The sequence below is a fragment of the Pelophylax lessonae genome (assembly GCF_965119305.1).
Source record: "Pelophylax lessonae genome assembly, contig: HAP1_SCAFFOLD_151, whole genome shotgun sequence".
Classification (NCBI taxonomy): domain Eukaryota; kingdom Metazoa; phylum Chordata; class Amphibia; order Anura; family Ranidae; genus Pelophylax; species Pelophylax lessonae.
Genome location: NW_028120133.1, coordinates 25,556 through 169,734, shown reverse-complemented (window position 1 = coordinate 169,734; position 144,179 = coordinate 25,556). Strand labels below are relative to the sequence as shown.

The 144,179-nt window shown below is 48.5% G+C and overlaps 2 protein-coding genes across 3 annotated transcripts in view; both read right to left on the bottom strand.

The window, feature by feature from the left end:
- Window positions 1-1,016, bottom strand: part of LOC309543511 (NACHT, LRR and PYD domains-containing protein 12-like) — a 113,973-nt gene extending 112,957 nt beyond the window's left edge. For both annotated transcript variants that reach the window (XM_082275986.1, XM_082275987.1), the window contains exon 1: window positions 950-1,016. In XM_082275986.1, coding sequence (XP_082132112.1) covers window positions 950-971 — 22 coding nt within the window. In that variant the 5' untranslated portion in view covers window positions 972-1,016. The remainder of the gene's footprint in view (window positions 1-949) is intronic.
- A 41,959-nt stretch (window positions 1,017-42,975) lies between these two features.
- LOC309543509 (EMILIN-1-like) lies at window positions 42,976-127,152 on the bottom strand. The gene is made up of 8 exons (XM_082275984.1): window positions 126,800-127,152; window positions 112,893-113,018; window positions 75,847-76,061; window positions 68,005-70,176; window positions 64,533-64,658; window positions 60,608-60,625; window positions 48,773-48,907; window positions 42,976-43,714 (listed from the first exon to the last, which is right to left on the bottom strand). Exons 1-8 carry the CDS (start codon window positions 126,988-126,990, stop codon window positions 43,383-43,385), a joined length of 3,315 nt encoding a protein of 1,104 aa, XP_082132110.1. The 5' UTR covers window positions 126,991-127,152; the 3' UTR covers window positions 42,976-43,382.
- Between the last annotated feature and the right edge of the window lie 17,027 nt (window positions 127,153-144,179).

Sequence of the window (144,179 nt, the reverse complement as noted above, 5' to 3'; positions counted from 1 at the left end):
TGTGAGTCAGCCGAATTTTCCTAACCAAACTGTACACTAGAGGGCGCTACAAATGTTTTGGACTGTGTAACAAATTCTCTTTTACAAGGTCATACCATTGGAAGCTGACATTTTGGAAAGTGCTGGAACCTAAAAAACCAAAATCTAAATATCAATTAAACTGTTTGCACTTCAGAGCTATGAATTATGAGGGTCTTTAGTAAATATGCCATCATTCATATGATGAAGAGGGTAGAAGAAAATGTTGGAACATCCTTTACACCGAAAGTCAGCAATCGTTATAAAAAAACTAGCAAGCGACCCCAGAATTCCACCTATAACTGGTTTTACCAATTTTAGGAGTCCTTCAGGATGTGACTGTGAAAAGACTTTGTCCTCATCTCAGACCTCAAACTCTCTTCCATTGAGGAGAACTTCAATACTGAAGTGACCAAACAGATAGAAGAGATAAAAAGGACCAGGAAAGACTCATAAAGGCAGAAAACTGAAGTGACCTGATAATCCCAAACCCAAAGAGAGCGACCAGAGGAGCCAACTCTACAGATAATCCCGAACCCAACTCTACCGATAATCCCGAACCCAACTCTACCGATAATCCTGAACCCAACTCTACTGATAATCCCGAACCCAACTCTACCGATAATCCTGAACCCAACTCTACCGATAATCCCGAACCCAACTCTACTGATAATCCCGAACCCAACTCTACCGATAATCCCGAACCCAACTCTACCGATAATCCCGAACCTAACTCTACTGATAATCCCAAACCCAAGAAGAGCCATCAGAGGAGCCAACTCTACTGATAATGATTGACATGACATTCATCCACCATACAAACAGCAGAATACACCACTCTGTACATCACCTGAACATCTCATACATTATATCTAGTAGATCGTACAAAGCTACGGTCAACGGGGGTGCCATGAAATAAATAAAGTTTTACCTTCCCAGTCCGACGGGTTCATCCGGAGAGGTTCAGGCAGCTACAACCACAGAAAACACTACAAAAGACGAGCCGGAGGTTGGAGGTTGTAAATATAAATGTTGCATCAGTTTCAGTTCTTCAACAGGAAACGCGACGTTCTACTTCTCCTCAGACTTCCCACCATGAACACAATTTCAAATTCGACAGCGAGAGACGAGAGCGAGAGAGAGAGAGAGAGAGAGAGAGAGAGAGAGAGACTACCCAGAATGTCCTATCCTTCATATCAGAGAGAGAGAGAGAGAGAGACCACCCAGAATGTTCTATCCTTCATATCAGAGAGAGAGAGAGACCACCCAGAATGTCTTATCCTTCATATCAGAGAGAGACCACCCAGAATGTTCTATCCTTCATATCAGAGAGAGAGACCACCCAGAATGTTCTATCCTTCATATCAGAGAGAGAGACCACCCAGAACGTCCCATCCTTCATATCAGAGAGAGAGAGAGAGAGAGAGAGAGAGACCACCCAGAATGTCCTATCCTTCATATCAGAGAGAGAGAGACCACCCAGAATGTCCTATCCTTCATATCAGAGAGAGAGAGATACCACCCAGAATGTTCTATCATTCATATCAGAGAGAGAAAGAGACCACCCAGAATGTCCTATCCTTCATATCAGAGAGAGAGAGAGACCACCCAGAATGTCCTATCCTTCATATCAGAGAGAGAGAGACCACCCAGAATGTCCTATCCTTCATATCAGAGAGAGAGAGAGAGTCCACCCAGAATGTCCTATCCTTCATATCAGAGAGAGAGAGACCACCCAGAATGTCCTATCCTTCATATCAGAGAGAGAGAGACCACCCAGAATGTCCTATCCTTCATATCAGAGAGAGAGAGAGAGAGAGAACACCCAGAATGTCCTATCCTTTATATCAGAGAGAGAGACTACCCAGAATGTCCTATCCTTTATATCAGAGAGAGACCAGCAGGAGGTCACCAGCAGGGGGAAGGAGGTCCTGATTCCTCTATATAGATCTTTATATCACAGGAGGGGTCCCCAGCAGGAGGAAGAAGGTCCTGATTCTTCTATATAGATCTTTATATCACTAGAGGGGTCCCCAGCAGGAGGAAGGAGGTCCTGATTCCTCTATATAGGTCTTTGTTAAACCTCATTTAGAATACTGTGTCCAGTTCTGGAGACCTCACTAACAAAAAGAAATTGATAAGATAGAGTTAGTCCAGACAGAAGTGTTGGCTTGTATAGGCTCCAAAAATTAGCTCACATGGTTTGAATTGACAGCAAAGAACTTAGTATTTGATGGCTGGAGGTACATTAGGCATTCACAGAAAAAATAATTGTCGGCCCCAAAAGGCCCCAAAAATTTGCCATTCAATGGACATGAAATGCCTTTTATGCCGCTGTATTTACCGAAGACAAGGACCAGGAATTGCTGTGGGTGGATGGCGGTCTGGCGGATATTTGTGGCCTGTCATGAGGAATTTTAATCAAACATGGTCTACTGGTCACATGTGTTGAATTCCTCAGAGTTCCATGCCTAATTCATTTTTATAAATGTGAGGTAGTCTACACTGTCATGAGCTAGGCGAGTGCGCTTATCGGTCACGATCCCCCATGCTGCGCTGAACGTAAACTGGACGGGGGGCAAGCCAACATTTCCATTACAAATTGTGCAAGCTCTGGCCAGAGGTCAAGCCTGCCCACCCAGTAGTCCAGGGGTTCATCACTCCTCAGAGCGTCCACATCGGCCGCTAACCTGATGTAGTCGGACACCTGTCGGTCTAGGCATTCCCTCATGCTGGATCCGGAGTACAGCTGTCGATGGTTCAGCTGAAAGAAGGATCTCATATCTGAAGTGAACAGGACATCTTCAAACCGCCCTCTTCTTGCAGGCGCTGTTGGATTGCTACCCACAACTGTCTCTCTGTGACTGGAAATTCCTCTGCCAGCGCACGGAAAAGCAGAATGCAGCATTTCCCACAGCAATGCCTGGAAGTGCTGCATTCTGACCGCCCTCTGTGATTGTGGTAACATTTCCGCCATTTTGTGTTTGTAGCGGGGGTCTAAGTACGTTGCCACCCAGTACTGGTCCTTGGCCTTTATGCGTTTTATACGGGGGTCCCCCCTTAAAACACTGGAGCATGAAGGCCCCCATTCCCACTAAACTGGAAGCGGTGTAGTGGCCTGCTTCCAGCTCATCATCCAGGATAATGTCGTCCTCGTTCTCCTCCCCCATCCATGGATAACACCAGGGATCCCAGAAAAGTTTAAAGCATGCTCTTCTTGCTCCTCCTCATCTGCCCCGGCACCATCCTCCTCTGACTCCTCTTCAGACTCCTACTGTTGACTTGTCTTAGATGGAGTAGCACCCACTGGGAATTCATCCAACATTGCGAATTCCTCATCTTCCTGCTCCTCGACGGCTTGATCAATGACACGACGCAATGCACGCTCCAGAAAGAAGGCGTAAGGTTTGATGTCACTGATGGCGCCCTGGCCGTGACTGACCAGTTTGGTGATCTCATCAAATGGCCTCAGAAGTCTGCATGCATTGCGCATGAGCAGCCACTGGCGAGGTGAAAAAAAACCCAAGCTCCCCAGAACCTGTCCTGCCGCAGAGTTGGTACAGGTAGTCATTAACTGCACGTTTCTGCTGGAGCAGCCTATCGAGCATATGCAACGTTTGGTTCCATCACGTCGGGCAGTCACAAATAAGACGCCTGACGGGCAGGTTGTGTCACCGTTGAATCTCAGCAAGGCGAGCCATGGCTGTGTAAGATCTTCTGAAATGGCCCGAGATTTTCCTGGCCTGCCGCAAGACATCCTGGACTCCAGGGTATTTGGCAACGAATCGCTGCACCACCAAGTTCAGGACGTGTGCCATGCATGGCACGTGTGTTATTTTGCTCTGTTTCAGCGCGCTCAGCAGATTGGCACCCTTGTTGCACACCACTTTACCAACTGTCAAATTCAGCTGTGTCAGCCACTGATCTGCCTGTGAACGCAAAGCTGAAAGGAGTGCAGGACCAGTGTGGCTCTTGGCTTCTAGGCACAACAGACGCAGCACAGCATAGCAACGTCTCACCTGACACATGGAATAGTTTCTGGGGATCTTGGGCAGCGCAGGAGAAGAGACGGTAGCAACGGAAGAGGAGGAGTCAGCCGAGGAGGAGAGGGAGGATGGAGGAGGAGGAGGAGGAGAAGAAGAGGCAGGCCTGCATGCAATCCGTGGCGGTACAACCAAATCTACACGGGTGCCACGGGTTACATGCTTGACGGCCGTCAGAAGGTTCACCCAGTGGGCAGTAAAAGTGATATACCTTCCCTGCCTGTGTTTGCTAGACCATGTGTCTGTGGTCAGCTGTATCTTGGCACCGACACTGTGTGCCAGAGATACATTCACTTGCCGCTGAACATGGCCATACAGCTCTGGAATGCCCTTCTGCAAGAAATATTTCCTGCCTGGGACCTTCCATTGTGGTGTTCCAATGGCCACAAATTTCCGAAAGGCCTCCGAGTCCACCAGTTACTATGGCAGTAGTTGGCGGGCTATCAGTTCCGACAAGTCAGCAGTCAAACGTTGGGCAAGAGGGTTATCCAGCGTCATCATTTTTTTCCGCTCCAACATTTGGGCCACAGAAGCTTGCCTTTTTCCAGAACAACGTGGCGATGGCATCATGGAAGGTGGAGTGGAGGAAAATTGTGAGGAGAGAGGAGAAGGAGAAGGTGAGAGCCTGGTGTGTGGCTTTGTGGGTTTTGATGGTGTTGCTCCCACTGGGCTCGGTGATGGGAGTCCAGGTGCCTTCTTAAGGCGGTCGTCCCTAGGTGAGTGTTGGGCTTACCGCGCCTTAGGCTGCAGATGGCAACACTATTGTCAGCAGCGGACACATTAAAAAAAGCCCACACTGTGGAGCCATGTGCCGGCGTCCATGGATGATGGCTCGCTCCTGATACATTAGCAGTCTGCTTTGTCCCTCCTGTGCAATGTAAGTTCCGCCGGCCCTCCTCCCTATCTTCTGGTCCGTCTCCCTCTGAACTCCCCTCCTCTTCCTCTCTTGTGGCCACCCACGTGACGTCCATAGACACGTCATCATCCACGTCACCTTCACCACCACTAACATTCGAGATCTCGGAGTAGGCAGCAACAGTGGGGACCAACCTCCTTGGGCTGATCTGGGTACTGTCGTCAGACTGCTGAGTGGCGGCTGTTGCTACCTCCTCTTCCTGATCCGATTCCAACAATGGCTGCGCATCGCAAATGTCTTGTGATGGATTGAAAAATAATTCCAGTGATTCAAGCGGAGGGTATATGGTGGTGGTGGTGATGGTGTTTGTGGTGGTGTCTTTGGGGGTGCACACAGCAGAGAGGGAAGAGGGTGCAGATAGAGAGGATGAGGAGGGTGCAGAAGAGAAAGGGCTGACTGAGCCACTCAACCAAGTCTGGTGCGTCCTTTGATGTAATTGAATGCATCTTCTGAAACTTCACACTTTGGCTCTGGCCTACTGCTCCTGCCCTACCCCTACCACCCCTGCGGAAGGGCCTGCCTCTTCCTCTGCCTGCCATTTTTAAAATTACCCTGTGACAAAAGTCTCTAGAGAATCGCAGTATATCTGGAAAAAGGTATATAACACCCCGCTTCAGTCTGTGGTATTGGGGGGCCACTGGTTTATCACACCAGTTCTACAAAACATTGGCCAGTAACTGTTGTCAATGTGTGTAGCACAGTTAAAGCAGCAAAAGAGGCCAAATTTTTGTAGGACTAAAATATACTTTTATAAAAGTATACTGTTAAATAACACCCCACTTCAATATGTGGTATTGGGGGGGGGGGCACTGGTCTATCACACCAGTTGTACAAAAAAATTGGCCAGGGAGTTTGGCACTGTGTGTATCAGAGTTAATGCCGCAAAAGAGGCAATATTGTTGCAGGACACAAATACATTTATAAAAGTATAATCAGATAACACCCCGCTTCAATATGTGGTATTGGGGGGCCACTGGTCTATCACACCAGTTATAATACTTTAAAAGTGCTTTTGTCACTGTTTGTAGTATTGCTGTAGCAACGCTCAGTCACCACACCAGTCACAATGCTGCACAGTGCACAATACAAATCCACCATAATATGCTTTCTATATTAGAAAGTATATTATAAGTGTATTACACCCCTATATAGTGCACACCAAAGAATAGTACACCTATACCAAATACCAGTCCTTAAAATGACTTTTGTGTCATTTTGTGTCACGGAGCGATTTTTGTCACTGACAATCTGTCCCTGATGCACACAGCAAACCTCTCCCTACACTGACAAAAGAGACAATATAGATAGTACACCTATACCAAATACCAGCCCTTAAAAGGACTTTTGTGGACCTTAACAGAGCGATTTGTGTCACTGACAATCTGTCCCTGGTGCACACAGCAAACCTCTTCCTACACTGACAAAAAGCAGAATTTGAAATGGCCGCCAGCTCTGATCTATTAATAGGGTAAGGGGCATGTCCATGTGCTGAAAAGTTTCAATTGGCTGTCCCGTTCCACCTGATGGCTGTGTCATGGGTCAAAGTTCTCCCCAATGTAAACTAATATGGCCGCCGCGAACAATGCCATATGTTCGCAAAATCGGCGGGCTGCGAACGAACAAAGTTCACCCCCAAACCGACCGCCCGGCAAACCGCAAGGCCATCCCTACTGAGCATAGGAGGGATTATCTGCCTTGTCAGTGTAGTATGGTAAGCAACGGGTTAAGTTGCTGTCTGCAAAATGTTACAATTATGTATATGTCTGGGAGCTGGTTGTGGCTGAAGTTAGTTGCATGCTGATGTTCAGTGAATAAAGAAGCAACCTGTACAGCTTGTCTGTGTTAATACACTACATTTTGGCGACGAGGATGGCTAGCTTTCTGGATTTACCGGCTATCGGACCGTTTGATGTGTCTGGAGACCACACTAGTCTCTCACAGCGCTGGGACAAGTGAAAGAAGGGATTTCAGCTCTATGTTATAGCCACAGGAGTGACTGCACCTGCTCAGAAGAGAGCCATGCTGCTGCATCTAGCTGGACCTCAAGTTCAGGACATTTTTGAAACCCTGGGAGGAACAGGGGATGATTCAGACTATGAGACAGCCATGAATAGACTGAGTGAGTACTTTGAGCCTAAGAAAAATATTCCCTATGAAAGATATAAGTTTAGACAACAGGCTGTGCAAGAACTGGGAGAAACCACACACAGTTATGTGACTAGGCTGAAATATCTGGCAAAGTCTTGTGATTTTGGACTGTAACTGAGGAGATAATCAGAGATCAGGTCATAGAGAAATGCACATCTGTGCACCTCAGGAGGAGATTATTGAGAGAACCTAGTCTCACACTTACTAGTCTGCAGGAGATTGCAAGAGCCATTGAACTGTCTGAGCTCCAGGCTCTGCATATTGAAACCAAGAACACTGCATCTGTCAATACAGTCTCCAAACCTACCTATAATAATAGGAATATCTGGAGTAGGAAAGAGAGTTTTCCAAAGAGGACTTTACACATCACCTGCAATAAATGTGGCAGGGAGGGACACACAAGTCAGGACTGCACTGTGGTACAGAATAAAATGTGCTATGCTTGTGGAAAGACAGGTCATTTTGCAGCTGTGTGTAGAAGTACAACCAGAGATAACAAAACCAAAGGACAATCTGCACAAGTAAATGTTATAGCTGAGGATAAAGAGAGTGCTCCTGACTGTGAATTTATATTCTCCCTGTGTTCTCTGCAAGCCGGGACATTAACCATTAAGATTGGAAATACAGATGTGTCAGTGTTGATTGACTCTGGAGCTACATGCAATGTTATGGACTTGGCTTCTTGGCACAGTCTTAATGGCAGAGAAAATCACCTTAAATTGTGTAACACCACTAAACAGATTTATACTTATGGCTCCAGTACACCACTGCAACTTAAAGGCAAATTTTATACCTCTGTTCAAACACATGAGACTGGTCCTCCATTGCAGACCGAATTCTATGTTGTAGATGGCACGGGGTCGCCTCTGCTTGGTCGCCAAACCGCAATGGCACTAGGGGTGTTACAGATTGGCCATGATGTAGGCAGCGCAAGAGTGAATATGGTTTTTCCTGCTATTTCTGCATTGAAAGAGGAATTTAAAGATTGCTTCTCTGGGTTTGGAAAATTAAAGGATTTTCAGTTGGAGCTTCACATTGATCCACATGTAAAGCCTATTGCACAGCCAGTATGCAGACTTCCTTATAGCCTGAGATCACCTGTTGAGCACAAACTGGCAGAGCTGCTAGACCTTGACATTATTGAACCTGTGGAAGGGCCCACTCCGTGGGTATCGCCGTTAGTTGTTGTACCAAAGGGCACAGATATTCGGATTTGTGTGGACATGAGATGTGCTAACCAAGCTGTGCAGAGAGAGAGACATCCAATTCCCACTATTGAAGATGTTCTACATGCAATGAATGGGGCAAGTGTCTTCAGTAAACTGGATTTGAAATGGGGTTATCATCAGATTGAACTGACCCCAGCATCTAGAGTCATCACTACATTTGCAAGCCATAAAGGTCTTTTTAGATACAAGAGGTTGATGTTTGGCGTATCGTCCGCACCGGAGGCCTATCAACATGTGATTCAGCAAGTGCTACATGGTTGTGAAGGCACGCATAACATTTCTGATGATATAATTGTGTGGGGAACAAACACACAGGAGCACGATGAACGTCTCCGTGCAGTGCTAAATCGCTTGAAGGAGAAAGGGTTAACATTAAATGAGAAGAAGTGCACATTTCAAATGAATAAAATGACTTTTATGGGCCATGTGCTGTCTGACAGGGGCATTGGTCCGGAGGACTGTAAAATTAAAGCTGTGTCTGATGCCAGAAATCCTGAAAACCCTGCAGAAGTACGCAGTTTTCTTGGGCTAGTGAATTACTGTGCCAAGTTTATTCCAGATATGGCGACTGTCAGTGAACCTTTGAGAGTGTTGACTCGCAAAGCAGTCCCGTGGAAGTGGGGCTTTTTGGAACAAGGTGCATTTGATGAACTTAAGAGACGGCTGACTTGCGCCACAACTCTGGCTTATTTCAATCCTACTGCACACACCCAAGTTATTGTTGATGCTAGCCCTGTGGGGTTAGGCGCCATCTTGGTTCAGAGACAATGCACAGGCGATTACAGGCCTATTCAGTATGCAAGCAGATCCCTCACTGATGTAGAGAGACGTTATTCTCAGACCGAGAAAGAAGCTTTGGCTGTTGTTTGGGGATGTGAAAGGTTTCACACCTATCTCTACGGCCTTGATTTTGAAATCATCACAGACCACAAGCCTCTGGAAGTGATATATTCGCCACGCTCAAAACCATCCGCCAGAATTGAGAGATGGGTTCTCAGATTGTTACCATATCGCTTTACAGTGCGGTACAGACCTGGACTGACTAATGCGGCAGATGCACTTTCCAGATTGCCTCAGTCTTCTGCACCTGTTCATAACCTGGCAGAAGAGTACATTCGTTTTGTGGCTACTAACGCCATGCCTCAGGCATTGACACCCGCGGGAGGTTGAAGAATTGTCATCTGTGGATCCGGAAATTGCTCGGTTGAGAAAATGTGTAAGACAAGGGGTTTGGGTGGATTGTGACCCAAGCTATCACAGAATCAAACAAGAGCTGAGTATTGCAGGACAACTAGTTCTACGTGGCAATCGTATTGTGATGCCTAAAGACTTACGGAAACGTACATTACATTTAGCCCATGAGGGCCATCAAGGCATTGTACGCACCAAACAAAGATTACGTGAGAAAGTCTGGTGGCCAGGAATTGACAAGGATGTGGAACGTTTGGTTTCTTCATGTCGAGCATGTCAGTTGGTGGGCAGCAAACCTAAACCAGAACCAGTAACTCACACTGTTCTACCTGAGGGACCATGGGAAGATTTAGCCATTGATCTGTGCGACATTCCATCTGGACACCATCTTTTAGTTGTTGTGGACTATTATTCAAGGTGGCAAGAGGTGGTAGTTCTCACTAAAGCTACATCATCAACTGTAATTGAGGGGTTGGAGAGCATTTTTGCATCTCATGGGTTGCCTAAACGGATTGTGAGTGATAATGGTGCCCAATTTGCTTCTCAGGAATTTCAGGATTATCTGAAATCAAATGCTATTGAACATCATCGTACAACTCCATACTGGCCACAGGCTAACGGGGAAGTGGAACGCCAGAATCGAACCTTGCTGAAAGCTTTGCGGATTGCTCATTTAGAGAGAAGAGACTGGAAAAAGGAACTGTGGCGTTTTCTTTTGGCTTATCGCACAACTCCGCATACTGTCACTGGCGTTAGTCCTGCGGAACTTCTTTGTGGTCGCAAATTCAGGACAAAATTGCCAGACATTGGGGGTCCTCCTACAAGTCAGAAACCTTTTCGGCATATTGATGAGGAAAGGAAGATCCGGGCTGAACAGTATGCAAACCACCGCCGCCATTGTCAACCTAGTGGCCTTCAACAGGGTGATAAGGTGTTGCTTCAAAGTGATCGGTTTAACAAACTGGCTCCGTCTTTTGAACCTGAGCCTTATGTTGTAAAGGAGAAAAGAGGTACTCAAGTGGTTTTAGAGGATTTAGATGGACACACAAAAGTGCGTAATTCCTCATTTGTGAAGAAATTTATTGAGCCAGAAGGTCAAGTATCGGAAGATGGCGAACAGGCAAAGAGTAGTGATGATACTGCCAGTGATCCAGACTTCAATCCACAACCATCCACATCGGAATGGCCAAGAGAAAAACGAGCAACAAATCCACCGGCCTACCTTAAGGACTATGTGTATAGTCAGGAGTTTATAGTTTAAATTTTTAGTTGTTCATCCATGCATTTTGTTAATCTTATTAATACGTTGTGCATGTTATGTTTTATTCAAAGAGAGGAGGGAATGTAGTATGGTAAGCAACGGGTTAAGTTGCTGTCTGCAAAATGTTACAATTATGTATATGTCTGGGAGCTGGGTGTGGCTGAAGTTAGTTGCATGCTGATATGCAGTGAATAAAGAAGCAACCTGTACGGCTTGTCTGTGTTAATACACTACAGTCAGCCAGGGCAGAAAAGATAGTAGAGATGTCTGCCCTCTGATCCTAAATTTTGGAACACCATTGTTCATAGGTTGTAAGTTTGGGGAGTCAGGTTTGTATAGCCAGATAGAGTGTAGGAAGTGCGAAATCTGGGACAGTCTAAATTTCTCAATGGGAGGCATTTCGAGTTTAGTATCCGAGAGAAATGGAACCCATTGAGTCCTATTCTGAAGAGTCCTTTTTTGAGCCACCAATGAAAGGCTTGTATATTCAAACCCGGGGGGGAAAGGAAGGGTTATTGAACAAGTGGGAGAGTGGTTTGGTACTAGAGATTAAAGAAGCTGGTTTATATAGGGCATCACACAATCCCATGGAGTGAGAGAGTGTGGGGGTGAGAACTGTGGGTCTCCGTTTAGGAGGACTCCGGAGCAGAAAGCTTATAGTGTGCAGAGGAACTGCCTGTCTTTCCATAGCAATCCAATCAGGTTTGGGACCCCTAGAGTATACTGTGGAGATTTAAGCTAATTGCGCAGCATGATAGATCCACCATAAATTGGGTAGGCCCAGCCCCCCTTGACTTTTCAGTCAGTAGAGGACTTCTTTAGGGCAGTGGTAACCCCTCCTCCACCAGACAAAGTGGATGATTTTCAAATTAAATTTGAGAAGTATCGTTTTCTTTATCGGGATGGGGAGGGACCTGAAGAGGTACAGAAGACGTGGTATAAGGGTCCATTCACACTAGCGTGACTTGTCAGGTGACTTGGTCGCCTGACAAGTCGCGGTCGGTTGCTCGCCATTGAGTAGTACAGGACCCGTTCTAATAGGAGCGACACAAGTCGCTCCGACTTAGAGAAAGGGTCCTGTACTACTCTGGGGCGACCTGGAGGCGACTTGCATTGACTTCAATTATATGAAGTCCGTGCAAGTCGTGCCGAGGTCGCCCCACAAAATCCTGTCGCGCCAGTCTGAATGGGCTTTAAGAGTCATTTTGATAGAGTTGATCCTTCCCAGCCAGGATAGCTCAAATTTTGTCCATTGTTTTAAATCCTCCTCTAGTTTCTGGAACATGGAGGGATAATTATCAGAGAACAGTTTGTCAATGTTGTGGGGTAGATTAATTGCCATATAGGGAATGGAGTCCGAGGACCAGGAGAGAGGTAAGTGGTGCCTCAACTGGTCTACCAGCTGCAGAGGAAACGAGATGTTCAGTGCTACAGACATTGGAGGCATTTACTGTTCCAGAGGAAGTAAAGCTTCCTCTGCAAGTTGTACCTATAGATGATCCTATGATAAGGCTTACCTATAGGTACTGTAAATATCTCCTAAACATGTACTGCACTGCGCCCAGAGCCCACCGCCTCTGGCTCTAATCACGTGCTTCAAAAAAAAAAAATCCCCTATTGGAATTCATGCGTCTGGCGCCTTGCATGTAGATTAGGGGGCATGGATAGAGGGGTGACCCCCTGTGCCCCTAATGGACGGGCCGCCACTGTTAGCTATAAAGCTCGATGCAAGAATTTTTGTCATAAGTTTGAGGTCATTATTAGTAAGTGATATCGGACGATAGTTACTAACATCACTTACATCTTTCCCAGGTTTGGGAATACCAGAGATATATGCTGAGTTTAAATCACTGTCCAGGGAGTTTCCATCTCTAAGGGAGTTAAAAAATGGAGCCATATAGGGGGACAAGGAGGGGCCAAATTTCTTATATTCGGCGACCATCAGGCCCAAGCGCCGAGCCTGGTCTGAGAGATTTAATGGCCTCCAATATCTCCTCCGGTGTGAAAGGATTATCGAGGAGTTCCCAATGGGTTTGTTTGATTTTGGGTACGGGGAGATCCCTAAGGAAAGTTTAGGGATCTCGGAGTCTAGGAGAAGATTGCAAGTCATACAAATTAGAATAGAAAGTCAGAAAGGTTTCTATGCTATGGATAGGGTTTGGGGTGAAGTCCCCTGATGAAGTGCGAATTTTGGCAAAGGATAAGGTTCGTGGTCTAGGGCATAGTTTGTTTGCCAATTTAGAACCTTTCTTGTCCTTCTGTGAGTAGAATTTAGCACCAGTCAATCTAATGTTTTTTCTGCCGCTGTAGTCAGACCTAGATTTCATTTCACCTTGGCAGAGTCTAGCTGAGTCAGGGTGGTCGGGGTATTGCTTAGATTAAAATTCCTCATTGAGTTCCTGGATTTCAGCTCCGCGTTCACATTTTAGTTAGGAAGAAACTTGAATGGGTTTCTCTCTCAGCATTGCTTTGTGGGCTGCCCAAAGTATTGTTGGTGAAACGCTGTTATTGCCATTGTCTGTAAAATATTCCATAACAGCTTTTTCTAGGATTGTCCATTGTATAGGGTCACTCATTGAGATGCCATTTGAAAGGACCTCCATCCCGTAAAGTAGTGTCGGAGGGAAAGTGTCGGCATGGAGTGGTCTGATAGGGGTGTGACTCGAATTTTGGATGTTATGGCTAGGGGAATAGAGGAAGGTCTAATGAAAATATGGCCTATCCTGGCGCACGTATGATGTGGGGCCGAGAAGTGCGTGTAGTCCCTGATATGGGGGTTTAATTCCCTCCAGATACCTATCATGCCAAGGGAGTGCTATTTTTAGGATTTGTCTGGGGGGTGGGGGGGGGGGGGCATTTTGATTTCAGGATCCCCTTACTTGATTTATCCAATGAGAGTTAGAATGCTATATTGGAGTTGCCTCCAAAAATGATGGTGCCCTGTAAATAGGCCTTCAGTATTTGTGTCATGGTTCCGAAAAATCCCGCCTGGCCTTTATTTGAGGTGTAATAGGAAACAAATGTATAGATCTTTCCAGGGCTATTTTAGGTACAGGAACTCCCTCCTTCTGAGTCACTCCTTGTCTCCACCCACTACCCACCTCTGAGCACTGTCCCTTGGTTCCAACCCCTACCCACCTCCCACGCACAACAAAATACCTCACCCAGGAACAAAAGATCCACCCCAGCAACATTTGACCCCCTCCAGTAGCAACTACGGCTCTCCCAGCAACCAGTATCAATAGATAAGCCAACAATAGACCTCTACCTTAACAACATAAGACCCCCTAGCAACAATAGATCCACCAGCAGCAACAATAGACCCTCACACAAAAACAGCTCCTTACCAGTGGCAATAGATCCCCAAGCAGCCAGCATCAAGAGACCCTCCAACAAACCCCACACCCCTTGCTATTACATACATTCAGTGCTGGAGGTGCCGGAACTGCGTTCCCCCATGTTCCTGCAGAAAAAAAGCCCTGTATCTTTCTGTAGCACCCTCCTAGGTAGGTGCTAGGTAAAAGCATTGTTTGCTCTGCCTGCTTCACAGGGGAGCCTGATCGATAGTTAGGTCTGTTACATGTGTCCATGTGTGATTCACTTGGTCTGAGGGAGTGTCCCCACTGTGTCCAATAGGGGAGCCTGTTGGACAGTGGAGGAAACCCAGCCAGTGACGCACAGGCTTTTGTGGCTGTCCCAGAGGGTTGGCCCAGGAGTGGTGCAACCTGGGATTGGTGATAAAAGCCGTGGGCACATGTGACAGGGCATCTTTGGGCGGGAAGCCAAGTCCCAGGAGGATGGTGACATCTGTCCCTCCTCCTGTCAGCAAGGAAGGTGGTCACAGGCAGTCGGCCTAGTGGACCAAGTGTGTAATGCTGAGCCAGGAGGTCCAGGATACTGACGAGTGGAGCTGAAGGCAGAGCAACCCAGGGAAAAACAGTGTCCGTGAGTACCGGGAAGCTTGCCAGGGGTCTGCCCAGTAAGGGGACCACTCCAGTGGACAAGGGGCTAGCATGCACAGGAAGTGACAAAGGCGGCGCCAAGTTAGGACCCTGAAGAGGAATTAATTCAGGAACATATCTTTTACTTCACTTCAGTGGCAAGGTAAAGCAGCGGCCTTGCCGCACACACTACAGTCAGTTGTCCTCAGAAATTGTACATAGTTCACGTTGGAGTATCCCACTCATCCCTTCTCCCATCCAAGTTCTAAAATAAAACATAAAAACCAAATCCCCTGGACTGTTCATTGTCTGAGCCAAGCGATAAAGTGATACGTTTTACAGACTGTTGCCATGGGTAACCCAGGGGAATCTACACTCAGCAGCTCCCTAGGGGGCAGTGCTACATTTCCATCGATGGTACCCACCACCAACAGTTAACGACCTTCGGGGTCCCTGAGTATTTTGGAAGGGGAGAAATTTAAATGTTTGGAAAAGCGAATTGCTACTCCACGACGTGTCTTGTTTATGGCACTAGCTAGGTAGAATTGGGGGAAGCTCTGGTGAAGGAAGGAGGGGTTGGAAGAGATTGGGAAATGAGTAATGTATCCAGTGAGTATAGTGGGTCTCAGAGTTTGCCCCACCAAGGGGGAGAACCCTAGGAGCCACCCTGGATGACGTCCCAGCTGTATCTTAACAACAAATATGCCCAAGTATATCTAAGGGAAGGTACAAGAAAAACTTCAAAAACTTTAAGACAAATTAGACTTTGAACTCGTCAAACATTGGAGAATAGAAATTCCAGGCCCCTTTTCCCACCCCCTACCTTGGTGGAGTTCCCCAGAAGACAAAGAGGCAAACTCATGCTAAAAGCTAGCAGGAATCATGGGGAGAGGAAAGCCGTCTGAAAGATCAGTTCCAGAAGGTGCAGAACAGGATCCAGTTATCCTTTATCCAAATGACTTCCTCAGGGAGGTTGAGAGTCCCTTGACCTCTTTGGTTGATGGAGTAAGTGGACTGGGAGGAGAAGACCTTTTGGCAGATGAGGGACCCCTGGTGGTGAAAAGAGGAGGGATCTCTTGGGTAATCAGCCCCAGGTGTGGGAGCCGGCATTAACCTTCCAGAAATGATTAGAAGCTGTGGGCCTTGTTCCGATAGGAGAAGTTTAGGTGAAATGGAAAGGACCACCTGTATGTTACGTCCTTTTGAGCCAGAACATGAAGGAAGGGTTTCAGAGAGCGACGTCTTTGTAGGGTAAAGGGGGAGAGGTCCGCAAAGACCTGACCCCCGATGTCTCTGAATAATGAGCCCACCTGAATTCCTGGACAAATTCATCACCTCTTCCTTGACGGAGTAAAAGTGGGGTTTACCTATAATGTCTCTCGGTAGACCATCAGATCGCATTGGATGCAAGGCTCTGTGCACTCTGTCCGATTCCCAACACTGTTCTGGGATGTCTGGGATTAAGTCCTTGATGAAGGAACGAATTGCGTGGTTATCTTCTTATCACCACTGATTCAGGAAGTTTCCTGACTCTGAAGTTGTATCGTCCTGAACGGTTTTCAAGGTCATTTTGGACAATGCAGTTTCCAACTGATCCTGGCTATCCTGCATTCTGGAAGTGTTTTGGTTAATTCTGGCTACAGATTGATCAGCCTTCTTTTCCATGACTTTCCTCCATGATCCCAAATGCTGCAGTTCAGTAGGAATGAGCTTTAAGTTCGAGTCGAATGTAAGTTCGACTAGAACATCGCCAATTCGATCGTTCATTGAATGACCAACAAATGTGCTTCTTCGCGGGAAATTTGAGTTTCCCATAATGCGCTGCATGCGCGCCGCACGCGCCACACGTTATGTAATTGGCCTAACGATTGATGATGTCACAAGGGGCGGTGCCATATTTTTTTACTGGCAACCTTTTTCTGTCACTGGCATTTACTGGCAGGAGAAGAGTGCCCATTTTTTACTGGCTGCCGGTAAAAATATTGACAGTTGGCAACACTGGACACTCTGCAATTTTATGACGCTGCAATTAAAGAGGGGGGGAAAAGGGGGGGGGGGGTCGATTTTATGTTGAAATACAAATGTGCGTATCATCAGAAATAATGTACAGACACACAGAATTCAGTTTCTGTCCAATGAAAACACATCTGGATGGATACATGAGACAGAAAAATGGAAGAAATGTTGTAGAAACTTCTTAGAGAGAATTCAGCAGTTGCAGTAGCCAGCGATTGCACAATGCATGCAGCTCTTATGTAACATTCACACAATAAAGTATGAAATGGGAAGTCATGCTGGGAAGACGGAATTTTTTAGGTTTCCCATTTCTGCTTCTTCTCTGGACCACATCCTCGTTTTATCTCTGGAGAACCAAGAAAATGAAACCAAGAAACCTTCTTTGATTACTGTTGGTTCTACTATGCAAAGGACGCCATTTGTAGTTTCCTATTTAGACTTCATTGGCTAAACTACATCATCACTATATATATTTGTGGTTCCTCTAAAGCACATATGTCAACCACAAAGCCCGCGGGTCCAAACGGGGCTGCCAGGTGGCCCTCATGTGGCCCTCACACCCAGTTTTGCAGCCCAAACCTGGTGAACCTCCATTCCATGACCTTTGACTCTCACGCTCCGCTCCCTGCTATCACTTGTAGACACCGGGAGCCTTCTGTGTTTATAAGGGACAGCTTTGTTCTGTGCGGCTCTCAGATCAGATCCTTGCCTGCTGTTGGCGTAGACCAGGGGTGGGGAAACTTTTTTCTGCCAAGGGCCATTTGAATTTTTGTAACATCATTCGGGGGTCGTACAAAATGATCAACTTAAAAATGAGCCTGTTATATTTGACCACAGCGTGCCCCCTTTCAATGCAGACTGACCACAGCATGCCCCCTTTCAATGCAGACTGACCACAGCGTGCCCCCTTTTAATGCAGACTGACCACAGCATGCCCCCTTCAATGCAGAGTGACCACAGCGTGCCCCCTTCAATGCAGAGTGACCACTGTGTGCCCCCTTCAATGCAGACTGACCACAGCGTGCCCCCTTTCAATGCAGACTGACCACAGCGTGCCCCCTTTCAATGCAGAGTGACCACAGCGTGCCCCCTTCAATGCAGACTGAACACAGCAGCCCCCTTTCAATGCAGACTGACCACAGTGTGTCCCCTTAAATGCAAACTGACCACAGCGTGCCCCCTTTCAATGCAGACTGACCACAGCGTGCCCCCTTCAATGCAAACTGACCACAGCGTGCCCCCTTTCAATGCAGACTGACCACAGCGTGCCCCCTTTCAATGCAGACTGACCACTGTGTGCCCCCTTCAATGCAGACTGACCACAGCGTGCCCCCTTTCAATGCAGACTGACCACAGCGTGCCCCCTTTCAATGCAAACTGACCACAGCGTGCCCCCTTTCAATGCAGACTGACCACAGCGTGCCCCCTTCAATGCAAACTGACCACAGCGTGCCCCCTTTCAATGCAGACTGACCACAGCGTGCCCCCTTTCAATGCAGACTGACCACTGTGTGCCCCCTTCAATGCAGACTGACCACAGCATGCCCCCTTCAATGCAGACTGACCACAGCATGCCCCCTTTCAATGCAGAAAGCCAGTGCACTTACCTCTAGCAGCGGCTTCTCCTCGAGTCCTCCCTCCTCCTCCTAAACCAATGGCATGGATTCGCCTTTCGGCTAATCAGGAAGCGGGTCTCAGACCCGCTTCCTGATTGGCCAGGAGGAGGATACGTGTGACAATAGTGAATTTTCATTTGTGATTGTCACACAAATGGGTGGGCTCGGGGAGCACTGCTCTGTGCCCCGGGTCCACCCTTTTCTGAAGCTTTTATGTGACTCACACTGTCAGGACGGACAGCTCCATCCTGACAGCTCCGCTGGCATACACAGGCTCAGCGGGGGGGGGGGGTGGACGCAACGATTGTGCGGGATGCAGGTTCCCCACCCCTGGGGTAGACAGATCTCCAGAATCTGAGAGAGAGAGAACGATCTCCCTGCAAGGCAAGGCAGAGCCACCTATACAGGGAGGTACTGGAGGCTGGCCAATTAGGAGAGAAATGGGAGGAACTAAGGCGAGGTACACAGCACACTCCTGTACCCTGCACTCTGTATGTTCTGCATACCTGGACTCTGAACTTTTTACACAGCATACCCCTAAGCCCTGCACTCTGTACATACAGCACACCCCTGAACTCTGCACATAACACAACCCTGTACTCTGTATATAGCACACCCCTGAACTCTGCACATAACACAACCCTGCACTCTGTATATAGCATATCCCTGAACTCTGCACATAACACAACCCTGCACTCTGTATATAGCATATCCCTGCTCTGCACATAACACACTCCTAAACCCTGCACTCTGTACATAACACACTCCTGAACTCTGTATTCTGTATGTAGCACATAACTGAACTCTGCACTTTATACACAGCACACCCCTGAACTCTGCGCATAATACACTCCTGAACTCTGTATATAGCACACCCCTAAACTGTACATAACACACTCCTGAACTCTGTACTCTGTATGCAGCACATTCTTGAACTCTGCACTTTATACACAGCACAACTATAAACTCTGCACATAACACACTCCTGAACCCTGCACTCTGTATATAGCACATTCCTGAACTCTGCACATAACACACTCCTAAACCCTGCACTTTGTATATAGCACATCCCTGAACTCTGCACATAACACACTCCAGTCCTGAACCCTGCACTCTGTACACAGCACATCCCTGAACTCTGCACATAACACACTCCTGAACCCTGCACTCTGTATATAGCACATCCCTGAACTCTGCACATAACACACTCCTGAACCCTGCACTCTGTATATAGCACATCCCTGAACTCTGCACATAACACACTCCTGAACCCTGCACTCTGTACACAGCACATCCCTGAACTCTGCACATAACACACTCCTGAACCCTGCACTCTGTATATAGCACATCCCTGAACTCTGCACATAACACACTCCTGAACCCTGCACTCTGTACACAGCACATCCCTGAACTCTGCACATAACACTCCTGAACCCTGCACTCTGTATATAGCACATCCCTGAACTCTGCACATAACACACTCCTGAACCCTGCACTCTGTATATAGCACATCCCTGAACTCTGCACATAACACACTCCTGAACCCTGCACTCTGTACATAACACATCCCTGAACTCTGCACATAACACTCCTGAACCCTGCACTCTGTATATAGCACATCCCTGAACTCTGCACATAACACTCCTGAACCCTGTACTCTGTATATAGCACATCCCTGAACTCTGCACATAACACATTCCTGAACCCTGCACTCTGTATATAGCACATCCCTGAACTCTGCACATAACACACTCCTGAACCCTGCACTCTGTATATAGCACATCCCTGAACTCTGCACATAACACACTCCTGAACCCTGCACTCTGTATATAGCACATTCCTGAACTCTGCACATAACACACTCCTGAACCCTGTACTCTGTATATAGCACATTCATAAACTCTGCACATAACACACTCCTGAACCCTGCACTCTGTATATAGCACACCCCTTGTCTTGGAGACAAAGATTAGAGGGCGGAGCTTTACTACAAGAACTGAGATACAGCCAGCAGCCGCGAGATCAGGCACAAATATAGTGGAGACAAAAATTAGAGGGCGGAGCTTTACTACAAGAATTGAGATACAGCCAGGAGCCGTGAGGTTGGGCCCAAATGTACTGGAGACAAAGATTAGAGGGCGGAGCTTTACTACAAGAACTGAGATACAGCCAGCAGCCACGAGATCGGGCCCAAATATAGTGGAGACAAAAATTAGAGGGCGGAGCTTTACTACAAGAATTGAGATACAGCCAGGAGCCGTGAGGTTGGGCCCAAATGTACTGGAGACAAAGATTAGAGGGCGGAGCTTTACTACAAGAACTGAGATACAGCCAGGAGCCACGAGATCGGGCCCAAATATAGTGGAGACAAAAATTAGAGGGCGGAGCTTTACTACAAGAACTGAGATACAGCTAGCAGCCGCGAGATCGGGCCCAAATATAGTGGAGACAAAAATTAGAGGGCGGAGCTTTACTACAAGAACTGAGATACAGCCAGCAGCCGCGAGATCGGGCCCAAATATAGTGGAGACAAAAATTAGAGGGCGGAGCTTTACTACAAGAACTGAGATAAAGCCAGCAGCCGTGAGGTTGGGCCCAAATGTACTGGAGACAAAGATTAGAGGGCGGAGCTTTACTACAAGAACTGAGATACAGCCAGCAGCCGCGAGATCGGGCCCAAATATAGTGGAGACAAAAATTAGAGGGCGGAGCTTTACTACAAGAACTGAGATACAGCCAGCAGCCGCGAGATCGGGCCCAAATATAGTGGAGACAAAAATTAGAGGGCGGAGCTTTACTACAAGAACTGAGATAAAGCCAGCAGCCGTGAGGTTGGGCCCAAATGTACTGGAGACAAAGATTAGAGGGCGGAGCTTTACTACAAGAACTGAGATACAGCCAGGAGCCACGAGATCAGGCACAAATGTACTGGAGACAAAGAGGAAAGGGCTGAGCTTTACTACAAGAACTGAGATACAGCCAGCAGCTGCGAGATCGGGCCCAAATGTACTGGAGACAAAGAATAGAGGGCGGAGCTTTACTACAAGAACTGAGATACAGCCAGCAGCTGCGAGATCGGGCCCAAATATAGTGGAGACAAAAATTAGAGGGCGGAGCTTTACTACAAGAATTGAGATACAGCCAGGAGCCGTGAGGTTGGGCCCAAATATAGTGGAGACAAAAATTAGAGGGCGGAGCTTTACTACAAGAATTGAGATACAGCCAGGAGCCGTGATGTTGGGTCCAAATGTACTGGAGACAAAAATTAGAGGGCGGAGCTTTACTACATGAACTGAGATACAGCCAGCAGCCACGAGATCGGGCCCAAATGTACTGGAGACAAAGAATAGAGGGCGGAGCTTTACTACAAGAACTGAGATACAGCCAGCAGCTGCGAGATCGGGCCCAAATATAGTGGAGACAAAAATTAGAGGGCGGAGCTTTACTACAAGAATTGAGATACAGCCAGGAGCCGTGAGGTTGGGCCCAAATGTACTGGAGACAAAGATTAGAGGGCGGAGCTTTACTACAAGAACTGAGATACAGCCAGCAGCCGTGAGGTTGGGCCCAAATGTACTGGAGACAAAGAATAGAGGGCGGAGCTTTACTACAAGAACTGAGATACAGCCAGCAGCTGCGAGATCGGGCCCAAATATAGTGGAGACAAAAATTAGAGGGCGGAGCTTTACTACAAGAATTGAGATACAGCCAGGAGCCGTGAGGTTGGGCCCAAATGTACTGGAGACAAAGATTAGAGGGCGGAGCTTTACTACAAGAACTGAGATACAGCCAGCAGCCGCGAGATCGGGCCCAAATATAGTGGAGACAAAGATTAGAGGGCGGAGCTTTACTACAAGAACTGAGATACAGCCAGCAGCCACGAGATCGGGCCCAAATGTACTGGAGACAAAGATTAGAGGGCGGAGCTTTACTACAAGAACTGAGATACAGCCAGCAGCCGCGAGATCGGGCCCAAATATAGTGGAGACAAAGATTAGAGGGCGGAGCTTTACTACAAGAACTGAGATACAGCCAGCAGCCACGAGATCGGGCCCAAATGTACTGGAGACAAAGATTAGAGGGCGGAGCTTTACTACAAGAACTGAGATACAGCCAGCAGCCGCGAGATCGGGCCCAAATATAGTGGAGACAAAAATTAGAGGGCGGAGCTTTACTACAAGAACTGAGATACAGCCAGCAGCCGCGAGATCGGGCCCAAATATAGTGGAGACAAAAATTAGAGGGCGGAGCTTTACTACAAGAACTGAGATAAAGCCAGCAGCCGTGAGGTTGGGCCCAAATGTACTGGAGACAAAGATTAGAGGGCGGAGCTTTACTACAAGAACTGAGATACAGCCAGGAGCCACGAGATCAGGCACAAATGTACTGGAGACAAAGAGGAAAGGGCTGAGCTTTACTACAAGAACTGAGATACAGCCAGCAGCTGCGAGATCGGGCCCAAATGTACTGGAGACAAAGAATAGAGGGCGGAGCTTTACTACAAGAACTGAGATACAGCCAGCAGCTGCGAGATCGGGCCCAAATATAGTGGAGACAAAAATTAGAGGGCGGAGCTTTACTACAAGAATTGAGATACAGCCAGGAGCCGTGAGGTTGGGCCCAAATATAGTGGAGACAAAAATTAGAGGGCGGAGCTTTACTACAAGAATTGAGATACAGCCAGGAGCCGTGATGTTGGGTCCAAATGTACTGGAGACAAAAATTAGAGGGCGGAGCTTTACTACATGAACTGAGATACAGCCAGCAGCCACGAGATCGGGCCCAAATGTACTGGAGACAAAGAATAGAGGGCGGAGCTTTACTACAAGAACTGAGATACAGCCAGCAGCTGCGAGATCGGGCCCAAATATAGTGGAGACAAAAATTAGAGGGCGGAGCTTTACTACAAGAATTGAGATACAGCCAGGAGCCGTGAGGTTGGGCCCAAATGTACTGGAGACAAAGATTAGAGGGCGGAGCTTTACTACAAGAACTGAGATACAGCCAGCAGCCGTGAGGTTGGGCCCAAATGTACTGGAGACAAAGAATAGAGGGCGGAGCTTTACTACAAGAACTGAGATACAGCCAGCAGCTGCGAGATCGGGCCCAAATATAGTGGAGACAAAAATTAGAGGGCGGAGCTTTACTACAAGAATTGAGATACAGCCAGGAGCCGTGAGGTTGGGCCCAAATGTACTGGAGACAAAGATTAGAGGGCGGAGCTTTACTACAAGAACTGAGATACAGCCAGCAGCCGCGAGATCGGGCCCAAATATAGTGGAGACAAAGATTAGAGGGCGGAGCTTTACTACAAGAACTGAGATACAGCCAGCAGCCACGAGATCGGGCCCAAATGTACTGGAGACAAAGATTAGAGGGCGGAGCTTTACTACAAGAACTGAGATACAGCCAGCAGCCGCGAGATCGGGCCCAAATATAGTGGAGACAAAGATTAGAGGGCGGAGCTTTACTACAAGAACTGAGATACAGCCAGCAGCCGCGAGATCGGGCCCAAATATAGTGGAGACAAAAATTAGAGGGCGGAGCTTTACTACAAGAACTGAGATAAAGCCAGCAGCCGTGAGGTTGGGCCCAAATGTACTGGAGACAAAGATTAGAGGGCGGAGCTTTACTACAAGAACTGAGATACAGCCAGCAGCCGCGAGATCGGGCCCAAATATAGTGGAGACAAAAATTAGAGGGCGGAGCTTTACTACAAGAACTGAGATACAGCCAGCAGCCGCGAGATCGGGCCCAAATATAGTGGAGACAAAAATTAGAGGGCGGAGCTTTACTACAAGAACTGAGATAAAGCCAGCAGCCGTGAGGTTGGGCCCAAATGTACTGGAGACAAAGATTAGAGGGCGGAGCTTTACTACAAGAACTGAGATACAGCCAGGAGCCACGAGATCAGGCACAAATGTACTGGAGACAAAGAGGAAAGGGCTGAGCTTTACTACAAGAACTGAGATACAGCCAGCAGCTGCGAGATCGGGCCCAAATGTACTGGAGACAAAGGGTAGAGGGCGGAGCTTTACTACAAGAACTGAGATACAGCCAGCAGCCGCGAGATCGGGCCCAAATATAGTGGAGACAAAGATTAGAGGGCGGAGCTTTACTACAAGAACTGAGATACAGCCAGGAGCCGTGAGGTTGGGCCCAAATGTACTGGAGACAAAGATTAGAGGGCGGAGCTTTACTACAAGAACTGAGATACAGCCAGCAGCCGTGAGGTTGGGCCCAAATGTACTGGAGACAAAGATTAGAGGGCGGAGCTTTACTACAAGAACTGAGATACAGCCAGCAGCCGCGAGATCGGGCCCAAATATAGTGGAGACAAAGATTAGAGGGCGGAGCTTTACTACATGAACTGAGATACAGCTAGCAGCCGCGAGATCGGGCCCAAATATAGTGGAGACAAAGATTAGAGGGCGGAGCTTTACTACAAGAACTGAGATACAGCCAGCAGCCGTGAGGTTGGGCCCAAATGTACTGGAGACAAAGATTAGAGGGCGGAGCTTTACTACAAGAACTGAGATACAGCCAGCAGCCGTGAGATCAGGCCCAAATGTACTGGAGACAAAGATTAGAGGGCGGAGCTTTACTACAAGAACTGAGATACAGCTAGCAGCCGCGAGATCGGGCCCAAATATAGTGGAGACAAAAATTAGAGGGCGGAGCTTTACTACATGAACTGAGATACAGCCAGCAGCCGCGAGATCGGGCCCAAATATAGTGGAGACAAAGATTAGAGGGCGGAGCTTTACTACATGAACTGAGATACAGCTAGCAGCCGCGAGATCGGGCCCAAATATAGTGGAGACAAAGATTAGAGGGCGGAGCTTTACTACAAGAACTGAGATAGAGCGAGCCTGGGCCCAAATGTACTGAAAACAAAGAGCACGGGTCAGGGAGGGCTGAGATACAGCAGATGACAGAGCAGTGTGAATATACTACCAGAATGAACCCCCACCTGACTGGCTATCGTAGGTAAATAGCTGGTGGGGGGAGGGGTGACATTTTGGTTATCCAATGTAACAAACCGGAGCACAAATCAGCAGATGAACCTTCACTGAGGATGATAAGATTATATAGTCACAGAGTTAGTCTGGTTGAAAAAAGTGAGTGGCAATGAGTGGCAGGGGTTGGAGCCAAAGGGTCTCTGGGATCCTGGGATTGGCTAATACATGGTGTACGGTGCGGCATGCAGCGACCAAGATCAGAGGGGCTCCTCCCACTTCCTAGGACATTGCCAAAATTATGCGTTTAGGGGAGGGATCTCTTTGTGTGGGCGGATCTCAGAGTGGGCAATGGGCAGAAATATTTCCTAATGCAAAAGCCAGCTCCGGGGCCCGACGGGGTCATAGTTCAGGAGCCAGCTCCGGTGCCCCACATGACGGGGTCATAGTTCAGGAGCCAGCTCCGGTGCCCCACATGACGGGGTCATAGTTCAGGAGCCAGCCCCGGGGCCCGACGGGGTCATAGTTCAGGAGCCAGCTCCTGTTGCCCCACATGACGGGGTCATAGTTCAGGAGCCAGCTCCTGTTGCCCCACATGACGGGGTCATAGTTCAGGAGCCAGCTCCGGGGCCCCACATGACTGGGTCATAGTTCAGGAGCCAGCTCCGGGGCCCCACATGACGGGGTCATAGTTCAGGAGCCAGCTCCGGGGCCCCACATGACTGGGTCATAGTTCAGGAGCCAGCTCCGGGGCCCCCCATGACGGGGTCAGAGTTCAGGAGCCAGCTCCGGGGGCCCACATGACAGGGTCATAGTTCAGGAGCCAGCTCCGGGGCCCCACATGATGGGGTCAGAGTTTAGGGGCCAGCTCCGGGGCCCCACATGACGGGGTCAGAGTTCAGGAGCCAACTCCGGGGCCCCACATGACGGGGTCAGAGTTCAGGAGCCAGCTCCTGGGCCCCACATGACAGGGTCTTAGTTCAGGAGCCAGTTCCGGTGCCCCACATGACGGGGTCATAGTTTAGGAGCCAGTTCTGATGCCCCACATGACAGGGTCAGAGTTTAGGAGCCAGCTCCAGGGCCCCACATGACGGGGTCAGAGTTCAGGAGCCAGTTCTGGTGCCCCACATGACGGGGTCATAGTTCAGGAGCCAGCTCCAGAGCCCCACATGACGGGGTCAGAGTTTAGGAGCCAGTTCCAGTGCCCCACATGACGGTGTCATAGTTCAGGAGCCAGCTCCGGGGCCCCACATGAAGGGATCAGAGTTCAGGAGCCAGCTCCGGGGCCCCACATGACAGGGTCTTAGTTCAGGAGGCAGCTCCGGTGCCCCACATGACGGGGTCATAGTTTAGGAGCCAGTTCTGATGCCCCACATGACGGGGTCAGAGTTTAGGAGCCAGCTCCGGGGCCCCACATGACGGGGTCAGAGTTTAGGAGCCAGTTCCGATGCCCCACATGACGGGGTCAGAGTTTAGGAGCCAGCTCCGGGGCCCCACATGACGGGGTCAGAGTTTAGGAGCCAGTTCCGATGCCCCACATGACGGGGTCAGAGTTTAGGAGCCAGCTCCGGGGCCCCACATGACGGGGTCAGAGTTTAGGAGCCAGCTCCGGGGCCCCACATGACGGGGTCAGAGTTCAGGAGCCAGTTCCGGTGCCCCACATGACGGGGTCAGAGTTCAGGAGCCAGCTCCGGGGCCCCACATGACGGGGTCATAGTTTAGGAGCCAGTTCCGGTGCCCCACATGACGGGGTCAGAGTTCAGGAGCCAGCTCCGGGGCCCCACATGACGGGGTCAGAGTTAAGGAGCCAGCTCCGGGGCCCCACATGACGGGGGTCAGAGTTCAGGAGCCAGCTCCGGGGCCCCACATGATGGGGTCAGAGTTCAGGAGCCAGCTCCAGTGCCCCACATGACGGGGTCAGAGTTCAGGAGCCAGGTCCGGGGCCCCACATGACGGGGTCAGAGTTCAGGAGCCAGCTCGGGGGCCCCACATGACGGGGCCAGAGTTCCGGAGCCAGTTCCGGGGCCCCACATGACGGGGTCAGAGTTCATCTCCTCTCCGGGATAAGAGGAAAATAGAAGAATCGACCAATCGAATCCAAGTCATCCCATATAGATAAATATCAGGAGGAACCAATAAGAGGAAATCTAGAAGACAGAATACGACCTCTAATGACCTCCATACAATGTATATGTGAGAGGGGGACCTTAGATTGTAAGCTCCTAGGGGCAGAGGATTATGTGAAGAGCTGTGATATATAGAAGACAGAATACGACCTCTAATGACCTCCATACAATGTATATGTGAGGGGGGGACCTTAGATTGTAAGCTCCTAGGGGCAGAGGCTGATGTGAAGAGCTGTGATATATAGAAGACAGAATACGACCTCTAATGACCTCCATACAATGTATATGTGAGGGGGGGACCTTAGATTGTAAGCTCCTAGGGGCAGAGGCTGATGTGAAGAGCTGTGATATATACTGCACACACCTATAAAGGGAACTGTGAATAGTGTGATAGCAGGTAGTGTCCAGCAGGTGGCAGCAGTACACTAGTTATTTCCATAGCTCTATGAATAGTGTGATAGCAGGTAGTGTCCAGCAGGTGGCAGCAGTACACTAGTTATTTCCATAGCTCTATGAATAGTGTGATAGCAGGTAGTGTCCAGCAGGTGGCAGCAGTATACTTAGTTACTTCCATAGCTCTATGAATAGTGTGATAGCAGGTAGTGTCCAGCAGGTGGCAGCAGTACACTAGTTAGTTCCATAGCTCTATGAATAGTCTGATGAACTGATCACAGGGATACGTTGTGTCGTTGTCACAGGACAGGGCTGCAGTTATACTCTCACCGGACACTTTATTAGGTCCACTCGTTCAATCGCTTAGTAACACAAATTGCTAATCAGCCAATCACATGGCAGCAACTCAATGCATTTAGGCATCTAGACGTGGTGAAGACGACTTGCTGGAGTTCGAACTGAGCACCAGAATGGGGAAGAAAGGGGATTGAAGTGAACGTGGCATGGTTGTTGGTGGCAGACGGGCCATTCTGAGTATTTCTGAGGGATCTCTCGGGATTACAGAGAATGGTGGGAAAAAGAAGAAATATCCAGTGAGCGGCAGTTGTGTGGAGGAAAATGCCTTGTTGAGGTCAGAGGAGAATGGGCAGACTGCTTCCAGATGATAGAAAGGCAACAGTAACTCAAACAACCCCTCGTTACCCCCAAGGTATGCCGAATACCATCTCTGAACACACAACACATCCAACCTTCAAGCAGATGGGCTACAGCAGCAGAAGACCACACCGGGTGCCACTCCTATCAGCTAAGAACAGAAAACTGAGACTACAATTCACCAACATTGGACAATAAAAGATTGGAAAAATGTTGTCTGGTCTGATGAGTCTGGATTTCAGCTGTGACATTCAGATGGGGGAGGGTCAGAATTTGGTGAATGGATCCATCCCGCCTTCTATCACCGGTTCAGGCTGGTGGTGGGGGTGTAATGGTGTGGGGGAGGAGGGGGGGGGGGTAATGGTTCAGGCTGGTGGTGGGGGTGTAATGGTGTGGGGGAGGAGGGGGGGGGGGGGTAATGGTTCAGGCTGGTGGTGGGGGTGTAATGGTGTGGGGGAGGAGGGGGGGGGGGTAATGGTTCAGGCTGGTGGTGGGGGTGTAATGGTGTGGGGGAGGAGGGGGGGGGGGGGTAATGGTTCAGGCTGGTGGTGGGGGTGTAATGGTGTGGGGGAGGGGGGGTAATGGTTCAGGCTGGTGGTGGGGGTGTAATGGTGTGGGGGAGGAGGGGGGGTAATAGTTCAGGCTGGTGGTGGGGGTGTAATGGTGTGGGGGAGGGGGGGTAATGGTTCAGGCTGGTGGTGGGGGTGTAATGGTGTGGGAGAGGAGGGGGGGGGTAATGGTTCAGGCTGGTGGTGGTGGTGTGATGGTGTGGGGGAGGGGGGGTAATGGTTCAGGCTGGTGGTGGGGGTGTAATGGTGTGGGGGAGGGGGGTAATGGTTCAGGCTGGTGGTGGGGGTGGTGTAATGGTGTGGGGGAGGAGGGGGGGGGGTAATGGTTCAGGCTGGTGGTGGAGGTGTAATGGTGTGGGGGAGGGGGGGTAATGGTTCAGGCTGGTGGTGGGGGTGTAATGGTGTGGGAGAGGAGGGGGAGGGGGTAATGGTTCAGGCTGGTGGTGGGGGTGTAATGGTGTGGGGGAGGGGGGGTAATGGTTCAGGCTGGTGGTGGAGGTGTAATGGTGTGGGGGAGGGGGGGTAATGGTTCAGGCTGGTGGTGGGGGTGTAATGGTGTGGGGGAGGGGGGGTAATGGTTCAGGCTGGTGGTGGGGGTGTAATGGTGTGGGGGAGGGGGGGGGTAATGGTTCAGGCTGGTGGTGGTGGTGTGATGGTGTGGGGGAGGAGGGGGGGTAATGGTTCAGGCTGGTGGTGGGGGTGTAATGGTGTGGGGGAGGGGGGGTAATGGTTCAGGCTGGTGGTGGGGGTGTAATGGTGTGGGGGAGGGGGGGGGTAATGGTTCAGGCTGGTGGTGGGGGTGTAATGGTGTGGGGGAGGGGGGGTAATGGTTCAGGCTGGTGGTGGGGGTGTAATGGTGTGGGGGAGGGGGGGTAATGGTTCAGGCTGGTGGTGGGGGTGTAATGGTGTGGGGGAGGGGGGGGGTAATGGTTCAGGCTGGTGGTGGAGGTGTAATGGTGTGGGGGAGGAGGGGGGTAATGGTTCAGGCTGGTGGTGGTGGTGTAATGGTGTGGGGGAGGGGGGGTAATGGTTCAGGCTGGTGGTGGTGGTGTAATGGTGTGGGGGAGGGGGGGGGTAATGGTTCAGGCTGGTGGTGGTGGTGTGATGGTGTGGGGGAGGAGGGGGGTAATGGTTCAGGTTGGTGGGGGTGGTGTAATGGTGTGGGGGAGGAGGGGGGGGGGTAATGGTTCAGGCTGGTGGTGGGGGTGGTGTAATGGTGTGGGGGAGGGGGGGGTAATGGTTCAGGTTGGTGGGGGTGGTGTAATGGTGTGGGGGAGGAGGGGGGGGGGGGTAATGGTTCAGGCTGGTGGTGGGGGTGTAATGGTGTGGGGGAGGGGGGGTAATGGTTCAGGCTGGTGGGGGTGGTGTAATGGTGTGGGGGAGGGGGGGTAATGGTTCAGGCTGGTGGTGGGGGTGTAATGGTGTGGGGGAGGGGGTAATGGTTCAGGCTGGTGGTGGAGGTGTAATGGTGTGGGGGAGGAGGGGGGTAATGGTTCAGGCTGGTGGTGGGGGTGTAATGGTGTGGGGGAGGAGGGGGGGTAATGGTTCAGGTTGGTGGTGGGGGTGTAATGGTGTGGGGGAGGGGGGGTAATGGTTCAGGCTGGTGGTGGGGGTGTAATGGTGTGGGGGAGGGGGTAATGGTTCAGGCTGGTGGTGGTGGTGTAATGGTGTGGGGGAGGGGGTAATGGTTCAGGCTGGTGGTGGGGGTGTAATGGTGTGGGGGAGGAGGGGGGGTAATGGTTCAGGCTGGTGGTGGTGTAATGGTGTGGGGGAGGAGGGGGGTAATGGTTCAGGCTGGTGGTGGAGGTGTAATGGTGTGGGGGGGGGGGGTAATGGTTCAGTCTGGTGGTGGGGGTGTAATGGTGTGGGGGGGGGGGTAATGGTTCAGGCTGGTGGTGGGGGTGTAATGGTGTGGGGGGGGGGGTAATGGTTCAGGCTGGTGGTGGTGGTGTAATGGTGTGGGGGAGGGGGGTAATGGTTCAGGCTGGTGGTGGGGGTGTAATGGTGTGGGAGAGGAGGGGGAGGGGGTAATGGTTCAGGCTGGTGGTGGGGGTGTAATGGTGTGGGGGAGGGGGTAATGGTTCAGGCTGGTGGTGGGGGTGTAATGGTGTGGGGGAGGAGGGGGGTAATGGTTCAGGCTGGTGGTGGGGGTGTAATGGTGTGGAGGAGGGGGGGTAATGGTTCAGGCTGGTGGTGGAGGTGTAATGGTGTGGGGGAGGGGGGGTAATGGTTCAGGCTGGTGGTGGGGGTGTAATGGTGTGGAGGAGGGGGGGTAATGGTTCAGGCTGGTGGTGGGGGTGTAATGGTGTGGGGGAGGAGGGGGGGTAATGGTTCAGGCTGGTGGTGGGGGTGTAATGGTGTGGGAGAGGAGGGGGGGGTAATAGTTCAGGCTGGTGGTGGAGGTGTAATGGTGTGGGGGGGGGGGGTAATGGTTCAGGCTGGTGGTGGGGGTGTAATGGTGTGGGAGAGGAGGGGGGGGTAATAGTTCAGGCTGGTGGTGGGGGTGTAATGGTGTGGGGGAGGAGGGGGGGGTAATGGTTCAGGCTGGTGGTGGGGGTGTAATGGTGTGGGGGAGGGGGGGTAATGGTTCAGGCTGGTGGTGGGGGTGTAATGGTGTGGGAGAGGAGGGGGAGGGGGTAATGGTTCAGGCTGGTGGTGGGGGTGTAATGGTGTGGGGGAGGAGGGGGGGTAATGGTTCAGGCTGGTGGTGGGGGTGTAATGGTGTGGGGGGGGGGGTAATGGTTCAGGCTGGTGGTGGAGGTGTAATGGTGTGGGGGAGGAGGGGGGGGGGGGTAATGGTTCAGGCTGGTGGTGGGGGTGTAATGGTGTGGGGGGGGGGGGTAATGGTTCAGGCTGGTGGTGGGGGTGTAATGGTGTGGGGGGGGGGGGTAATGGTTCAGGCTGGTGGTGGTGGTGTAATGGTGTGGGGGGGGGGTAATGGTTCAGGCTGGTGGTGGAGGTGTAATGGTGTGGGGGAGGAGGGGGGGGGGGGTAATGGTTCAGGCTGGTGGTGGGGGTGTAATGGTGTGGGGGGGGGGTAATGGTTCAGGCTGGTGGTGGTGGTGTAATGGTGTGGGGGAGGGGGGGTAATGGTTCAGGCTGGTGGTGGTGGTGTAATGGTGTGGGGGAGGGGGGGTAATGGTTCAGGCTGGTGGTGGTGGTGTAATGGTGTGGGGGAGGGGGGGTAATGGTTCAGGCTGGTGGTGGTGTAATGGTGTGGGGGGGGGGGGGTAATGGTTCAGGCTGGTGGTGGGGGTGTAATGGTGTGGGGGAGGAGGGGGGTAATGGTTCAGGCTGGTGGTGGGGGTGTAATGGTGTGGGGGAGGAGGGGGGTAATGGTTCAGGCTGGTGGTGGTGGTGTAATGGTGTGTGGGGGGGGGGTAATGGTTCAGGCTGGTGGTGGGGGTGTAATGGTGTGGGGGAGGAGGGGGGTAATGGTTCAGGCTGGTGGTGGGGGTGTAATGGTGTGGAGGAGGGGGGGTAATGGTTCAGGCTGGTGGTGGGGGTGTAATGGTGTGGGGGAGGAGGGGGGTAATGGTTCAGGCTGGTGGTGGTGGTGTAATGGTGTGGGGGAGGGGGGGTAATGGTTCAGGCTGGTGGTGGGGGTGTAATGGTGTGGGGGGGGGGGGGTAATGGTTCAGGCTGGTGGTGGTGGTGTAATGGTGTGGGGGAGGAGGGGGGTAATGGTTCAGGCTGGTAGTGGGGGTGTAATGGTGTGGAGGAGGGGGGGTAATGGTTCAGGCTGGTGGTGGTGTAATGGTGTGGAGGAGGGGGGGTAATGGTTCAGGCTGGTGGTGGTGTAATGGTGTGGGGGAGGAGGGGGGGGGTAATGGTTCAGGCTGGTGGTGGGGGTGTAATGGTGTGGGAGAGGAGGGGGGGGTAATTGTTCAGGCTGGTGGTGGTGTAATGGTGTGGAGGAGGGGGGGGTAATGGTTCAGGCTGGTGGTGGTGTAATGGTGTGGAGGAGGGGGGGGTAATGGTTCAGGCTGGTGGTGGTGTAATGGTGTGGGGGAGGAGGGGGGGGGTAATGGTTCAGGCTGGTGGTGGAGGTGTAATGGTGTGGGAGAGGAGGGGGGGGTAATGGTTCAGGCTGGTGGTGGGGGTGTAATGGTGTGGGGGAGGAGGGGGGTAATGGTTCAGGCTGGTGGTGGGGGTGTAATGGTGTGGGAGAGGAGGGGGGGGTAATGGTTCAGGCTGGTGGTGGGGGTGTAATGGTGTGGGGGAGGAGGGGGGGTAATAGTTCAGGCTGGTGGTGGGGGTGTAATGGTGTGGGGGAGGGGGGGTAATGGTTCAGGCTGGTGGTGGGGGTGTAATGGTGTGGGAGAGGAGGGGGGGGTAATGGTTCAGGCTGGTGGTGGGGGTGTAATGGTGTGGGAGAGGAGGGGGGGGGGGTAATGGTTCAGGCTGGTGGTGGGGGTGTAATGGTGTGGGGGAGGGGGGTAATGGTTCAGGCTGGTGGTGGGGGTGTAATGGTGTGGGGGAGGAGGGGGGGGGGTAATGGTTCAGGCTGGTGGTGGGGGTGTAATGGTGTGGAGGAGGGGGGGTAATGGTTCAGGCTGGTGGTGGGGGTGTAATGTTGTGGGGGGGGGGGTAATTGTTCAGGCTGGTGGTGGGGGTGTAATGGTGTGGGGGAGGGGGGGTAAGGGTTCAGGCTGGTGGGGGTGTAATGGTGTGGGGGGGGGGGGTAATGGTTCAGGCTGGTGGTGGTGGTGTAATGGTGTGGGGGGGGGGGTAATGGTTCAGGCTGGTGGTGGTGGTGTAAAGGGGTGGGGGGGGGGTAATGGTGTGGGGGAGGGGGGGTAATGGTTCAGGCTGGTGGTGGTGGTGTAATGGTGTGGGGGGAGGAGGGGGGGTAATGGTTCAGGCTGGTGGTGGGGGTGTAATGGTGTGGGGGGGTAATGGTTCAGGCTGGGGGTGGGGGTGTAATGGTGTGGGGGGGGGGTAATGGTTCAGGCTGATGGTGGGGGTGTAATGGTGTGGGAGAGGAGGGGGGGGGGTAATGGTTCAAGCTGGTGGTGGGGGTGTAATGGTGTGGGAGAGGAGGGGGGGGGTAATGGTTCAGGCTGGTGGTGGGGGTGTAATGGTGTGGGAGAGGAGGGGGGGGTAATGGTTCAGGCTGGTGGTGGGGGTGTAATGGTGTGGGGAGGGGGTAATGGTTCAGGCTGGTGGTGGGGGTGTAATGGTGTGTGGGGGGGTAATGGTTCAGGCTGATGGTGGTGGTGTAATGGTGTGGGGGGGGGGTAATGGTTCAGGCTGGTGGTGGGGGTGTAATGGTGTGGGAGAGGAGGGGGGGGGTAATGGTTCAGGCTGGTGGTGGGGGTGTAATGGTGTGGGAGAGGAGGGGGGGGGTAATGGTTCAGGCTGGTGGTGGGGGTGTAATGGTGTGGGGAGGGGGTAATGGTTCAGGCTGGTGGTGGGGGTGTAATGGTGTGGGGGGGGGGTAATGGTTCAGGCTGATGGTGGTGGTGTAATGGTGTGGGAGAGGAGGGGGGGGGGTAATGGTTCAGGCTGGTGGTGGGGGTGTAATGGTGTGGGAGAGGAGGGGGGGGGGGTAATGGTTCAGGCTGGTGGTGGGGGTGTAATGGTGTGGGAGAGGAGGGGGGGGGGGTAATGGTTCAGGCTGGTGGTGGGGGTGTAATGGTGTTGGAGAGGAGGGGGGGATAATGGTTCAGGCTGGTGGTGGGGGTGTAATGGTGTGGGAGAGGAGGGGGGGGTAATTGTTCAGGCTGGTGGTGGAGGTGTAATGGTGTGGGAGAGGAGGGGGGGGTAATGGTTCAGGCTGGTGGTGGGGGTGTAATGGTGTGGGAGAGGAGGGGGGGGGTAATTGTTCAGGCTGGTGGTGGAGGTGTAATGGTGTGGGAGAGGAGGGGGGGGGTAATGGTTCAGGCTGGTGGTGGGGGTGTAATGGTGTGGGGGAGGGGGGTAATGGTTCAGGCTGGTGGTGGGGGTGTAATGGTGTGGGGGAGGAGGGGGGGGGTAATGGTTCAGGCTGGTGGTGGGGGTGTAATGGTGTGGAGGAGGGGGGGTAATGGTTCAGGCTGGTGGTGGGGGTGTAATGGTGTGGGGGAGGAGGGGGGGTAATGGTTCAGGCTGGTGGTGGGGGTGTAATGGTGTGGGAGAGGAGGGTGGGGGTAATGGTTCAGGCTGGTGGTGGGGGTGTAATGGTGTGGGAGAGGAGGGGGGGGGTAATGGTTCAGGCTGGTGGTGGGGGTGTAATGGTGTGGGAGAGGAGGGGGGGTAATGGTTCAGGCTGGTGGTGGGGGTGTAATGGTGTGGGAGAGGGGGGGGGGTAATGGTTCAGGCTGGTAGTGGGGGTGTAATGGTGTGGGAGAGGAGGGGGGGGGTAATGGTTCAGGCTGGTGGTGGGGGTGTAATGGTGTGGGAGAGGAGGGGGGGGTAATGGTTCAGGCTGGTGGTGGGGGTGTAATGGTGTGGGAGAGGAGGGGGGGTAATGGTTCAGGCTGGTGGTGGGGGTGTAATGGTGTGGGAGAGGAGGGGGGGGGTAATGGTTCAGGCTGGTGGTGGGGGTGTAATGGTGTGGGGGAGGAGGGGGGGTAATGGTTCAGGCTGGTGGTGGGGGTGTAATGGTGTGGGAGAGGAGGGGGGGGGTAATGGTTCAGGCTGGTGGCGGGGGTGTAATGGTGTGGGAGAGGAGGGGGGGGGGGTAATGGTTCAGGCTGGTGGTGGGGGTGTAATGGTGTGGGGGAGGAGGGGGGGTAATGGTTCAGGCTGGTGGTGGGGGTGTAATGGTGTGGGGGAGGAGGGGGGGTAATGGTTCAGGCTGGTGGTGGGGGTGTAATGGTGTGGGAGAGGAGGGTGGGGGTAATGGTTCAGGCTGGTGGTGGGGGTGTAATGGTGTGGGAGAGGAGGGGGGGTAATGGTTCAGGCTGGTGGTGGGGGTGTAATGGTGTGGGAGAGGAGGGGGGGTAATGGTTCAGGCTGGTGGTGGGGGTGTAATGGTGTGGGAGAGGAGGGGGGGGGGGGTAATGGTTCAGGCTGGTAGTGGGGGTGTAATGGTGTGGGAGAGGAGGGGGGGGGGGGGTAATGGTTCAGGCTGGTGGTGGGGGTGTAATGGTGTGGGAGAGGAGGGGGGGGTAATGGTTCAGGCTGGTGGTGGGGGTGTAATGGTGTGGGAGAGGAGGGGGGGGTAATGGTTCAGGCTGGTGGTGGGGGTGTAATGGTGTGGGAGAGGAGCGGGGGGGTAATGGTTCAGGCTGGTAGTGGGGGTGTAATGGTGTGGGAGAGGAGGGGGGGGTAATGGTTCAGGCTGGTGGTGGGGGTGTAATGGTGTGGGAGAGGAGGGGGGGGTAATGGTTCAGGCTGGTGGTGGGGGTGTAATGGTGTGGGAGAGGAGGGGGGGGTAATGGTTCAGGCTGGTGGTGGGGGTGTAATGGTGTGGGAGAGGAGCGGGGGGGTAATGGTTCAGGCTGGTAGTGGGGGTGTAATGGTGTGGGAGAGGAGGGGGGGGTAATGGTTCAGGCTGGTGGTGGGGGTGTAATGGTGTGGGAGAGGAGGGGGGGGTAATGGTTCAGGCTGGTGGTGGGGGTGTAATGGTGTGGGAAGTGTGGTCTCAGTAGAGGAAATTTTCTTCCAAATCCCACTTTTCATACCAATAGATCTAATCAGTGGAGCAGTTTTGGATTGTTTGTGGCTGCTCTGGGTCTCAGTCTGCATGTTTGAGTGCTCTCCATTGTCTTCTAGAGACTTTTGGAACACGAAGGGTTGAGCAAGGCAAATTTCAGAGTATTTATTGTGCTCCAGCCAATCCCTGGGGAGGTGTTCCCAGAAGGTGGTTGGAGAGGCATATAAATAGTCTGGGATTTAGAACAGCAGGGTCTTCCTCCTCTACCTCTTGGAGGGAATCCACTAGTTTGGGTGAGGTGAGCTAATTGGAGTCCAGCAGTAATTCACCAAAGTCCCAGCTGTGTTAGAGCTGGGGGGGGGGGGGTATTTCTTAGGATCCCTGTTGGAACTACTCAAGGAATTCCTCACTTGGGAGCCTGGTCTGTAGGACTCACTATAGAGTGTCCAGTGGATACTGTGGGGAAGCCTCCTGTGACATTGTGAGTGTGACGGTGTTCACCGTCACTGGTAGTGAAAGACAGGCTTTAACTATTGTTTGTGTATTGAGATAATGTGTATTCCATGTACTGGAGTGTAGGAGATGGACAGACTGATAATGGGGTCTCTTTCTATTGTCTATCTATTGAGCTGGAATGTGGATTGTGCCTGTCCCATTGTTAAATATTAATGACCTCACATTGTTCTGTCCAGATGGCTAGATAATTAGTTCAGGTTAATTCTGTTCCTGTATACACTTTCATCAGGGGAGGGATTGTGTACACTATATGGGAGTGACTGAGTGTAAAACTCTGTTTTCATTGGATTGTGAATTTCAGGGCCTGTTCCCCACAAGGTCCATCTGGGCAGTAACCTTGTGGGGGGAAACTGTATAAAAGAGCAGCTGTACCATTAAAGTTTGAGTTATTCTTCACCCTCAATCGAGAGTCCTGTCTCTTATTGGGGGAATCTGCTACAAGGGATTGCTATGATCTTCATACTCCATTGGATAAACACTGAGCTCTTGTAAGAGCTTGTTCCTGATCCTGCTTCACTTTCTGGGGAAAGAGAGGTTCACCCATGGGAACCTGGAGCATTGTTGTAGGTCCAGGGTGGGTAGGAGATGGCGAGACCCCAACCAAGCTGCGGCGGTTCGTGGGGTCTTAGGTGGTTACGGTGTCTGGTGGAATGCTTGGAGCCCTCGGGAAGCACTAGAAGCATCTGTCAATGGAGGTACCCAGTCGGGGTGCCGGTTGATCCGTTACAGTGAGTACTGACCTGAGCCCCGGGTTTTGGTGACTGTATCCCCTGGGTGGATGAGCTTGTAGAATTCCTGCCTGTAACAGTTTCCAAAGAATAGACTTAGTTTATGCTATCTGTACTTAGGCCTGCATTGAGACTGAGCAAACAATCAGGGAATCTGGAATATCCCGTACCTCCCTTCTGCCGTCCCAAGTTCTTCAGAAATCGAAAAAAGAGACAACCCCTAGACTGATTTGTGAGCCAGGAGGAGTGAAATGTTGCTGTGAGCCTGGCTGCCTCTGCACTGATTCTAGGGAAGGTCCAGTTGCTAACAGTTCCCACGGGAGTAGCACTACTTTGGGTTCTCAGAAAACAAGAACAGGGCCAACAGAACAACCAACAAAAGAAGGCCCAAGCCTCGGAATCCTAACCCCTGAGAGTTCAGGTACTGGAGATCCCATCATAAGACTTAAATAACATTCACAGAATCCTAGAGGAGATAAAGTGCCACGTCCCTCGTAAACATAGAATCAATCACCATCTAGCACTTAGGACTTTGAAGGCACAATAACCAAATTAGCCAATGAAAGCTCCATGGCTGACATATTGTATTGGCAGTCTCATCTATCTAGACGTCTGGATACCCCATCTACTCCCATGTGCACATTTCATCATCCTTAGTCAAACTTTCACAGGTAAGGGAACCTTTATATATATATATATCTATATATCTATATCTATATCTACTGTGGTTGTCTCACCTTAAAAGTCCAAAACGTTGATTGTTTCTAGGTCCCATTATAAGAGCAGAGGGTGTCGGGATGGTGGACATTTTTATAGGGAAATAGCAATGAAAGTGACAGCCCCCTTAGTATGACATCCTACCCCCCTTGATGTTTGCCTGGAAGAGGAAAAAAGTGACAAGATGCCTACACAGGGGTGAGCAGGGAGGAGAATTATGGCACAAACCAGATGGTGCATGAAACACCAACAGGACATAAGGATGCAGAGGGATCCATATTCCTAGACACGGCGGTTCCTCTGAGATGATAGAGGTACTCTGCAAAATTGCCTACATCAACTCACAGAGCATGGTCCAACAAAGCCCCCTCAGCTGAGTGAGGAGGAGGGGGGGGGGGCAGGGATCCTACATTGTGTATCTGATTAGGAACAGGAGTGAGAGAATTCTGGAGGGGCTGCACATTGGTCATCAAACTAGGACCTACCCTCCAGTGACCAGGTTCCACAAAGGCCTTCAGACTAGTGATCGACCGATATCGTTATTTTGATGCTGATACCGATGTTTTGGTCATCGGATATCGGTATCGGCCGATATCTGCCGATATTTCTGGACATGTAAAAAAAAAAAATTTTTATTCTTTTTTTTCTACAGGTACTCTTGTGGAGGGATCTGGGGGTCTAAAAGACCCCAAACCCATCCTTGGCACCAAAAAGCATTCAAAATGCCAAGTTTGGCTGTTTTGAATGCCGTGAGTTTTTTTCAACCGGTTGCTGACCGCCGCACGACTATATACTGCGGCGGTCAGCCCCGGCCAGGCAGAGTGACGTACCGGTACGTCACTTGCCTGTCACTTCTTTGTGAGCCAATAGCGGGCGAGTGCACGCCCGCGGAGGCGCGTTCACAGGGAAGTTAGTGCGTGTGACCGGCGGACTCGATGTCGGTACAGCAGGAGAAAGGCAGGCGGCTGATGTAAACAAGCCGCCTGTCATTCTCCCCTGTGTAGAAACAGTGTTCAGACGGTTCTACTATGTAGGACCGTTGATCAGTGTTTCTACACTAGTAGCCACAGCCAATCACAGTAGAAAGCACACCCCTAGGGACACACTTAACCCCTCCCTCCCCAATAAAGTTAACCCCTTCCCTGCCAGTGTCATTTTGCAGTAACAGTGCATATTTATAGCACTGATTACTGTAGAAATGCCACTGGTAACCCCAAAAGTGTCAAAAATGTCAGTCAAGAGTCCGATCTTTCCGCCGCAATGTCGCAGTACCGCAAAAAAAAAAAATCGCAGATCGCCGCCATTACGCGTTAAAAAAAAAAAAACCAAAAATGACAGAAATCATTCCCTTAGTTAGTAAATGCAATAACTTTTGCGCAAACCAATCAAAATATGCTTATTGTAATTTTTTTTTTTACCAAACATATGTAGCAGAAAACAAATTGGCCGAAAATGTTAAAAATTTTTGATTTTTACATTTTTTTGGGGGGAATGTCATAGAAAAATGTGAAAAATATTGTTATTTTTGCAAAATTTACGCTTTTTTTTTGTTTATAGCGCAAAAAGTAAAAATCACACAGGTGATCAAATACCACCAAAAGAAAGCTCTGTTTGTGGGGAAAAAAAGGACGTCAAATTTGTTTAGATACAGCGTCGCACGACCGCGCAATTGTCCGTTAAAGTCACGCAGTAGAAAAATTGCAAAAAAAAACCCTGGTCGGAATGGGGGTAAAATCTTCCGGGGCTTAAGTGGTTCATTTGGTGCCGAGTCCCCGAAAGTGATGTCATGGCATCACTTCCAGGTTTTTTACATGGAGACCCGGGTCTTCTCTTCGGCGGCGGTGGAGGTAGGATGCCCGGGTCTCCCGGTGGGACGGGAGACCCGGGGCGAGCAGTGGAAGGCGGCGGGAGGAGGGGAGACGCCCCCTCCTGCTCTTTATAATGACAGCTGAGCGGCTTCTCAGCCGCATCGGTTGTCCTTACAAGTCAGCCGACCAGCGCCTTTGGACGCTGGTACCGGGGTGATGCCTCTAGCTGCAGGCATCACCCTGGTACAAGCACTTTCCCTAAATATCGGCAATATCGGTAACCTCAGGGGCCGATTCCGATAAATCGGGGAAAGTGCATATCGGCCCCCGATATATCGGTGTTGCCAATAATCGGTCGATTCCTACTTCAGACATACTCTCTTACTGCCAGGGGGAACTAGCAGTCGGACCCCAGCATGATCTTCTTGCTGACAATATGGAGAGCACAGGGCCATAGAGCAAAAAAAACCTCCCTGCCAAGCAGGAAATAAAAAGCTCCCAGGTAGTAAATCAGAAGAGAACCAGATGGAGATTTTTTATCATCCAGGAAGACAGTATGGTCAAAGTGCTGTACAGAGGAGGGACAAGGCTACTGCAACAGGGAAAACTCCCAGACATTTCCAGAGAAGAAGACTCAACAACACGAGAAGGATGTCCAGTTGAGCTCATGGCAGAGTACCAAGTGTTGGCAAGGATCTTTGATGAGATGGGAACGGTTCTCAGGAACCAGACTGGAGCCTTTCTTGGTGGAGGAAAGAAACTATCTCACTCAGCCAAAGAGGTAATATTTGGAACTACTTGGCCTGGAGAGACCAGTCGAATGTTTCAACCCAAGTTCAGGCTCTCAGGAATGGGGGGGAGATGATGGCAAGGACTAAGATACAACAGAAAAGAGGAGACTACATTCGAAGAGTAATCCCTTGGGACCCAACACACCCTGAAAGAGGAGGGAGGGAGAATATTCCTGACCTATAAGTGGAGGAATTAACAACCCAAAATATATGGGTAACTTTGCCCAACAGTGACCTTTAAAAAAACCCAAGTCCTGGAATAACAGACTGATTTCCCAGATGAAGGTTTGAAACAACCCCCATAAATCTGTGTACGCTTCAGGAGACTGCAATGACCCCAACCAGAGGAAGACTGTTGGGACTGAATCAGAGACAATGACAAGGGCAACATGGGCAGCTTAAATATAAGCTTAAGGCCATTAACAGCCAGAATCTGCCGGGGACCATATCTCCATATGGTCCTTTGGGGGCCCCGATATCTGAGCACAAAAAGCCAGAAAGTCCAGGTTGAGGTCCCTGTGGACACGGAGGATGCCTTAGTCTTACCCAAGAGAGCTGAGTTAGACACCGATGAAGACTATCCTATGACAATAGGGATCCAATGTTTTGAATTACAGGTGTTGGTTCCTTCTGGGTAGACTAAAGTAAATGCCCACAGAAGCACTCTAGGACTAGGAGCTCATCCTTGGCACTGTTGTGGGTGTCTTAGGAAAGACATGTTATGTCTGCACATCAGTAATGCAGTTAGACGCAATGTGAGGCAAGGTTTACTCACAAACCCAAGCAGCTAGTTCTTTTATGAGGGTTTGAAGTGGGCCGGGAGTGTCAGTGTAGGCAGGGAGAGGAAACAGATCGGACATCCACATGATGCTTCAGGAGCAACAGAGTCAGAGTTTCACCCAGTGAAGGCCATCAGCACTCCATTCCTCAGCTCTACCTTTTAACATGTTAAACCGGCAGTAGCGGGAGATTTAAAATGCTGGCCAACAATTAGGTAACTCCCAGCACTTCATCATGACCACTGAGGTCCTTGTCCCTTTATCACGACCAGCCTTGCTTACTAAGTGAGTCTTCAGATCCAGGTTAACCCCTGGGGCTGCGGCACGGCTCTGGACCCAGAGAGAGGCTAACTAACACAGTACATTTAGTTCTGGAAAGCACCACAATGAAAAGCCCAGTGCCCAAAGGCCACATTTCAGGCTAGCCTCACATGTACAATCCAACAGGGTATCCACGGAGCCTCCAAAGCTAGTGCTGAGGAAACGTCGATCTGGAAAGCGGGTTGGTAGAGATTATCTTAAGTGGTGGTATAGTGAGAAACTGTGATTGAGGTCACCAAGGCACCTCGATTGAGGTCACCAAGAAAGTCACCAAGAAACCTTGATTGAGGTCACCAAGAAACCATAATTGAGGTCACCAAGAAACCATAATTGAGGTCACCAAGAAACCATAATTGAGGTCACCAAGAAACCTAGCCTGAGGTCACCAAGAAACCCTCTCAAAGGGGCCCAGATAGTAGTAAAAACCAGACAGGAGCTTTAATCCTTCCTACTCCATCCAAAACTGGTAAACAATTTAAATCTCCTAGACCCCGCCTCCGTCCATGGTTACACAATGATTAGTAAGCCGGCCACATCCCCGGACACCCCCCTACATACACACCCATTCACAAGGATACAGATCATTATCATGTATTGTGTGTTAGAAGAAACAGACACCTCTTATTGTGGACGGAGGTCTGATCTGACCCCATTTAATAAAACACAACACAGCTGACTTCATGTAACTCATCTGTCCAGTCAAAGCATCAATATATCTCATCTTATACAAAAACGATTGCTTCATTTGTGCCGGTGACTTTGTGCTGGGATAACCTTGATACGATTGAAAAGCTCAGTGGTTTTATAATGGGGGATAACTGGATCTGTGAGGTGCATTCATAGGCGTGGTGAGCAGATGTTTATACAAGATGGCCGCCAGGTTCCCATCCAGGAAGATGTCTTTTGGTGGGTAGATAATGTCTTATCTTCCAGGATTGTCCTCACTCATTACTCTTTTGGCCCCAGATACCATTGGAAAAATGACTCAAAATTCACCATAGAAAAGTTTCACCCTTCTTATTGTAATAAATAATCAACATGTTGAATAGTTTGAGTCCCCCTAGAAGTCCACTTCCCCCTCATACAGTAAGATGCCACTGAACACTGTCAGAGGCTCATCAGAATGGGCCAACTTTCCGGTCACCAGGTCAATGCAGACGGTGTCACCTGGACTCAGTTGTAGAATAATATTGAAGACCCCAAGGGAGCTGGTGGTGGTCTTGTTCTCTACAAGAGGCTTCTTCTCCAGGCCTTCTGGTTGGTAGCCTTCAGAGTCCACCCTGGCAATGCCCAAGTTGGATTTGGAGAGCACAGCTTCAAGCTTTTCATCTTTGTAGCCGGTCAGGATGGCACTAAAGAAATACCGGCCTTCTATTGGGGCGGTGAAGATACCTGGAAAGAAAATGCACATGGATTGTTAGAGACAGGAGACCAAAAACCTTTGTTAGAGACAGGAGACCTAAAACCTTTGTTAGAGACAGGAGACCTAAAACCTTTGTAAGAGACAGGAGACCTAAAACCATTGTTAGAGACAGGAGACCTAAAACCTTTGTTAGAGACCCGGAGAGCTAAAACCTTTGTAAGAGACAGGAGACCTAAAACCTTTGTTAGAGACCCGGAGAGCTAAAACCTTTGTAAGAGACAGGAGACCTAAAACCTTTGTTAGAGACAGGAGACCTAAAACCAAAAACCTTTGTTAGAGACAGGAGACCTAAAACCTTTGTTAGAGACAGGAGATCTAAAACCTTTGTTAGAGACAGGAGATCTAAAACCTTTGTTAGAGACAGGAGACCTAAAACCTTTGTTAGAGACAGGAGAGCTAAAACCTTTGTAAGAGACAGGAGACCTAAAACCTTTGTTAGAGACCCGGAGAGCTAAAACCTTTGTAAGAGACAGGAGACCTAAAACCTTTGTTAGAGACAGGAGACCTAAAACCAAAAACCTTTGTTAGAGACAGGAGACCTAAAACCTTTGTTAGAGACAGGAGACCTAAAACCTTTGTTAGAGACAGGAGAGCTAAAACCTTTGTTAGAGACAGAAGACCTAAAACCTTTGTTAGAGACAGGAGACCTAAAACCTTTGTTAGAGACAGGAGACCTAAAACCTTTGTTAGAGACAGGAGATCTAAAACCTTTGTTAGAGACAGGAGACCTAAAACCTTTGATAGAGACAGGAGACCTAAAACCTAAAACCTTTGTTAGAGACAGGAGATCTAAAACCTTTGTTAGAGACAGGAGACCTAAAACCAAAAACCTTTGTTAGAGACAGGAGACCTAAAACCAAAAACCTTTGTTAGAGACAGGAGATCTAAAACCTTTGTTAGAGACAGGAGACCTAAAACCTTTGTAAGAGACAGGAGACCTAAAACCTAAAACCTTTGTTGGAGACAGGAGACCTAAAACCTTTCTTAGAGACAGGAGACCTAAAACCTTTGTAAGAGACAGGTGAGCTAAGACCTTTGTTAGAGACAGGAGACCTAAAACCTTTGTTAGAGACAGGAGACCTAAAACCTAAAACCTTTGTTAGAGACAGGAGACCTAAAACCTAAAACCTTTGTTAGAGACAGGAGACCTAAAACCTTTGTTAGAGACAGGAGACCTAAAACCTTTGATAGAGACAGGAGACCTAAAACCTTTGTTAGAGACAGGAGACCTAAAACCTTTCTTAGAGACAGGAGACCTAAAACCTTTGTAAGAGACAGAAGACCTAAAACCTTTGTAAGAGACAGGTGAGCTAAAACCTTTGTTAGAGACGAGAGACCTAAAACCTTTGTAAGAGACAGGAGACCTAAAACCTAAAACCTTTGTTAGAGACAGAAGACCTAAAACCTTTGTTAGAGACAGGAGACCTAAAACCTTTGTTAGAGACAGGAGACCTAAAACCTAAAACCTTTGTTAGAGACAGGAGACCTAAAACCTTTGTTAGAGACAGGAGACCTAAAACCTTTGTTAGAGACAGGAGACCAAAAACCTTTGTAAGAGACAGGAGACCTAAAACCTTTGTTAGAGACAGGAGACCTAAAACCTTTGTTAGAGACAGGAGAGCTAAAACCTTTGTTAGAGACAGGAGACCAAAAACCTTTGTAAGAGACAGGAGACCTAAAACCTTTGTTAGAGACAGGAGACAAAAAACCTTTGTTAGAGACAGGAGACCTAAAACCTTTGTTAGAGACAGGAGACCTAAAACCTTTGTTAGAGACAGGAGACCTAAAACCTTTGTTAGAGACGAGAGACCTAAAACCTTTGTTAGAAACAGGAGACCTAAAACCTTTGTTAGAGACAGGAGACCTAAAACCTTTGATAGAGACAGGAGACCTAAAACCTAAAACCTTTGTTAGAGACAGAAGACCTAAAACCTTTGTTAGAGACAGGAGACCTAAAACCTTTGTTAGAGACAGGAGACCAAAAACCTTTGTTAGAGACAGAAGACCTAAAACCTAAAACCTTTGTTAGAGACAGAAGACCTAAAACCTTTGTTAGAGACAGAAGACCTAAAACCTTTGTAAGAGACAGGTGAGCTAAAACCTTTGATAGAGACAGGAGACCAAAAACCTTTGTTAGAGAAAGGAGACCTAAAACCTTTGTTAGAGACAGAAGACCTAAAACCTTTGTTAGAGACAGGAGACCTAAAACCTTTGATAGAGACAGGAGACCTAAAACCTTTGTTAGAGACAGGAGACCTAAAACCTTTGTTAGAGACAGGAGACCTAAAACCTTTGTTAGAGACAGAAGACCTAAAACCTTTGTTAGAGACAGGAGACCTAAAACCTTTGATAGAGACAGGAGACCTAAAACCTAAAACCTTTGATAGAGACAGGAGACCTAAAACCTTTGTTAGAGACAGAAGACCTAAAACCTTTGTTAGAGACAGGAGACCTAAAACCTTTGTTAGAGACAGACGACCTAAAACCTTTGTTAGAGACAGAAGACCTAAAACCTTTGTTAGAGACAGGAGACCAAAAACCTTTGTTAGAGACAGAAGACCTAAAACCTTTGTTAGAGACAGAAGACCTAAAACCTTTGTTAGAGACAGGTGAGCTAAAACCTTTGATAGAGACAGGAGACCAAAAACCTTTGTTAGAGAAAGGAGACCTAAAACCTTTGTTAGAGACAGAAGACCTAAAACCTTTGTTAGAGACAGGAGACCTAAAACCTTTGTTAGAGACAGGAGACCTAAAACCTTTGTTAGAGACAGGAGAGCTAAAACCTTTGTTAGAGACAGAAGACCTAAAACCTTTGTTAGAGACAGGAGACCTAAAACCTTTGTTAGAGACAGAAGACCTAAAACCTTTGTTAGAGACAGGAGACCTAAAACCTTTGATAGAGACAGGAGACCTAAAACCTAAAACCTTTGATAGAGACAGAAGACCTAAAACCTTTGTTAGAGACAGGAGACCTAAAACCTTTGTTAGAGACAGGAGACCTAAAACCTTTGTTAGAGACAGGAGACCAAAAACCTTTGTTAGAGACAGGAGACCTAAAACCTTTGATAGAGACAGGAGACCTAAAACCTAAAACCTTTGTTAGAAACAGGAGACCTAAAACCTTTGTTAGAGACAGGAGACCTAAAACCTTTGTTAGAGACAGGAGACCTAAAACCTTTGTTAGAGACAGGAGACCAAAAACCTTTGTTAGAGACAGGAGACCTAAAACCTTTGATAGAGACAGGAGACCTAAAACCTAAAACCTTTGTTAGAGACAGAAGACCTAAAACCTTTGTTAGAGACAGGAGACCTAAAACCTTTGTTAGAGACAGGAGACCTAAAACCTTTGTTAGAGACAGAAGACCTAAAACCTTTGTTAGAGACAGGAGACCTAAAACCTTTGTTAGAGACAGGAGACCTAAAACCTTTGTTAGAGACAGGAGACCAAAAACCTTTGATAGAGACAGGAGACCTAAAACCTTTGTTAGAGACAGGAGACCTAAAACCTTTGTTAGAGACAGGAGACCTAAAACCTTTGTTAGAGACAGGAGACCTAAAACCTTTGTTAGAGACGAGAGACCTAAAACCTTTGTTAGAGACAGGAGACCTAAAACCTTTGTTAGAGACAGGAGAGCTAAGACCTAAAGCCAATTGCACACTTACAAAACTCTCCTCCTGCATGTGAGCATGTAATGACGCTGCTCCGGAATTCAAAAGTCGAGGTTTGATGGGGACAAGGGCCTCTTCCCAACAACCCTGGCCGGTGGTTGTGGGTGTCTGTAGGAGGGGGGCTTATCAGAATATGCGTGCCTCCTTTAACAAGGAGACCCCCAAATCCTGGCCCCCCAAAGTCAATTATTATGAGGTACTTAGTACCCCTACCCATTCACCAAAAAAGTGTAAAAACTGAGTAAAGACACAACACTTCGGGTCTGGTATGCAATGGGGGGAGGGGGGCAGTTTATTTCATTGCAATTCTTTTTTACATTCAGCTGTCAGTGGGGAAGCCCGCTGACAGCTGATGAGTCATCGGTTGTTAAGGACGCGGCGGCCGGCTTCCCAACCCGCACCTTAAACATTTGGAATTCCTCAGAAAACGAATAGAAGAAACGAAATAAAACAAATTTCAACTAAATTTGTTACCATTTCATTCGGAGATTTGGATAGATCTGAATCTCTGAAAAACCAAATATTCCTCTGAATGTATATTGCACATGTCTAGTCTGGAGGATGATGGATAACTATCCCCAGAAGGCTGAAGGATGATGGCTATAGAGCCTCAGAGGTCTGTAGGATGATGGCCAATTTATTCTCGGAGGTCTGTAGGACGATGGCCAATTATTCTCTGAGGTTTGGAAGATGATGGATAACTGTTCCCAGACAGGGACAATGATGGGCAACTATCCTCAAAGGTAAAGGATGATGGCTATAGAGCCTCAGAGGTCTCCAGGATGATGGCTATAGAGCCTCAGAGGTCTGTAGGACGATGGCTAATTATACTCCAGAGGAGGAGGGTGATGGCTAACTATCCTCAAAAGGTGGAGGATTATTGGTAACTATTCCCAGTGCTGGAGAATGATGGATAACTATTCTTACAGGAAGAGGGTGATGACTAACTATCCTGAAAGGTGGAGGATGAAGGAGAACTATCCTGAAAGGTGGAGGATGAAGGAGAACTATCCTGAAAGGTGGAGGATGAAGGAGAACTATCCTGAAAGGTGGGGGATGAAGGATAACTATCCTGAAAGGTGGAGGATGAAGGACAACTATCTTCAGAGCTGGTAGATGATGGAGAACTATATTCAGAGGTGAAGGATGATGGTATCTGTTCTCAGAGGTGGACAATGATAAGTAAATATCCTTAAAGGTCAAGGATGATGGCTAACGATCCTCAGGGGTCTGTAGGATGATGGCTAACTGTCCTCTGAGGAGGAGATTGAAGGCTAACCAATCTCAAGGTTGGAGGACGATCGGTAACAATTTTTGGAGTTGGAGGATAATGACTATCCTTAGAGATCTGCACTTACCTGTTTCTGGATCATAGCCATGTCCATCATTCACCAAAATGGTATCAAACGGAATGGTTCCGGCCTCCAATACCGGTATGGTGAGAGCAGCAGAGAAGGAGATCTGAGGAACCTCAGGCGGGAGGCCAATAGGACCTGAAGATACAAACAATGTTATTCTATGCAGAGTGTAATACATACATGGTATTGTACTGTACACTGCATTCATCATCATGGGGGGGGGGGATACTAATCCTTCCACTATGAGAGGAGTCATCCCTTCTGAAGCAGGAGCCCTAAACCCCCAAAGCTTCTTTAACCCTTTCCTAGCCCTACTCTAACACCTAACCCTATCACTGCCCAAATTCTAATGTTACCTTAACTCCAAACCCTACCCCACTTCCACCCTAACTCCTAACCGTATCCCGACCCTACCCCACTTCCACCCTAACTCCTAACCCTATACTGACCCTACCCCACTTCCACCCTAACTCCTAACCCTATACTGACCCTACCCACTTCCACCCTAACTCCTAACCGTATCCTGACCCTACCCACTTCCACCCTAACTCCTAACCCTATACTGACCCTACCCACTTCCACCCTAACTCCTAACCGTATCCTGACCCTACCCACTTCCACCCTAACTCCTAACCGTATCCCGACCCTACCCCACTTCCACCCTAACTCCTAACCGTATCCTGACCCTACCCCACTTCCACCCTAACTCCTAACCCTATACTGACCCTACCCACTTCCACCCTAACTCCTAACCGTATCCTGACCCTACCCACTTCCACCCTAACTCCTAACCGTATCCTGACCCTACCCACTTCCACCCTAACTCCTAACCCTATACTGACCCTACCCATTTCCACCCTAACTCCTAACCGTATCCTGACCCTACCCACTTCCACCCTAACTCCTAACCGTATCCCGACCCTACCCCACTTCCACCCTAACTCCTAACCGTATCCTGACCCTACCCCACTTCCACCCTAACTCCTAACCCTATACTGACCCTACCCACTTCCACCCTAACTCCTAACCGTATCCTGACCCTACCCACTTCCACCCTAACTCCTAACCGTATCCTGACCCTACCCCACTTCCACCCTTAATCCTAACCGTATCCTGACCCTACCCACTTCCACCCTAACTCCTAACCGTATCCTGACCCTACCCACTTCCACCCTAACTCCTAACCGTATCCTGACCCTATCCACTTCCACCCTAACTCCTAACCGTATCCTGACCCTATCCTGACCCCACCCACTTCCACCCTAACTCCTAACCGTATCCTGACCCTACCCACTTCCACCCTAACTCCTAACCATATCCTGACCCTACCCACTTCCACCCTAACTCCTAACCGTATCCTGACCCTACCCACTTCCACCCTAACTCCTAACCCTATACTGACCCTACCCACTTCCACCCTAACTCCTAACCCTATACTGACCCTACCCACTTCCACCCTAACTCCTAACCGTATCCTGACCCTACCCACTTCCACCCTAACTCCTAACCCTATACTGACCCTACCCACTTCCACCCTAACTCCTAACCCTATACTGACCCTACCCACTTCCACCCTAACTCCTAACCGTATCTCGACCCTACCCCACTTCCACCCTTACTCCTAACCGTATCCTGACCCTACCCACTTCCACCCTAACTCCTAACCCTATACTGACCCTACCCACTTCCACCCTAACTCCTAACCCTATACTGACCCTACCCACTTCCACCCTAACTCCTAACCCTATACTGACCCTACCCACTTCCACCCTAACTCCTAACTGTATCCTGACCCTACCCACTTCCACCCTAACTCCTAACCGTATCCCGACCCTACCCCACTTCCACCCTAACTCCTAACCGTATCCTGACCCTACCCCACTTCCACCCTAACTCCTAACCCTATACTGACCCTACCCACTTCCACCCTAACTCCTAACCGTATCCTGACCCTACCCCACTTCCACCCTTACTCCTAACCGTATCCTGACCCTACCCCACTTCCACCCTAACTCCTAACCGTATCCTGACCCTACCCACTTCCACCCTAACTCCTAACCGTATCCTGACCCTACCCACTTCCACCCTAACTCCTAACCCTATGTCTGAACCCTATCCTTACCCTACCTCACTTCCACCCTAACTCCTAACCCTACCAAAACCCACAGACCACATAACCTTATTCTAGTTCTGGCCTACCTCTACCTTACAGTAAAATCCACCCTTAGTTTTATTTCTACCTTAGCTTCTAAAACTATGCCTATCCTAACCTTAGGCTTATTAGAACATGGGTAGTTTTGGCGCTAGACATCCACAGATGGGGCTGACATATATATAGGTAGTCCATTTATATGTCCATATGGCTACAGCTACAAAAGAATAAGTCCACTGGAGCAGGGCTAGCCTCCAAAGGGGGGGGAGTAGAAGCTGTTTCCCCAAAACCTGTAAAAAAATAGAAAAAAGAGGCGCCTCTGAGTGTAGACTGTTAAGTGGTTTAATAAAGAGTGAGACTCACATAGTGGTATGTTAATATCGGCTTTTCGGGTATTCCCATTACCCAGGGGACGTCCAGAGGTGCAGGGGCTGTGGTGCCCGCGCTGGAGCCGTGTCACTGCCTGGTCCCGCTGAATCCAACTGGCAATCAGTGTGGAAAGGGAAACAGCCAGGACCAAGGGCTGGAACACATGCTGGAACGCAGCATCGACCTCTGACGTCACTAGTCCGCAACGCGTGTCGGAGCATGCGCAGTAGGTGGAATGTTACAATGCGTGCTCCTTTCTCAAGCTAGTGAGGAACTTCTAATCATTTTATACAAACCAAAAACACCACCTAGTAATAATAATACTGATCTAAAAACATCAATGATATTACAACAGAAATACAAGGGATTATTAAAAATATAAGAATTAATTTAAAAAATGATTTAAAATAAGGGCTATAAAATAATAATATATTGCTATGAATTCTAATCCTGCGTTACTTTCTACCCTTTATTATACATCAAATAAATAATAAATAAATAGATATGTAAAAAACACACACATGGACATGATTAGTGAAAGAAAAATCAAAGCAGTAATAATGAATGAACTATGCATATAGTAAACTGTCCTAACATCACATATATCAATGTATATATATTGTGGTATTCCAGGAAATGACGGGGGATGCTGTGATAAATTTATTGCGCTTTTTTCCTTTAGGCATGTTTTCACACATTTTTTGTCCATCTTTCACATTGGAATCTTTCTTTAATAAGGTGGGGTGGGGGGTCCTGGCAAAGTAAATCCAGATTAGACGCTCTCATAAGGATATAGCGGTTATATATGTATATATATATATATATATATATTATTATTCTATAGCCCTTATTTCAAAATATTTTTTAAATAATTCAAATATTTTTAATAATCCCTTGTATTTCTGTTGTAATATCATTGATGTTTTTAGATCAGTATTATTATATATTTGCCTCTAGGTGGTGTTTTTGGTTTGTATAAAATGATTAGAAGTTCCTCACTAGCTTTAGAAAGGAGCGCGCATTGTAACATTCCACCTATGTGTCGGAGCTCATGCTCCGACACGCGTTGCGGACTAGTGACGTCAGAGGTCAATGCTGCATTCCAGCATGCGTTCCAGCCCTTGGTCCTGGCTGTTTCCCTTTCCACACTGATTGCCGGCCGGTGTTCTGTGAAAAAACCCTACCCGTGAAAATTACCTACCCTCGTCACTTCCTCTTCACATACGTCATGGAACAGCTGAGCCGCTTCCCACTGCGCATGCTCATAGCTCCGGAGGGTAGGAAATTTTCACGGGGTAGTGATGTGTAACGTTACACCACATCAGCTGTTGCCACGGGTACATGAAATCATCTCCGCTGCCACATGAAATCATCTCTGCTCCTACCCCTGTGACTTCCCTGATCTCGGCTCCGTGATTTATATTTTCATAGACCCGCCTCTGCTTTTACATTTAGTAGCCAAGATCAGGGAAGTCACAGGGGTAGGAGTGGAGATGATTTCATGTGGCAGCAGAGATGATTTACTGTACCCGCGGCAACAGCTGATGTGGTGTAACATTACACATCACTACCCCGTGAAAATTTCCTACCCTCTGGAGCTCTGAGCATGCGCAATGGTAACCTGCTCAGCTGTTCCATGACGTATGTGCACCGGAAGGGAATTTTCACGAGGTAGGGTTTTTTAATGTTACTCCGGATTCAGCGAGACCAGGCAGCGACACGGCTCCAGCGCGGGCACAACAGCCCCTGCACCTCTGAACGTCCCCTGGGTAATGGGAATACCTGAAAAGCCGATATTAACATACTACTATGTGAGTCTCACTCTTTATTCTTTAACTAAACCACTTAACAGTCTACACTCAGAGGCGCCTCTATTTCTGTTTTTTTTTTTAACCCTACTCTAACTTTACCCTAACTCTTGCCCTTCTCCAACTCTACTCTAACCCTACACTACCCCTTTTAACTACTAAACCTAGTCCTACTCTAATTTAACTCTAACTCTGAATTCTATCCTTGCTGACACCTTAACACAATCTACCCTAGCTCCTAGCCTTACCCTATTCTAACTCCAACCCTACTCTAACTTTACCCCAACTCCTGTCCCTTTTCAATTTCTACTCCAGCCCTTCACAACCAATTCTGAACTAGATCCTAAATACTAAACCTAACTCTGAATGGTAACCCTACTGATACCTTAACCCAACTCTACCCTAGCTCCATTACTTACCCTATTCTAGCCCTAAACCTACTTTAACTCTATTCTAAACTTACTCAAACTCTTCCCTAACTCTTCCCTAATCATATTCTAGCCCTTCCCTAACCATAATCGTACCTCAGACGTTACACTAATCCCACATTAGGTCTAGTTTATCCTTCGTCCTACCCTAATCATTGACACTACACTCACTCTCCTCTATAACCCTGCAGGAACCCCAGACTAATCCAACACTTTAGCAAAGTAATCCTAAACCTACTTTAGCTCTACTCTAAACTTACTCAAACTCTTCCCTAATCATATTCTAGCCCTTCCCTAACCATAATCTTACCTCAGATGTTACACTAATCCCACATTAGGTCTAGTTTATCCTTAGTCCTACCCTAATCCTTGACACAACACTCACTCTACCCTATAACCCTGCAGGAACCCCTGTAATGTTCTGGTACCATTGGGTACCCTAATTACTCTTTCATAAGTGTATGCGCCCCACCATTCTCTTTTGGTAAGGTGCGCATACACCTTTAAGACTGATGCTGTCATCACTGAGCGCCGGACTGGATGGCTATTTAGATCGCCGGCTCTCACTCACATGTGTTCGTTCAAACTGCTTTGTGCCTTGATGCTAACCTGTCTTGAAGCTCTCATACCTCGCTGTCGGAACCACGCTGCGCTGATCCCTGTATCCCGCTACCGGATCATCCGCTCTTGCCGAACCTCTCCTCTGCTACATTGCTATTAGTGATAAGTACCCCACAGGGGAAACCTCTATAACCTTTATACTAAAGCTTACACTATCTAGCTCTGCATACTAAGGACTATTACTACATCTGCATTATCTAAGATTGCTAGCTCTTGAGCCTACTACCACCTGTTCTTGCACTGGGTTGATCTCTCTTGTATGTCCGCCTGCTACTCTGTCATCTGCTACCATACATGATTGCTAAACCTATCAGCATTCCATCTGCTACTATCTTACTTTCAAGAACATTTCCTTTCAAGTGTCTGTCATCTACCATCTCTACCCAACCTGTCTCTTCAGCCTATCATCACTGTGTTACTATATACATAAGTCACTCTAGGAAACATCTTATTGAGTGTGTGTATTTACTTGCTGAATTCAGATCATCCACACATGATGAGTCATTGAGAGTTGGGAAAGGTGTCTCAGCGTTTCTCTACATGACTACTGAAGTGGAATATTTCTGCAGCTGAAAATCCACATCATACATAAAACGCAGGAGCGTTACAGATTGAACGAACCACAAATGGATTCAGCAGAAATAACCACTCAGGTGACACAATTAAAACAGCAAGTACCTGCGTTAATACACGCACTTGCTGAATTAAAAGAAGACAATCAGGCTCTGTCGCAGCAGGTAATTAGACTGACACAACTTACCACTGCTCAGTCCCCTGAACCCAAAATAAATCCTCCTTTGGTATTTACAGGCGATCGCAAAAAATTTCGCGAATTTAAAAACGCATGTGAGTTACTTTTCTTGCTAAAACCCCGTACCTACCTTACTGATCACATTAAGGTTTGTACTATTATTTCTTACCTAACAGGCGATCCTCGGGCCTGGGCAGACTCTCTTTTTGAGAAAAGCGACCAGCTTCTCAACTCCTATGCCTTGTTCCTAGCAGAACTCACTAGCCTATATGATGATCCCAATAGGCAGAGTACTGCCGATCTTCAATTAAGATCCTTGAAACAAGGTGGGAGACCTGTAGAAGACTTTGTCGCAGAATTCAAGAGATGGACCCTTGATTCAGAATGGAATGATGCATCTCTGAAATCCCAATTTAGGCTTGGCCTATCAGAGGCCGTTAAAGATGAGCTCGCCCGAGCGGATCTGCCAAAAACCCTGGATGCATTGATACAACTCAGTATCACCATAGATAGAAGACTACGAGAAAGAAAGGCTGAGAAAATGGGAATGCCATTATCCAGTTCTTCTCGGATTTCGGCCGTTGACCCCGTTCCTATGGAGGTAGGAACCATACGCCCACCTCTATCAACTATGGAAAGAGCCAGAAGACGATCTGGTAATCTCTGCTTGTACTGTGCATCCCCGGATCACAAGATAAACGTCTGTCCCCTAGTCTACAAAAAGAAGGGTGAGTGTTCACATGTCCTCCTAGGGGGATTGACAACTTCATTCACTAACCCCTACATTTCTGTTTGCTTAACATTACAGTGGGACCAGAACAGGATTACTACTAAGGCCATGATTGACACAGGATCTTGTGGAAATTATATTGACATACGTTTTGCTGCTTTAAATAAAGTTCCTATTATTTCTAAACCTAAACCTGTCTCAGTGAGTCTTATTAACGGTGTTCCTTTATCCTCTGGTCCGATCACTGATCAGACACAGGCACTCCTAGTCACTACTAACGGGTCTCATATGGAGACCACTACCTTCGATCTAATAACTTCACCCCACTTTCCTATTGTTTTGGGACTTCCCTGGTTACACACACATCAACCAACCATAGATTGGAAGGAACGGACCCTGACCTTCCTCTCTTGCTATTGCGAGGGTACGTGTAACCTCCCGTCTTTCGGGAAGATCCTGTCTGTGGTGACAGATGAGATTGCACCACTATGTTATCAGGATCTCTCTGAGGTTTTTCTTGAGAAAAATGCTCAAGCACTACCTCCCCATTGAGACTATGATTGTAGCATTGATCTACTCCCAAATAGCACATTGCCGTTCGGTCATGTTTATCCTCTTTCACAGGATGAACTTTCCCACCTCAAAGACTATTTGGATGAGAATTTGGAAAAAGGTTTTATTAGACCTTCCACTTCTTCCACAGCAGCAGGACTCAAGTCTCAGGCCTATCATCGACTATAGGCAATTGAATGCTATTACAATAAAAGATCGCTATCCTCTACCGCTTATCCCTGAGCTCATTGAGCAGGTGCGTGGAGCTACCTATTTTTCAAAATTGGACCTGAAAGGAGCATACAATCTCATTCGAATCCGTGATGGACACGAGTGGAAGACTGCATTCAGAACCAGATACGGATTGTTCGAATATCTTGTAATGCCATTCGGGCTATGCAACGCCCCTGCAGTTTTCCAACGATTTATAAACAATATTTTCAGAGACTTACTAGATGTCTGTGTTGTGGTATATCTGGACGATATACTTATATATTCACGGACCCTGTCTGAACACATAAGACATGTAAGACTTGTATTATCGAGATTGCTTGCACACAACCTTTATGTGAAACTGAAAAAATGCTTGTTTCATAAAGAAGAGGTACTGTTTCTAGGCTACATCACATCCAAAAAGGAATCGAGATGGACATGAGTAAGATATCCTGCATTCAGGATTGGCCAACACCAACTACACGCAAGGCGCTACAGCGATTCCTTGGATTTTCGAATTTCTACAGGAAGTTCATTAGAAACTTCTCTGCCATTGTGAGACCCCTCACACAGCTCACTAGCATTAAAAAACATTCAAATGGTCAGATGAAGCAAATAAAGCTTTTCACCTATTAAAGACAAGGTTTACTTCTGCTCCCATACTACGCCATCCAGACCCATCCCTCCAATACATTCTGGAAGTAGATGCGTCAAACATGGCAGTAGGAGCAATACTCTCCCAACGACCAACTCACACTTCACCACTTCATCCAGTCGCCTTTTTTTCTAAATCCCTAAGCAGTCCCGAGATAAATTACCCCGTGGGTGAAAAGGAACTGCTTGCTATAAAATTGGCTCTGGAGAATTGGCAACATCTACTCGAAGGCACCCAATTACCAATACTTATATACACGGACCATAAAAATCTCCAATATCTTCAGACTAACAAATCTCTCTCTCACCGACAGGTACGATGGTCACTATTCTTTCTAAGGTTTAACTTCCTAGTGACCTACACACCTGCAGATAAGAACAAAAAGGCGGATGCACTATCACGACTAACTGAAGAAAACTACTTTGAAATCCCTTCCGTTCCTATAATACCTCACAAACGCATTATTGGAGTTGTCCGTTCCTTGAAGGAAGAGGTTCTGCATGGTATAAGTTTGGATTCACCCCCACCACAACTAAATACTGATGCAGAAGGCTTCCTCTACTACAACGACAAACTTTACATACCACCTACCATACGCACCAAGATCTTGGAATTATCGCATGATGTGCCTATGGCAGGACATATGGGTATGACAAAGACTCTTAATCTGATTACCAGGCAATTCTGGTGGCCTGACATGAAAACATCTATACAAAAATTCGTCTCTTCATGCAATGTCTGTGCCAGGTCCAAAATTGACACTACGAGACCATCCGGTCTACTATGCAGTCTACCAATACCCCAAACTCCATGGGATGTTGTGTCCTTGGACTTTATAGTGGAATTGCCTCCTTCCAAAGGATTTAATACCATCTTAGTGTCAGTGGACCATCTGACAAAAATGGCACATTTCATTGCTATTCGCAGACTACCTTCGTCCAAACAAACGGCAGAACTCCTGATGAAACATGTCTTTAAGTTACATGGTATCCCAAAAACTCTTCTGTCTGACCGTGGATCACAATTTATTTCCAAGTTCTGGCAAGAACTATGTCACATACTACGGATCGAGCGGAAGCTCACTTCTCCTTACCATCCGCAGACCAACGGACAGACTGAAAGAGTCAACCAATGCATCGAGCAATATTTACGTTGTTACACTTCTTACCAACAGGATGATTGGTTGGATCTTCTCCCTCTGGCAGAATTTGCCTACAACAACGCAACCCACAGTACAACCAAGCAGAGTCCGTTCTACTTGAACTATGGGTTTCATCCCTCTATTCTTCCACCACGCATCCTTCCTTCAAATAACCCAGTAGCTTCAGACTATCTTACCCAAATAAAGGACTCTCTGGGTTTGCTTAATACTACCATTTCACACGCTCATAGTCAACAAAAGAAGTACTATGATCTTCGCAGAAGACCTTCTCCTCAGTATGCTATCGGGGACCTCGTTTGGCTCTCAACAAAAAATTTAAGACTGTAAATCCCTAGCAAAAAGCTTGGACCTCTGTTCTTGGGACCTTTCCCAATCAAGAAACTTATTGGAAAAGCTGCAGTACAGCTTACATTGCCAATAGACCTCAAAATACATCCCATTTTCCATGTGTCGCTACTGAAGCCCCATGTTCCTGACCAAGGAATAAGGCCTACTATTCCACCTCCTCCTCCTGTACAAGTTGAAGGTGGAGAAGAATACGAGATAAAAGAGATTCTGGATTCTCGTATCCACAGAGGAAGACTTCAGTACTTGGTTAAATGGAAGAACTATGGGCCCCAAGACGACACCTGGCTAAACACCTCTGACATACATGCCTCTAGATTAATCCGCAATTTTCATGCGAAGTACCCAGACAAACCAGCTCCAGAGGCCTTCAGGAGCCGGCCTTAAGGGGGGGGTACTGTAATGTTCTGGTACCTTTGGGTGCCCTAATTACTCTTTCATAAGTGTATGCGCCCCACCATTCTCTTTTGGTAAGGTGCGCATACACCTTTAAGACTGATGCTGTCATCACTGAGCGCCGGACTGGATGGCTATTTAGATCGCCGGCTCTCACTCACATGTGTTCGTTCAAACTGCTTTGTGCCTTGATGCTAACCTGTCTTGAAGCTCACATGCTTGCAAGCATACCTCGCTGTCGGAACCACGCTGCGCTGATCCCTGTATCCCGCTACCGGATCATCCGCTCTTGCCGAACCTCTCCTCTGCTACATTGCTATTAGTGATAAGTACCCCACAGGGGAAACCTCTATAACCTTTATACTAAAGCTTACACTATCTAGCTCTGCATACTAAGGACTATTACTACATCTGCATTATCTAAGATTGCTAGCTCTTGAGCCTACTACCACCTGTTCTTGCACTGGGTTGATCTCTCTTGTATGTCCACCTGCTACTCTGTCATCTACTACCATACATGATTGCTAAACCTATCTGCATCCCATCTGCTACTATCTTACTTTCAAGAACATTTCCTTTCAAGTGTCTGTCATCTACCATCTCTACCCAACCTGTCTCTTCAGCCTATCATCACTGTGTTACTATATACATAAGTCACTCTAGGAAACATCTTATTCAGTGTGTGTATTTACTTGCTGAATTGAGATCATCCACACATGATGAGTCATTGAGAGTTGGGAATGGTGTCTCAGCGTTTCTCTACATGACTACTGAAGTGGAATATTTCTGCAGCTGAAAATCCACATCATACGTAAAACGCAGGAGCGTTACAACCCCAGACTAATCCAACACTTTAGCCAGTAATCCTAAACCTACTTCAGCTCTACTCTAAACTTCCTCAAACTCTTCCCTAACTCTTTGCTAACATCTTACTCTATTCTAGCCCTTCCCTAACACTAAGCTTACATTAGGTCTAGTTTAACCTTTGTCTTACCCTAATCATTGACACTACACTCACTCTACCCTATAACCCTGCAGGAACCCTAGACGAATCCAACTATTTAGCCAGTAATTCTAACCTTTGTCCTTCTGGTGTCACCTGGGAGAAGTGTAGAGATAGCGGGTGATCAGCAGCTTTTCTCTATATAATGACCCCCGGCTGCAATTCTCATTAATATAAAGAGAATTCAGAGATTATTTCACTTAGATGTTCTCCAGGTTCCCGATCTTTACATGACAATGAGTTTTATCAGATGAAATGAGCAGCTGAGCTTCAAGGACCCCCTGAATTCAGAGCCCCGCACCTTCCAGGGTGACGTAAATATCTCCGATAATATACAATAGAGATACGTGGAATGACAGGTCCTCATCACCCCCATCAATGGGGACCATCACCTACCTAACCAACCAACCTAACTGGGGACCACCAACCTGAAAGTCCAACCCCCCTCATCATAAGGACCTAAGATAGAAGATCAGTGATACAAGACGGACTTCTCTGCTTGTCTGATCTATGGATGTTTATTGCACCTCTCCAGGGACCGGCCCATACACAGACCATAGAGACACTCATACAAGGCCAGAACAATCTGCGGAGTTCTCCCTCTGAATCTCTGGCTGATCACAGAGTAAAATCTGATGGGAATGTCTCACCTTGTTCCCCGCGCAGACCTAAAACAAGAAAACAGGAAATCAAATTACACCTCTGAGAGGGAGGTTATAACATCATCGATATATCTCATACAGATTCACCATCCCCCATATTATATCTCATACATACTACCCATCCCCCATATTATATATCATACAGACTACCCATCCCCCATATTATATCTCATACATACTACCCATCCCCCATATTATATCTCATACATACTACCCATCCCCCATATTATATCTCATACAGACTCACCATCCCCCATATTATATCTCATACAGTCTCACCATCCCCCATATTATATCTCATACAGACTCACCATCCCCCATATTATATCTCATACAGACTCACCATCCCCCATATTATATCTCATACAGACTCACCATCCCCCATATTATATCTCATACAGTCTCAGCAACATATAATGATAGTTCCATATCACACAGATCTCCTATATACCATATACTATACATCACACTGTTCTCCTATATACCATATACAGTATATCACACATATCTCCTATATACTATATACAGTATATCACATAGACCTCCTATATACCATATACTATATATCACACAGACCTCCTATATACTATTTATCAGAAAGGAAATAATGACTCCCCCCCCCTCCCCCGTCATGTTCGCTGGGCAGTACGGTCCCTGACCATGATGACCCATTCAGGAGAATATGTGCACAAGGTCGTGGGGTGCTGGTGAGGACTTCTGAGGGTTAAATGGGGCACTGTGTGGTGTCAGTGTGGGGTCCTGTGCATGCCTACAATCATGCAGCCTCTGCTCCTCTAGATGGCGCTCTGCACCTCACAGTACAGACATGAAACAGGGAGTTCTGCCTGAACATTGTCTTCCTGGGTTCAGGCCTGAACATTGTCTTCCTGGGTTCAGGCCTGAACATTGTCTTCCTGGGTTCAGGCCTGAACATTGTCTTCCTGGGTTCAGGCATGAACATTGTCTTCCTGGGTCAAGGCCTGAACATTGTCTTCCTGGGTTCAGGCCTGAACATTGTCTTCCTGGGTTCAGGCCTGAACATTGTCTTCCTGGGTTCAGGCCTGAACATTGTCTTCCTGGGTTCAGGCCTGAACATTGTCTTCCGGGGCTCAGGCCTCAACATTGTCTTCCTGGGTTCAGGCCTCAACATTGTCTGCCTGGGTTCAGGCCTGAACAATGTCTTCCTGGGATTAGGCCTGAACATTGTCCTCCTGGGTTCAGGCCTGAACATTGTCTGCCTGGGTTCAGGCCTGAACATTGTCTGCCTGGGTTCAGGCCTCAACATTGTCTGCCTGGGTTCAGGCCTGAACATTGTCTGCCTGGGTTCAGGCCTGAACATTGTCTTCCTGGGTTCAGGCCTGAACATTGTCTGCCTGGGTTCAGGCCTGAACATTGTCTGCCTGGGTTCAGGCCTGAACATTGTCTTCCTGGGTTCAGGCCTGAACATTGTCTGCCTGGGTTCAGGCCTCAACATTGTCTTCCTGGGTTCAGGCCTCAACATTGTCTTCCTGGGTTAAGGCCTCAACATTGTCTTCCTGGGTTCAGGCCTGAACATTGTCTTCCTGGGTTCATGCCTGAACATTGTCCTCCAGGGTTCATGCCTGAACATTGTCCTCCTGGGTTCAGGCCTGAACATTGTCCTCCTGGGTTCAGGCCTGAACATTGTCTTCCTGGGTTCAGGCCTGAACATTGTCTTCCTGGGTTCAGGCCTGAACATTGTCTTCCTGGGTTCAGGCCTGAACATTGTCTTCCTGGGTTCAGGCCTGAACATTGTCTTCCTGAGTTCTGGCCTGAACATTGTCTTCCTGGGTTCAGGCCTGAACATTGTCTTCCTGGGTTCAGGCCTGAACATTGTCTTCCTGGGTTCAGGCCTGAACATTGTCTTCCTGGGTTCAGGCCTGAACATTGTCTTCCTGGGTTCAGGCCTGAACATTGTCTTCCTGGGTTCAGGCCTGATCATTGTCTTCCTGGGTTCAGGCCTGAACATTGTCTTCCTGGGTTCAGGCCTGAACATTGTCTTCCTGGGTTCAGGCCTGAACATTGTCTTCCTGAGTTCAGGCCTGAACATTTTCTTCCTGGGTTCAGGCCTGAACATTGTCCTCCTGGGTTCAGGCCTGAACATTGTCTTCCTGAGTTCAGGCCTGAACATTGTCTTCCTGGGTTCAGGCCTGAACATTGTCTTCCTGGGTTCAGGCCTGAACATTGTCTTCCTGAGTTCAGGCCTGAACATTGTCCTCCTGGGTTCAGGCCTGAACATTGTCTTCCTGGGTTCAGGCATGAACATTGTCTTCCTGGGTTCAGGCATGAACATTGTCTTCCTGGGTTCAGGCCTGAACATTGTCTTCCTGGGTTCAGGCCTGAACATTGTCTTCCTGGCTTCAGGCCTGAACATTGTCCTCCTGGGTTCAGGCCTGAACATTGTCTTCCTGGGTTCAGGCATGAACATTGTCTTCCTGGGTTCAGGCATGAACATTGTCTTCCTGGCTTCAGGCCTGAACATTGTCCTCCTGGGTCCAGGCCTGAACATTGTCTTCCTGGGTTGAGGCCTGAACATTGTCTTCCTGGGTTCAGGCCTGAACATTGTCTTCCTGGGTTCAGGCCTGAACATTGTCTTCCTGGGTCCAGGCCTGAACATTGTCTTCCTGGGTTCAGGCCTGAACATTGTCCTCCGGGGTTCAGGCCTGAACATTGTCTTCCTGGGTCCAGGCCTGAACATTGTCTTCCTGGGTCCAGGCCTGAACATTGTCTTCCTGGGTTCAGGCCTGAACATTGTCTTCCTGGGTTCAGGCCTGAACATTGTCTTCCTGGGTTCAGGCCTGAACATTGTCTTCCTGGGTCCAGGCCTGAACATTGTCTTCCTGGGTTCAGGCCTGAACATTGTCCTCCTGGGTTCAGGCCTGAACATTGTCTTCCTGGGCTCAGGCCTGAACATTGTCTTCCTGGGTTCAGGCCTGAACATTGTCTTCCTGGGTTCAGGCCTGATCATTGTCTTCCTGGGTTCAGGCCTGAACATTGTCTTCCTGGGTTCAGGCCTGAACATTGTCTTCCTGGGTTCAGGCATGAACATTGTCTTCCTGGCTTCAGGCCTGAACATTGTCTTCCTGGGTTCAGGCCTGAACATTGTCTTCCTGGGTTCAGGCCTGAACATTGTCCTCCTGGGTTCAGGCCTGAACATTGTCTTCCTGGGTTCAGGCCTGATCATTGTCTTCCTGGGTTCAGGCCTGAACATTGTCTTCCTGGGTTCAGGCCTGAACATTGTCTTCCTGGGTTCAGGCATGAACATTGTCTTCCTGGCTTCAGGCCTGAACATTGTCTTCCTGGCTTCAGGCCTGAACATTGTCTTCCTGGGTTCAGGCCTGAACATTGTCCTCCTGGGTTCAGGCCTGAACATTGTCCTCCTGGGTTGAGGCCTGATCATTGTCTTCCTGGGTTCAGGCCGCGGTCTACATTTCCTGTCATTGCTCCTCCAGGGCTGGCAGAGCTTTACTGCCTAAACCACGCCTCCAAAATGGGGAAATTATCAGGAAGAGCAGCGTCAGGTATCTCCATAGTCTGTGTCCTAGAGCTGGCCGAGGGTTTTCAGGTCAGGAGAAGCAGAATGGAGCTCAGGGGATTCGGTCTTTAGAGATGGAAGAACAGACACCCAAACCCTAACCCTAAAATCCAACCCATGCCTGGGCCGGTGATAACAGGACAGATCCAAACATAGGACACTGAGGATATTATTTATGTGTGTATCCAGTTAAATGTGCTACAAACTTACAAAGTTATTGTACTTCGTCCTATTAAAAGAGATACTGGAGCTACAACTTTAAGAGGCACTATGGAACCTCATGGTACCATGAAAGTCCTAAGTGCCTCTTAAAGTTGTACCTCCAGTATCTATGTGTGTATCCAGAAGAACTGATCTCACCTGGTGGCCCTATAGGCCCTTGTTTTCCAACTGCCCCATCTTTTCCCGGAGGTCCAAGGGGTCCTTGTGGCCCAGGGGGCCCAGTCTTCCCAATTGGGCCAGGAGGACCTGGCAGGCCTGGAGGTCCTATGATAATGAGAAGGTAGGAAGAGGTAAGATGTGAGGTATGTATTAAAATTTCAAAAATTCCTCACTACAGAATTAATTTCAGTGCATAATGTGATAAAGGGTCAGGTCACCCATAAAAATAGATGGTCTGAGTTAACTGTTGGCTTCTTCTATCCCCTCGTTACAATAGTGGTGAGATCCCCTCCACCATAGTTCCTACCCACCTTTTTCCAACCAACCTTGGAATTAAAAAACCCATAACTAATCCAGCAGGGATGGTGGGAGCCCCTTGTAGTGGCTGCCTTTCAGACCTGTAAACCAGAGAGCAGAGATCTCACCAAACGCTAAACTCAACAGCAGTTGCGGGTGGGTGGTGCAGCCGGGTAGAGTAACCTTAACCCCATAGATATTTCCTAATTCTCTAACTTTCTGTCTGAGTGTTGTTATGGATTATCACTATTTCTGTCAAATCTACTGTAGGCAGGGCTTTTTTTCTCAGACAATAGGTGCAGGAACTCTCCTCTTTCCGAGGTACTCCTTTTCTCTGGCCCTACAAACCTCCAAGCACCATTCCTTGGTCCCACCCCCTACAAACCTCCGAGCACCATTCCTTGGTTCCACCCCTACCCATCTCCGAGCACCATTCCTTGGTTCCACCCCCTACCCATATCAGAGCACCATTCCTTGGTTCCACCCCCTACCCATCTCCGAGCACCATTCCTTGGTTCCACCCCCTACCCATCTCAGAGCACCATTCCTTGGTTCCACCCCCTACCCATCTCCGAGCACCATTCCTTGGTTCCACCCCTACCCATCTCCGAGCACCATTCCTTGGTTCCACCCCCTACCCATCTCCGAGCACCATTCCTTGGTTCCACCCCCCTACCCATCTCCGAGCACCATTCCTTGGTCCCACCCTCTACCATCTCCGAGCACCATTCCTTGGTTCCGCCCCCTACCCATCTCCGAGCACCATTCCTTGGTCCCACCCTCTACCATCTCCGAGCACCATTCCTTGGTTCCGCCCCCTACCCATCTCCGAGCACCATTCCTTGGTCCCACCCCCTACCATCTCCGAGCACCATTCCTTGGTTCCACCCCCTACCCATCTCCGAGCACCATTCCTTGGTCATACCCCCTACCATCTCCGAGCACCATTCCTTGGTTTCACCCCCTACCCATCTTCGAGCACCATTCCTTGGTTCCACCCCCTACCCATCTCCGAGCACCATTCCTTGATCCCACCCTCTACCATCTCCGAGCACCATTCCTTGGTTCCGCCCCCTACCCATCTCCGAGCACCATTCCTTGGTCCCACCCCCTACCATCTCCGAGCACCATTCCTTGGTTCCACCCCCTACCCATCTCCGAGCACCATTCCTTGGTCATACCCCCTACCATCTCCGAGCACCATTCCTTGGTTCCACCCCCTACCCATCTCCGAGCACCATTCCTTGGTTCCACCCCCTACCCATCTCCGAGCACCATTCCTTGGTTCCACCCCCTACCCATCTCCGATCACCATTCCTTGGTCCCACCCCCTACCCATCTCCGAGCACCATTCCTTGGTTCCACCCCCTACCCATCTCCGAGCACCATTTCTTGGTTCCACCCCCTACCCATCTCCGAGCACCATTCCTTGGTTCCACCCCCCTACCCATCTCCGAGCACCATTCCTTGGTTCCACCCCCTACCCATCTCCGAGCACCATTCCTTGGTTCCACCCCCTACCCATCTCCGAGCACCATTCCTTGGTCCCACCCCCTACCCATCTCCGAGCACCATTCCTTGGTTCCACCCCCTACCCATCTCCGAGCACCATTCCTTGGTCCCACCCCCTACCCATCTCCAAGCACCATTCCTTGGTTCCACCCCCTACCCATCTCCAGCACCATTCCTTGGTTCCACCCCCTACCCATCTCCAGCACCATTCCTTGGTTCCACCCCCTACCCATCTCAGAGCACCATTCCTTGGTTCCGCCCCCTACCCATCTCCGAGCACCATTCCTTGGTCCCACCCCCTACCCATCTCTGAGCACCATTCCTTGGTTCCACCCCCTACCCATCTCCGAGCACCATTCCTTGGTTCCACCCCCTACCCATCTCCAAGCACCATTCCTTGGTTCCACCCCCTACCCATCTCCAGCACCATTCCTTGGTTCCACCCCCTACCCATCTCAGAGCACCATTCCTTGGTTCCACCCCCTACCCATATCAGAGCACCATTCCTTGGTTCCACCCCTACCCATCTCCGAGCACCGTTCCTTGGTTCCACCCCCTACCCATCTCAGAGCACCATTCCTTGGTTCCACCCCCTACCCACCTCCGAGCACCATTCCTTGGTCCCACCCCCTACCCATCTCCGAGCACCATTCCTTGGTTCCACCCCCTACCCATCTCCAGCACCATTCCATGGTTCCACCCCCTACCCATATCAGAGCACCGTTCCTTGGTTTCACCCCTACCCATCTCCGAGCACCGTTCCTTGGTTCCACCCCCTACCCATCTCAGAGCACCATTCCTTGGTTCCACCCCCTACCCATCTCAGAGCACCATTCCTTGGTTCCACCCCCTACCCATATCCGAGCACCATTCCTTGGTTCCACCCCCTACCCATCTCCAAGCACCATTCCTTGGTTCCACCCCCTACCCATCTCAGAGCACCATTCCTTGGTTCCACCCCCTACCCATATCAGAGCACCATTCCTTGGTTCCACCCCCTACCCATATCAGAGCACCATTCCTTGGTTCCACCCCCTACCACCATTCCTCGATTCCATCCCCTACCCACCATCCAATACTGCCCTTTTAGACAATACAGAACCAAATATAATTTTGTGGTGCTAAGTAATTTTGTATATAATTTGGGAGTGATAACAAGAAACGTAGTAAAATACATCCCCTGCAGCAGGAAACAATAGATCCTCCTAACAATGGACCACAAACCCCCCCCCCCCGGAACAATAGACTCCAGCAGCAACAACTGATCTCCCTACAGCTAGCATCAATCGACCCCTCCCTCAACAGTAGATCTCTCCCGGCAAAAACTGACCCCCCAGCAACATAGAACCCATCCCCAGCAACAACAGATCACCCACGAGCAACAATAGACTCCCTTGCTAAAATATATCCCCTCCAGTTAGAGTAGATTCCCCTCTCAGCAAGCATCAATAGACCCTGCAGCACACCCCAGCACCCCTTACTATTACATACAGTCAGTTCTGGAGGTGCCGGAACTGCGTTCCCCCGCGTTCCCGCTGAAAAAAAGGCAAGCTAGGAACAAGAATGTACTAAGTTTTTCCTGAATCTGGATGCACTTCCACCTTACTCCCTAATACCCCACACTGGGTAATCCTTGACTTACCTATGAAGTCCTGAAGAGTGAAGTTCTGCCACTCAGAAGACAGAATAATCATGGAGGAGTTGAGGCTGTTGATTCTCCGGTTGATTCCATTGAGTTGGCTGTTATGGAGTTTATCGAACCAGGAACTGTGGGTGCGGAGGGTGCTGTTCACCTCCTGCACACAGTTCCACAGTCCTGACACATGTTTGTTCAGATTCTCCTTAATCTTGTGGAGGCTCCCAGAGACGGAATCCAGCTTCACGCAGATGTTCTCCAGCTTGGAAACTCTCTCCTCCAAGCCACTGGAAGACCTCCTGCACTCCTGGGTTTCCTCCATCACTGTGCTTCCATATCTGTGGATCTCTTTTTGGAACAAGTCGAACTTTTCGGCATTGTCCTTGATGTGTTCTGTCACCTCCTCCTGGATTTTATTGATCTCAGAAATGAGTTTGTGTTTGGTGGTGGACAGGTCATGGATGTCGGTCTGCTGACGTCCGATGCTCTCCTGAAGGTCTTTGACACTGTCATTCAGGGAAGTGAAGGTCACAATGATGTTGGACACTTCTCCTTGTAGGTTCTTGAGTTCTCTGCTATTACTTCCGCCAAAGACTTCGAAGCCGTCAAGTCGTTTGTTGGAGCCACTTTCATCTTCGGGTTTCTTCAGAAACTGGCAGGTGTCTGTGCATTCGCCCACCTGCTCCTTTAATTTGCCCACCTCCTCCTGCAGGTTGGAGCACACCTGACCACAGCTCTTGTAGTCAAACTCAATCATCTTCCTCAGGGATTTAATGTGGTTTTCCATATCCAGTATTTTTCCATTGGTGTCATTCTGGTACTGAGCGATGTTCAGGTCGAACCCATCCAAGTCGGATATGATGGTGGATGTAAATCTATCCTGTGCATCTCTGATATCAGACAATGACTTGCGGAAAGTCTCTCCGCTGGAGTCCACCATCGTTTTCACATGGGTCATCTCACCGTCCAGGTCCATCAATGTATCCTGCATGGAACTTCCAGATATTCGGAGGTTGGTTACATCAGAGTTGACATTGTGGATCTGATCTTCGTGATCTTTTATCCTCTTGTCTAAATCTTCATATAATTTTGTCATATCTGAACCGTGACTGTTACATTGATTGCTGCAGCTTTCCATGGTGTCGACCACCTGGTTCCTCACACTGTCCAAATCTTCAACCACTTTATTAAGCTGGTCTTCATTTTTTTCCACCTGATCCCTGAGAGAGTCAATGTCGTCGGTCAGACCCGTTATCCTTTGGTCCATCAGATCTCGGAATCCGGAGCTGTTCCCGAGCTCAGTCAGGAGAAGGGTAATTTTGAAGTCATTGCCATTGATGCGATTCTTCAGTTCATCTCTCAGTTTCTTGATCTCGTCCTGGAAGAAGTTCTGCATCTCATCACGATAGTGGTAGTAATGTTCCTCCAGAGTGTGTTTTGTAACGTTCATTCTGCCTTCAATATCTGACAGACGGTTGTCCACTTTGTTGATTGCATTATTGTTATTTTCTCCTAATTCGCGGTCCAGTCGCACGGTCAGAGCAACAACAGAGCCAGATAAGGTGTCTGCTTTCTTCTCAGCCTCAGTCACTTTTCTGCGCAGATCAGCAACTTCTGAGCAGCAATCCTTGGGCACACGTGCAGTCAGCTCCACCATGCGTGTCTGGATGTTCTGAACAATGTCCCTGTTACGCTGGTCCACTGAATTGATGAATTTCTCTAGTCCTCGAATGCGATCTCTGTCCTCATTCTGCTGGTTTCGGAACCCATCCACTCCTGCCAGACAAGCAGAACAAGATTGCTGCATCCTCTTCTCTACTTCCTGTAGAATGTCCCCCTTCAGGTCTGTCAGTTTTTGGCCCACTACAATTTCTGGGCCGCCATGGTGCTTGTTGTTGGCATTGTTGAGGTTGCCCAGCTCTTGGTCGTGGTCTTTTACCTTTTTATCCAGGTTGGTTAGAAGAGTCTGAATGTCATTAAGTTTCTCGGACATGTCTGACTGACCCGGGGCGGAATCTGCCGGCTGTTTGCCATTTAAGACGTTCTGAACGGTCAGCCGAATCTCGGACTGGAACTTCTCATTCATTCCTTGTAGTGTAGACTGCAGTGTCTGGAGCTCCTTGGTCAGGCGCTGGACCTTGTCCTCCAGCTGCTTCACTTTCTCCGAGTCTGCTTGGCCTGAAAGAAGGTGAAGAAAAATCAAATGTTAGATGCCTAGGGAGGAATACTTATGGGATTGGTTACAATACATGCAATAGAAATGTCCAATATTATGAGACCTCTGCAATACCTGAGAGAAGGTTCGGGGACCCAGAGAAGGAGAAGATAGACCCAAAGAGACGCTGCAAAGGGTGAGACAGAAACAGAAAGTAATTGGTACAGAAAACTAGAAAACAGAAAGAAAATGAGAAAACAGAGAGAAACACGGAGAAGCTTCAACATGAGAGTGAACAGGACCATGGTGAGGACCTATTCAATCACAATACGGGACCAAGGCGAGGATCCACCCAACCACAATACGGGACCAATGTGAGGATCCATCTAACCACAATACAGGACCGAGGTGAGGACCCACAAAACCACTATACAAGACCTAGGTGAGGATTCACTCAACCACAATACAGGATTGAGGTGAGGACCCACAAAACCACTATACAAGACCAAGGTGAGGATCCACCCAACCACAATGCAGGACCGAGGTGAGGATTCAAACAACCACAATACAGGATTGAGGTGAGGATCCCCTACAACAAAATAGAGGGCCAAGGTTAGGAACCAATTAACCACAATATGGGACCAAGGCGAGGATCCACCCAACCACAATACAGGACCCAGGTGAGGATCCACCCAACCACAATACAGGACCGAGGTGAGGACCCACAAAACCACTATACAAGACCTAGGTGAGGATTCACTCAACCACAATACAGGATTGAGGTGAGGACCCACAAAACCACTATACAAGACCAAGGTGAGGATTCACTCAACCACAATACAGGATTGAGGTGAGGACCCACAAAACCACTATACAAGACCAAGGTGAGGATCCACCCAACCACAATGCAGGACCGAGGTGAGGATTCAAACAACCACAATACAGGATTGAGGTGAGGATCCCCTACAACAAAATAGAGGGCCAAGGTTAGGAACCAATTAACCACAATATGGGACCAAGGCGAGGATCCACCCAACCACAATACAGGACCCAGGTGAGGATCCACCCAACCACAATACAGGACCGAGGTGAGGACCCACAAAACCACTATACAAGACCTAGGTGAGGATTCACACAACCACAATACAGGAGGTGAGGATCCACCCCAACAAAATAGAGGGCCAAGGTTAGGAACCAACCAACAACAATATGGGATCAAGGTGAGGATCCATTCCATCAAAAAAGAGGGCCAAGGTGAGGATCCACCCAACCACAGCACAGGACTAGGTGAGGATCCACCCCACCAAAATAGGGGGTCGAGGTGAAGATCCAACAAACTACAATACGGGACCTAGGTGAGGACCCACCCAAACACAATACGGGACTGAGGTGAGGATCCACCCCACCAAAATAGAGGGTCAAGGTGAGGACCTACCCATCCACAAAACGGGACTAAGGTGAGGATCCACCCCACTAAAATGGAGGGATGATGTGGGGACCCACCAAATTACAATATGGGACCGAGGTGAGGACCCACCTGTTGAAATACAGAATTGTATTTTGTGAAACAACCACTGTAAATCAGTATGTAGTAGAGATATATTCTTCAACCAGTAGATGGCTGTGTTTATAAGATTTGTATTTGCATCTATGGTACTGTATACTCTATGTCTTTTCCCTTAATAAAGTTTCCTGTTTCCTGTCTGCAGTTAAGAAGCAAAGCCCAAGTGGACTGTGCACGGTCTGTTCTGCAGTGCTATATACAGATTTTTTAATACAACCCAACAACAGTACAGGATCTAGGTGAGGATCTACCCAACCAGAATACGGGATCAATGTGAGGACCCACCCCAAAACAATTCGGGACCGAGGTGAGGATCCACCCAACCACAATAAGGAACTAAGGTGAGAATTCACCCAATCACAATACAGGACTGAGGGGAGGACCCACCCAACCACAACACAGGATCAATGTGAGGACCAACCCCACCACAATATGGGACCGAGATGAGGATCCACCCAGCCACAATACAGGACCAAGGTGAGGACCCACCCAACCACAAAATGGGACCAAAGCAAGAATCCAACCCCCCCCCCCTCCAACAATACAGGGTCAAGGTGAGGACTTACCCAACCACACTACAAGACTGAGGTGAGGACCCACCCAACCAAAATACAAGATTGAGTTGAGGATTCACCATTCTACAATAGAGGATCGAAGTGATGATCCATCCAACCACAACACAGGAGTGAGGTGAAGATTCACCCAACCACAATACAGGACCGAGTTGAGGATTCACCCAACCACAATATAGGCTTGAAGTGATAACTCTTTTATAACTGACACTAACACTATATCATATAACACTAACAATGTAACTATGTAACTGCCTCATCCTTCCACCTAGCTGGACATTGTTAGAGCACTGCCCTTGCCTGGAACTGCCTTTCTATGGACAGATTGATGTTTCTGTACTGTACTTACCCCATACTTACCCCATACTTACCCCATACTTACCCCATAGTCGAAGACCACTTATCACCAGATAAAGAGGTTAGAACTCCTCCTCCTCGTCGTGTGATGAATAAGAAGCAATATGTAGGACTAGAGAAGTCATCTACTATGTATAGCCAATGCTTTCCTATGTGATAAATACAAAGCCCTAGGAGGCTAGGAACTGGTCAGGGTGGGTAAGGGAAAGGGTCATCTTTCTGGGGGTGAGAGAAAGAACCCCTCAATGCACCAGGTGACTTGAACCCCCAGGGGCCCAAGATGTTTAGTTGGACCTACAGAGCCTTATCCTTTAGCCAGTCATGTCCTGTTTAGGAGCTGGAGTGGGGGATAACATGGATACAGATTGGGGGGGGGGAGTGGAGAGGAAAGGGTCTCAGACCCGCTTTTCACATGTTGCAGACATGGAGGTCTGTGTGGGTTTTGGGGCGGTTATAGTATAGAGAAGGGGACCTCTGGAAAGCCACGCCTACAGGAGGAATCTGGATGTTTCATAGGGCGTTCTTCTGTGAGTCCAGGCCATGGGAGGAACTTAAACCTGGGGCTCACAGAAAGTGGGTTCAATACAAATAGGCATCATTCAACCTGAAAAGATCAGTGGTTGAGTCTGCAAAGGACAGCCAGAGACAGGGGGCAGGACTGAGCTGGAGGATTGAGATGGAGGATTTAGATGGAGGATTTAGATGGAGGACTGAGCTGGAGGACTGAGCTGGAGGACTGAGATGGAGGACTGAAATGGAGGACTGAGATGGAGGACTGAGATGGAGAACTGAGATCTGGCACTGAGCTGGGGGACTGAGCTGGAGGACTGAGCTGGAGGGCTGAGCTGGAGGACTGAGATGGAGGACTGAGATGGAGGACTGAGTTGGAGGACTGATGGGGGCTGAGCTCTGGCACTGAGCTGAGGGACTGAACTGGGAACTGAGCTGGGAGACCTGCATTTATTTTCATATTTTGGGTTTTAAAGTGCGGAATGGGCAGAAACAATGAATATGAACGATGAATGAGCTTCTTCCAGCTGATTAACTCCACAGATATCATTCCTACTCCTCGCACTGATCACAGTACACACAATGTAGGCACAGACCCCTGCTAGGCTTTTATTGCCCTGTCTGTGTCATTCCAGACCCATTAGGTTGGTCCAGGAGGAGTCAGCAGGTTTCTCAGCAGGTTTCTCCCCCAGGACACAAACTATAAAGGCTCGTGCAAACTATAAGAAAATCGGGCGAACATTTTCGTCCAAAGAATTTTCGTACAATTTTCGTATAGAGTGTACAGAACTTTCTACAGACGATTCTGAATTTTCTTTTCTGAAAATTCTCGAAGGGACAAACTCCAAAATGTTTCTCGTATGGGAAAAAACGAACAATTTTTGTTTAATGTGTACAGTTTTCCTACGATTTTTTTACAAGAAAAATCAGAAAAGAAGGACTGCGCATGATCAGAAACAAACTGCAAAAAAAACCTTTGTCCTACGAGAATTTTCGGACAAATTTTCGTAAGAAAATTATTTCATTGGTTCCGATTTTCTGTGAAACAATGAGGAAAAATCAGACAATCATTCGCCCAATTTCCTTTTAGTGTGTAGACCACTTAACATAAGGAGGGGAGGGATAGAACCTCTGAATTCCTGAACAAACTGCAAAAAAAAACCTTTGTCGTATGAGAATTTTCGGACAAATTTTCGTAAGAAAATTATTTCATCGGTTCCGATTTTCTGTGAAACAACGAGGAAAAATCGGACAATCGTTCCCCTGATTTCCTTTTAGTGTGTACCCCACTTAACATAAGGAGGGGAGGGATAGAACCTCTGAATTCCTGAATAAACTGCAAAAAAAACCTTTGTCGTACGAGAATTTTCGGACAAATTTTCGTAAGAAAATTATTTCATCGGTTCCGATTTTCTGTGAAACAACAAGGAAAATCGGACAATCGTTCGCTCGATTTCCTTTTAGTGTGTACCCCACTTAACATAAGGAGGGGAGGGATAGAACCTCTGAATTCCTGAACAAACTGCAAAAAAAAAAACCTTTGTCGTACGAGAATTTTTCAGACAAATTTTCGTAAGAAAATTATTTCATCGGTTCCGATTTTCTGTGAAACAATGAGGAAAATCGGACAATCGTTCCCCTGATTTCCATTTCGTGTGTACCCCACTTAACATAAGGAGGGGGGGGGAATAGAACCTCTGAATTCCTGTCCCAGTGACAACGGCTCTCCTCGGTCACACGTAGTCAGAGGAAATCTCCCCCCCATGGACCGCAACACAAATTTTTCAGAAGGATTTCATTTTTTCAAGTCTATCCAGGACCTGGTTTTATGATGGAGTTGGGTTATATTTCTGACCTGACTTCCTCTGGGGGATGGGGAGGGAAAATTGGGGGGGGGGGTTTGAGGTCTTTGTGGGGTCGGTGGAGTAATAATGTCCCTCATTCCATATGGCGACTGATTGGTAAGACATTATCATTGGGAATGTCACTGAAGGGAGAAGATCCGGAGACAACCAAGAAGAAAGTCTTTTCTTATCAGATCGTTCCCATAATCTGCGGCCTCTGATGGCGGCTCACCAGCTATGACATCATCATTACTCTCTGTGACTCTCCTGCCAAACCAAACACATCCAGTGCTGGAAGATAACAAACCGTTCTGTGTTATAAATAATCCCCAGAATGTCCTCTAAGAGTCATGCTGGAAGTGTCAGATGATGTCATGGACCCAGCAAAGGCAAGTTTCCAAAATGTCCCTACACAGTCCTACCGGAAAAATCCCATGATGTCATGGACCTGCATATGGGAGATCCCCAGAATGTCCTCATACTGGGGAAAATGAGATGATCAGGGACCCGGATATGGGAGGGGGGAAAATTAGATGATCAGGGACCCGGATATGGGAGGGGGGGAAATGAGATGATCAGAGACCCGGATATGGGAGGGGGGGGAAATTAGATGATCAGGGACCCGGATATGGGAGGGGGGGAAATTAGATGATCAGGGACATGGATATGGGAGGTTGGGCTTCAGGGCTCTGCTCCAAGTCTTGTTTTTCAGGTCGGTTGGTCTGGTGATGTGATGATTGCTGGGTGTATGGACTCCTCTGACATCAGATATTATTAGACTGGAAATGGCATCTCCTAAGATAACACTAGGTTTCAATGACACAAGGTTTCAATGGCTGAACTTACCTTCCCCTGCAGATCCGGTCAGATGATTCCCCCCACTGGATCCAGAAATATTGGGCCTTACAGGTCTGGGCCGAGGTCTGCTGGTGGGGATCTGAAGACCACCCGCTGGTCCTTCCATGCAGTCATCTCCGGAATATCCCTGGCAGCACCGCCACTCCATGTCTGACGCTGTCTTGTAGGCCACCTTGTATCTGGGTCTGACAAAGCTGCGATACCTGAGACAGGAGAAGAAGCAGGATGAAGATGACAGACCGTCCTTCTCCATATCATCCATATAGATACAAAACATGGCACTGAGCTTTCACATCATTCATATCCACCAAAAACATGGCACCGAGCTTTCACATCATCCATATCAACCAAAAACATGGCACTGAGCTTTCACATCGTCCATAGCCACCAAAAACATGGCACTGAGCTTTCACATCGTCCATATCCACCAAAAACATGGCACAGAGCTTTCACATCGTTCATATCCACCAAAAACATGGCACTGAGCTTTCACATCATCCATATCCACCAAAAACATGGCACTGAGCTTTCACATCATCCATATCCACCAAAAACATGGCACTGAGCTTTCACATCGTCCATATCCACCAAAAACATGGCACTGAGCTTTCACATCGTCCATATCCACCAAAAACATGGCACTGAGCTTTCACATTATCCATATCCACCAAAAACATGGCACAGAGCTTTCACATCATTCATATCAACCAAAAACATGGCACCGAGCTTTCACATCGTCCATATCCACCAAAAACATGGCACTGAGCTTTCACATCATTCATATCCACCAAAAACATGGCACCGAGCTTTCACATCATCCATATCCACCAAAAACATGGCACTGAGCTTTCACATCGTCCATATCAACCAAAAACATGGCACTGAGCTTTCACATCATTCATATCAACCAAAAACATGGCACCGAGCTTTCACATCGTCCATATCCACCAAAAACATGGCACTGAGCTTTCACATCATTCATATCCACCAAAAACATGGCACTGAGCTTTCACATCATCCATATCCACCAAAAACATGGCACTGAGCTTTCACATCGTCCATATCCACCAAAAACATGGCACTGAGCTTTCACATCGTCCATATCCACCAAAAACATGGCACTGAGCTTTCACATCATCCATATCCACCAAAAACATGGCACAGAGCTTTCACATCATTCATATCAACCAAAAACATGGCACCGAGCTTTCACATCGTCCATATCCACCAAAAACATGGCACTGAGCTTTCACATCATTCATATCCACCAAAAACATGGCACCGAGCTTTCACATCATCCATATCCACCAAAAACATGGCACTGAGCTTTCACATCGTCCATATCCACCAAAAACATGGCACTGAGCTTTCACATCGTCCATATCAACCAAAAACATGGCACCGAGCTTTCACATCGTCCATATCCACCAAAAACATGGCACCGAGCTTTCACATCGTCCATATCCACCAAAAACATGGCACTGAGCTTTTACATCATTCATATCCACCAAAAACATGGCACAGAGCTTTCACATCGTCCATATCCACCAAAAACATGGCACTGAGCTTTCACATCGTCCATATCAACCAAAAACATGGCACTGAGCTTTCACATCATTCATATCCACCAAAAACATGGCACCGAGCTTTCACATCATCCATATCCACCAAAAACATGGCACTGAGCTTTCACATCATCCATATCAACCAAAAACATGGCACTGAGCTTTCACATCGTCCATATCAACCAAAAACATGGCACTGAGCTTTCACATCATCCATATCCACCAAAAACATGACACCGAGCTTTCACATCGTCCATATCCACCAAAAACATGACACCGAGCTTTCACATCGTCCATATCAACCAAAAACATGGCACCGAGCTTTCACATCATCCATATCCACCAAAAACATGGCATCAAGCTTTCACATCATTCATATCCACCAAAAACATGGCACTGAGCTTTCACATCGTCCATATCCACCAAAAACATGGCACTGAGCTTTCACATCGTCCATATCCACCAAAAACATGGCACCGAGCTTTCACATCGTCCATTCCACCAAAAACATGGCACTGAGCTTTCACATCATTCATATCCACCAAAAACATGGCACTGAGCTTTCACATCGTCCATATCCACCAAAAACATGGCACTGAGCTTTCACATCGTCCATATCCACCAAAAACATGGCACTGAGCTTTCACATCATCCATATCCACCAAAAACATGGCACTGAGCTTTCACATCGTCCATATCAACCAAAAACATGGCACTGAGCTTTCACATCATCCATATCCACCAAAAACATGGCACCGAGCTTTCACATCATTCATATCCACCAAAAACATGGCACTGAGCTTTCACATCATTCATATCCACCAAAAACATGGCACCGAGCTTTCACATCATCCATATCCACCAAAAACATGGCACTGAGCTTTCACATCGTCCATATCCACCAAAAACATGGCACTGAGCTTTCACATCATTCATATCCACCAAAAACATGGCACCGAGCTTTCACATCGTCCATATCCACCAAAAACATGGCACTGAGCTTTCACATCGTCCATATCAACCAAAAACATGGCACTGAGCTTTCACATCGTCCATATCCACCAAAAACATGGCACCGAGCTTTCACATCGTCCATATACACTGTGATGGGAGTCACTTTGGTTGGGGGGCCGTGGAACCCAGCTTACCTTAGAGAGGTTGGGAAATCCCTGTCTCAGCCCCCCAGGCCCCTCTTAAGTAAGTCCCCCTGTGTCTATTAGGGACACAGGGTGAACAAGGAAATGACGGACAGGTACTTAATGGACACTGAGAATATGGTTTGGTTTACTTCAAATGGGACATTAATATTTATCAACCATATATCTCAATAAATATTTGAAGACTATTCCTGGCCTGTTTCTGAACATGTTCATTGAAAGAGCTAATCACATTGGCCTCTGTTCCATGTTCTTCAATGTCAGAGACGGACAGTCTGTTACTGGTGGTCTCTTCCTATTGTTTGTGTATTGAGATGTGATGTGGATTCTGTTAAGTCTGTCTGCCCCATTGTTAATTGTTAATGAACTCACATATTGTTTCTGTCCAGATGGCTAGATAATTAGTTTAGGTTTCTGTATACAATTTCATCTGCATATGATAATGTAATCAGGCACCTGACCTGGTGGGGTAATGTGATCAGGAGGGGGATGTCCATCCTGCATATATTCAGTGTGAGTTGTTTAATAAAGGTTCCAGTTCTCTACAAGCTAAGTTCCATCTAGTTTTGTATGGGGGGCGGCTAGAATATCTCATACCTATGTTCAAGACTAGAGGAAGCCGTATACTGACAGAAGCCCGCAAACACAGTGTTGGTCGCAGTTCCGTTATATACGCTAAAAACATGGCACCAAGATTTCACATCATCCATATCCACCAAAAACATAACCCCGAGCCACAAGGCATCCAGGTTTAATATAATCCATATACACCAAAAACATGGCGCTGAGCTTTCACATAGCTGCAGTATCTACTACTATACTAGGAAACTTCATCTAAGACCTTCCCCCACCTCATAACAGACAAAAGTCTGATAACCCAAACTCCAACTTTCTATAACTATTGAGATTTACACATTCTTCACCTTTACTAATGGGCACAGCGGGGGTACAGACCCGGGAACTCAGCACAGGCATGGTGGGAACCACTCATAATGGGCACAGCGGGTGTACAGACCCGGGAACTCAGCACAGGCATGGTGGGAACCACTCATAATGGGCACAGCGGGTGTACAGACCCGGGAACTCAGCACAGGGATGGGGGAACCCCTCATAATGGGCACAGCGGGTGTACAGACCCGGGAACTCAGCACAGGGATGGTGGGAACCACTCATAATGGGCACAGCGGGGGTACAGACCCGGGAACTCAGCACAGGGATGGGGGAACCCCTCATAATGGGCACAGCGGGTGTACAGACCCGGGAACTCAGCACAGGGATGGTGGGAAACTGCCATTCCACTCCCTGACAGCGAGGTGTGAGGTTGCTGGTTCCTTAGCTCGTGTGCTTCCAGAAGCCAGGGGCTAGAGTTGCTTCTCTGCCCCAGGAAGGATGCTGGATCCTGGGGAGGACCCTGGCGGGGGCCCCCTGGATAGGCCTGAGACTATGGAAGACATGGAGCTCGGCCGAAGGAGGGGTGAATCCCTATCTACCTTTAGACGGAGGACTGTTGAAAAGCTGAGGCGGATTGAGAAAGAGGAGGAGAAATTGGCAACTTTGAAAGTAGAATTTAAAAAGAAAAAGTTGTATTGTGCCAAACTGTACAGTAAGAAGAGACCGGCTCTGAGGCCTGAATTGAAGGACTTGGAGCAAGCTTTGAGGAAGCAGAAAGAGTTGGTGAGCTCTCTGAAGGAAAGCTGTGAAGCACTTCAGGAGAAATACAGGAATGAGGAGCGTTTCAGCCGTATGAGGAGAGGAGCCGTTTCCAGCATGGAGAGTGACCCAGCCAGTGAAGAGATGCAGGTACCGACAGAGTCAGCAGAGAGTGAGAAAGTGGGCCCGGAGGATGAGCCCAGCTCTTCAACACCTCAGACATCTGCTGAGCCCCCAATGGCGGAGGCCTCTGTCTCCCTCCCTCTGCAGCAGCAATGTGGAACATCTGAGCAGGAGGTTGAGGGGGGTACTGGCATGTTGGAGTTCGTCGCTGAGCTGGAAACCCCTCTGGATGGAAGAAAGTTCCATTTTTCTGCAGATTCCCCAGATGAGGAGATGGATATCGTTCCTCGCCCTATGAGAGAGAGACCTGTGGAGAAGGGAAAATTCACCATTAAGCCTGCAACATCCAGGAGGGAGTTTGATCCCACCATCAGCCATGACACTGCAGAGGTAACACAGCAAGCAGGTACAGTGTGTGTGCAAAGTGGTGATATGAACTTTAATGACAATGTGCTTGCTGAGGGTTGTAGTGCTATGGGCTGTCCGCCCACACCCATAGACAATGTGCAACATGCAGTGCAACCTGATGCACCTGCTGAAAAAATTCCACTTTTAAATGCAAGTGGTGAGAAAATTGGAAAAAACTGTGTGTTTCTGGTTGAAGAGTCTGCAGAGAGGAGCACCACAGACATTGCAGAGGCTTTGCCTGGACCAAATACAGTGGCTGTTCCTGAGCATGGTGGAGGAGATGCTGGGAGCAGTAGTACTATAACTTTTTTGGAGTCTGCAGTAGACAAGGCTGTGATTGAACCCAGGAAAGCAGCTGAGTGCTCAGAGAAGGGGGAGGGGGTGGGTCTTGTCTCTGCTGCTCCAAAGACTGCAAGGGTTGATTCAGGCTCCTTGTCATCAGGTGTGGTTGTGTCTAAAGACAATGCTGTAATTGCTGATGTTTCTGGGAGGAAAACCTATGCTGGTGCTGCTGAAGGGTTTGGGAGGGGGGTGCAAGCAGGGAAGGAGCATGGAAATGTTTCATCTTCCTCATTATTTAAAAGGAGGAATGTGGTACAGCTCAGATGGGAAGGCGAAGGTATTCCGCCATATAGGAGAGCTGTGGTTGATAAGATTCTGCAGATGGGCTTTAAACCTGCAGATATCTTTGCCCTGATCAGTCCGACCGGCTCCTATGAGTACGATTTGTCCTTTGTCCGTCCGGAGTCTTTGGACATATTTTGGGAGAAATATGAACATGTGTGTAGGAGCCTGCCGGACTGGAAAGGGCTCATCCCCAAAGTTGTGTCACGTCAGCCACTTATTAAAATGGTGACGATTCTTGTGCGCAATGAGTCCATTCCACAAGGGGATTTATCTGTATGGCTGAGGAGATATGGAGACATCCTGAGCCCCTTATACAAAATTATGGATGATCGAGGAATATGGACGGGGGGATGGTCTGTGCAGCTAAAACTAAGAGTCATGGATAATGTCATCCAGCATCTGCCATCCTCAGCTTTCCTGGGGAGGGACAGACTGACCATATTCTATCCAGGCCAGCCAAAGCTGTGCAATAAGTGTGGGGATAAAGGGCACTTTGCATCCTCCTGTCCAGTAATGAAATGCTCTCTGTGTCAGGATTTAGGGCATTTGGCAAAAGATTGCAATATTATAAGGTGCAACTTGTGCAATGCAGTTGGGCATCCTTATAGCCAGTGTCCTGAGGCAATGCACAACCAGCCTGAGCTCATGAGAGAGTTCTTCCGTCTGGACATGGAGGATGCTCAGAGCTCAGCAGCTAGGGTGCCTGCGATTCCCTCTGAGACTGTGCCAATGCCCAGTGTGTCAGTGTCTTCCCAGTCTGTGGTGCCCCAGTCTGTGCCAATGCCCAGTGTGTCAGTGTCTTCTCAGTCTGTGGTGCCCCAGTCTGTGCCGATTCCCAGTGCGTCAGTGTCTTCCCAGTCTGTATGTAAGGTATCGGTTACTAAGAATGTGTCCAATCCTTCTGTGTCTATGTCTTCCAAAATTGCAGAGGCGGCAAGAGGTGCTGAGGCAGGGGCATCAAGTACAGTGCCAGTCCCCTCCCCTAGACATTGCAGGGCTTCCATTAGGGACCATGGGGTGCAGAGGAGTGGGGAGAATGGTGAAGAGGCTGGCCTGGTGGTAGATAAGGTAAGGGAGAGTGGGGGTGAAGGGGAGGGTGAGAGTGGGGAAACTGTTATTTCCAATTTGTCCAAGGGGGATGTGGAATGGTTGGAGGAGAAAAGAAAGAAGGGCAAAAGAAGGAAAAAAAAGTGTTCAGCTACCCACAGTCCTGAGGTTTTGCCTTTGACAAATAAGTTTGGGGTTCTGTCAGATGATGATGATGAATGGGACTTGTTGAGTACAGCGTCTTCTATGGATGATGAGTCCCAGGGTGCATTGAAGCGCATTGGTTCTCCAGGGGGAGAGAGTAGTCAGGCTAAGAAACGGCTGCCTCAATTATCCGTTAAAAGTGGCAACCAATAATGTTATCAGCTGAAAATCAGTCCTAAAATATAATTTTTGATTAAAGGCTCCATGCATGGTGAAGTTCCTTAGTCTGGCTCTCTCGTAGGGTTTATGCTGTGTGCAATTTGGTTTATTTATTATGTTCTTGTTTTGTATAGTTATATTCAATTATTTTGTAAATATGTTATTTATAATTTATTTATTATGGTTTTATTGTATATAAGTTGATTGTTTGTAAGAATTTCCAATAAACAAAATTAACCCCTCATAATGGGCACAGCGGGTGTACAGACCCGGGAACTCAGCACAGGGATGGTGGGAAACTGCCATTCCACTCCCTGACAGCGAGGTGTGAGGTTGCTGATTCCTTAGCTCGTGTGCTTCCAGAAGCCAGGGGCTAGAGTTGTTTCTCTGCCCCAGGAGGGATGCTGGATCCTGGGGAGGACCCCGGCGGGGGCCCCCTGGATAGGCCTGAGACTAGGCCTCAGCCTATGGAAGACATGGAGCTCGGCCCAAGGAGGGGTGAATCCCTATCTACCATTAGACGGAGGATTGTGGACAAGCTGACAAGGATTGAGAAAGAGGAGGAGAAATTGGCAGCTTTAAAAACTGAATTTAAAAAGAAAAAGTTGTATTGTGCCAAACTGTACAGTAAGAAGAGACCGGCTCTGAGGCCTGAATTAAAGGACTTGGAGCAAGCTTTGAGGAAGCAGAAAGAGTTGGTGAGCTCTCTGAAGGAAAGTAGCGGAGCTTTTAAGGAAAAATACAGGAATGAGGAACGTTTCAGCCGTATGAGGAGAGGAACCGTTTCCAGCATGGAGAGTGACCCAGTCAGTGAGGAGATTCAGGTACCGACAGAGTCAGCAGAGAGTGAGAAAGTGGGCCCGGAGGATGAGCCCAGCTCTTCAACACCTCAGACATCTGCTGAGCCCCCAATGGTGGAGGCCTCTGTCTCCCTCCCTCTGCAGCAGCAATGTGGAACATCTGAGCAGGAGGTTGAGGGGGGTACTGGCATGTTGGAGTTCATCGCTGAGCTGGAAACCCCTCTGGATGGAAGAAAGTTACATTTTTCTGCGGATTCCTCAGATGAGGATATGGATACCGTTCCTCGCCCTATGAAAGAGAGACCTGTGGAGAGAGGAACATTCACCATGAAGCCTGCAACAACCAGGAGGAAGTTTTGTCCCACCATCAGCCATGACACTGCAGAGGTAACACAGCAAGCAGGTACAGTGTGTGTGCAAAGTGGTGATATGAACTTTATTAATGACAATGTGCTTGCTGAGGGTTGTAGTGCTATGGGCTGTCAGCCCACACCCATAGACAATGTGCAGCATGCAGTGCAACCTGATGCACCTGCTAAAAAAACTTTAAATGCGATTGGTGGGAAAACTGAAAATAACTTTGAGCTTTTGGTTGAAGTGTCTGCAGAGAGGAGCACCACGGACATTGCAAAGGCTTTTCCTGACCCAGATAAAGCTGTTGTTCCTGAAAATGGTGCAGGAGATGCTGGGAGCAGTAGTGCTACAACTGTTGGGGATTCTGCAGTAAAAAAAACTGTGATTGAACCCAGGAAAGCAGCTGAGTGCTTAGAGAAGGGGGAGGGGGTGGGTCTTGTCTCTGCTGCTCCAAAGACTGCAAGGGTTGATTCAGGCTCCTTGTCAGCAGGTGTGGTTGTGTCTAAGGACAATGCTGTAATTACTGGTATGTCTGGGAGGAAAACCTATGCTGGTGCTGCTACAGGATCTGGTAGGGGGGAGCATGGAAATGGTTTATCTTCCTCACTATTTAAAAGGAGGAATGTGGTTCAGCTCAGATGGGAAGGCGAAGGTATTCCCCCATATAGGAGAGCTGTGGTTGATAAGATTCTGCAGATGGGGTTTAGACCCGAAGATATCTTCGCCCTGATCAGTCCGACCGGCTCCTATGAGTATGATTTGTCCTTTATCCGTCCGGAGTCTTTGGACATATTTTGGGAGAAATATGAGCATGTGTGTAGGAGCCTGCCGGACTGGAGAGGGCTCATCCCCAAAGTTGTGTCACGTCAGCCACTTATTAAAATGGTGACGATTCTTGTGCGCAATGAGTCCATATCACAAGGGGATTTATCTGTATGGCTGAGGAGATATGGAGACATCCTGAGCCCCTTACACAAAATTATGGATGACCGAGGAATATGGACGGGGGGGTGGTCTGTGCAGCTAAAACTGAGGGTTATTGATAATGTCATCCAGCATCTGCCATCCTCAGCTTTCCTGGGAAGGGACAGGCTGACCATCTTTTATCCAGGCCAGCCAAAACTGTGTAATAAATGTGGGGATAAAGGGCACTTTGCATCCTCCTGTCCAGTGATGAAATGCTCTCTGTGTCAGGATTTAGGGCATTTGGCAAAGGATTGCAACATTATAAGGTGCAACTTGTGCAATTCGGTTGGGCATCCTTATAGCCAGTGTCCCGAGGCAATGCATAACCAGCCTGAGCTCATGAGAGAGTTCTTCCGCCTGGACATGGAGGATGCTCAGAGCTCAGCAGCTAGGGTGCCTGCGATTCCCTCTGAGTCTGTGCCAATGCCCAGTGTGCATGTGTCTTCCCAGTCTGTGCGTTTGCCTAGTGTGCCTGTGTCTTCCCAGTCTGTGATTTCCCAGTCTGTGCCAATTCCCAGTGTGTCAGTGTCTTCCAAATCTGTGGTGCCCCAGTCTGTGCGTTTGCATGTATCAGTTACCGAGAATGTGTCCAATCCTTCTGTGTCTATGTCCTCCAAAATTGCAGAGGCCGCAAGAGGTGCTGATGCAGGGGCATCAAGTGCAGTGCCAGTCCCACCCCCTCGACATTTCAGGGCTTCTATTGGGGACCAGGGGATGCAGAGGAGTGGGGAAAATGGTGAAGAGGCTGGCCTGGTGGCAGATAAGGTAAGGGAGAGTGGGGGTGAAGGGGAGGCTAAGAGTGGGGAGACTGTAATTTGCAGTTTGTCCAAGGATGATGTGGAATGGTTGGAGGAGAAAAGGAAGAAGGGCAAAAGAAAAAAAAAAAGGTGTTCAGTTGCCCAAAGTCCTAAGGTTTTGCCCTTGAAAAATAAGTTTGGGGTCCTGTCAGATGATGACGATGAATGGGACTCGTTGAGTACGGCGTCTTCTATGGATGATGAGTCCCAGGGTGCATTGAAGCGCACTGGTTCTCCAGGAAGAGAGAGTAGTCAGGCTAAGAAACGGCTGCCTCAATTATCCTAATGGCAGTTCCCACTCCGTTAAAAGTGGCAACCATTAATGTTGCCAGCTTAAAATCAGTGAGTGCTCGTCATATGGCCTTATTTTTGCTCAGCGAGTTTGATGCTGACATTTTGTTTTTGCAAGAGACCCATCTCAGTAATCTGGCTGATATACATCTGGCAAAGAAGGAGTGGAAGCGTGGTCCCTCCTTTTGGTCTCTTGCGGCCGAGCCTTACAGCGGGGTTGCGGTCCTTTTTTCTGGTATGGTAACATGCCGACGGGTAATTGAGGTAGAGATTGGGAGATGCATGATTTTGGATGTCTCTGTGAGGGGGCAGGACCTGCGCCTGATTAACATCTATGGTCCCCAGACAAAATGGGACAGGAAATGCCTCTTTACAAAGATTAAGCCTTTTCTTTTTACGGCTCAGCAGGTTATCTTTGGAGGTGACTTCAACACCATTACTAGGCCTAAAGACAGGAGAGGTTTCAGAGATAAGCTGGGCTATGACAGCCTTTTCCTGAATGCAATGGTTAGGGAAGCAGGTCTGGTAGATGTGCACATTAAGCGCTGCCCAGACAGCACGGGGTTCACTTTTCAGCGAGGTAATAGTCAGAGTAGGATAGATAGGTTTTTTTTTAAAGGAGGACTCTGCTTTTTCGGCACCTGTTTGTCGGGCAGTGGAGTTTTCTGATCACTGTATTCTATATTTGACTCTGAATGCCTCAGGCGTGCCACCTAGGGGGAGGGGTATCTGGAGATTGAATTCGGCCCTCCTGGATGACGAGGAAGTAAGACAATCCTTTGAGGAATTTTTTCAGGCACAGGTAACTATCCTAGACTTTTGCAACAGTAAGTCAGAATGGTGGGAGCTTATAAAACAGCGGACTGTTAGGCTTTTCAAGGCCATAGGGAGAAAGAGACAGCAAGATAAGTATATCACCTACCAGCGTTTGCGGAGGAAACTTGACCGCCTTGTATCGAATGGAGGAGATTCTGGGGCGATCTCTGAGGTGAAGCTCCTCCTGAGGACCCATCAATATGACCGGCACGCCTCTTTGGTTCAGGAAAGGGACTATGGGAAATACCATTCGCCTGACCCTTACCAGAATTGTAAACAGAGCGTAGCAGTTAAGACGGTCAATGGCCTGAAGGACAGTACGGGCTCTCTGACGAAGTCTAGGTCAGGGATCCTGGAGGTCGTCAGGTCATACTATGCTGATCTCCTGGGAGGAAAGAACCTTGATCGGACAGGGATGTTGAGTTTTTTGGACTCTACGCCAGGTCTGGAAAATATTGTTCCTTTGATGAATTTGACAGATGAAATCACTGCAGATGAGGTGATCCAGGCTATTGATAAACTAGCCATCAGGAAAACGCCAGGGCCAGATGGTTTGACAGCCGAATTTTATAAATGTTTTAAGAAGATCCTGGCTTCACACCTTGCGGAGGTTTTTAATGGCTGTTTGCATGAGGGTTCTCTCCCTCCTTCCATGAGGCAATCTGCAGTGGTTCTTCTGTCAAAGGGCAAAGATCCTTCGATGATTGAGAATTGGCGCCCCATTAGCCTTCTTAATGTCGATAGAAAGATACTGGCAAAGATTTTTTTCTGGCGATTATCATCAGTGGCAGGCGATTTGTTATCCCATCACCAGCACTGCGCAATCCAGGGTAGAAGCACTTTCTCAGCTGTGTTAGCTGTCCGGGAGGCCTTGGAGCGTTGTAGGGCTGCTGGTTGGGGTAAATATCTGCTGACATTGGATCAGGCTAAGGCCTTTGATAGGGTTAATCATGAGTACCTATGGCTCCTTCTTGGCAAGTATGGCCTGGAGGGGGGTTTCATTGATTGGCTCAAGATTTTGTACAAAGGGGCTGAAAGCTTTCCTCTGGTTAATGGTTGGGTTGGGCAGCCCTTTGTGGTTGGCTCAGGTGTGCGTCAGGGGTGTCCTTTGAGTCCTCTGCTATATGCGTTTGCAATCGACCCCTTCATTAGAAGGCTAGAGAGTGGACCATTGTGTGGGGTACCTTTGGGCATCGCTGGTGAGCCTCCTTTGAAGGTTGTGGCTTATGCTGATGACGTTTCTGTTTTTGTCTCTGGGACTGGGGAAGCGCAGGAGGTGGTCTCAGTGACAAGGCAGTATGCGGAAGCATCAGGTTCAAAGGTCAACCAGGACAAGTGTGAAGCTTTCTGGATGGGCGTGGAAGGTGAGAGCTTTGTTCTCCCGGATGACTTCCCGGAGCCCCAACAAAAAATTAGAGTTCTAGGCATTGAATTTGGCCCAGGTGACTATGGTCATGCAAATTGGGTGAGCAGGCTGGAGAATGCCAATGCCAAGGTGGCGAGCTGGAAAAGTTGGCGGTTTTCCTTAAGGGAAAAGGTTGATCTGATCAAAGGTTACCTGATTCCAATTTTTCTGTATGTCAGTTTTGTCTGCATTTTGCCAGTGTCTCTCTATACCAGGATCTATAGTTGTTTCTTCCAGCTGTTATGGGGAAACAGAATAAACCTTGTCAAAAGGAGTGTGACTTATCTTCCTAGGCGGGAGGGTGGTCTAGGAATGATCAACCCTGTAGTCTTTTTCTCTCTGATGTTTGTAAAGTACAACCTTGGTAACATGTTGGCAGAGAGACCGCCTGGGTGGGTTGGTATTTTCCAGTCCTGGTTTAGGCCCTTTCTGCGAAACTGGGAAAATGGTGGGCCAGTGAAAAGCCTGAGGGTCAAGCATGATAAGCTCCCGACTTATGTTGCCCCGTGTTTGAAAATACTTCGGCAGTGGCAAGTAACGGCAGGGGAGATCAGATCTCTTCCAAGGAAACTTCTTGAGAAGCGGATCATGAGCTCTGTTTTTTGCGAACCACTGGCCTTAAGGGATTGCCCAAGCCTAGTTTTGGGGGAGGGTTTGCGTTTGATTAATTTGGAGAGAATCCCAATGAAGTTTAGGGATCAGGCTTGGCTCGCTTTCCATGGAAAACTATATGTGAAGGGCAACCTGAAGTTTCTCTCTGTGAGTGATCGTGGCTGCCCGAGAGTAGAGTGTGGAGGTGCGGTGGAGTCCATGGATCATTTTTTGCTTCAGTGCCCTTTTAATATAGAGGTGTACAAGAGGGTAGGGAGGGCTCTGAGTGTACCCTTCCTCCCCCATATGAGTTATGCAGAGTGGGTGTATGGGGCATTCCAGACTCGCCGGGATTATGATTTGGAAACACTTTTTTTAGTTAGTGTAGTAGTCCGTTATTTCACGTGGAGTGCACGGTGCCAGGTATCCTTACGGAGTAAAATCCTCCCTGTTGAGGTGGTGGTGCAGAACATTCTGGGTGAGGTTGGGAAGATTCGGGGTCTTGAGAAAGACAGGTGGCGGCAGGAGGCCTGGATAAAGGCGTGGAGGAATATCAGGACTCTGTAGCTGCTGCCTGTTGATCTCGGGGTGTGCGGCTTTTCTTTCTGTCCTTGCTTCACTCCCCTAGATTTTCAGATAAAATATATTTTTGATAAAAGGCTACATGCATGGTGACGGTGATGTTCCTTAGTCTGGCTCTCTCGTAGGGTTTATGCTGTGCGCAATTTGGTTTATTTATTATGTTCTTGTTTGGTTTTTGGTTTTGTATAGTTATATTTAATTATTTTGTAAATATGTTATTTATTAATTTATTTATTATGGTTTTATTGTATATAAGTTGTTGTTTGTAAGATTTTTCAATAAACAAAATTAACCCCTCATAATGGGCACAGCGGGTGTACAGACCCAGGAACTCAGCACAGGGATGGTGGGAAACTGCCATTCCACTCCCTGACAGCGAGGTGTGAGGTTGCTGGTTCCTTAGCTCGTGTGCTTCCAGAAGCCAGGGGCTAGAGTTGCTTCTCTGCCCCAGGAAGGATGCTGGATCCTGGGGAGGACCCTGGCGGGGGCCCCCTGGATAGGCCTGAGACTATGGAAGACATGGAGCTCGGCCGAAGGAGGGGTGAATCCCTGCCTACCTTTAGACGGAGGACCGTTGAAAAGCTGAGGCGGATTGAGAAAGAGGAGGAAAAATTGGCAACTTTGAAAGTAGAATTTAAAAAGAAAAAGTTGTATTGTGCCAAACTGTACAGTAAGAAGAGACCGGCTCTGAGGCCTGAATTGAAGGACTTGGAGCAAGCTTTGAGGAAGCAGAAAGAGTTGGTGAGCTCTCTGAAGGAAAGCTGTGAAGCACTTCAGGAGAAATACAGGAATGAGGAGCGTTTCAGCCGTATGAGGAGAGGAGCCGTTTCCAGCATGGAGAGTGACCCAGCCAGTGAAGAGATTCAGGTACCGACAGAGTCAGCAGAGAGTGAGAAAGTGGGCCCGGAGGATGAGCCCAGCTCTTCGACACCTCACACATCTGCTGAGCCCCCAATGGCAGAGGCCTCTGTCTCCCTCCCTCTGCAGCAGCAATGTGGAACATCTGAGCAGGAGGTTGAGGGGGGTACTGGCATGTTGGAGTTCGTCGCTGAGCTGGAATCCCCTCTGGATGGAAGAAAGTTCCATTTTTTTGCAGATTCCCCAGATGAGGAGATGGATACCGTTCCTCGCCCTATGAAAGAGAGACCTGTGGAGAGAGGAAAATTCACCATTAAGCCTGCAACAACCAGGAGGAAGTTTGATCCCACCATCAGCCATGACACTGCAGAGGTAACACAGAAAGCAGGTACAGTGTGTGTGCAAGGTGGTGATGTGAACTTTATTAATGACAATGTGCTTGCTGAGGGTTGTAGTGCTATGGGCTGTCAGCCCACACCCATAGACAATGTGCAGCATGCAGCGCAACCTGATGCACCTGCTGGAAAAATTCCACTTTTAAATGCAATTGGTGAGAAAACTGGAAAAAACTGTGAGCTTCTGGTTGAAGAGTCTGCAGAGAGGAGCACCACAGACATTGCAGAGGCTTTGCCTGGACCAAATACAGTGGCTGTTCCTGAGCATGGTGGAGGAGATGCTGGGAGCAGTAGTACTATAACTTTTTTGGAGTCTGCAGTAGACAAGGCTGTGATTGAACCCAGGAAAGCAGCTGAGTGCTCAGAGAAGGGGGAGGGTCTTGTCTCTGCTGCTCCAAAGACTGCAAGGGTTGATTCAGGCTCCTTGTCATCAGGTGTGGTTGTGTCTAAAGACAATGCTGTAATTGCTGATGTTTCTGGGAGGAAAACCTATGCTGGTGCTGCTGAAGGGTTTGGGAGGGGGGTGCAAGCAGGGAAGGAGCATGGAAATGTTTCATCTTCCTCATTATTTAAAAGGAGGAATGTGGTACAGCTCAGATGGGAAGGCGAAGGTATTCCGCCATATAGGAGAGCTGTGGTTGATAAGATTCTGCAGATGGGCTTTAAACCTGCAGATATCTTTGCCCTGATCAGTCCGACCGGCTCCTGTGAGTACGATTTGTCCTTTGTCCGTCCGGAGTCTTTGGACATATTTTGGGAGAAATATGAACATGTGTATAGGAGCCTGCCGGACTGGAAAGGGCTCATCCCCAAAGTTGTGTCACGTCAGCCACTTATTAAAATGGTGACGATTCTTGTGCGCAATGAATCCATACCGCAAGGGGATTTATCTGTATGGCTGAGGAGATATGGAGACATCCTGAGCCCCTTACACAAAATTATGGATGATCGAGGAATATGGACGGGGGGATGGTCTGTGCAGCTAAAACTGAGGGTTATTGATAATGTCATCCAGCATCTGCCATCCTCAGCTTTCCTGGGGAGGGACAGACTGACCATCTTCTATCCAGGCCAGCCAAAGCTGTGCAATAAGTGTGGGGATAAAGGGCACTTTGCATCCTCCTGTCCAGTAATGAAATGCTCTCTGTGTCAGGATTTAGGGCATTTGGCAAAGGATTGCAATATTATAAGGTGCAACTTGTGCAATGCAGTTGGGCATCCTTATAGTCAGTGTCCTGAGGCAGTACACAACCAGCCTGAGCTCATGAGAGAGTTTTTCCGTCTGGACATGGAGGATGCTCAGAGCTCAGCAGCTAGGGTGCCTGCGATTCCCTCCGAGACTGTACCAATACCCAGTGTGTCAGTGTCTTCCCAGTCTGTGGTGCCCCAGTCTGTGCCAATGCCCAGTGTGTCAGTGTCTTCCCAGTCTGTGGTGCCCCAGTCTGTGCCAATGCCCAGTGTGTCAGTGTCTTCCCAGTCTGTATGTAAGGTATCGGTTACTAAGAATGTGTCCAATCTTTCTGTGTCTATGTCTTCCAAAATTGCAGAGGCGGCAAGAGGTGCTGAGGCAGGGGCATCAAGTACAGTGCCAGTCCCCTCCCCTAGACATTGCAGGGCTTCCATTAGGGACCATGGGGTGCAGAGGAGTGGGGAGAATGGTGAAGAGGCTGGCCTGGTGGTAGATAAGGTAAGGGAGAGTGGGGGTGAAGGGGAGGGTAAGAGTGGGGAAACTGTTATTTCCAATTTGTCCAAGGATGATACGGAATGGTTGGAGGAGAAAAGAAAGAAGGGCAAAAGAAGGAAAAAAAAGTGTTCAGCTACCCACAGTCCTGAGGTTTTGCCTTTGACAAATAAGTTTGGGGTCCTGTCAGATGATGAATGGGACTTGTTGAGTACAGAATCTTCCATGGATGATGAGTCGCAGGGTGCAGTGAAGCGCACTGGTTCTCCAGGGGGAGAGAGTAGTCAGGCTAAGAAACGGCTGCCTCAATTATCTGTTAAAAGTGGCAACCAATAATGTTATCAGCTGAAAATCAGTCCTAAAATATAATTTTTCATTAAAGGCTCCATGCATGGTGAAGTTTCTTAGTCCGGCTCTCTCGTAGGGTTTATGCTGTGTGCAATTTGGTTTATTTATTATGTTCTTGTTTTGTATAGTTATATTCAATTATTTTGTAAATATGTTATTTATAATTTATTTATTATGGTTTTATTGTATATAAGTTGATTGATTGTAAGAATTTCCAATAAACAAAATTAACCCCTCATAATGGACACAGCAGGTGTATAGACCTGGGAACTCAGCACAGGGATGGTGGGAAACTGCCATTCCACTCCCTGACAGCGAGGTGTGAGGTTGCTGGTTCCTTAGCTCGTGGGCTTCCAGAAGCCAGGGGCTAGAGTTGCTTCTCTGCCCCAGGAAGGATGCTGGATCCTGGGGAGGACCCTGGCGGGGGCCCCCTGGATAGGCCTGAGACTATGGAAGACATGGAGCTCGGCCCAAGGAGGGGTGAATCCCTGCCTACCTTTAGACGGAGGACTGTTGAAAAGCTGAGGCGGATTGAGAAAGAGGAGGAGAAATTGGCAACTTTGAAAGTAGAATTTAAAAAGAAAAAGTTGTATTGTGCCAAACTGTACAGTAAGAAGAGACCGGCTCTGAGGCCTGAATTGAAGGACTTGGAGCAAGCTTTGAGGAAGCAGAAAGAGTTGGTGAGCTCTCTGAAGGAAAGCTGTGAAGCACTTCGGGAGAAATACAGGAATGAGGAACGTTTCAGCCGTATGAGGAGAGGAGCCGTTTCCAGCATGGAGAGTGACCCAGTCAGTGAGGAGATTCAGGTACCGACAGAGTCAGCAGAGAGTGAGAAAGTGGGCCCGGAGGATGAGCCCAGCTCTTCGACACCTCACACATCTGCTGAGCCCCCAATAGCGGAGGCCTCTGTCTCCCTCCCTCTGCAGCAGCAATGTGGAACATCTGAGCAGGAGGTTGAGGGGGGTACTGGCATGTTGGAGTTCGTCGCTGAGCTGGAATCCCCTCTGGATGGAAGAAAGTTCCATTTTTCTGCAGATTCCCCAGATGAGGAGATGGATATCGTTCCTCGCCCTGTGAGAGAGAGACCTGTGGAGAGAGGAAAATTCACCATTAAGCCTGCAACAACCAGGAGGGAGTTTGATCCCGCCATCAACCATGACACTGCAGAGGTAACACAGCAAGCAGGTACAGTGTGTGTGCAAGGTGGTGATGTGAACTTTAATGACAATGTGCTTGCTGAGGGTTGTAGTGCTATGGGCTGTCAGCCCACACCCATAGACAATGTGCAGCATGCAGTGCAACCTGATACACCTGCTGAAAAAATTCCACTTTTAAATGCAAGTGGTGAGAAAACTGGAAAAAACTGTGTGTTTCTGGTTGAAGAGTCTGCAGAGAGGAGCACCACGGACATTGTAGAGGCTTTGCCTGGACCAGATACAGTGGCTGTTCCTGAGCATGGTGGAGGAGATGCTGGGAGCAGTAGTACTATAACTTTTTTGGAGTCTGCAGTAGACAAGGCTGTGATTGAACCCAGGAAAGCAGCTGAGTGCTCAGAGAAGGGGAAGGGGAAGGGGGAGGGGGTGGGTCTTGTCTCTGCTGCTCCAAAGACTGCAAGGGTTGATTCAGGCTCCTTGTCATCAGGTGTGGTTGTGTCTAAAGACAATGCTGTAATTGCTGGTGTTTCTGGGAGGAAAACCCATGCTGGTGCTGCTGAAGGGTTTGGGAGGGGGGTGCAAGCAGGGAAGGAGCATGGAAATGTTTTATCTTCCTCATTATTTAAAAGGAGGAATGTGGTACAGCTCAGATGGGAAGGCGAAGGTATTCCGCCATATAGGAGAGCTGTGGTTGATAAGATTCTGCAGATGGGCTTTAAACCTGCAGATATCTTTGCCCTGATCAGTCCGACCGGCTCCTATGAGTACGATTTGTCCTTTGTCCATCCGGAGTCTTTGGACATATTTTGGGAGAAATATGAGCATGTGTGTAGGAGCCTGCCGGACTGGAAAGGGCTCATCCCCAAAGTTGTGTCACGTCAGCCACTTATTAAAATGGTGACGATTCTTGTGCGCAATGAGTCCATACCGCAAGGGGATTTATCTGTATGGCTGAGGAGATATGGAGACATCCTGAGCCCCTTACACAAAATTATGGATGATCGAGGAATATGGACGGGGGGATGGTCTGTGCAGCTAAAACTAAGAGTCATTGATAATGTCATCCAGCATCTGCCATCCTCAGCTTTCCTGGGGAGGGACAGACTGACCATATTCTATCCAGGCCAGCCAAAGCTGTGCAATAAGTGTGGGGATAAAGGGCACTTTGCATCCTCCTGTCCAGTAATGAAATGCTCTCTGTGTCAGGATTTAGGGCATTTGGCAAAAGATTGCAATATTATAAGGTGCAACCTGTGCAATGCGGTTGGGCATCCTTATAGCCAGTGTCCTGAGGCAATGCACAACCAGCCTGAGCTCATGAGAGAGTTTTTCCGTCTGGACATGGAGGATGCTCAGAGCTCAGCAGCTAGGGTGCCTGCGATTCCCTCTGAGACTGTACCAATACCCAGTGTGTCAGTGTCTTCCCAGTCTGTGGTGCCCCAGTCTGTGCCAATGCCCAGTGTGTCAGTGTCTTCTCAGTCTGTGGTGCCCCAGTCTGTACCAATACCCAGTGTGTCAGTGTCTTCCCAGTCTGTGGTGCCCCAGTCTGTGCCGATTCCCAGTGTGTCAGTGTCTTCCCAGTCTGTATGTAAGGTATCGGTTACTAAGAATGTGTCCAATCCTTCTGTGTCTATGTCTTCCAAAATTGCAGAGGCGGCAAGAGGTGCTGAGGCAGGGGCATCAAGTACAGTGCCAGTCCCCTCCCCTAGACATTGCAGGGCTTCTATTAGGGACCATGGGGTGCAGAGGAGTGGGGAGAATGGTGAAGAGGCTGGCCTGGTGGTAGATAAGGTAAGGGAGAGTGGGGGTGAAGGGGAGGGTGAGAGTGGGGAAACTGTTATTTCCAATTTGTCCAAGGAGGATGTGGAATGGTTGGAGGAGAAAAGAAAGAAGGGCAAAAGAAGGAAAAAAAAGTGTTCAGCTACCCACAGTCCTGAGGTTTTGCCTTTGACAAATACGTTTGGGGTCCTGTCAGATGATGATGATGAATGGGACTTGTTGAGTACAGAATCTTCCATGGATGATGAGTCGCAGGGTGCAGTGAAGCGCACTGGTTCTCCAGGGAGAGAGAGTAGTCAGGCTAAGAAACGGCTGCCTCAAATATCTGTTAAAAGTGGCAACCAATAATGTTATCAGCTGAAAATCAGTCCTAAAATATAATTTTTGATTAAAGGCTCCATGCATGGTGAAGTTCCTTAGTCTGGCTCTCTCGTAGGGTTTATGCTGTGTGCAATTTGGTTTATTTATTATGTTCTTGTTTTGTATAGTTATATTCAATTATTTTGTAAATATGTTATTTATTATGGTTTTATTGTATATAAGTTGATTGATTGTAAGAATTTCCAATAAACAAAATTAACCCCTCATAATGGGCACAGCAGGTGTATAGACCTGGGAACTCAGCACAGGGATGGTGGGAAACTGCCATTCCACTCCCTGACAGCGAGGTGTGAGGTTGCTGGTTCCTTAGCTCGTGGGCTTCCAGAAGCCAGGGGCTAGAGTTGCTTCTCTGCCCCAGGAAGGATGCTGGATCCTGGGGAGGACCCTGGCGGGGGCCCCCTGGATAGGCCTGAGACTATGGAAGACATGGAGCTCGGCCCAAGGAGGGGTGAATCCCTGCCTACCTTTAGACGGAGGACTGTTGAAAAGCTGAGGCGGATTGAGAAAGAGGAGGAGAAATTGGCAACTTTGAAAGTAGAATTTAAAAAGAAAAAATTGTATTGTGCCAAACTGTACAGTAAGAAGAGACCGGCTCTGAGGCCTGAATTGAAGGACTTGGAGCAAGCTTTGAGGAAGCAGAAAGAGTTGGTGAGCTCTCTGAAGGAAAGCTGTGAAGCACTTCAGGAGAAATACAGGAATGAGGAACGGTTCATCCGTATGAGGAGAGGAGCCGTTTCCAGCATGGAGAGTGACCCAGCCAGTGAAGAGATGCAGGTACCGACAGAGTCAGCAGAGAATGAGAAAGTGGGCCCGGAGGATGGGCCCAGCTCTTCAACACCTCAGACATCTGCTGAGCCCCCAATGGCGGAGGCCTCTGTCTCCCTCCCTCTGCAGCAGCAATGTGGAACATCTGAGCAGGAGGTTGAGGGGGGTACTGGCATGTTGGAGTTCGTCGCTGAGCTGGAATCCCCTCTGGATGGAAGAAAGTTCCATTTTTCTGCAGATTCCCCAGATGAGGAGATGGATACCGTTCCTCGCCCTATGAAAGAGAGACCTGTGGAGAGAGGAAAATTCACCATAAAGCCTGCAACAACCAGGAGGAAGTTTGATCCCACCATCAGCCATGACACTGCAGAGGTAACACAGCAAGCAGGTACAGTGTGTGTGCAAGGTGGTGATGTGAACTTTAATGACAATGTGCTTGCTGAGGGTTGTAGTGCTATGGGCTGTCAGCCCACACCCATAGACAATGTGCAGCATGCAGTGCAACCTGATACACCTGCTGAAAAAATTCCACTTTTAAATGCAAGTGGTGAGAAAATTGGAAAAAACTGTGTGTTTCTGGTTGAAGAGTCTGCAGAGAGGAGCACCACGGACATTGCAGAGGCTTTGCCCGGACCAAATACAGTGGCTGTTCCTGAGCATGGTGGAGGAGATGCTGGGAGCAGTAGTACTATAACTTTTTTGGAGTCTGCAGTAGACAAGGCTGTGATTGAACCCAGGAAAGCAGCTGAGTGCTCAGAGAAGGGGAAGGGGGAGGGGGTGGGTCTTGTCTCTGCTGCTCCAAAGACTGCAAGGGTTGATTCAGGCTCCTTGTCATCAGGTGTGGTTGTGTCTAAAGACAATGCTGTAATTGCTGATGTTTCTGGGAGGAAAACCTATGCTGGTGCTGCTGAAGGGTTTGGGAGGGGGGTGCAAGCAGGGAAGGAGCATGGAAATGTTTTATCTTCCTCATTATTTAAAAGGAGGAATGTGGTACAGCTCAGATGGGAAGGCGAAGGTATTCCGCCATATAGGAGAGCTGTGGTTGATAAGATTCTGCAGATGGGCTTTAAACCTGCAGATATCTTTGCCCTGATCAGTCCGACCGGCTCCTATGAGTACGATTTGTCCTTTGTCCGTCCGGAGTCTTTGGACATATTTTGGGAGAAATATGAACATGTGTGTGTAGGAGCCTGCCGGACTGGAAAGGGCTCATCCCCAAAGTTGTGTCACGTCAGCCACTTATTAAAATGGTGACGATTCTTGTGCGCAATGAGTCCATACCGCAAGGGGATTTATCTGTATGGCTGAGGAGATATGGAGACATCCTGAGCCCCTTACACAAAATTATGGATGATCGAGGAATATGGACGGGGGGATGGTCTGTGCAGCTAAAACTAAGAGTCATGGATAATGTCATCCAGCATCTGCCATCCTCAGCTTTCCTGGGGAGGGACAGACTGTCCATATTCTATCCAGGCCAGCCAAAGCTGTGCAATAAGTGTGGGGATAAAGGGCACTTTGCATCCTCCTGTCCAGTAATGAAATGCTCTCTGTGTCAGGATTTAGGGCATTTGGCAAAAGATTGCAATATTATAAGGTGCAACTTGTGCAATGCGGTTGGGCATCCTTATAGCCAGTGTCCTGAGGCAGTACACAACCAGCCTGAGCTCATGAGGGAGTTTTTCCGTCTGGACATGGAGGATGCTCAGAGCTCAGCAGCTAGGGTGCCTGCGATTCCCTCCGAGACTGTACCAATACCCAGTGTGTCAGTGTCTTCCCAGTCTGTGGTGCCCCAGTCTGTGCCGATTCCCAGTGTGTCAGTGTCTTCTCAGTCTGTGGTGCCCCAGTCTGTGCATTTGCCTAGTGTGTCAGTGTCTTCCCAGTCTGTATGTAAGGTATCGGTTACTAAGAATGTGTCCAATCTTTCTGTGTCTATGTCTTCCAAAATTGCAGAGGCGGCAAGAGGTGCTGAGGCAGGGGCATCAAGTACAGTGCCAGTCCCCTCCCCTAGACATTGCAGGGCTTCTATTAGGGACCATGGGGTGCAGAGGAGCGGGGAGAATGGTGAAGAGGCTGGCCTGGTGGTAGATAAGGTAAGGGAGAGTGGGGGTGAAGGGGAGGGTGAGAGTGGGGAAACTGTTATTTCCAATTTGTCCAAGGGGGATGTGGAATGGTTGGAGGAGAAAATAAAGAAGGGCAAAAGAAGGAAAAAAAAGTGTTCAGCTACCCAAAGTCCTGAGGTTTTGCCTTTGACAAATAAGTTTGGGGTCCTGTCAGATGATGATGATGAATGGGACTTGTTGAGTACAGAATCTTCCATGGATGATGAGTCGCAGGGTGCACTGAAGCGCACTGGTTCTCCAGGGGGAGAGAGTAGTCAGGCTAAGAAACGGCTGCCTCAATTATCTGTTAAAAGTGGCAACCAATAATGTTATCAGCTGAAAATCAGTCATAAAATATAATTTTTGATTAAAGGCTCCATGCATGGTGACGGTGATGTTCCTTAGTCCGGCTCTCTCGTAGGGTTTATGCTGTGTGCAATTTGGTTTATTTATTATGTTCTTGTTTTGTATTGTTATATTCAATTATTTTGTAAATATGTTATTTATTATGGTTTTATTGTATATAAGTTGATTGTTTGTAAGAATTTACAATAAACAAAATTAACCCCTCATAATGGGCACAGAGGGTGTACAGACTCGGGGACTCAGCACAGGGATGGTGGGAATCCCTCATAATGGGCACAGTGGGTGTACAGACCCAGGAACTCAGCACGGGGATGGTGGGAACCCCTCATGAAGGGCACAGCAAATAATGCATTGCATTGGGAGTAAGTAATGTTCCTGCATGATGTTCTGCACAGAACACTCCCTGTGATTGGCTATTCGAGCTACAAATAGAAAAGCGCATCAAATAATCATCTATTCTGATCAAAGCATCTAAAAACGGCCAGAATAATAATTCTAACCATCCCCCGAACAACACACAGCAATTCCACTGAACATTATCACAATGATGGTCTTCAGATGACCATTGCATGGCTCCAGATTTATACCCCATACACACGTGCAGATTATCTGCAGACTTTTGTCTGCAGACTTACCTTTTCTATGTAGTGCAAGGGCCTGCCGGATTGCATACAAATTGAAAGTGTTTAGGTTTGACCTCATATTATATGGTTTTGGTAAGTCTGCAGACAAAAGTCTGCAGATAATCTGCATGTGTGTATGGGGCATTAGTTTTCTGTCTGTATGACCCCCTTCCTTATGACTGAGGCTGTTGGCTGAAGAAAAGGTTTGGAATGGAAGTTGTATCAGGATAGGGGATTGGAATGGAAGTTGTATGGGGATAGGGATTGGAATGGAAGTTGTATGGGGATAGGGGATTGGAATGGAAGTTGTATGGGGATAGGGGATTGGAATGGAAGTTGTATCGGGATGGGGAGTTGGAATGGAAGTTGTATCGGGATGGGGAGTTGGAATGGAAGTTGTATCGGGATAGGGGATTGGAATGGAAGTTTTATGGGGATGGGGATTGGAATGGAAGTTTTATGGGGATTGGAATGGAAGTTGTATCGGGATGGGGAGTTGGAATGGAAGTTTTATCGGGATGGGGATTGGAATGGAAGTTTTATCGGGATGGGGATTGGAATGGAAGTTTTATCTGGGATGGGGAGTTGGAATGGAAGTTGTATTGGGATGGGGATTGGAATGGAAGTTGTATCGTCATGGGGATTGGAATGGAAGTTGTATCGGGATGGGGATTGGAATGGAAGTTGTATCGGGATGGGGATTGGAATGGAAGTTGTATCGGGATGGGGATTGGAATGGAAGTTGTATCGGGATGGGGATTGGAATGGAAGTTGTATGGGGATGGGGAGTTGGAATGGAAGTTGTATCGGGATGGGGGGTTGGAATGGAAGTTGTATGGGGATGGAGTTGGAATGGAAGTTGTATGGGGATGGGGAGTTGGAATGGAAGTTGTATCGGGATGGGGAGTTGGAATGGAAGTTGTATCGGGATGGGGATTGGAATGGAAGTTGTATCGGGATGGGGATTGGAATGGAAGGTGTATCGGGATGGGGATTGGAATGGAAGTTGTATCGGGATGGGGGATTGGAATGGAAGTTGTATGGGGGATGGGGAGATGGAATGGAAGTTTTATCAGGATGGGGAGATGGAATGGAAGTTTTATCGGGATGGGGATTGGAATGGAAGTTGTATCGGGATAGTGATTGGAATGGAAGTTGTATCGGGATGGGGAGTTGGAATGGAAGTTGTATCGTCATGGGGATTGGAATGGAAGTTGTATCGGGATGGGGATTGGAATGGAAGTTGTATCGGGATGGGGATTGGAATGGAAGTTGTATCGGGATAGGGGATTGGAATGGAAGTTTTATGGGGATGGGGATTGGAATGGAAGTTTTATGGGGATTGGAATGGAAGTTGTATCGGGATGGGGAGTTGGAATGGAAGTTTTATCGGGATGGGGATTGGAATGGAAGTTTTATCGGGATGGGGATTGGAATGGAAGTTGTATCGTCATGGGGATTGGAATGGAAGTTGTATCGGGATGGGGATTGGAATGGAAGTTGTATCGGGATGGGGATTGGAATGGAAGTTGTATCGGGATGGGGATTGGAATGGAAGTTGTATCGGGATGGGGATTGGAATGGAAGTTGTATGGGGATGGGGAGTTGGAATGGAAGTTGTATCGGGATGGGGGGTTGGAATGGAAGTTGTATGGGGATGGAGTTGGAATGGAAGTTGTATGGGGATGGGGAGTTGGAATGGAAGTTGTATCGGGATGGGGAGTTGGAATGGAAGTTGTATCGGGATGGGGATTGGAATGGAAGGTGTATCGGGATGGGGATTGGAATGGAAGTTGTATCGGGATGGGGGATTGGAATGGAAGTTGTATGGGGGATGGGGAGATGGAATGGAAGTTTTATCAGGATGGGGAGATGGAATGGAAGTTTTATCGGGATGGGGATTGGAATGGAAGTTGTATCGGGATAGTGATTGGAATGGAAGTTGTATCGGGATGGGGAGTTGGAATGGAAGTTGTATCGGGATGGGGAGTTGGAATGGAAGTTGTATCGGGATGGGGATTGGAATGGAAGGTGTATCGGGATGGGGATTGGAATGGAAGTTGTATCGGGATGGGGGATTGGAATGGAAGTTGTATGGGGGATGGGGAGATGGAATGGAAGTTTTATCAGGATGGGGAGATGGAATGGAAGTTTTATCGGGATGGGGATTGGAATGGAAGTTGTATCGGGATAGTGATTGGAATGGAAGTTGTATCGGGATGGGGAGTTGGAATGGAAGTTGTATCGGGATGGGGAGTTGGAATGGAAGTTGTATCGGGATGGGGATTGGAATGGAAGGTGTATCGGGATGGGGATTGGAATGGAAGTTGTATCGGGATGGGGGATTGGAATGGAAGTTGTATGGGGGATGGGGAGATGGAATGGAAGTTTTATCAGGATGGGGAGATGGAATGGAAGTTTTATCGGGATGGGGATTGGAATGGAAGTTGTATCGGGATAGTGATTGGAATGGAAGTTGTATCGGGATGGGGAGTTGGAATGGAAGTTTTATCAGGATGGGGAGTTGGAATGGAAGTTTTATCGGGATGGGGATTGGAATGGAAGTTGTATCGGGATGGGGATTGGAATGGAAGTTGTATCGGGATGGGGATTGGGATGGGGAGTTGGAATGGAGATTGTATTGGGATGGGGATTGGAATGGAAGTTGTATCGGGATGGGGATTGGAATGGAAGTTGTATGGGGATGGAGTTGGAATGGAAGTTGTATCGGGATGGGGATTGGAATGGAAGTTGTATCGGGATGGGGATTGGAATGGAAGTTGTATCGGGATGGGGATTGGAATGGAAGTTGTATGGGGATGGGGAGTTGGAATGGAAGTTGTATCGGGATGGGGGGTTGGAATGGAAGTTGTATGGGGATGGAGTTGGAATGGAAGTTGTATCGGGATGGGGAGTTGGAATGGAAGTTGTATCGGGATGGGGAGTTGGAATGGAAGTTGTATCGGGATGGGGATTGGAATGGAAGGTGTATCGGGATGGGGATTGGAATGGAAGTTGTATCGGGATGGGGGATTGGAATGGAAGTTGTATGGGGGATGGGGAGATGGAATGGAAGTTTTATCAGGATGGGGAGATGGAATGGAAGTTTTATCGGGATGGGGATTGGAATGGAAGTTGTATCGGGATAGTGATTGGAATGGAAGTTGTATCGGGATGGGGAGTTGGAATGGAAGTTGTATCGGGATGGGGAGTTGGAATGGAAGTTGTATCGGGATGGGGATTGGAATGGAAGGTGTATCGGGATGGGGATTGGAATGGAAGTTGTATCGGGATGGGGGATTGGAATGGAAGTTGTATGGGGGATGGGGAGATGGAATGGAAGTTTTATCAGGATGGGGATTGGAATGGAAGTTGTATCGGGATGGGGATTGGGATGGGGAGTTGGAATGGAGATTGTATTGGGATGGGGATTGGAATGGAAGTTGTATCGGGATGGGGATTGGAATGGAAGTTGTATGGGGATGGAGTTGGAATGGAAGTTGTATCGGGATGGGGAGTTGGAATGGAAGTTGTATCGGGATGGGGAGTTGGAATGGAAGTTGTATCGGGATGGGGAGTTGGAATGGAAGTTGTATCGGGATGGGGAGTTGGAATGGAAGTTGTATCGGGATGGGGAGTTGGAATGGAAGTTTTATCAGGATGGGGAGATGGAATGGAAGTTGTATCAGGATGGGGATTGGAATGGAAGTTTTATTGGGATGGGGAGATGGAATGGAAGTTGTATCAGGATGGGGATTGGAATGGAAGTTTTATCAGGATGGGGAGTTGGAATGGAAGTTTTATCAGGATGGGGGGTTGGAATGGAAGTTGTATGGGGATTGGGAGTTGGAATGGAAGTTTTATCAGGATGGGGGTTTGGAATAGAGGTTTTATCTGGGAGGGGGAAGTGTATGTGTGGAAGGGCAAATCTTATCTTCCAGGAGGGAAAGATGAAAGGAACTTCAGAGAGAAGAAGGTCAGGAGGACATAAAGACCTCCAGAACACAACAACAGCTTCTTGTTCCAGTCTGGAGGAGGCTGAGAGGTTGGAGGCTTCACTGGAGAGCTGAGACCCCCCCTGAGCCTTTGATGTTCCTGGGAGAATAATGGGCGGCTGGAGGGATAATGGATGGGGGGGGGGATAAGGTGGAAGATAAGAGACTCCTGGAGACACATTGACAGAAGGAATAAGAAAGAATTTGTGAAATCATCTATGGCTGGATGAGGGGGCGTCATCCCCCCCCCACCTCAGGTGTCCCTCTGAATGAGGCTGAACTCCATTCTGAAGGACAGATTAGCCGTCCACAGAAATGTTTTCTTCAGTTTTTCTCTTTTGTTGGATTAAAGACAATAATCTGATCAGAAAAAAGCTTTATAACATCTACAATGTGTGATCTGTGGGGTGTCCATAGTGGGACGGGAAGTCTTAGGGTGATCCCATCTACAATGTGTGATCTGTGGGGTGTCCATAGTGGGATGGGATGTCTTAGGGTGACCCCATCTACAATATGTGATCTGTGGGGTGTCCATAGTGGGACGGGGTGTCTTAGGATGATCCCATCTACAATGTGTGATCTGTGGGTGTCCATAGTGGGACGGGGTGTCTTAGGGTGACCCCATCTACAATGTGTGATCTGTGGGGTGTCCATAGTGGGACGGGGTGTCTTAGGATGATCCCATCTACAATGTGTGATCTGTGGGTGTCCATAGTGGGACGGGGTGTCTTAGGGTGACCCCATCTACAATGTGTGATCTGTGGGGTGTCCATAGTGGGACGGGGTGTCTTAGGATGATCCCATCTACAATGTGTGATCTGTGGGTGTCCATAGTGGGACGGGGTGTCTTAGGGTGACCCCATCTACAATGTGTGATCTGTGGGGTGTCCATAGTGGGACGGGGTGTCTTAGGGTGACCCCATCTACAATGTGTGATCTGTGGGGTGTCCATAGTGGGACGGGGTGTCTTAGGGTGATCCCATCTACAATGTGTGATCTGTGGGTGTCCATAGTGGGACGGGGTGTCTTAGGGTGACCCCATCTACAATGTGTGATCTGTGGGTGTCCATAGTGGGACGGGGTGTCTTAGGGTGACCCCATCTACAATGTGTGATCTGTGGGGTGTCCATAGTGGGATGGGATGTCTTAGGGTGACCCCATCTACAATGTGTGATCTGTGGGGTGTCCATAGTGGGATGGGATGTCTTAGGGTGACCCCATCTACAATGTGTGATCTGTGGGGTGTCCATAGTGGGACGGGGTGTCTTAGGGTGACCCCATCTACAATGTGTGATCTGTGGGGTGTCCATAGTGGGACGGGGTGTCTTAGGGTGACCCCATCTACAATGTGTGATCTGTGGGGTGTCCATAGTGGGACGGGATGTCTTAGGGTGACCCCATCTACAATGTGTGATCTGTGGGTGTCCATAGTGGGATGGGATGTCTTAGGGTGACCCCATCTACAATGTGTGATCTGTGGGGTGTCCATAGTGGGATGGGATGTCTTAGGATGATCCCATCTACAATGTGTAATCTGTGGGGTGTCCATAGTGGGACGGGGTGCCTTAGGGTGACCCCATCTACAATGTGTGATCTGTGGGTGTCCATAGTGGGACGGGGTGTCTTAGGGTGACCCCATCTACAATGTGCGATTGTTCGGTGTCCATAGGGCGACGGGGTGTCTTAGGGTGACCCCATCTACAATGTGTGATCTGTGGGGTGTCCATAGTAGGACGGGATGCCTTAGGGTGCTCCCATCTACAATGTGTGATCTGTGGGGTGTCCATAGTGGGACGGGGTGTCTTAGCGTGACCCCATCTACAATGTGTGATCTGTGGGGTGTCCATAGAGGCATGAGATGTATTAGGGTGACCCCATCTACAATGTGCGATTGTTGGGTGTCCATAGTGGGACGGGGTGTCTTAGGGTGACCCCATCTACAATGTGCGATTGTTGGGTGTCCATAGTGGGACGGGGTGCCTTAGGGTGACCCCATCTACAATGTGTGATCTGTGGGTGTCCATAGTAGGACGGGGTGTCTTAGGGTGACCCCATCTACAATGTGTGATCTGTGGGGTGTCCATAGTAGGACGGGATGCCTTAGGGTGCTCCCATCTACAATGTGTGATCTGTGGGGTGTCCATAGTGGGACGGGGTGTCTTGGGATGATCCCATCTACAATGTGTGATCTGTGGGGTGTCCATAGTGGGACGGGGTGTCTTAGCGTGACCCCATCTACAATGTGTGATCTGTGGGGTGTCCATAGAGGCATGAGATGTATTAGGGTGACCCCATCTACAATGTGTGATCTGTGGGGTGTCCATATTGGGACGGGAAGTCTTAGGGTGACCCCATCTACAATGTGTGATCTGTGGGGTGTCCATAGTGGGACGGGAAGTCTTAGGGTGACCCCATCTACAATGTGTGATCTGTGGGGTGTCCATAGTGGGACGGGGTGTCTTAGGGTGACCCCATCTACAATGTGTGATCTGTGGGGTGTCTATAGTGGGACGGGATGTCTTAGGGTGACCCCATCTACAATGTGTGATCTGTGGGGTGTCCATAGTGGGACGGGATGTCTTAGGGTTACCCCATCTACAATGTGTGATCTGTGGGGTGTCCATAGTGGGACGGGAAGTCTTAGGATGATCCCATCTACAATGTGTGATCTGTGGGGTGTCCATAGTGGGACGGGGTGTCTTAGGATGATCCCATCTACAATGTGTGATCTGTGGGGTGTCCATAGTGGGATGGGATGTCTTAGGGTGACCCCATCTACAATGTGTGACCTGTGGGGTGTCCATAGTGGGACGGGATGTCTTAGGGTGACCCCATCTACAATGTTTGATCTGTGGGGTGTACATAGTGGGACGGGATGTCTTAGGATGATCCCATCTACAATGTGTGATCTGTGGGGTGTCCATAGTGGGACAGGATGTCTTAGGGTGACCCCATCTACAATGTTTGATCTGTGGGGTGTACATAGTGGGACGGGATGTCTTAGGATGATCCCATCTACAATGTGTGATCTGTGGGGTGTCCATAGTGGGATGGGATGTCTTAGGGTGACCCCATCTACAATGTGTGATCTGTGGGGTGTCCATAGTGGGATGGGATGTCTTAGGGTGACCCCATCTACAATGTGTGATCTGTGGGGTGTCCATAGTGGGACGGGATGTCTTAGGATGATCCCATCTACAATGTGTGATCTGTGGGGTGTCCATAGTGGGATGGGATGTCTTAGGGTGACCCCATCTACAATGTGTGATCTGTGGGGTGTCCATAGTGGGATGGGATGTCTTAGGGTGACCCCATCTACAATGTGTGATCTGTGGGGTGTCCATAGTGGGATGGGATGCCTTAGGGTGACCCCATCTACAATGAGTGATCTGTGGGGTGTCCATAGTGGGACAGGGTGTCTTAGGGTGACCCCCATCTACAATGTGTGATCTGTGGGGTGTCCATAGTGGGATGGGGTGTCTTAGGGTGACCCCATCTACAATGTGTGATCTGTGGGGTGTCCATAGTGGGATGGGATGTCTTAGGGTGACCCCATCTACAATATGTGATCTGTGGGGTGTCCATAGTGGGACAGGGTGTCTTAGGGTGACCCCCATCTACAATGTGTGATCTGTGGGGTGTCCATAGTAGGACGGGGTGTCTTAGCGTGACCCCATCTACAATATGTGATCTGTGGGGTGTCCATAGTGGGGCGAGAGGTTCTTAGGGTGACCCCCCCCATCTACAATGTGTGATCTGTGGGGTGTCCATAGTGGGACGGGAAGTCTTAGGGTGACCCCATCTACAATGTGTGATCTGTGGGGTGTCCATAGAGGCATGAGATGTATTAGGGTGACCCCATCTACAATGTGTGATCTGTGGGGTGTCCATAGTAGGACGGGGTGTCTTAGGGTGACCCCCCCCATCTACAATGTGTGATCTGTGGGGTGTCCATAGTGGGACGGGAAGTCTTAGGGTGACCCCCATCTACAATGTGTGATCTGTGGGGTGTCCATAGAGGCATGAGATGTATTAGGGTGATCCCATCTACAATGTGTGATCTGTGGGTGTCCATAGTGGGACGGGGTGTCTTAGGGTGACCCCATCTACAATGTGTGATATGTGGGGTGTCCATAGTGGGACGGGATGTCTTAGGGTGATCCCATCTACAATGTGTGATCTGTGGGTGTCCATAGTGGGACGGGGTGTCTTAGGGTGACCCCATCTACAATGTGTGATCTGTGGGGTGTCCATAGTGGGACGGGATGTCTTAGGGTGACCCCATCTACAATGTGTGATCTGTGGGGTGTCCATAGTGGGACGGGGTGTCTTAGGATGATCCCATCTACAATGTGTGATCTGTGGGTGTCCATAGTGGGATGGGATGTCTTAGGGTGACCCCATCTACAATGTGTGATCTGTGGGGTGTCCATAGTGGGATGGGATGTCTTAGGGTGACCCCATCTACAATGTGTGATCTGTGGGGTGTCTTAGGATGATCCCATCTACAATGTGCGATTGTTGGGTGTCCATAGTGGGACGGGGTGTCTTAGGGTGACCCCATCTACAATGTGTGATCTGTGGGGTGTCCATAGTAGGACGGGATGCCTTAGGGTGACCCCATCTACAATGTGTGATCTGTGGGGTGTCCATAGTGGGATGGGATGCCTTAGGGTGACCCCATCTACAATGTGTGATCTGTGGGGTGTCCATAGTGGGATGGGATGTCTTAGGATGATCCCCATCTACAATGTGTGATCTGTGGGGTGTCCATAGTGGGACGGGGTGTCTTAGGGTGACCCCATCTACAATGTGTGATCTGTGGGGTGTCTATAGTGGGACGGGATGTCTTAGGGTGACCCCATCTACAATGTGTGATCTGTGGGGTGTCCATAGTGGGACAGGATGTCTTAGGGTGATCCCATCTACAATGTGTGATCTGTGGGGTGTCTGTAGTGGGACGGGATGTCTTAGGGTGACCCCATCGACAATGTGTGAGCTGTGGGGTGTCCATAGTGGGACGGGATGTCTTAGGGTGATCCCATCTACAATGTGTGATCTGTGGGGTGTCCATAGTAGGACGGGATGTCTTAGGGTGACTCCATCTACAATGTTTGATCTGTGGGGTGTCCATAGTGGGACGGGATGTCTTAGGGTGACCCCATCTACAATGTTTGATCTGTGGGGTGTACATAGTGGGACAGGATGTCTTAGGGTGATCCCATCTACAATGTGTGATCTGTGGGTGTCCATAGTAGGACGGGGTGTCTTAGGGTGACCCCATCTACATTGTGTGATCTGTGGGGTGTCCATAGTGTGACGGGGTGTCTTAGGGTGACCCCATCTACAATGTGTGATCTGTGGGGTGTCCATAGTGGGATGGGATGTCTTAGGGTGACCCCATCTACAATGTGTGATCTGTGGGGTGTCCATAGTGGGATGGGATGTCTTAGGGTGACCCCATCTACAATGTGTGATCTGTGGGTGTCCATAGTGGGATGGGATGTCTTAGGGTGACCCCATCTACAATATGTGATCTGTGGGGTGTCCATAGTGGGACGGGGTGTCTTAGGGTGACCCCCATCTACAATGTGTGATCTGTGGGGTGTCCATAGTAGGACGGGGTGTCTTAGCGTGACCCCATCTACAATATGTGATCTGTGGGGTGTCCATAGTAGGACGGGGTGTCTTAGGATGACCCCCCATCTACAATGTGTGATCTGTGGGGTGTCCATAGTGGGACGGGAAGTCTTAGGGTGACCCCATCTACAATGTGTGATCTGTGGGGTGTCCATAGAGGCATGAGATGTATTAGGGTGACCCCATCTACAATGTGTGATCTGTGGGGTGTCTATAGTGGGACGGGGTGTCTTAGGGTGACCCCCCCCCATCTACAATGTGTGATCTGTGGGGTGTCTATAGTGGGATGGGATGTCTTAGGGTGACCCCATCGACAATGTGTGATCTGTGGGGTGTCCATAGTGGGACGGGGTATCTTAGGGTGATCCCATCTACAATGTGTGATCTGTGGGGTGTCCATAGTGGGACGGGATGTCTTAGGGTGACCCCCATCTACAATGTGTGATCTGTGGGGTGTCCATAGTTGTAAAAATGTCTGAAAGTGGTTTACCTACTATTGTCATAAACTAAACCATAAGCCAGGCCAAGTGATGTCACTGATACAATCATAAACACAGCACCTCCCAGTGACATCACCAATCCAACTATAAACACAGCACCTCCCAATGACATCACCAATCCAACTGTAAACCTGCCCCTTCCCAGTGACATCACCAATCCAACTGTAAACCTGGCCATTCCCAGTGACATCACCAATCCAACTGTAAACCTGGCCATTCCCAGTGACATCACCAATCCAACTATAAACCTGGCCCTTCCCAGTGACATCACCAATCCAACTGTAAACCTGGCCCCTCCCAATGACATAATTTACCCAACAGTAACCCAGAACTATCCCAGTGTCATACAGAGCCACCATATAAAGGGCCAATCTCAGTGACATCACCAATCCAACTGTAAACCTGGCCCTTCCCAGTGACCTCACCAATCCAACTGTAAACCTGGCACCTCCCAGTGACCTCACCAATCCAACTGTAAACCTGGCCCTTCCCAATGACCTCACCAATCCAACTGTAAACCTGGCCCTTCCCAGTGACATCACCAATCCAACTATAAACCTGGCCCTTCCCAATGACATCACCAATCCAACTGTAAACCTGGCCCTTCCCAATGACATCACCAATCCAACTGTAAACCTGGCCCTTCCCAGTGACATCACCAATCCAACTGTAAACCTGGCACCTCCCAGTGACATCACCAATCCAACTGTAAACCTGGCCCTTCCCAATGACATCACCAATCCAACTGTAAACCTGGCCCTTCCCAATGACATCACCAATCCAACTGTAAACCTGGCCATTCCCAGTGACATCACCAATCCAACTGTAAACCTGGCCCTTCCCAGTGACATCACCAATCCAACTGTAAACCTGGCACCTCCCAGTGACATCACCAATCCAACTGTAAACCTGGCCCTTCCCAATGACATCACCAATCCAACTGTAAACCTGGCCCTTCCCAATGACATCACCAATCCAACTGTAAACCTGGCCATTCCCAGTGACATCACCAATCCAACTGTAAACCTGGCACCTCCCAGTGACATCACCAATCCAACTGTAAACCTGGCACCTCCCAGTGACATCACCAATCCAACTGTAAACCTGGCCCTTCCCAGTGACATCACCAATCCAACTGTAAACCTGGCCCTTCCCAGTGACATCACCAATCCAACTGTAAACCTGGCCCTTCACAGTGACATCACCAATCCAACTGTAAACCTGGCACCTCCCAGTGACATCACCAATCCAACTGTAACCCTGCCCCTTCCCAGTGACATCACCAATCCAACTGTAAACCTGGCCCCTCCCAATGACATAATTTACCCAACAGTAACCCAGAACTATCCCAGTGTCATACAGAGCCACCATATAAAGGGCCAATCTCAGTGACATCACCAATCCAACTGTAAACCAGGCCCTTCCCAGTGACATCACCAATCCAACTGTAAACCTGGCCCTTCCCAATGACATCACCAATCCAACTGTAAACCTAGCCCTTCCCAGTGACCTCACCAATCCAACTGTAAACCTGGCCCTTCCCAATGACATCACCAATCCAACTGTAAACCTGGCACCTCCCAGTGACATCACCAATCCAACTGTAAACCTGGCCCTTCCCAGTGACATCACCAATCCAACTATAAACACAGCACCTCCCAATGACATCACCAATCCAACTGTAAACCTGGCCCTTCCCAGTGACATCACCAATCCAACTGTAAACCTGGCCCTTCCCAGTGACATCACCAATTCAACTGTAAACCTGCCCCTTCCCAGTGACATCACCAATCCAACTGTAAACCTGGCCATTCCCAGTGACATCACCAATCCAACTGTAAACCTGGCCATTCCCAGTGACATCACCAATCCAACTGTAAACCTGGCCCTTCCCAGTGACATCACCAATTCAACTGTAACCCTGCCCCTTCCCAGTGACCTCACCAATCCAACTGTAAACCTGGCCATTCCCAATGACATAATTTACCCAACAGTAACCCAGAACTATCCCAGTGTCATATAGAGCCACCATATAAAGGGCCAATCTCAGTGACATCACCAATCCAACTGTAAACCTGGCCCTTCCCAATGACATCACCAATCCAACTGTAAACCTAGCCCTTCCCAGTGACCTCACCAATCCAACTGTAAACCTGGCCCTTCCCAATGACATCACCAATCCAACTGTAAACCTGGCCCTTCCCAATGACATCACCAATCCAACTGTAAACCTGGCACCTCCCAGTGACATCACCAATCCAACTGTAAACCTGGCCCTTCCCAGTGACATCACCAATCCAACTATAAACACAGCACCTCCCAATGACATCACCAATCCAACTGTAAACCTGGCCCTTCCCAGTGACATCACCAATCCAACTGTAAACCTGGCCCTTCCCAGTGACATCACCAATTCAACTGTAAACCTGCCCCTTCCCAGTGACATCACCAATCCAACTGTAAACCTGGCCATTCCCAGTGACATCACCAATCCAACTGTAAACCTGGCCATTCCCAGTGACATCACCAATCCAACTGTAAACCTGGCCCTTCCCAGTGACATCACCAATTCAACTGTAACCCTGCCCCTTCCCAGTGACCTCACCAATCCAACTGTAAACCTGGCCATTCCCAATGACATAATTTACCCAACAGTAACCCAGAACTATCCCAGTGTCATATAGAGCCACCATATAAAGGGCCAATCTCAGTGACATCACCCCAGTTATAAACCCAGACTATCCCGGTGTCATACCGACCCCACCACTAAGGGCAGTTCCGCTATAGAATACCACCTGTAATAACATCATCAAATATAAAGAGATCAGAAATCTCTGGAAGATTTTCTTCCATTCCCAATACAAATACCGACCCTCAGAGCTGACAATCTATAAATGATACTCACATGACAGTGCGCAGACATTGTGCCTGCCCCCACACACATGGCTGGTACTCCGGCTTCACATAAGTCTCCACGCCATCTTCTACCATACAGGAGACAGTCCGGGTCACCATGTACGCACACCAGTTCCTGCAGGAGACACAAGGAGATGACATCATAACTGAGGTGTAATAATATAAAGGAAGTGACATCATGACTGAGGTGTAATAATGATATACAGAGGACATGGGTAGTAGTAGATGTCGGAGTGCCTATTTTAGCCTGTTAGTGGAGAAATGGAGGGCCAGATAGGGACAGCCAAAGAGCCGGATGTGGCCCCAGGGCCTCAACTTGCTCAGGTCTGCTATAAACACTGCAAAACTCGGAGAGGAAATATGGGGAGGGGTCTGGAGGAGGAACCAGGAGCAGACTATGGGTGGAGCCAGGAAATGGGGACAGACCTAGGAGGTGGAACCAGGAGCAGACTATGGGTGGAGCCAGGAAATGGGGACAGACCTAGGAGGAGGAACCAGGAGCAGACTATGGGTGGAGCCAGGAAATGGGGACAGACCTAGGAGGAGGAACCAGGAGCAGACTATGGGTGGAGCCAGGAAATGGGGACAGACCTAGGAGGTGGAACCAGGAGCAGACTATGGGTGGGGCCAGGAAATGGGGACAGACCTGGGAGGTGGAACCAGGAGCAGACTATGGGTGGGGCCAGGAAATGGGGACAGACCTAGGAGGTGGAACCAGGAGCAGACTATGGGTGGGGCCAGGAAATGGGGACAGACCTGGGAGGTGGAACCAGGAGCAGACTATGGGTGGGGCCAGGAAATGGGGACAGACCTGGGAGGTGGAACCAGGAGCAGACTATGGGTGGGGCCAGGAAATGGGGACAGACCTAGGAGGTGGAACCAGGAGCAGACTATGGGTGGAGCCAGGAAATGGGGACAGACCTGGGAGGTGGAACCAGGAGCAGACTATGGGTGGAGCCAGGACTCGGGGAAACACCTAGGAGGAGGAGGAGGAGGAGAAGGAGAAGATGGCCACAGAGAATGGGGAGGGTGGAAGAAGAAATAGGGCCGCGGCCTGGAAGAAGAATTTAGGAAATGACCGGGGAAGTGAGCCAGGAAGAGGTAACAGTATTAAAACAATTCAAAGAAATATCCGCGCTTAGATAAAATCTGTAAATTTTACAAGCAGCCGGCACATATAAGGCGCGTAAGGACTCACACTCCCGGGAGACTAGTCCCGACTCCAGGTGAGGCTGTCCAAGGCGAGGGAGGCGGCCTGAGAAGACAGAATGACGTCACAAAAATATCGGCAACATCGGCCAGTTCCGGGGCCGATACCGATATATCGGGGAAAGTGCATATCGGCCCCCGATATATTATGGCCTTGCCGATAATCGGTCTATCCCTACTAACAACCCCCCCCCCCCTTCAGGTAACATCATCGTACCAATGTCAGCTGTGGATGGAGTTGCAGTACGATTTTCAGCCACAGGATGGCACCAGTGATCTGCAGCACACAGTACAAGGAAGGGAATACAGAACAAGGCCGTCCCCTGCTGAGCCAGAGGTCACCTGACCTTCCATTGACACCAATGAGGAGCGTGCCGGAGATAAATGGATTAGATGGAGATGAAAGGATGGATTTGGGTCCTGGTGTGTGTCCGGGGCTATGGGGGTCAATCGGTCACATCGCACAGAGAATAACCAATCAGAGCGAGGAGGAATCACCACAGTATTGTAAATGGCTGCTGTGAGGCCTTACAGACAGTTCTTATTTCAGATACTCTGATTGGTGAAGACCAGCCCGGCCTTTTCCCTGTGTGGATCCAACCATAGTCAGGGCCACTCCATGTTTAGCTGCTATATGGCCGCATACAGTTCTAATTTCAATGAGACCGCAGCCACCAATCAGGAAGAAGAGATAAACCGGGGATATGAGGGGCCCTTCAGCTGCTGCTTAGGGCCCCCGATTGCTGCAATGTCTCATCTGGATCTGAAGAACATCGACTTTCTTCTTTTTTACATTTTAAAAGTCAATTTGATGGATGTATATAAAGGGTCACTCCAACCAGAACCATACCAGTGACATCTCTATACACCCGCTGTGCCCATTATGAGGGGTTAATTTTGTTTATTGGAAATTCTTACAAACAATCAACTTATATACAATAAAACCATAATAAATAACATATTTACAAAATAATTGAATATAACTATACAAAACAAGAACATAATAAATAAACCAAATTGCACACAGCATAAACCCTACGAGAGAGCCGGACTAAGAAACTTCACCATGCATGTAGCCTTTTATCAAAAATTATATTTTATGACTGATTTTCAGCTGATAACATTATTGGTTGCCACTTTTAACAGATAATTGAGGCAGCCGTTTCTTAGCCTGACTACTCTCTCCCCCTGGAGAACCAGTGCGCTTCACTGCACCCTGCGACTCATCATCCATGGAAGATTCTGTACTCAACAAGTCCCATTCATCATCTGACAGGACCCCAAACTTATTTGTCAAAGGCAAAACCTCAGGACTGTGGGTAGCTGAACACTTTTTTTTCCTTCTTTTGCCCTTCTTTCTTTTCTCCTCCAACCATTCCACATCCCCCTTGGACAAATTGGAAATAACAGTTTCCCCACTCTTACCCTCCCCTTCACCCCCACTCTCCCTTACCTTATCTACCACCAGGCCGGCCTCTTCGCCATTCTCCCCACTCCTCTGCACCCCATGGTCCCTAATGGAAGCCCTGCAATGTCTAGGGGAGGGGACTGGCACTGTACTTGATGCCCCTGCCTCAGCACCTCTTGCCGCCTCTGCAATTTTGGAAGACATAGACACAGAAGGATTGGACACATTCTTAGTAACCGATACCTTACATACAGACTGGGAAGACACTGACACACTGGGTATTGGCACAGACTGGGGCACCACAGACTGGGAAGACACTGACACACTGGGTATTGGTACAGACTGGGGCACCACAGACTGGGAAGACACTGACACACTGGGCATTGGTACAGTCTCGGAGGGAATCGCAGGCACCCTAGCTGCTGAGCTCTGAGCATCCTCCATGTCCAGACGGAAAAACTCTCTCATGAGCTCAGGCTGGTTGTGTACTGCCTCAGGACACTGGCTATAAGGATGCCCAACTGCATTGCACAAGTTGCACCTTATAATATTGCAATCCTTTGCCAAATGCCCTAAATCCTGACACAGAGAGCATTTCATTACTGGACAGGAGGATGCAAAGTGCCCTTTATCCCCACACTTATTGCACAGCTTTGGCTGGCCTGGATAGAATATGGTCAGTCTGTCCCTCCCCAGGAAAGCTGAGGATGGCAGATGCTGGATGACATTATCCATGACTCTTAGTTTTAGCTGCACAGACCATCCCCCCGTCCATATTCCTCGATCATCCATAATTTTGTGTAAGGGGCTCAGGATGTCTCCATATCTCCTCAGCCATACAGATAAATCCCCTTGCAGTATGGATTCATTGCGCACAAGAATCGTCACCATTTTAATAAGTGGCTGACGTGACACAACTTTGGGGATGAGCCCTTTCCAGTCCGGCAGGCTCCTATACACATGTTCATATTTCTCCCAAAATATGTCCAAAGACTCCGGACGGACAAAGGACAAATCGTACTCATAGGAGCCGGTCGGACTGATCAGGGCAAAGATATCTGCAGGTTTAAAGCCCATCTGCAGAATCTTATCAACCACAGCTCTCCTATATGGCGGAATTCCTTCGCCTTCCCATCTGAGCTGTACCACATTCCTCCTTTTAAATAATGAGGAAGATGAAACATTTCCATGCTCCTTCCCTGCTTGCACCCCCCTCCCAAACCCTTCAGCAGCACCAGCATAGGTTTTCCTCCCAGAAACATCAGCAATTACAGCATTGTCTTTAGACACAACCACACCTGATGACAAGGAGCCTGAATCAACCCTTGCAGTCTTTGGAGCAGCAGAGACAAGACCCACCCCCTCCCCCTTCTCTGAGCACTCAGCTGCTTTCCTGGGTTCAATCACAGCCTTGTCTACTGCAGACTCCAAAAAAGTTATAGTACTACTGCTCCCAGCATCTCCTCCACCATGCTCAGGAACAGCCACTGTATTTGGTCCAGGCAAAGCCTCTGCAATGTCCGTGGTGCTCCTCTCTGCAGACTCTTCAACCAGAAGCTCACAGTTTTTTCCAATTTTCTCACCACTTGCATTTAAAAGTGGAATTTTTTCAGCAGGTGCATCAGGTTGCACTGCATGCTGCACATTGTCTATGGGTGTGGGCTGACAGCCCATAGCACTACAACCCTCAGCAAGCACATTGTCATTAAAGTTCACATCACCACCTTGCACACACACTGTACCTGCTTTCTGTGTTACCTCTGCAGTGTCATGGCTGATGGTGGGATCAAACTCCCTCCTGGATGTTGCAGGCTTAATGGTGAATTTTCCTCTCTCCACAGGTCTCTCTCTCATAGGGCGAGGAACGGTATCCATCTCCTCATCTGGGGAATCTGCAGAAAAATGGAACTTTCTTCCATCCAGAGGGGATTCCAGCTCAGCGACGAACTCCAACATGCCAGTACCCCCCTCAACCTCCTGCTCAGATGTTCCACATTGCTGCTGCAGAGGGAGGGAGACAGAGGCCTCCGCCATTGGGTGCTCAGCAGATGTTTGAGGTGTTGAAGAGCTGGGCTCATCCTCCGGGCCCACTTTCTCACTCTCTGCTGACTCTGTCGGTACCTGAATCTCCTCACTGACTGGGTCACTCTCCATGCTGGAAACGGCTCCTCTCCTCATACGGCTGAAACGCTCCTCATTCCTGTATTTCTCCTGAAGTGCTTCACAGCTTTCCTTCAGAGAGCTCACCAACTCTTTCTGCTTCCTCAAAGCTTGCTCCAAGTCCTTCAATTCAGGCCTCAGAGCCGGTCTCTTCTTACTGTACAGTTTGGCACAATACAACTTTTTCTTTTTAAATTCTACTTTCAAAGTTGCCAATTTCTCCTCCTCTTTCTCAATCCGCCTCAGCTTTTCAACAGTCCTCCGTCTAAAGGTAGGCAGGGATTCACCCCTCCTTCGGCCGAGCTCCATGTCTTCCATAGTCTTAGGCCTATCCAGGGGGCCCCCGCCAGGGTCCTCCCCAGGATCCAGCATCCTTCCTGGGGCAGAGAAGCAACTCTAGCCCCTGGCTTCTGGAAGCACACGAGCTAAGGAACCAGCAACCTCACACCTCGCTGTCAGGGAGTGGAATGGCAGTTTCCCACCATCCCTGTGCTGAGTTCCCGGGTCTGTACACCCGCTGTGCCTATTATGAGGGGTTAATTTTGTTTATTGGAAATTCTTACAAACAATCAACTTATATACAATAAAACCATAATAAATAAATTATAAATAACATATTTACAAAATAATTGAATATAACTATACAAAACAAGAACATAATAAATAAACCAAATTGCACACAGCATAAACCCTACGAGAGAGCCAGACTAAGAAACTTCACCATGCATGGAGCCTTTTATCAAAAATTATATTTTAGGACTGATTTTCAGCTGATAACATTATTGGTTGCCACTTTTAACGGATAATTGAGGCAGCCGTTTCTTAGGCTGACTACTCTCTCCCCCTGGAGAACCAGTGCGCTTCAGTGCACCCTGCGACTCATCATCCATATCAGACGCTGTACTCAACAAGTCCCATTCATCCTCATCATCTGACAGGACCCCAAACTTATTTGTCAAAGGCAAAACCTCAGGACTGTGGGTAGCTGAACACTTTTTTTTCCTTCTTTTGCCCTTCTTTCTTTTCTCCTCCAACCATTCCACATCCCCCTTGGACAAATTGGAAATAACAGTTTCCCCACTCTTACCCTCCCCTTCACCCCCACTCTCCCTTACCTGATCTACCACCAGGCCAGCCTCTTCACCATTCTCCCCACTCCTCTGCACCCCATGGTCCCTAATGGAAGCCCTGCAATGTCTAGGGGAGGGGACTGGCACTGTACTTGATGCCCCTATCTCAGCACCTCTTGCCGCCTCTGCAATTTTGGAAGACATAGACACAGAAGGATTGGACACATTCTTAGTAACCGATACCTTACATACAGACTGGGAAGACACTGACACACTGGGAATCGGCACAGACTGGGGCACCACAGACTGGGAAGACACTGACACACTGGGCATTGGCACAGACTGGGGCACCACAGACTGGGAAGACACTGACACACTGGGCATTGGCACAGACTGGGAAGACACTGACACACTGGGCATTGGCACAGACTGGGGCACCACAGACTGGGAAGACACAGGCACACTGGGTATTGGTACAGACTCGGAGGGAATCGCAGGCACCCTAGCTGCTGAGCTCTGAGCATCCTCCATGTCCAGACGGAAAAACTCTCTCATGAGCTCAGGCTGGTTGTGTACTGCCTCAGGACACTGGCTATAAGGATGCCCAACTGCATTGCACAAGTTGCACCTTATAATATTGCAATCCTTTGCCAAATGCCCTAAATCCTGACACAGAGAGCATTTCATTACTGGACAGGAGGATGCAAAGTGCCCTTTATCCCCACACTTATTGCACAGCTTTGGCTGGCCTGGATAGAAGATGGTCAGTCTGTCCCTCCCTAGGAAAGCTGAGGATGGCAGATGCTGGATGACATTATCAATAACCCTCAGTTTTAGCTGCACAGACCATCCCCCCGTCCATATTCCTCGATCATCCATAATTTTGTGTAAGGGGCTCAGGATGTCTCCATATCTCCTCAGCCATACAGATAAATCCCCTTGCGGTATGGATTCATTGCGCACAAGAATCGTCACCATTTTAATAAGTGGCTGACGTGACACAACTTTGGGGATGAGCCCTTTCCAGTCCGGCAGGCTCCTATACACATGTTCATATTTCTCCCAAAATATGTCCAAAGACTCCGGACGGACAAAGGACAAATCGTACTCATAGGAGCCGGTCGGACTGATCAGGGCAAAGATATCTGCAGGTTTAAAGCCCATCTGCAGAATCTTATCAACCACAGCTCTCCTATATGGCGGAATACCTTCGCCTTCCCATCTGAGCTGTACCACATTCCTCCTTTTAAATAATGAGGAAGATGAAACATTTCCATGCTCCTTCCCTGCTTGCACCCCCCTCCCAAACCCTTCAGCAGCACCAGCATAGGTTTTCCTCCCAGAAACATCAGCAATTACAGCATTGTCTTTAGACACAACCACACCTGATGACAAGGAGCCTGAATCAACCCTTGCAGTCTTTGGAGCAGCAGAGACAAGACCCACCCCCTCCCCCTTCTCTGAGCACTCAGCTGCTTTCCTGGGTTCAATCACAGCCTTGTCTACTGCAGACTCCAAAAAAGTTATAGTACTACTGCTCCCAGCATCTCCTCCACCATGCTCAGGAACAGCCACTGTATTTGGTCCAGGCAAAGCCTCTGCAATGTCCGTGGTGCTCCTCTCTGCAGACTCTTCAACCAGAAACACACAGTTTTTTCCAATTTTCTCACCACTTGCATTTAAAAGTGGAATTTTTTCAGCAGGTGTATCAGGTTGCACTGCATGCTGCACATTGTCTATGGGTGTGGGCTGACAGCCCATAGCACTACAACCCTCAGCAAGCACATTGTCATTAAAGTTCACATCACCACCTTGCACACACACTGTACCTGCTTTCTGTGTTACCTCTGCAGTGTCATGGTTAATGGCGGGATCAAACTTCCTCCTGGTTGTTGCAGGCTTAATGGTGAATTTTCCTCTCTCCACAGGTCTCTCTCTCATAGGGCGAGGAACGGTATCCATCTCCTCATCTGGGGAATCTGCAGAAAAATGGAACTTTCTTCCATCCAGAGGGGATTCCAGCTCAGCGACGAACTCCAACATGCCAGTACCCCCCTCAACCTCCTGCTCAGATGTTCCACATTGCTGCTGCAGAGGGAGGGAGACAGAGGCCTCCGCCATTGGGGGCTCAGCAGATGCCTGAGGTGTTGAAGAGCTGGGCTCATCCTCCGGGCCCACTTTCTCACTCTCTGCTGACTCTGTCGGTACCTGAATCTCCTCACTGACTGGGTCACTCTCCATGCTGGAAACGGCTCCTCTCCTCATACGGCTGAAACGTTCCTCATTCCTGTATTTCTCCTGAAGTGCTTCACAGCTTTCCTTCAGAGAGCTCACCAACTCTTTCTGCTTCTTCAAAGCTTGCTCCAAGTCCTTCAATTCAGGCCTCAGAGCCGGTCTCTTCTTACTGTACAGTTTGGCACAATACAACTTTTTCTTTTTAAATTCTACTTTCAAAGTTGCCAATTTCTCCTCCTCTTTCTCAATCCGCCTCAGCTTTTCAACAGTCCTTCGCCTAAAGGTAGGCAGGGATTCACCCCTCCTTGGGCCGAGCTCCATGTCTTCCATAGGCTGAGGCCTAGTCTCAGGCCTATCCAGGGGGCCCCCGCCAGGGTCCTCCCCAGGATCCAGCATCCTTCCTGGGGCAGAGAAGCAACTCTAGCCCCTGGCTTCTGGAAGCACACGAGCTAAGGAACCAGCAACCTCACACCTCGCTGTTAGGGAGTGGAATGGCAGTTTCCCACCATCCCTGTGCTGAGTTCCCGGGTCTGTACACCCGCTGTGCCCATTATGAGGGGTTCCCTCCATCCCTGTGCTGAGTTCCTTGGTCTGTACACCCGCTGTGCCCATTATGAGGAGTTCCCACCATCCCTGTGCGGAGTTCCCGGGTCTGTACCCCCGCTGTGCCCATTATGAGGAGTTCTCATCATCCCTGTGCTGAGTTCCCGGATCTGTAAACCTGCTGTGCCCATTATGAGGGGTTCCCATCATCCCTGTGCTGAGTTCCCGGATCTGTAAACCTGCTGTGCCCATTATGAGGAGTTCCCATCATCCCTGTGCTGAGTTCCTGGGTCTGTTCCCCCGCTGTGCCCATTATGAGGGGTTCGTTTTGTTTATTGAAAAATCTTACAAATAACAACTTATATACAATAAAACCATAATAAATAAATTAATAAATAACATATTTATAAAATAATTGAATATAACTATACAAAACCAAAAACCAAACAAGAAGATAATAAATAAACCAAATTGCGCACAGCATAAACCCTAGGAGAGAGCCAGACTAAGGAACATCACCGTCACCATGCATGGAGCCTTTTATCAAAAATATATTTTATCTGAAAATCTAGGGGAGTGAAGCAAGGACAGAAAGAAAAGCCGCACACCCCGAGATCAACAGGCAGCAGCTACAGAGTCCTGATATTCCTCCACGCCTTTATCCAGGCCTCCTGCAGCCACCTGTCTTTCTCAATACCCCGAATCTTCCCAACCTCACCCAGAATGTTCTGCACCACCACCTCGACAGGAAGGATTTTACTCCGTAAGGATACCTGGCACTGTGCATTCCATGTGAAATAACGGACTACTACACTAACTAAAAAAGTGTTTCCAAATCATAATCAGGGTCGGCACAGAGCCGTCCTCCATGTGTCTCACAGGCCCTTTTAATTAATACAAAGTTTACAGAGTGAGAAGTGTGGATTGCATCAGAGGACTGGAGGGGAGGCAGCCAGCAACCAAACCATGTTTATACCGTGCTGTGCCAGCTACGCATAACCAGCAGAACTAAAGAGTGGTGGGAACATTATACAAGAGATAATAGACATAGAGAATATACCACAAGATATCATTGCTGGAATGTGAAGGACATTATAATAGATATAACCCCTCAGATATAGAGGACATTATAGTAGATATAACCCCTCAGATATAGAGGACATTATAATAGATATAAGACCTCGGATATAGAGGACATTATAGTAGATATAAGACCTCAGATATAGAGGACATTATAGAAGATGTAAGACCTCAGATATAGGGGACATTATAGTAGATATAAGACCTCAGATATAGGGGACATTATAGTAGATATAAGACCTCAGATATAGAGGACATTATAGTAGATATAAGACCTCAGATATAGGGGACATTATAGTAGATATAAGACCTCAGATATAGAGGACATTATAGTAGATATAAGACCTCAGATATAGGGGACATTATAGTAGATATAAGACCTCAGATATAGAGGACATTATAGTAGATATAAGACCTCAGATATAGAGGACATTATAGTAGATATAAGACCTCAGATATAGAGGACATTATAGTAGATATAAGACCTCAGATATAGAGGACATTATAGAAGATGTAAGACCTCAGATATAGGGGACATTATAGTAGATATAAGACCTCAGATATAGGGGACATTATAGTAGATATAAGACCTCAGATATAGAGGACATTATAGTAGATATAAGACCTCGGATATAAAGGACATTATAGTAGATATAAGACCCCAGATATAGGGGACAGTATAGCAGATATAAGACCTCGGATATAGAGGACATTATAGAAGATGTAAGACCTCAGATATAGGGGACATTATAGTAGATATAAGACCTCAGATATAGAGGACATTATAGTAGATATAGGGGACATTATAGTAGATATAAGACCTCAGATATAGAGGACATTATAGCAGATATAGGGGACATTATAGTAGATATAAGACCTCAGATATAGAGGACATTATAGCAGATATAAGACCTCAGATATAGGGGACATTATAGTAGATATAAGACCTCGGATATAGAGGACATTATAGTAGATATAAGACCTCAGATATAGGGGACATTATAGTAGATATAAGACCTCAGATATAGGGGACATTATAGTAGATATAAGACTTCGGATATAGAGGACATTATAGAAGATGTAAGACCTCAGATATAGGGGACATTATAGTAGATATAAGACCCCAGATATAGGGGACAGTATAGCAGATATAAGACCTCGGATATAGAGGACATTATAGAAGATGTAAGACCTCAGATATAGGGGACATTATAGTAGATATAAGACCTCAGATATAGGGGACATTATAGTAGATATAAGACCTCAGATATAGAGGACATTATAGCAGATATAAGACCTCAGATATAGGGGACATTATAGTAGATATAAGACCTCGGATATAGAGGACATTATAGAAGATGTAAGACCTCAGATATAGGGGACATTATAGTAGATATAAGACCTCAGATATAGGGGACATTATAGTAGATATAAGACCTCAGATATAGGGGACATTATAGTAGATATAAGACCTCAGATATAGAGGACATTATAGTAGATATAAGACCTCGGATATAGAGGACATTATAGAAGATGTAAGACCTCAGATATAGGGGACATTATAGTAGATATAAGACCTCAGATATAGGGGACATTATAGTAGATATAAGACCTCAGATATAGAGGACATTATAGTAGATATAAGACCCCAGATATAGGGGACAGTATAGTAGATATAAGACCTCAGATATAGAGGACATTATAGTAGATATAACCCCTCAGATATAGAGGACATTATAGGAGATATAAGACCTCAGATATAGAGGACATTATAGTAGATATAAGACCTCAGATATAGAGGACATTATAGAAGATGTAAGACCTCAGATATAGGGGACATTATAGTAGATATAAGACCTCAGATATAGGGGACATTATAGTAGATATAAGACCTCAGATATAGGGGACATTATAGTAGATATAAGACCTCAGATATAGAGGACATTATAGTAGATATAAGACCTCAGATATAGGGGACATTATAGTAGATATAAGACCTCGGATATAGAGGACATTATAGAAGATGTAAGACCTCAGATATAGGGGACATTATAGTAGATATAAGACCTCAGATATAGGGGACATTATAGTAGATATAAGACCTCAGATATAGAGGACATTATAGTAGATATAAGACCTCGGATATAAAGGACATTATAGTAGATATAAGACCCCAGATATAGGGGACAGTATAGCAGATATAAGACCTCGGATATAGAGGACATTATAGAAGATGTAAGACCTCAGATATAGGGGACATTATAGTAGATATAAGACCTCAGATATAGAGGACATTATAGTAGATATAGGGGACATTATAGTAGATATAAGACCTCAGATATAGAGGACATTATAGCAGATATAGGGGACATTATAGTAGATATAAGACCTCAGATATAGGGGACATTATAGTAGATATAAGACCTCAGATATAGAGGACATTATAGCAGATATAAGACCTCAGATATAGAGGACATTATAGTAGATATAAGACCTCGGATATAGAGGACATTATAGAAGATGTAAGACCTCAGATATAGGGGACATTATAGTAGATATAAGACCTCAGATATAGGGGACATTATAGTAGATATAAGACCCCAGATATAGAGGACATTATAGTAGATATAAGACCTCGGATATAGAGGACATTATAGAAGATGTAAGACCTCAGATATAGGGGACATTATAGTAGATATAAGACCTCAGATATAGGGGACATTATAGTAGATATAAGACCTCAGATATAGAGGACATTATAGCAGATATAAGACCTCAGATATAGAGGACATTATAGTAGATATAAGACCTCGGATATAGAGGACATTATAGAAGATGTAAGACCTCAGATATAGGGGACATTATAGTAGATATAAGACCCCAGATATAGGGGACAGTATAGCAGATATAAGACCTCGGATATAGAGGACATTATAGAAGATGTAAGACCTCAGATATAGGGGACATTATAGTAGATATAAGACCTCAGATATAGGGGACATTATAGTAGATATAAGACCTCAGATATAGAGGACATTATAGCAGATATAAGACCTCAGATATAGGGGACATTATAGTAGATATAAGACCTCGGATATAGAGGACATTATAGAAGATGTAAGACCTCAGATATAGGGGACATTATAGTAGATATAAGACCTCAGATATAGGGGACATTATAGTAGATATAAGACCTCAGATATAGAGGACATTATAGTAGATATAAGACCTCAGATATAGAGGACATTATAGAAGATGTAAGACCTCAGATATAGGGGACATTATAGTAGATATAAGACCTCAGATATAGGGGACATTATAGTAGATATAAGACCTCAGATATAGAGGACATTATAGTAGATATAAGACCCCAGATATAGGGGACAGTATAGTAGATATAAGACCCCAGATATAGGGGACAGTATAGTAGATATAAGACCTCGGATATAGAGGACATTATAGAAGATGTAAGACCTCAGATATAGGGGACATTATAGTAGATATAAGACCTCAGATATAGGGGACATTATAGTAGATATAAGACCTCGGATATAGAGGACATTATAGTAGATATAAGACCTCAGATATAGGGGACATTATAGAAGATGTAAGACCTCGGATATAGGGGGCATTATAGTAGATGTAAGACCTCGGATATAGGGGACATTATAGTAGATATAAGACCTCAGATATAAAGGACATTATAGTAGATATAAGACCTCAGATATAGGGGACATTATTGTATATGTGACACCTCTGGGTTAGAACATTATGGCAGATAAACTGTGTGGACTATAGTGGACATTATTGTATATTTGACACCTTAGGGTGAGGACTTCATGGCAGATAAACTGTGTGGACGATAGAGGAAGGCTGGGTGTAGAGCCAGGGGCATTCATCCAAATATGAAGGAAAGTGTTCTTGGACAGTAATAAAAGTTCTACGTGCCCCTCACATCGTACATAGGTCGCTGTGACTAATATTCTTTATGTCAGACAATCCCCCCCCCCCGTGTTTCCTCAGAAAGGATTCATTAAATTATGGGTCACCTTGTACAGAAGCGTTTTTGTCATTTAGGTTTTGGATGACTTTTCAGGATTCTGTCCCCAACCAGAAAGCACCAGGGGAAGAGTTACCTACAAGCCATGGGCAGGGCTGAGATTGGTACTTTCCTCTCCATGGGCCACCTACCTGTGCCGGCTGGCGGCCCGAAGGCCATTCTGTGCTTGCGTTACCCCTTGTGCTGTCAGAATTTGACTTTGCGGGGCCATCCCTCCTGTGTATAGGTTGTATCGAGGTGGGTAGTTGGTGGCGTAGCTTCCCCCAAGACTAAGACATAGTACATAGCTCCAAAAACACCACAATGACTTGGCCATGGTCATCCAAAGTGGTCAATCCAGTAAAAGGAAAATCTGAAATAAAGGAAAATTCCACAGGACAGATTGTAACTGGACTAGGACATCCCAACTAATGTCACCAGAGAGCTTGTATCCCGTAAGGGTCCAGAACCCGTCTCCAGCCGGGTCCTACAACTCCAAGACACTAGAAGAACCGTCTCCAGCCGGGTCCTATGACTCCTAGACACTAGAAGAACTCGTCTCCAGCCGGGTCCTACGACTCCTAGACACTAGAAGAAGCCGTCTCCTACGACTCCTAGACACTAGAAGAACCGTCTCCAGCCGGGTCCTATGACTCCTAGACACTAGAAGAACTCATCTCCAGCCGGGTCCTACGACTCCAAGACACTAGAAGAAGCCATCTCCAGCCGGGTCCTACGACTCCAAGACACTAGAAGAAGCCGTCTCCAGCCGGGTCCTATGACTCCTAGACACTAGAAGAACTCGTCTCCAGCTGGGTCCTACGACTCCAAGACACTAGAAGAACCGTCTCCAGCCGGGTCCTATGACTCCTAGACACTAGAAGAGATATAGTGGCTTCATGAATGCACAATTCCAGCAGTCTTCTATTTTCTGGAGTATTGCGGTGTTCAGTGACCCCCCCAGAATCCAAAACAATCCAACAAATAGAAGGATTCAGTACAGGTCTTTGGCTTGACTGGCTCCTGGCCCCGCCGACTACGTCATACAGACGCTGTGGTGATCCCCCAAAGTTTCTGTAGTGCTTGTAGTGGGAGAGCCGATCCCGTAAATGGTAATCCACTTGTGGTGCAGACAATTCCACAATACACGGATAAACGTTCCCACATGTGTCATCTCATGATATCCCAGAATCCATGAAACTGACTAATCAGCGCTACAACTCATCGTCCGTGCCAGGAAAATTCTGGAAAGTCCCACCAGCCCAGTGTCCAGCTTCCCCCGGGATGTCCAGCATCCAGTCCCTGCTCTCTGTGGTACCCAAGCCAGCCTTGGTCTTCCACTGCCAGCTCTGCAGATCCCACACACACAGACTTCTCCCTCCTTAAACCATCCCTGGACAGCCCCCTCTAGCCATCATCCTCAGAGGGGGGGGGGGGAGGGGGAGAGATGAGAGGTGAAAGTCTTCCATCCCCCCTCCCAAAACTTCCTGCCTCTCTCTGGATCCTTAACCCTGCAAGGGATGTGGAGTGTCAGCGCTGGAGCTCTGTGCTTATTACCCTGCAACATACTTTACCCTTTATTATATGAAGACCTTCCCCATCCCCCAACTCCGACTATTATTATATATTATAGTACTGGGCTCTGTGCTTTCCCTGTGCTCCCCATCCCCCCCAACTCCTCCATTATTATATATTATAGTACTGGGCTCTGTGTTCTCCCATCCCCCCAACTCCACCATTATTATATATTATAGTACTGGGCTCTGTGCTCCCATCCCCCAACTCCTCCATTATTATATATTATAGTACTGGGTTCTGTGCTCACCTCTCTGCAGCACATTTCCTCTATGTCTCTCTGCAGCACATCTCACCTACACCCCCATCCCCCCCCCCCGGTGGACATCTGTGGGGGGATGACAGGATTATGACCCTTTTCCTGAAGATTCCGGAATTGTCGGGGATGATGAGCGCAGAGTTTAGGAAGTAAAATTTCCTGATTCTGTCATCTGCTGGGAGGTGACACCGCTGAGCCGAGGATTCCGAACCCGTCACCCCAATTCCTCTCTAATATCACCGTATGATGGGGGAGGGGGGGTGACACAGCTGAGCCAAGGATTCCGAACCCATCACCCCAATTCCTCTCTAATATCACCGTATGATGGGGGAGGGGGGGTGACACCGCTGAGCCAAGGATTCCGAACCCGTCACCCCAATTCCTCTCTAATGATATCATATTGGGGGACTTCAATTATCCCGACATTGACTGGGAAGAGGGGACTACACACTCACAGAAGGCCCGTCTATTCACGGAAACCTTACTGGATAATTACATGTCACAGTTGGTGGATTCTCCGACTAGAGAAAATGCAGTCCTGGATCTATTGATCACTAATGACCCAGACCTAATCTCGGAGGTAGGAGTCCAGGACAACCTGGGCTCTAGCGATCACAGGATGATCACATTTAGAGTAAATAACAATATAACAAGGCAAGTGGGGAACATAAGAACCCTAAACTTCAAAATTGTACTCATTGATGGAAAGGGTGAACTGGGACCAAACCCTGGGATCACTGACCACAGAGGATAAATGGGAATGCTTTAGGAACATATTAAGCAAAGGCATCTTGCAGTGCATTCCTATGGGAAATAAATTTAGAAGAGACAAAGCCAAACCTGGCTGGCTAAACCGTAGCATCAAAAAACTTATTAGGGGAAAAAAATTGGCCTTCAAGAAGTATAAATCAGAGGGCACTGTATCGGCCTTCCAGCAATACAAGGAGGCAAATAAGAAAAGTAAACACGAAATCAAAATGGCTAAAATCAACTTTGAGAGACAAATAGCGGAGGATAGTAAAAAGAACCCAAAGAAATTCTTTAACTATATCAACAGCAAAAGAACTAGGGCAGAGCATATTTCACACATAATTAACGATGATGGGAGGATGGTTACAGAGGACACTGAAAAGGCAACCGTGCTGAATGCTTTTTTCTCCTCCGTCTTTACTCAGGAAAAGGAGGGGTACACTGACCATGACTGTATGGGGGTACACTGACCATGACTGTATGGGGGTACACTGACCATGACTGTATGGGGGTACACTGACCATGACTGTATGGGGTACACTGACCATGACTGTATGGTTAGCAGTAATACACAGGACTTGCCACTATGGCTAACAGAGGGTGAAATCAGGGAAAGGCTGGATAAAATTAACACAAACAAATAACCAGGCCCGGATGGTGTACATCCGAGAGTACTCAAGGAACTCAGTAAGGTTATATCTAGACCACTGTTTATTATCTTTGCTGACAGTATTAGGACAGGAGATGTACCAGGGGATTGGAGGAAAGCTAACGTGATTCCGATATTCAAAAAAGGGCAGAGGCATATCCCGGGAAATTATAGGCCTGTCAGTCTGACATCGATAGTATGTAAACTTCTGGAGGGGATGATAAGGGACTATATCGTAGAGTTTGCTAAAGACAACAACATCATCAGCAGTAATCAGCACGGGTTTACAAATGGGCGTTCTTGTCAAACCAATCTGTTAACATTCTACGAGGAGGTGAGCTGTGAGCTAGATAGGGGCAGACCAGTGGATGTGGTGTACTTGGATTTCGCTAAGGCGTTTGATACAGTTCCCCACAAGCACTTAATTTATAAAATAAGGTCTGCAGGTATCGACAGCAGGGTTTGCTCTTGGATACGGAACTGGCTAAAAGGGCGTGTCCAAAGGGTGGAAATAAACAGCGCATACTCAGTGTGACAGGAAGTCAGGTAAATCTGGGAGTGTAGTCACAGAGAGGAGACACATTCCCACCTGGATTGGAAAGTTCACTAATTACTATAGGGTGTCGGCTGCAGAGGTAGCCAGAACTGTCTAAGGAAGTTGAAAGGCCTTCAGCTGTTCGGAATGAGGAAATGAAGGCCTCTATAATTTGTCCAAAGGAAGTCCTATTGATTGCTGCCTCCTGTCGCCGTGTGGGCTGGGAGAGGAGGATCAGACAGACGTGTGCCTCCCGACGCCGTGTGGGCATGGGAGAAGGACTGCTGCCTCCTGTCGCCGTGGGGGCTGGGAGAAGGAGGACAGTCAGATGAGTGCCTCCCGACAAGCTGTGTGGGCATGGGAGAAGACCCCCTGAAGTGATGTGTGCTAAGGAGGGTAACCAAGTGTGAAGACGTTTAAAAGGTGAGAAAGCGAACTATTTCTATGTGAAAGAAAGAAAGGAATGTTTGCCCTGTGAAGAGACAAGCCAAGAGACATTCTCATTGTGATGAGTTAAGTGACATGTTCAATGGACATTTGTGATGTGTGAAGAGATTATAAATGGACTATTGAGAGTCTGCTGTATGACCAGCCAAGTCTGCCCAACAGTAGGTTGGGGACAGACTTCATTAGATAGGTTCCAGTGTGTGTGAAGGTAGCCGCCCACCGTGGCAAGGATTTATTTTGTTTTATTTTTTTTTGCTGGTTTTGACGCTCGCAGTACACTGAAGAAAAAATGCATTAATAAACCAAACTGTTGTTTGCAACCAATTCTCGGCTATCTTCTTGTGAAAACTCACCCCCCAAGGGGTCATCCACGCCTACCACCGAGCTAATCCCTTACATCAGACTGGTCTGAGGTGGTAAGCGGGGTGCCCTAGGGCTCAGTCCTGGGACCAACCTTGTTCAATTTATTCATAAACAGCATTGAGGTCGGGATCAGTAGTTCGATATCAGTTTTTGCAGATGACACAAAATTGGGCAGGGCAATAACTGCACAGCATGAAGCAGATATCCTACAGAATGACCTGGACAAAATAACGGAGTGGGCAACGACATGGCAAATGAGGTTTAATGTGGAGAAGTGGAAGGTTTTGCACTTGGGGACTAAAAACATAAAAGCACAATACACGTTAGGAGGGGAACCCTTGGGGGAATCAAAAATGGAGAAGGATCTGGGAGTCTTGGTTGATGATAGATTAGGCAACAGCATGCAATGTCAAGCAGCAGCTGCCAAAGCCAACAGAATATTAGCATCCATAAAGAAAGGGATGTTTTCCAGAGATAAGACTATAATCCTTCCACTTTATAAAACTCTGGTCCGACCGCATCTGGAGTATTCTGTCCAGTTCTGGTCACCAGTCCTCAGGAGGGATGTGTTAGAGCTGGAGAGAGTCCAGAGAAGGGCAACTAAACTAATTAGGGGATTGGAGGACCTTAATTATGAAGAGCGTCTACAATCGCTCGATTTATTCTCCCTGGAGAAGAGACGTCTGAGAGGGGACATGATAGCAATTTATAAATATCTCAATGGGGATCTCAGCTTAGAAAAAAAAGCTGTTTAGTCGAAGGGATTGCATGAGGACTCGAGGGCACCACCCAACAGTCCTATTGCATCACTTTCATTATCACTCACTGACACCAATGTGACCTACCATTTACTGGTGACAACCTTCATGACCCCCCTACAGTCTGACATTTACCCCAACACCCCAAAGAAACTGCCCCCCTAAAAATCACTACCAACTTACTAACCCTAAAACCTATGGACACCCCCCGTACTTCCATCACCGGGACCTTCCGCCATCTTTCATACAGTTGATGACCCGTTCCTCCTCAAATCCACTCCTTTGGCCTTCAAGACTCCGTCCCTTCCAACTTACAGTGCCTAAAGGTACCTCGTTCATCCTCACCCCAACTCTTCTGCCTCCTTCCTCTTCTTTCTATAGGGGTCCCCCAAGGTTCTGTCCTGGAACTCCTTCTCTTCTCTATCCAGTATTTACATCTCCTAGATTGTTGATAGCCTCCCATGGATTCCAACACCATTTCTACCCTGATGACTCCCAAATCTATCTATCTGCTCCTCACTGACCCCGTTACCCATCATCTGCCCCTCACTGACCCCGTCACCCATCATCTGCCCCTCACTGACCCAGTCACCCATCATCTGCCCCTCACTGACCCCGTCACCCATCATCTGCCCCTCACTGACCCCGTCACCCATCATCTGCTCCTCACTGACCCCGTCACCCATCATCTGCTCCTCACTGACCCCGTCACCCATCATCTGCTCCTCACTGACCCCGTCACCCATCATCTGCCCCTCACTGACCCCGTCACCCATCATCTGCCCCTCACTGACCCCGTCACCCATCATCTGCTCCTCACTGACCCCGTCACCCATCATCTGCCCCTCACTGACCCTGTCACCCATCATCTGCCCCTCACTGACCCCGTCACCCATCATCTGCCCCTCACTGACCCCGTCACCCATCATCTGGCCCTCACTGACCCCGTCACCCATCATCTGCCCCTCACTGACCCCGTCACCCAACCCCATTTCTACCCCGATGACACCCAAATCTATCTATCTGCTCCTCACTGACCCCATCACCCATCATCTGCCCCTCACTGACCCTGTTCCCCCACTAGACTCCATTCTGTACCCTCCACCCCTCTCTGCCAATCCCTCCACTGACCTCCATTCAGTGCCCTCCACCCTTCTCTGCCAATCCCTCCACTGGCCTCCATTCAGTGTCCTCCACCCCTCTCTGCCAATCCCTCCACTGGCCTCCATTCAGTGTCCTCCACCCCTCTCTGCCAATCCCTCCACTGGTCTCCATTCAGTGTCATCCACCCCTCTCTGCCAATCTCTCCACTGGTCTCCATTCAGTGTCCTCCACCTCTCTCTACCAATCCCTCCACTGGTCTCCATTCAGTGTCCTCCACCCCTCTCTCTACCAATCCCTCCACTGGTCTCCATTCAGTGTCCTCCACCTCTCTCTACCAATCCCTCCACTGGTCTCCATTCAGTGTCCTCCACCCCTCTCTGCCAATCCCTCCACTGGTCTCCATTCAGTGTCCTCCACCCCTCTCTGCCAATCCCTCCACTGGTCTCCATTCAGTGTCCTCCACCCCTCTCTACCAATCCCTCCACTGTCCTCCATTCAGTGTCCTCCACCTCTCTCTGCCAATCCCTCCACTGGCTTCCATTCAGTGTCCTCCACCCCTCTCTACCAATCCCTCCACTGGTCTCCATTCAGTGTCCTCCACCCCTCTCAGCCAATCCCTCCACTGGCCCCCATTCAGTGTCCTCCACCCCTCTCTGCCAATCCCTCCACTGACCCCCATTCAGTGTCCTCCACCCCTCTCTGCCAATCCCTCCACTGGCCCCCATTCAGTGTCCTCCACCCCTCTCTGCCAATCCCTCCACTGGTCTCCATTCAGTGTCCTCCACCCCTCTCTACCAATCCCTCCACTGGTCTCCATTCAGTGTCCTCCACTCCTCTCTGCCAATCCCTCCACTGGTCTCCATTCAGTGTCCTCCACCCCTCTCTGCCAATCCCTCCACTGGCCTCCATTCAGTGTCCTCCACTCCTCTCTGCCAATTCCTCCACTGGTCTCCATTCAGTGTCCTCCACCCCTCTCTTCCCATCCCTCCTCTGGAACTCCCTACCTAAATCTGTCTGACTATCTCCTATTCTGTCCACTTTTAGGATATCCCTGAGAACTCATCTCTTCAGAGAGTCCTATCCTTCCCCCACCTAACAACTGAACGTTTACTTTCTCCATCAACTCATCCCCCTCACATTTATTACCTTTCGTACTCAATTAGATTGCAAGCTCACAGGAGCAGAGCCCTCCTTATCCCTCTTGTATTGGAAGGCAGCCCCATAGACTGTGCAAATCTCTTTCCTGAAAACACGATTCTACAAACAGCCCAGACAGTCCTGACAAGGGAATCCCGCGTGTCAAGCCCTTGTCTTCTCCTGGCGGGGGGTGGGAGGGGGTGGGGAACGCCATCCCCCCCCCCCCGGGAGAGGACAGTGATTATCGCTAGCAACTATAGCAGCCGTCTGTGATAATTGGAAGCAAATCCAACAGGCTGGTTGTACCCAAGCTGATCGATTGATCAACCTGGTACATTTATCCTGCCCCTTAATGGTTCAAATCTTGGCCGGTTCCTGCTGAATCGCGTATGGCCGGCCTAACTGTCTGCCTTTATATTGTAAAGGGTTGACTCTATAGAAATCCGGTATATTAATATTTTATCAGCCTGGTCAGTATTAATAGGCTACATGGCCGGGATAATAGGGAAGAAAAGATAGGTCCGGGGTTTTCATCTGGAGAAGAACCTCTGAGACATCGCCTGCAAGCAATTAGTTCATTCCTATGGGGACATTTGTGAGTCGTTCACCCCTCCCTCTTGGGTGCCACTCCCTCTTGGGTGCCACTCCCTTTTGGGTGCCCCTCCCTCTTGAGTGCCCCTCCCTATTGGGTTCCCCTCCCTCTTGGCTGCCCCTCCCTCTTGGGTGCTCCTCCCTTTTGGGTGCCCCTCCCTCTTGGGTGCTCCTCCATCTTGGCAGTAATCTTCCCAATAAATCTTCCTGGGAAAACATTGGTGGATGCCAGGAAGGATTATCTCCTGGAGGATAAATATTCATGGCGGGGTCTTGTTACCTCTTACACAGAAGTTCTCAGGACTGGAGACACACCTGTGTAAACACGCAGATCCCTCAATTTCTGGACCCCCCCCCAGATAATGATATTCCGGGACCCCACATCCCAATCACAGGTGTAATCAGGGGTAGCTGGAGATCCCGGACCCGGATCACCTTCCATGAACTACGATCTTTATAGTCCAATCTAGAGGGTCCATGTGGGGACAGTTAACTATTTCTCATTATTTGTAGAGGAGATTCCAGGAGGACTCTGGGAGGAATGTCTGCTATGATTGGTGGGATTAGGTGGATGAAGTTTGAAAGGCTCAGCCTTATTCTGTGTATATTTGTGGAAGCTACCAAAGATAACTGAGGATTACATGGCCCACCGAGACTGAAAGGTGACGCCTTCCTCTCTATAACAAGGGCCCTCTTGTAGCTTTTTGCCCCCCCCCCTTCCTGGAGGCCCTGGGATAAATATCTGCATGTGTCTATCTGGTAAGAAGAATATAACGATATTCTATAACAGGGGTGGGGAACCTTTTTTCTGCCAAGGCCCATTTGGGTATTTATAAAATCATTCAGGGGGTCGTACAAAATTATCACCTTAAAAATTAGACTGTTATATTTGGTCAAACATTTAATTAACTCACCCCTAATGTGATGGCTGCAACTGCTTCTCTTTGGTGAGGTGTGTGATGTTAGCTGGTATTGATGATGTTGCTACTCGCAACTGGTTTTCCAGGTTTGCGTCGGTCAGTCTGGAGTGCAGTCGACTTTTTTGTGGTGGTAAGTTTTGGAAAGAACTGCTGGCGGGTACTGCTGGTGTGTATAGCTGGCTGGTACTGCTGGTGGGTACAGCTGGCGGGTACTGCTGGTGTGTATAGCTGGCTGGTACTGCTGGTGGGTACAGCTGGCTGGTACTGCTGGTGGGTACAGCTGGCTGGTACTGCTGGTGTGTATAGCTGGCTGGTACTGCTGGTGGGTACAGCTGGCTGGTACTGCTGGTGGGTACAGCTGGCTGGTATTGCTGGCTCAGGCTTGTACCGTGCTGTGAGTACTGCTGGCTGGTACTACTGTGGGTACTGCTGGCTGGTACTGCTGGCTCAGGCTAATACTGCTGTGGGTACTAGCTCTCGGCTCTAGTTGTGGCCCTAGTTGTGGCCCTAGTTTTCAGGTATAGTTTCCATCTCTAGTTCTCGGCTCTAGTTGTGAGACGAGTTTGCAGCTTGTGAGTGGCTAAGCATGACAGCCATGTGACCTTGCTGAGCACGGATACGATTGGTGTGTATGGCAGTGTATGGTTGTACACATCTAGACAGTGAGCTCCTTCTATGATGGCAGCAGTGAAAGGGTTACACAGACGTGACCTCATCGTCTCCCTGAGGGTCCATTATCGCTGTGCTAATATTAGGAAGTCGGATAAACAGAGACTCGAGAAATCGGGGAAGGGTCCAAATCCCTTCATACTTTCCATGGCAGACATTAACCCCTCTCAGCCCGGAGATGGCGGACGTCACAGGACACCAGGTGTCACTGGTACAACATAATGTAAAGAATTCACCAGCTGTTACTCCAGATGTTTCCACATATGATTCCTATACACGGCCTGAACACGTCAGGACAAGGATCCTTTGTTGTAGGAAATTTCTCACCCCCAACATAGAGAAACCCTAATATCTTCCAGACTCCAGTATCGGCCCCTCACCGGGGAATATCTGGAAGAATACAGACTATGAATGTATGAAACATATTCTGGACAAGGAGACATGGAACACGTGTGCAACATATACCTGAGGAGGGGGCATGTAACATGTGTCCAACATGTACCTGAAGAGAGGACATGGAACACATGTCCAAAATGTACTGCAGGGAGGACATGGAACACATGTACAACATGTACCGGAGGAGGGGACATGGAACACATCCAAAGCATATACAGGAGGAGAGGACACGGAACACGTGTGTAACAAATACCGGAAGAGTGGACATGGAATGTCAGTCCATTATATTGGGTCACTGGGATCTCTGGATCAGTACATTATATTGGGTCACTGGGATCTTTGGACCAGTCCATTATATTGGGTCACTGGGATCTCTGGACCAATCTATTATATTGGGTCACTGGGATCTCTGGACCAGTCCATTATATTAGGTCACTGGGATCCCTGGACCAGTCTATTATATTGGGTCACTGGGATCCCTGGACCAGTCCATTATATTGGGTCACTGGGATCTCCGAACCAGTCCATTATTTTGGGTCACTGGGATCCCTGGACCAGTCCATTATATTGGGTCACTGGGATCTCCAGACCAGTCCATTATTTTGGGTCACTGGGATCTCTGGACCAGTCCATTATATTGGGTCACTGGGATCTCCGGACCAGTCCATTATATTGGGTCACTGGGATCTCTGAACCAGTCCATTATATTGGGTCACTGGAATCCCTGGACCAGTCTATTATATTGGGTCACTGGGATCCCTGGACCAGTCCATTATATTGGGTCACTGGGATCTCTGGACCAGTCCATTACATGGGGTGACTGCCTGAGGCCTGTAGATCATTCTATCATATTATTCCATAGTGTATGCCCTCTGGTGTCTGTAGACCGGTCTGTTATATGGGTTCCCAGGGCAGTCCATTATAGGAGGTCTCTGAGTCTATTATATGGGGTCCCCGTACAATATGGGGTCCCTGGACCAGTCCATTATATGACATTGACCAAACAAGGCCCTGGCTATACTTAGTCATAGATGTCACCACTCTCCCAGCTTCTTCCCTGGGGGGGGGGGGGGGTCTGCCATTCAGCTATTGTTACTCTCAGGATAGGTCATGTGATCGGGGTCATCTGTCATCTGCCGGGTGGGGGGGGGGGAGCATTGTGATTGATCATGGATTTACTGGAGACTTTTATTTATTTTTCTTGGGGGGGGGGGGTGGGTATTTTTAAATAAAGGACTTATCAAACATGGCCTGGTATGGTCCAGGATGGGGAGATGCACATTTACCCCCCCCCCCCATTTCCTGCATGCTTGGATTTAGGGTCCAGTAAGGATTTTCTGGAGGCCTCACATATTTGTACCCCCTTAACCACATAACGACCGCCCGCCGCAGTTTTACTGGCAGCTGCTCCTGGGCAAAGTGACGTAGTACTACGTCACTCGCTCAGGAGGCTGTAGGGGGCGAGCATGCGCCACCGGCTCATTCCCTGGGGAGCCAGCGTGTGTGACAGGCGGCTCCGATGGCCACCGGCCCCTCGCGGTCTCCCGCAGCTGACAGAGAAGGACGGACGGATGATGTAAACACAGCCAACTGTCATTCTCCCTGAAGTGATCACAGAGGCTATGTAGGATCGTATGTCTCTGTGATTACATCACAAGCCACGCCCCCTTACAGTTAGAATCACGCCCCTAGGGACACACTTAACCCCTGTTATACCTGAAGGGTTTCACATGTACTGTTACTTTAAGGCTGGCTCCACCCAGGTGTGATGACAAGGGTCAAGGGGCAGAGTGACCATCTTAGAGACATGTAAGAGATGCATTGATATACAGAGCTGTCCTGTAATGCTGTACAGAGAGTACTGAATAAACATCCGTTGTTCCAGACCAGAGTCCTGTGTCTCTCACAACATGGAGAATATAACAGTGGCGACGAGGATGGGATTTACAAGGTTACTATCCGTGTGAGAAAAGAAAACAAGAAAAAAACTCTGGATTGTCAGCTGGATACAAACACCCACAGAGCCCAGCAGGAAAATGTCATTGATTGGGACATTAAGTGAATTTGATGGAGAACAGACAACCTGGAGTTCCTGGATTGAGAGACTGGAACAGTATTTTTGTGCAAATGCCATCCCAGGCGACAGGCAAGTAGCAGTATTTCTGACACTGGTTGGTGCTAGGACATATGACACTCTTAGGGATCTCCTTTTCCCTGAAAAACCAGCAACTAAGACTTTGGCAGAGCTCCTGTCACTGTTAGGGAATCACTTCCAGCCTAAACCACTAGAGATTGCAGAAAGATTCTGGTTCTATCAGCGGCAGCAGCAGCCGGGTGAAGATATTAAGGCTTATGTGCTCGCCCTTCGCAGACTAGCCTCAACCTGTTCTTTTGGGGAGTATTTACCAACTGCACTGAGGGATAAGTTTGTCATGGGACTAAATAGTGAGTCTAGCCAAAAGAGACTGTTAACAGAAAGACCTTACCCTTACAAAGGCAACTGAGATAGCTTTAGTGATGGAAATGGCTGTGAAAGATACAGAGGCATTGAACCCCCAGAGCAGAAGGGGAGAGGTTAAAGAGGAAGTTTTCAGAACAGCAGTCAAGCAAACTGCAGCTAACTGGAAATATAGACCCTCACCAAGCCGGGAGTCAGCTTGCTACCGTTGTGGGAATACAGACCATGATCACAAAGTCTGCCGGTTTAAGGATCAGCTCTGTCATAATTGTGGTAAGGCAGGCCATCTGAAACGAGTCTGCCGTAGTAAGAAGGTGCGAAATAAACAACCTCTGAACCCCAGGACAAAGGCATATATGGTGGGAAGATATACATCATCATCTGAATCAGAGGATGAGGACATGCGCAGCCTATGGCATTAGGGTGTGCACCTCAAACCAAAGCTAAAACCCATGTGCGCGTGTGTTTGTATGTATGTATGTATGTATGTATGTATGTATGTATGTATGTGTTTGTGTATATATATATATATATATATATATATATATATATATATATACACACACGCACTTTTATAAATAAATGTAAACTAAAATATAATCTATGGGGACCCTGCTCTAAAGGGGGATCTATGGGGACTTTGGGCTGCTCTAAAGGGGATCTATGGGGACCCTGGCCTGCTCTAAAGGGGGATCTATGGGGATCCTGCTCTAAAGGGGGTTCTATAGCATAGATCCCCTTTAGAGCAGGGTCCCAATAGATCCCCCTTTAGAGAAGGCCAGGGCAGGTCCCCCCCCATATAGATCCCCTCTTACAGCAGGGTGGGGTGAGGTCCCCCCCATAAAGATCCCCCCTTACAGCAGGCCAGGGTGAGGTGAGGTCCCCCATATAGATCCCCCTTACAGCAGGCCAGGGGGAGGTGATGTCCCCCATATAGATTCTAGCTTACAGCAGGCAGGGTGAGGTGAGGTCCCCCCATATAGATCCCCACTAACAGCAGGCAGGGTGAGGTGAGGTCCCCCTTATAGATCCCCCTTACAGCAGGCCAGGGTGAAGTGAGGTCCCCCATATAGATTCTCCCCCCTCCCCTTACAGCAGGCCAGGCAAGGGCAGGTTCCCTCTTACCTTTTTTTTCACCTGTCCCCAGGCAAGGTTTTTCTGCAGCACCAGAGACCATCCGTCACCACACTTCAGGGCATGAAGTTCAGGCTCTCTGGCCTCTCCCCCTCCTTTGCTGAACTGCTGTTGCTGTCTGTCCTGTCCTCCTCCTCCTCACCGCGCCGCCAGCTTCTTCTGCCGGTTCTCTCCCGCGCTGCACGGCCGCTGCACAGCAAAATCCCTCCCCCAGTGATCACTCCGCACGCACGCCTGTCTCCACCTCCACCACCGCTCCACAGTGGGCGGTGCCGGCTGGATCGGATTCGGTCTGAAGGCTGGAGCTGAGCATCCGAGCCGCCAAGCTGAGGCCAGCCGCAGCCAGTGAGCCAGGGGCAGAGCCGCAGAAGAGACTCAGCGGCAGGCCGGCGGCCATGGCGGAACCTGCAAGGAGGCCGAGGGTGATTAGGAGCCTGACGGACCAGGAACACAAGCGGAATGTGGAGCTTGTGTTGGCCAGACTCCAAGAGCAGGGTCTAAAAGTGAACTTAGCGAAATGCAAATTCATGGTACCTAAATTGGAGTTTTGTGGCCACCTTGTGGATGCAGAGGGTATACACACCACGGAAGCCAAAGTTGACGCTTTAGTGAAAGCTCCAGCCCCAACCAACGTCCAACAGCTGCGATCATACCTGGGCTTGCTGAACTATTACCACAAATTCCTGCCAGATCTAGCACACACTTTGTTCCCGTTGAACAAGCTTTTGGAGAAACACTCCAGGTGGAACTGGTCGGCTGCATGCCAACGTGCTTTTGAAGTTTCTAAGTGAAAGCTGTTGGCGTCACGCATGCTCGTGCACTATGACCTCCAAAGGCCTCTCACCTTGGCTTGTGATGCCTCACCCTATGGTCTAGGGGCTGTACTATCTCACGTTTTACCAGATGGGTCAGAGAAACCTGTGGCATTCGCCTCCAGGTCCTTGACAAAAGCAGAAAGCAATTACTCTCACATTGACAAAGAGGCTCTGGCACTCATATGGGCAATTAAGAAGTTTCATCTTTACCTGTATGGTAGGGAATTCACCATACTGACTGATCATAAACCACTCCTTCAGATCTTTAGCCCTGACAAAGGCATCTCCCAGACAACTGCAGCCCGTCTTCAACGCTATGCCCTATTCTTGGGAGCATATAGCTACAAAATCCAGTATCGCAGCCATGATGCCAATGCTAATGCAGACGCCATGTCCCGTCTGACAAGGACATTAACAGACTCTTCTCCACCTGTCAAGAGTTGTCGTTACACTAGCCTGTCCTTTCTGTCTTCTGGGGAAGTAGCAGCCCATACAGCCAAGGATACCATCCTTAAGAAAATACTCTCCTGGGTACGGTACGGTTGGCCTGCAACTGTCACACAGGATTATGAGCCTTACTTCCGTAGGCGTCTGGAATTAACTGTGTCTGGCAACTGTGTTTTATGGGGAGACCGAGTGATCGTTCCACAGACCCTCCGGAGACACATTCTGGACTTGCTACATACTGGTCATCCCGGGGGCACACGTATGAAACAAAAGGCCCGAGGCTATGTGTGGTGGCCGAACCTAGACTCCGATATCACGACATATGTGAATGCGTGTGCTGGATGTGCACAAACTGCAAGAGACCCTCCTCGAGGGTGCGTCCAGCCCTGGACTTGGCCCATGGTTCCCTGGTTTCGCCTACACTTGGACTTTGCAGGCCCGATCAGAGGACACACCTTTTTGATCATTATTGATGCCCATTCAAAGTGGCCTGAGGTCATTCCTGTTACCCAGCCAACGACTAAGGCGACGATTTCCACACTGTTACATCTCACTGCTACGTTTGGATACCCCAGAGAAATTGTCACAGACAACGGTGCACAATTCACAAGCCAGGAGTTTCAGGGTTTCCTGACTGCCCACAACATCAAACACAAGTTGACCGCACCTTACCACCCGGCTACAAATGGTCAAGCAGAAAGGTTTGTACAGACCTTCAAACGCTATTTCAAAGCTACTGTGGCTACAAGTAAACAACAGTCCCTGTCACCCCAGCAGCTGGACTCCTTCCTTTCTGCTTACAGAACCACACCACATGCAACCACTGGGAAAACTCCAGCTGAACTTCTTTTGGGTCGGCAGCCATGGACTGTTTTGGATATGCTCCGCCCTCAAACGGTCCAGGAACATGTACGGCAGTCCCAAGACAAGAGGGTCGAACACGACGAGATTCCCCGGTTTACAGCCCAGCAAAAGGTATGGGCCCGATCTTATGGCGCTTCCAACACTCGTTGGCTTCCTGCTATCGTCACAGAGACTTTGGGACCCAAAATGTATCGGGTCTGCCTGGAAGATGGTTCCATTTGCAGAAGGCATGTGGACCAATTGCGTTCTCGTTCTCAGCTGCCCGAATCCCTGACATCGGCTGCACCTCCAGTGTCTCAAGGATCTTCTCCTACCGGATCAGGAGGCATTGAGACTGATGCTTGGGGAGACTCTGAACTTTTGAACTCAGCTCCAACAGAGCCCTCCAGCCCTGGTCCAGAGGTCTGCTCACCCTCTGAGCTAGGGAATCCCCTCTTGGCCCCGCCGGTGTCCATTCCAGCCAGCCCTGCTTCCTCTGGCCCCGAGTCACTGGGTGCCGTCCTCAACGACACTGTCGCCCTCCTGACCGGTTTCAAGAGACGAGACTTTCGACGGGCCCACCGAAAGTGATCCGCTGCCATGTTCTCCCCGTAGCGTCCCTGGAAGTTGTTCTCACATCCGGACGCGGAAGAAGCCATGTAAATCTCCTGAGTTGGAGGACTGTATGGGACAATTCGACCCCGTTCACACTGGGGCGACCTGTCAGGCGACCTGGTCGCCTGACAGGTCGCCGTAGGTTGCCTGCCATAGAGAAGCTGTGGACCCGTTCTAATAGGAGCGACACAAGTCGCTCCGACTTAGAAAAGGGGTCTGGAGCTTCTTTGGGGCGACCCGGAGCGACCTGCATTGACTTCAATGATATGAAGTCCTGTGAGGTCGCCCCGGCAAGTAGTGTCGCCCAAGTGTGAACGGGGTCTTATTAGTTACTGTTTTATGCCTGTTCTCGTTTTGTTGTGTTTTTTTTTTTAGGGATGGATGGAAGGTGTTATACCTGAAGGGTTTCACATGTACTGTTACTTTAAGGCTGGCTCCACCCAGGAGTGATGACAGAGGTCAAGGGGCAGAGTGGCCATCTTAGAGACATGTAAGAGATGCATTGATATACAGAGCTGTCCTGTAATGCATGTTGGAGTGTACAGTGAGTAATGAATAAACAACCGTTGTTCCAGATCAGAGTCCTGTGTCTCTCACAGCACGGAGAATATAACAACTCCTTGATCACTAGTAAAGTTAACCCCTTCCCTGCCAGTGTCATTAGTACAGTGACAGTGCATATTTTTAGCACTGATTACTGTAGTAATGTCACTGGTCCCCCCAAAAGTGTCAAAAATGTCAGTTAGGGGTCCGATCTGATCCGCAGTCCCGCAAAAAATCACAGATCGCCGCCATTGCAAGTTAAAAAAAACAAACAATAAAATGACATAAATCTTTGCCTTAGTTAGTAAACGCAAAAACTTTTGCGCAAACCAATCAAAATACGCTTATTGCGATTCTTTTATTATTTTTTTTACCAGAAATATGTAGCAGAAAACAAATTGGCCTAAAATGTTAAAAATTTTTGATTTTTACATTTTTTTTTTTTTTTTAGAATTTGTGTGAAAAATATTGTTATTTTTTCAAAATTGTCGCTATTTTTTTGTTTATATCGCAAAAAATAAAAA

Coding starts and splice junctions, on each gene's coding strand:
- LOC309543509 (XM_082275984.1), bottom strand. CDS start 126,990: ATGACCATGGCCAAGTCATTGTGGTGTTTTTGGAGCTATGTACTATGT. Junction 76,062..112,892: donor CAATGTCTGCGCACTGTCAT/GTGAGTATCATT, acceptor CTCCTGTCTCAG/GTATCGCAGCTTTGTCAGAC. Junction 43,715..48,772: donor TGGCTATGATCCAGAAACAG/GTAAGTGCAGAT, acceptor TTTTCTTTCCAG/GTATCTTCACCGCCCCAATA.